Source organism: Oryctolagus cuniculus, chromosome 10 (assembly GCF_964237555.1).
Source record: "Oryctolagus cuniculus chromosome 10, mOryCun1.1, whole genome shotgun sequence".
In the NCBI taxonomy this organism is placed as follows: domain Eukaryota; kingdom Metazoa; phylum Chordata; class Mammalia; order Lagomorpha; family Leporidae; genus Oryctolagus; species Oryctolagus cuniculus.
The window spans coordinates 71,538,576-71,682,754 of record NC_091441.1 but is presented as its reverse complement, the minus strand read 5'-3'; the positions used below and the strand labels follow the sequence as shown (position 1 = coordinate 71,682,754).

Genomic DNA, 144,179 nt, shown 5'->3' with positions numbered 1-144,179 from the left:
GTGAGAGGGAGAGACAGAGAGAAAAGTCTTCCATCTGCTCAGTCATTCCCCAAATGGCTGCAGTGGTAAGAGCTTAGTTCATCTGAAGTCAGGAGCCATGCAATTCTTCCAGATCTCTCATGAGGTTGCAGGGGCCCAAGTACTTGGTCCATCTTCCACTGCTTTCCCAGGCCATAGTCAGAGAGGTGGATCAGAAGAGAAATAGCTAACATACAAACTAGCACCCATATGGCATGCTGGCACCTGAGCAGAGGCTTAGTCCACTATGCCACAGTATCAGCCCCTACACAAAGTCTTGTAAAAGAAAATATTTACTGTCTAGAATCCAAAAACGTAATGAAAAAAATTCAAATGTAGGATTATCAAGGAAGACGGTGTCACTTAGAATATTTCAGAAATATAATTATGAACTGAGGCTAATGACTTTATCCTCATCCCCTCGGGTACTATGTCCATAATAAAACCTGCCAGTCTACTATCATTATGAATCACACATACACATACCCACATGACTCTAAAATATATTTTATGCTCTGAGATCCAGTTCCAAACTAAATTACTAATGAATCTAAATACTTAGGTCAATGATATTGGTCTATCTTCTGGGTTTATTTATCCATTAAAATCCAATAGCAAAATGATCCATGAATAGTTTTAGACAGTAACACAGTTATCACAAACATAGAAGCATTTCAGAATTAACTACAAGATCACTTTCATAAGACTAGGAAATAGTTTCCACCATTAAAAAAGAGGCAATCATCAAAAGCCAGAAAAAGTTACAAAAAGGAGACCTTCATAGATCCAAAGACACAATTTAATGAGTTATTTATTGAAAATAATTTGGTCATTCATTGCCCAGAGTTCATATTTTTAAAAGATCTACATTTTTGGTGTCAGGTCGTAGATTTAGGACTTTAATCCATGTTGAGTGGATTTTTGTGTAAGGTGTAAGGTAGGGTTCTTGCTTCATGATTCTGCACGTGGAAATCCAATTTGCCCAGCACCATTTATTGAATAGACTGTCCTTGCTCCAGGAATTAGTTTTAGATCCTTGATCAAATATAAGTTGGCTGTAGATGTTTGGGTTGATTTCTGGTGTTTCAATTCTGTTCCATTGGTCTATCCATCTGTTTCTGTACCAGTACCATGCTGTTTTGATTACAACTGCCCTGTATTATGTCCTGAAATCTGGTATTGTGATGCCTCCGGCTTTGTTTTTGTTGTACAAGATTGCTTTAGCTATTCGAAGTCTCTTGTGCCTCCATATAAATTTCAGCACCATTTTTTCTAGATCTGAGAAGAATGTCTTCGGTATCTTGATTGGTATTGCATTGAATCTGTAAATTGCTTTTGGGAGAATGGACATTTTGATGATATTGATTCTTCCAATCCATGAGCATGGAAGATTTTTCCATTTCTTGGTATCCTCTTCTATTTCTTTCTTTAAGGTTTTGTAATTTTCACCGTAGAGATCTTTAACGTCTTTGGTTAAGTTTATTCCAAGGTATTTGATTGTTTTTGTAGCTATAGTGAATGGGATTGATCTTAGAAGTTCTTCCTCAGCCATGGCATTGTCTGTGTATACAAAGGTTGTTGATTTTTGTGCATTGATTTTATACCCTGCTACTTTGCCAAACTCTTCTATGAGTTCCAATAGTCTCTTAGTAGAGTTCTTTGGGTCCCCTAAATACAGAATCATGTCATCTGCAAAGAGGGATAGTTTGAGTTCTTCCTTCCCAATTTGTATCCCTTTAATTTCTTTTTCTTGCCTAATAGCTCTGGCTAGAACCTCCAGAACTATATTGAATAGCAGTGGTGAGAGTGGGCATCCCTGTCTGGTACCAGATCTCAGTGGAAATGCTTCCAACTTTTCCCCATTCAATAGGATGTTGGCTGTGGGTTTTTCATAGATTGCTTTGATTGTATTGAGGAATGTTCCTTCCAAACCCAGTTTGCTTAGAGTTTTCATCATGAACGGATGTTGTATTTTATCAAATGCTTTCTCAGCATCTATTGAGATAATCATATGGTTTTTCTTCTGCAGTCTGTTAATGTGGTGTATCACATTGATTGTCTTGCGCACATTAAACCATCCCTGCATACCAGGGATAAATCCCACTTGGTCTGGGTGGATGATCTTTCTGATGTGTTGTTGCATTCTATTGTCGAGAATTTTATTGAGGATTTTTGCATCTATGTTCATCAGGGATATTGGTCTGTAATTCTCTTTCAGTGCTGCATCTTTCTCTGGCTTAGGAATTAAGGTGATGCTGGCTTCATAGAAAGAATTTGGGAGGACTCCCTCTTCTTCGATTGTTCTGAATAGTTTGAGAAGAATTGGAGTTAGTTCTTCTTTAAACGTCTGGTAGAATTCAGCAGTGAATCCATCTGGTCCTGGGCTTTTCTTTGTTGGGAGGGCCTTTATTACTGTTTCAATTTCTGTCTCAGTTATGGGTCTGTTTAGGTTTTTGATGTCTTCCTGGTTCAATTTAGGCAGGTTGCATGTGTCCAGGAATCTATCCATTTCTGATAGGTTTCCCTGTTTGCTGGCATAGAAGTCCTTGTAGTAATTTCTGATGATTCTTTTTATTTCTGTGGTGTCTGTTGTTAAGTTTCCTTTTTCATCTCTGATTTTATTGATTTGGGTCTTTTCTCTTCCTTTTTTAGTTAGTTGGGCCAATGGGGTGTCAATTTTGTTTATTTTTTCAAAAAACCAGCTCCTCGTTTGGCTGATTTTTGGTAACGTTTTTCTTGATTCAATCCTGTTGATTTCTTCTCTGATTTTAATTATTTCTCTTCTCCTACTAGATTTGGGTCTGCTTTGCTGTAGGTTTTCTAGATCCTTGAGGTGAATTGAAAGCTCATCTATTTGGTGTCTTTCCAATTTCTTGATGTAGGCACCTATTGATATAAACTTTCCTCTTAACACTGCTTTTGCTGCGTCCCATAAGTTTTGGTATGTTGTGCTGTTATCCTCATTTACTTCCAGAAAGTTTTTGATTTCTCTTTTGATTTCTTCTACGACCCATTGTTCATTCAGGAGCATGTTGTTCAATCTCCATGTGTTTGCGTATGCTCTAGGGATTCCTGAGTTGCTAATTTCCAACTTCATTCCTTTATGGTCTGAGAAGCTGCATGGTATGATTCTAATTCTTTTGAATTTGCTGAGACTTGCTTTATGGCCTAGTATGTGGTCAATCCTAGAGAAGGTTCCATGTACTGCTGAGAAGAATGTAAAATCTGTAGCTGTAGGATTGAAAGTTCTGTATATATCTGTTAGATCCATTTGGGCTATAGTGTCGTTTAAATCTACTGTCTCCTTGTTGATCTTCTGACCGGATGATCTGTCTATTTCTGAGAGTGGAGTATTGAAGTCCCCCAGTACTACTGTATTTGGGTCTAAGTCTCCCTTTAAGTCTGTTAATAAATCTTTTAGATAAACTGGTGCCCTGTAGTTAGGTGCATATACATTGATAATTGTTATATCTTCCTGTTGAATTGATCCCTTAATTATGATATAGTGTCCCTCTTTGTCTCTCTTAACAGTTTTTGTGGTAAAGTTTATGTTGTCCGATATTAAGATGGCTACGCCCGCTCTTTTTTCATTTCTGTTGGCATGGTATATCTTTTTCCAGCCTTTCACTTTCAGTCTGTATGGATCTTTGTTGGAAAGATGTGTTTCTTGTAAGCAGCAAATAGATGGGTTTTGTTCCTTAACCCAATCAGCCAAACGGTGTCTTTTAACTGGACATTTCAGGCCATTCACGTTCAAAGTGACTAATGATAAGTGGTAACTTTGCCCTGCCATTTGCCAAAGATAAGTTCTAATATATGCTTTGAATTCCCTGTGATCTTTTGCTGTGAGGTTTCCTTCCTTGGTTTCCTTCCTTTACCTTCTTTCATATTGATGACCGTGTTTCTGTGTTTCTGTGTGTAACACATCTTTAAGCATCTTTTGCATGGCTGGACGAGTGGCAACAAATTCTTTCAATTTCTGTTTGCAATGAAAAGTCTTTATTTCACCTTCATTCACAAATGATAGCTTTGCAGGATATAAGACCTAAATCTACGACCTGACACCATCAAATAATTAGAGAGCATTGGAGAAACCCTTCAAGATATTGGCACAGGCAAAGAATTTCTGGAAAAGACCCGGGAGGCACAGGCAGTCAAAGCCAAAATCAACTATTGGGATTGCCTCAAATTGAGAAGTTTCTGTACTGCAAAAGAAACAGTCAGGAGAGTGAAGAGACAACCGACAGAATGGGAAAAAATATTTGCAAACTATGCAACAGATAAAGGGTTAATAACCAGAATCTACAAAGAGATCAAGAAACTCCACAAAAACTAAACAAACAACCCACTTAAGAGATGGACCAAGGACCTCAATAGACATTTTTCAAAAGAGGAAATCCAAATGGCCAACAGGCACATGAAAAAATGTTCAAGGTCATTAGCAATCAGGGAAATGCAAATCAAAACCACAATGAGGTTTCACCTCACCCCGGTTAGAATGGCTCACATTCAGAAATCTACCAACAACAGATGCTGGCGAGGATGTGTGGAAAAAGGGACACTAACCCACTGTTGGTGGGAATGCAAACTGGTCAAGCCACTATGGAAGTCAGTCTGGAGATTCCTCAGAAACCTGAAGATAACCCTACCGTTCGACCCAGCCATCCCACTCCTTGGAATTTACCCAAAGGAATTTAAATTGGCAAACAAAAAAGCGGTCTGCACCCTAATGTTTATTGCAGCTCAATTCACAATAGCTAAGACCTGGAACCAACCTAAATGCCCATCAACGGTAGACTGGATAAAGAAATTATGGGATATGTACTCTTTAGAATACTATACCGCAGTAAGAAAAAATGAAATCCAGTCATTTGCAACAAAATGGAGGAATCTGGAACACATCATGCTGAGTGAAATAAGCCAGTCCCAAAGGGACAAATACCATATGTTTTCCCTGATCGGTGACGACTGACTGACCACCAAGAGGGAAACCTGTTGGAGTGAGGTGGACACTATGGGAAACGGTGGCATGATCAGCATAGCCCTGACTGTTAATGAACAACTTAATACATTATCCCTCTTAGTAGTTTTTTTTTTTTATCTGTTCTACTTAATATGACTGGTTTAGTTCTGTAATTGATGCACAGTTATTCTTAAGTGTTGAAAATTAACTGAAATGTGATCCCTGTTGAACATGGGAGTGGGAATGGGAGAGGGAAGAGATGTATAATTTGGGAGATGCTCAGGCTGACTTGCCCCAAGTGGTGGAGTTGGAAGCATACCAGGGGATTCCAATTCAATCCCATCGAGGTGGCATGTACCAATGCCATCTCACTGTTCCAGGTGATCAATTTCAGTTCACAGTTGGTCATGGTGGAGGGACTAGGAGTCAAAGGGAGCACATAGAGAAGTCTAGTACCTGCTAACGCTAACCGATGGAGTAAATAAATGGGAGAGTGATCCAACATGGGAAGTGAGATACTCAGCAGACTCATAGAATGGCAGATGTCCTAAATAGCACTCTGGCCTCAGAATCAGCCCTAAAGGCATTCGGAGCTGGCTGAAAAGCTCATGAGAGTATTTCAGGCATGGAAAGCCAAGACAGTCTGGCAAAAGATCTCTGCGAGTGAGATCCCAGTGGAAAGAACAGGTCATCAAAGAAGGAGGTACCTTTCTCTGAAGGGAGGAGAGAACCTCCACTTTGACTATGACCTTGTCTAAACAAGATAAGAGTCGGAGAACTCAAGGGGCTTCCATAGCCTTGGAAACTCATGACTGGAGCATAGGGAGATTACTGATGCCATAGACAGGAGTGTCAATTGGTAAAGTCAACAACAGGAGTCACTGTGCACTTACTCCTCATGTAGGATCTCTATCCTTAATGTGCTGTACATTGAGATTTAATGCTAAAATGAGTACTCAAACAATATATTTCACTTTGTGTTTCTATGGGGGTGCAAACCGTTGAAATCCTTACTTAATGCATACTAAACTGATCCTCTGTAAAAAAAAAAAAAAGAAAATATCAATTCCCAACTTGACTTTCACTGGGATTAAACATGACAATAGGTCTGATCTGATTTCATCATCATTTTAAAAAAATCATCTATTATTTTTCACTTTATGTTTCTGTGTGGGAGCAAACTGTTGAAATCCATACTTAATGTATACTAAGCTGATCTTCTGTATATTAAGATAATCGAAAATGAATCTTGATGGAATGGAAGGGGAGAGGGAATGGGAAAGGGGAGGGTTGTGGGTGGGAATGACGGTATGGGGGGGAAGCCATAGTAATCCATTATTCGTACTTTGGAAATTTATATTCATTAAATAAAAGTTAAAAAAAATAAAAATAAAATAAAAAAAAATTAAAAATAAACTATACATGTAAATAAAAAAAATCTACATTTTTGCAATCTTCCATTGGAGTTCCTTTGTGTGAGAAGCTATGATCATCAGTACAGAGAGCTCCTCTCCCTCTCTCGCTCTCTCTCTCTCTCTCTCCCCTCCAAATTTGCTTCACAAATAAATAAGAATTAAAATTAATGTTTCTCCTGCTCTGATACCTTAGAAATATGATACAAAATAAGTACATAAAAACAAAAGTTACTTTACATAATTTGTATTCAGATTTTAAACAAAATCGGAGAAACATGGATCCTATTTACATTTGTCAAACTTTTTTCAGAATGAATCTATGTTCCACAGAAAATTAAGCACAACAAAACAAACAAAATTCATATTCTTAGGTTTATGACACACAATCAAGTTCTATATCTAAATAATTCCAAACACATGGAAGGGAATGGTTTTAAATGTTTACCCCTGTGAAACCTGTAAATGTACTATGCAATGACCCCTACATTTGTGTGTTGGAATCCTGAACTTTCTGGAGTTTCTACTCTGTATCCTTAGACATTAAATCTTTTTTTTGCCAGCACCAGGCTCTTTTGATTTTAACTGCCTTGTAGTATATCTTGAATTCTGGTATTGTGATGCATCCACCTTTGTTTCTGTTGTGTAAGACTGATTTAGCTATTCAGGGTATCCTGTGTTTCCATATGAATTTCAGCATTATTTTTTCTAGAGCTGAGAAGAATGCCCTGGGTATGTTGATGAGCATCACATTGAATCTGTAAATTGCTTTTGGTATTATGGACATTTTGATGATATTAATTCTTTCAACTGATGAATGTGGAAGATTTTTTTCCATTTTTTTGTCTTCTACTTCTTTCTTTAATGGTTTGCAGTTTTCATGTAGAGATTTTCAATGTCTTTGGTTAAATTTATTCCAAGCTATTTAATTTTTTATAGCTATTGAATATGGGTTTGTCTTAGAAGTTCTTTCTCAGCCATGGCGTTGACTGTGTATACAAAGGCTATTGATCTTTCTGTGTTAATTTTATTTCCTGACACTTTATCAAACTATTTTATGAGTTCCAATAGTCTCTTAGTGGAGTCTTTAGGATTCCTTATGTACAGAATAATGCAATCTGTAAATAGGGATAGTTTGAGTTTCTCCTTCCAATTTGTATTCTCTGATTTAATTTTCTTGCCTAAAGACACTGGCAGCAACTTCCAGAACTATATTAAATATCGATGGTGAGATAGGCATCCTTGTCTGGTTCCAAATCTTTTTTTTTTTTTTTTTGACAGGCAGAGTGGACAGTGAGAGAGAGACAGAGAGAAAGGTCTTCCTTTTGCCGTTGGTTCACCCTCCAATGGCCACCGCAGCCAGTGCGCTGCAGCCAGCGCACAGCGCTGATCCGATGGCAGGAGCCAGGTGCTTCTTCTGGTCTCCCATGCGGGTGCAGGGCCCAAGCACTTGGGCCATCCTCCACTGCACTCCCTGGCCACAGCAGAGAGCTGGCCTGGAAGAAGGGCAACTGGGACAGAATCCAGTGCCCCGACTGGGACTAGAACCCCGTGTGCCGGCACCGCAAGGCGGAGGATTAGCCTAGTGAGCTGCAGCACCGGCCCTGGTTCCAAATCTTAGTGGTAATGCTTCCTACATTTCCCCATTCAGTAGGATGCTTCTCATGTGATGTCATAAATTGCCTTGATTTTGTTGAGGAATGTTCATTCTATACCCAATTTGCTTAAGATTTTCATTCTGAAAGGATGTTGTATTTTATCAAATGCTTTCTTTGCATCTATTGAGATAATTGTAGGCTTTTTGTTTTTCAGTTTGTTAATGTAATCTCTCATATTGATTGCTTGTGAATGTTGAACCATCCTTGAATACCACAGATAAATTCCACTTTGGTGAATGAATTTTCTGTTGTGTTGTTGTATTTTGTTGAGAATTTTTGTATCTATTTTCATCAGGGAAACTTATCTGTAGTTCTCTTCCTCTGTTGCATCTTCTTTTGGGTTTTGGAATTAAGGTGATGCTGGCTTCATAGAAGGAGTTTGGGAGGATTCCATCCTTTTCAGTTGTTTAGAATAACTGGAGAATAATTGTAGTTAATTCTTCTTTAAATGTCTGGTAGAATTCAGCAATGAGGCCATCTGGTCCTGGGCTTTTCTTTGTTGTGAGGGTCTTTATTATTGATGTAATTTCTGTCTTGGTTATTGGTCTGTTTTGATTTTCTGTGTCTTCATGGCTCAATTTAGGTAGGTTGTATGTTTCCAGGAATCTATCCATTTCTTCTATGTTTTCTGATTTGTTGCTATACAGCTCTTTGTAGTCATTTCTGATGACACTTTTTGTTTTTGTGGTGTCTGTTATTACATTCCTTTTTAATCTCTAATTTTATTGATTCTGGTCTGTTGCAGTTGATTCCTAAACAATGTTGCAGTGGATTCATTTCTGAGAGGAGGAGCGTGGTGGGGGCAAGAGGCGCAGAGTCACCACACAGACCCCGGGAGTTGGGTGAAAGCGGGCTTGAGGCAAGCAGCCCGCAGACTTGTTTATTTCAGTTGGTACAACATCTTACATAGCCAAGACCAGCCAATCCAGTCAAGGGGCGGTCTATGCCCCAACCAATCACAGCCTGTTGCCAGGCAGTTTCCAAAGCCATCCAATCACAGCCTGTTGCCAGGCAGGCTCCATTGCCAGGTGGGATTCAAAGCCATCCAATCACAGCCTGTTGCCAGGCAGGCTCCATTTGCCATGTGGGTTTCAAAGCCATTCCTGAATAACTGATGCCCGCTTACCAGTGGCCACCTTGGCATGGCCTTTTAATTCCACCACACTGGTAACTGGTATTCTCATTTTTATTGTTTTTGGCCAATGGTATCTCAATTTTGCTTTTTTTTTTTTTTTCAAAAAATTAGCCCTTCATTTCACTGATGTTTTCTATTTTTTGTTTCTTTTCGATTTTATTATTTCTTCTCTAAATTATTTCTTTCCTCCTACCAATTTTGGGCTTAGTTTCCTGTTGTTTTTCTAGACCCTTGAGATACATTGAGCTAATTTATTTGTGTGTTTCAAATGTCTTGATATATGCAACATTGCTATAAACTTTCCTCTGAACACTGCTTTTGCTGTATCCCATACATTTTGTAATGTTATATTGTCACCTTCATTTGTTTCCAGAAATTTTTATTTGCATGTGTCCTAGAGATTCTTGAGTTGCTGATTTACAGGTTCATTTTATGTGGTCAGAGAAAATGCATGGTATGATTTTGATTTTTTTTTTTATTTTCTGAGATTTGCTTTATGGCCCTATAGAAAGTTCAATGCACTGATGAAAAAAATGTGTATTGTGAATTTTTAGGATGTAAAGTTATGTAGATATTCATTGGGTCCATTTTGTCTATGGTGTCAATTAACTCTGTTGTTTATATGCTGATTTTCTGTCTGATTGATCTGTCCATTGCTGAAAGTAGCGTATTGAAGTTCCTCATTACTATTTTATTGGAGTCTATGTTTCCTTTGACATTTCTTTTAAATAGTCATGGGCCCTGTAACTAGGTGCATGTACATTTATTGTAGGTATATCTTTTTTTTTTTTTTTTAGTGGACAGTGAGAGAGAGACAGAGAGAAAGGTCTTCCTTTGCCGTTGGTTCACCCTCCAATGGCAGCTGCGCCCGGCGCGCTGTGGCCGGCGCACTGCGCTGATCCGATGGCAGGAGCCAGGTACTTCTCCTGGTCTCCCATGGGGTGCAGGGCCCAAGCACTTGGGCCATCCTCCACTGTACTCCCGGGCCACAGCAGAGAGCTGGACTGGAAGAGGGGCAACCAGGACAGAATCCGGCACCCCGACCAGGACTAGAACCCGGTGTGCCGGCGCCGCAAGGCGGAGGATTAGCCTAGTGAGCCGCGGTGCCGGCCTTGAATTGATCTTTTAATCATAACACAGTGCCCTTCTTTGTCTCCTTTAATAGTTTTTGTGTTAAAGTCTAATTATTTTGATACTGGGATGACTACACCTGCCATTTTGCTTTCCATTAGCATACAATACCGTTTTCCAACCTTTCACTTTCAGTTTGGGTGTATGTTTGTTGGTAAGAGGTATTTCTTTTGGCAGGAAATATTTGGGTCCTTTTTTTTTTTTTTGACAGGCAGAGTTATACAGAGAGAGAGACAGAAAGACAGACAGACAGAGAGAAAGGTCTTCCTTTTCCGTTGGTTCACCCCGCAATGGCTGCTGAAGTACCTGGTCTCCCATGCAGGTGCAGGGCCCAAGCACTTTGGCCATCCTCCACTGCACTCCCAGGCCACAGCAGAGAGCTGGACTGGAAGAGGAGCAAACCGGTCAGAACTGGTGCCCTGACCAGGACTAGAAACCACGGTGCTGGTGCCGCAGGCAGAGGATTAGCCTATTGAACCCCAATGCCAGCCTAGGTCTTGTTTTTTAATCCATTCAGCAGTCTGTATCTTTTAACTGGAGAGTTGAAGCCATTTACATTGAAGGTGACTATTGATATGTAATGACTTGGCCCTGCCATTTTTCAATATTCCTATTGTTTACTTTGAATTTCCTTTGTACTTTAATGGGAGATTTTCTTCCTTAACCTTTTTCCATAGTAATGACCATGTTTCTGTGTTTCTGTTTATAGCACATCTTTAAACATCTTTTGTGACTCTGCATGAGTGGTTACAAATTCTTTTGATTTCTGTTTGTTATGGAAAGTCTTTATTTCACCTTCATTCATAAATGGTAGAATTGCAGGGTACAGAATTCTGGGTTGACAGTTGGAAAATAATTCTCTTCTAGCCCATAGGGTTTCTGATGAGAATCAACTATGAGTCTAATTGGAAATCCTCTAAATGTAATCTGATGTTTCATGCACATTTTAACATCCTTTCTTTATGTTCAATTGTGAAAGTTTTGATTAAAATGTGTCACCTTGTGGTGAAATGAGAAGGCCATGTTAAGATGGCTGCTGGCAAGCAAGCGTTAGTTACTAAGGAATGGCTTCGGAAACCCCATGGGAAACCATCTGGCAATGGAGCCTCAGGAATGGCTTCAGAAACCCCCTGGGAAACCCCCTGGGAAAATACCTGGCAACGGAGTCTGCCTGGCAACAGGCTGTGATTGGTTAGGGCATAAACCACCCCTTGATTGTATTGGCTGCCTCGGCTATATAAGCCGCTGTACCAATTGAAATAAACATGTCTGTGGGCTGCTCGCCTCTGGCCCATTTTCACCAGACTCCCAGGGTTTGTGTGGTGACTCCACACCTCTTGCCCCCACCACACTCCACCTCTCAGAATGAATCCACAGCAACAGATCATATCTGTTAGGAATTCTATTTTCTCTCTGTACTAGACATCCCTTTCTTTCTCCAAATTGGGGAAGTTTTCTACAATCATTTCACTATAAGAGTGCTTTCTAATCTGTTCTCTCTTTCCACACCTTCATGAACTCTCAAGACCTACATGTTGGGTCATAAATCTCCAACACTGTTTTTAAGTTTTTTTTTTAATTTCCTCCTTCCCCTCCTCCTTCTCATTTTTTTTGTCTGACAGTAAAATTTCCAGAGATTTATCTTCTGATATTATTTCTTCTGCCTCACCAAGTCTATTGTTAAAGCTTTCCACCACATTTTTATTTGATCTGTTGAATTCATTTCTTTTTTTTAAAAGAGTTATTTATTTATTTGAAAGTTAGGGTTACAGAGAGAGAGAAGGAGAGGCAGAGAGAGAGGTCTTCCATCCACTGGTTCACTCTCCAGTTGGCCACAACAGCCAGAGCTGTGCCTATCTGAAGCAAGGAGCTAGGAGCTTCTTCTGGGTCTTCCATGCTGGCACAAGGGCCCAAGGACTTGGGCCACATCCTGCAAAGTGCTTTCCCAGGCTATAGCAGCAAGCTAGATCAGAAGTGGAGCACCCAGTACTTGAACCAGTACCCATTTTGCTTGCACTGCAAGCAATGGCTTTACCTGATAAACCACAGCACCAGCCCCTGTTGAATTCGTTTCTAATAGTTCATTTTGATTTCTCTTTAAAATCTCAATTTCATGGGAAAAAATTTCCTTCATGTCACCTATGGATTTTATTCATGGATTTGCTTCTGATTACAACTAAGTAATCCTACAATCAATTTTTGAATTCCATTTCAGCTTTTTTTCCTTCTCTTCATCTTCATATTCTAGTATTGAAGCATTGTTGTGTTTCTTTGGGGACATGATGTTGTCTTCCTTATTCTTGTTTCTTGAATTTCTGCCTTTATTTTTAGGTATTTGTGGAGATACTTGTTGGTGTTTTTTCCCTCTGATGACTTTTATCTTTGGACTATGCCTCTGTGGCTTAGTGGCGTGTCTGCTCTTTCATTAATTCAGAGAGGCATGTGCTAGATGTGGTCAGGGAACTTTGTTCAGTGCTCCAATGTGAGGGGAGTGTCTAAGGTAACATCCAAGTTGGGCATGGTCAAGTTCCTCTTTATTCATCAGAGGGAGGTTTGATCAATAGTGTAGTCTCATGCCACCTCCTCTCTTCCAAGGAGATCAATGCCTGGTCACCAGCCCTAGTGGCTACAATATTCATCCATGCTGCCACAAGAACCAGACAAATATCCATGAAGTCCTTATTGTGAGCACAGGCCCTGCAGCAGTGACCCTCACCAGGCAATCAGGGAGCCCAGAGCATGTGGAGCCACTCACATTAATTGCCCAGAGACTCAGCCACACTCTGTGCCCTCCTTACAGCCACAGTGTTTTCACAGTCCCAGCAAACAATGTTCCCATGGTCACAAGCACTGAGCCCCCTGTCAATTTTCTCAGCCAGACTCAGGTGTCTCCTCTCAGCTAGTTGCTGGGCACATGGACACAATCTGGCACATCTGTTGTATATGTCCAAAATGGTGTCTACCCTTTCTCAGCTAGTTACAGGACACTGGTGCCAGGTGGTCAGGAGAGAGAAATATGTCCCTTGTTTTCCCCTCTAGAGCTGTCCCCCACAGAGCTCCAAGCTGGAATCATGCAAGGCTCTTCCCACAGTTTTATTGCCAGTGGCTTGGGCTGCTGCTGTCTGGTTTCAACTCACTCTCTAAAGCTGGTGCTGAGGATCTCGGCTGCTGGTGTCCTGTTGTGTGTCCATGTTCATGCTGCATGTCCACACCCTCTACATTGATCCACACTGTCCCTCTAACTGCGTGGAGTTTCCTCTGAAGTACTCTCCCTAACTCTTCCTTGAGATTACACTCTATCCACCTTTTATTAAACTATATTCCCCTCGACTAGAGCAATAAGCTCCCTCCCTATTGCATCATCCATCCAATGAATTTTATGGGTTATGTGTGTCCAAGTGAGGGTAAGCGAAGCCCAAGATTTACAGCCTTGGTATTTCTTCCAGCACTTTATCTGCTCAATGGTCTTAAGACTTCTCTCATAATCTGTTTCTTTCTTTGCTTGAGTTCTCTGGAGCTGAGAACCATCTCTAGGGTCATGTGCTTGTTCTTGCAGCTCACCACCTCTTGTCTGATCTTTCAAGAGAACAGTAGTTAGAGAGCTTCCTGCATCATAAGCCAACTTCCTGAACCCTGACCTTCCTTCATTTCCACTTAAAAGAGCAGAAAGTGGAATGTAGATGTTTCTCTACATAGTGGCCTTTATTAAATGAAGGAACTGAAATTATGCAAAATTTATTCAGTGTCTCGAGTAGCATAAGTTTTCTTTCTAATTAACTGAGACCAAAAGCAATTATAATATGGTAACGGTATAAAACAAAGAAATAAGGTGCTATCCTGAGTGTTAAATAAATAAATTCATTCCATTTAGTTATTCTAATGATTTTAATTAGTTACCACTTCTTACAGTTTTTACATCATTTGAAATGTCATACTAACATTCTCTCTGTGTAAAGATGAACTCTAACAATATGTCACAGAAAATAAATCAAAATGATAAGTGTTCTAGAAATTTTCTAAAGAAGAAATTTAATTATATGGTCAATATCAAGATTTTTTTCTATGTGATTTCTTGGTGAGGGGCAATATTATAGACTCCTAAGTTGAGAATTCAAAACAGATATTGAGAGCAATTAAAATTAAAAATAATGTATTTGGGTCATAAAATTTTATCTTCCCACTGCTCTCACTCTTAGGTGTACTGAAAAAAAAATTATATATAAAAAGTTAAGAAATTTTAATAATAGGTTTCAAATTCTTAATTATGAAAAATATAAGACAAAAATACTTAATCCCAAATATTATTTGAGATCAGGAGATAAAGGTGTGACCAATATGTGGAATCAAGATTGAAGTATATTATCTCTACTATATATAAGAATTCTTTCAGTTTTTTAATGACATTCCATTTCAGCTTCATTGATTTTTTTGCCCATATTGAGTAATTGTGTCTTTTTGGGTTTGTTTTTGGTATATATTTCTCTTATGTTTTTTTCTTGTCAAAATTATAAATGTGGAATATTTTTTCTGGTATTGTTTTGAATGTAATAGGTTACAATAATGTCTTTTTAAATCACATGTCTTTATAATAACAGGGTGCCCAAAGATATATCATGACAAATTCATTATTTTTTCAATACATGGAATTGCTCTTGTAGATTTGAAATTTTATTTCATTTTCTTCTGTCCCACTTGTCTATCTTCATTCTATAGCATAAACCTATGTGCTGGAAGTGCTACCAAGATATGAATTTGACAAAAGTCCAGTAGTAGCATGAAGGCAGACAAAAGAAGCAAAAGGCCAATAAAAATTATAATTTCTGAACAACTACAAAAATTTAAAAATTTCTTTTTTCGGTGCCAGCACTGTGGTGTAGTGGGTAAAGCCGCCGCCTGCAGTGCTGGCATCCCATATGGGTGCCAGTTCATGTCCCGGCTACTTCACTTCTGATCCAGCTCTCTGCTGTGGCCTGGGAAAACAGTACAGGATGGCCCAAGTCCTTGGGCTTCTGCACCCACATGGGAAACCTGGAAGAAGCTCCTACCTCCTGTCTTCGGATCAGCACAGCTCCAGCCATTGCAGCCAATTGGAGAGTGAACCAGTGGATGGAAGACCCCACCTCTCTCTCTCTCTCTCTCTCTCTCTCTCTCTCTCTCTGTCTTTCCTTCTCTCTCTGTGTAACTCTTACTTTCAAATAAATAAATAAATCTTTAAAAATTACTTTTTTCATGTTGTACAGTAGCAGCAAGGACTCAAACAATTTTCATTCACAGTCATAGGTAAAGGATGAGAAATATGGGATTTGGCTTCCTTCCACTCCAACTGTGACATTCTTTGTAAGATACTTACATTTTATATTATACCTTGGACTTATTTTAGATGATCATAAACATGCATTTTAGTCGTATTGCATGTTCCATTATAGTAGGTGATGGGGACTTGGGCATACGTGTTACAACAATCTTTCAACAGAATCTGCAATCATGATCAATTAAAGATCATTTAATTGCGAAACCTCACATAAAAGAGTTTTATTATTATTATTCCATAAAAATCAGAGATCAATAATGTCCCAGTAGAGTGAGGCTAATTTGAATATGTTTATTCTTTAAAAAATACATGTCTGAATTTCATTCAACAAAATTTATCAAACATTTTATTAATTCATAGCATGAAGGGACTTAAGAGAAATAAGTAAATAGAAGTCAGAGAATTTTTCTTTCTCTTTTTAAAAATTTTATCTAGAATCTCTAACAAACCTATAGCCAGGTAGCACAGAAACCAGATACCCTTCGGTTATTACAACTAGAGAGGCAAAGGTGCGGCCAAGTTTGTATGACAATAGCAAGTGGAGTGACATTGTGATTTTAGTCACATCCTCCAGCAGAAAAACCATACAGTGCAACACTGCCAAATCACATTTATTCATTAATAGTTCCTCTTGCATGCTTGGGACTTTAACAAAACAGAAATGTGAGATCTTACAACTAGGTATGAAGGCAAAAGCCCCACAGGGAGATGACCTAAATGGAGGAAGAGGGTCATTAGGGAAAGGCAGAGGAGGAGACTTGGGGCTATGTGTGCTGTTTGCTCACCAATGTGGTGTGGGTAGAAGTAGAGGGACCAATAGTGTTGAAGTCAGGGCAGACAGGTGTGGTCACCCAGTGGTGGTACAGCAGCCTGGACCTGCAGAGTGTAAGTGGACAGGGACAGGGAATCTACAGTCTCTGCCACAGGTGAGGGGAAAGAAGGGTCAAGTGGAGAGAACACTGCAGGCTTCTCTGGCATCTGTTACATCCCCCAAGTTCTCCTTTTAACCCTTCCAGTCCTTGAAGTACTTTCTTAGACACTCAGTGCCAACTCTCCCCCTCAATAGCAACACAAGGCAACACAATACCAACACAAGTTTAAGATATGGGACAATTAACCTGGGCATCTCAGTGGAAGAGTCCTATAGGAATCTGTAGTGGGAGCAGCTTCAGCACAGTGAGGTCCTCCAGGCCCATTCGATGACCTGCAGAGACAGTTGCAGCACAAGGTGGTTTGGTGTTCACATGGGCCCTGCCTTTGTGGGCCTGGAAAGATGGGCTGCTCCTCCTTCAGCACCTCTACCGCATACCCCCTGAAAATGTAGTCAGAATGGCTATGCTTGCACCTTGTCAACAGGCAGGGCCCCGGCAATGCTGATACTTGAGAGGGAGACCAACAAGAGATCCCAAAGGAGATTGGGCTCCAGAGAGAGCCCTGGGTCTCTTGATCACCAGGTGGTCAGAACTGGCATTTTTCTACCAGAGGTCCAGGACTCCCTGGAACACAAGGCCCACCTCTTGGGCCTCTCAGGGTAGTAGTAATTCTTCACACACAGCAAGGCCCACGTCCTCCTCCTTTGCCTCTCCCTTCTCTGCCTTCTCCTCTTTCTTCCTCCTGCCCTGCCCTTCCCAGTGCTGCTCCTTGGCCCTCCCTTGGGGTTCCAAGGTGCCTGGAAGGGGAGCATCTCTGGAATCTTCCTCCTCTTTTTTCCTCTGGTACAGAGGGAAGGACATTGAACTTCAGCCTTTCTTCCAACAGGTCCGCTTTCTTCTTGTCCATTTCTTACAGCAAGGCCTACCCTATGCCCTTACATGGGCACAGGTCACCACCTCCTATCAGGAAACTTGGATCTAGAGCCAGCAGGTCTAGGGTCCCTACACCAACTGGGAGAAGGTGTCAGGACATGGAGAGTGAGTCACCCAGTCAGGTGGGCCAGTGCAGTATGGCAGGGGAATCATGCGGTTCCTGCAGCAGCACAATTTAGGACAGCAATTTCTCATGGCAGGGGCAAAGCAGGTGAGTCTGGAAGGTGCAGGATGGAAGATTATTTTAACTCTGAACTCACTGTGTACTACTCAGCTGACGGCTCGTGAAGTGGCAGCAGTGTGGACAAAGCCATGTTGTAGTGTGAGATAGGTTACCTGGAAGCTGGAGTGGGCAAGGGATTTCAAAAAGGCACCCAAAGGCTTAGGGCCTGGCATGGCACTTGGCTCCAGCTGGACTTTCTAGAACCTAGGGGCATCCTGCTGATGCCCTGGGAGTTGGTGCCCCACAGGTCACTGCACAACTTGTTGGGGCCTCTGGCTTAAATGTGCCCAAGCTCTTGTGACCTGGGCTTGGGCTCAGCAGGCTCTTCTCCACTGTGCCTGGGGTCTAACTCAGTCACAGTTACCCTGTGTAGTATCCCCTATCATCTACAGTTCACAGCTGATTCTGGGAACAACCCAAACTCCAAAAGGTGCATCCCAAAGTCCTGTTCTGCACCCCCTGAAGACAGATGCTCCTTCTCCATGGACACCCTGGCAGCTCTCCATCACCAGGCTGGCTGCCAAGGTTTCCTGGGAGGGGATTTTTTGCCCTGACTTGAGTGGCTGCTTCCTGCCAGTACACCCTTTACTGGCATGCAGGTTTTCTTCCCTATGGGTTACAAATGCAACCAAACATTTAAGAATCAGACTTTCACACGGATGGTAGTGGCTTTGAACTCATGCTTTGTTATTCTGACTACATGCTTTGAAATGTGTTTCTGTGTCTTAATCCATGTATCAGGATTGTGATGTTTTTTATTCTCTGTAGGGTATTGAGCACCATGGCATATCTCTAATGAGCACCTGTGCACCTCCATCTAGGCATGTCTCAACAAAAGCATGGGCCTAAGTTGACCCTGGCCCTGACTGGGCTCTAGTTTCATCCGAAGTTGTAGAGTAGGGGTAGGGATCACAGTTGCCTGTGTATCATCATTCCATATTCGTATTTGAGCATTGCAGCCCACATTGTTTTGGAGGAGGATGAATTTGAAGGATCTAAAATGTAAAGACTATATTCTAGATCAGTGTTTTATCTCTTCTGAAAGAAATGTGTCAGGGCTTATTCCATGTAATAAGAAGACAATTTCTCTGACCTTCAAGGAAGATGTCCAGAAAGCAAATGCATGTCTTGTTTGCAAGTTCATAGTGGAACAATGCATTGGGGTAAAGATGAACAGATCGTGCACATTGTGTGCTTGTCAGCTGGATTTACTTTTTTCTGTATATAGGATTGTCACCTAAATATCACTCTGGATATTCTTGAGCCCAAGACAGGGCATCAGGACATGGAGAGAATGTGTTGTTAGCCTATGAGCTCAAAGCTTTGGCATGACGAGATACAAAAAGCCCTACACACAGCTTTATTTACTGTAAATGTCATTTCTTTGGTTTACTCCATTGGGGTGTTTTTATCTCTCACTGACCTGATGTGTATCAGACTTTTGATAAGAAACATTTCAAAAGTGAGAAAAATAGAGGAACATTTTAAGTGCATGTTTTAGTTTAAAAGTCTGTTTATAATAATATTGAGCATAGTTTATACATTGAAAAATTGGCTTTAGCCCTCGGTTCATAAAATTCCTTTCACAGTGTTATCAAAACAAATTGGGCCTTCCACCCCTAACACACTCTGAGATAGGTAGGAAATAAAAGGTTTTGCTACACCAAGACTCTTTTTGAGAAGTAATATCAGCACTTTCTGACCATTTTAGGATCAGAAGTGATGTACAGTTATGGCACTTCACTGTAATTCTTTGACATCATTGGAGGAGAGTTGAACAATTAACATGATTTGTTTGAACAAAAATAATAAGTGAGTACACATTTTGGGTAATGGCTTACTGAAGGAAGTCTGGAAAAGATTACAGCATGTTACATGGCATGAAGGAGGGTGGGGGAGGAATCACTATGTTCCTAAATCTGTATACATGAATTGCATGAAGTTTGTATACCTTAAATAAAATTTTTTAAAAAAGAAAATGACAAATTTCTCTTGTGTTATTTCCATTTTATTTTTCTCAAAGAGGAAAAAGTACATTCAACATGCAATGAGTATTGGGGCATCAGGACAATAGAAGGGAATTCAGAAAGAGTATTTAAAAAATTACAACTCTTTATTTTCCTTATCTAATGGAAATACACGATCCAGAAGCTCTTTTAAAATCTACAGTAGTCTCCAACATGTTCCTCTAAAGCAAAATACCATTGGATGGTAATAATTTACTCTGAGATAATTTGGATTGGCAGAAAGAAAGAGGTTAAAGTGCACCACCAAGGCAAAGCATTTTGAAATAAATAAATAACAATATTTACATGATAACTTGTAGTTCTAGATGAGATTGCTTTTCACTTGACAGTTTGTAAAGAACAAATCTTCAGTTCTATTAAATGAACCAAGGAGTAGCCAGCAGTAGGTGGAATTTTGGTTGTGATAATAACCACAGCTGACTACCTGTGGTTGAACTCTCTCTACTCCTGTTTTCTTGTCTTGATCTTCAACAATCCATTGTAAGCCATACAGAATTCATGCAGGGACACCTGAGTGACTTATTGGATTCAATAAATGAAATTTTTTCCTCTATAATGTCTTTTGCTTCCTTGTTTTAGCCCCTATTTCTCTGCTGCCCTTTCCTATAGCCAGGATTAAACAAAAACAGAGTGGTTTTGTGCAGTCCCTTTTTAGGATGCTCTTTTCCTGACTTATTTCTCCATGGGTACTTTTTGTTTCTAAAAATGTATCAAATCCTTCTTATGGTTAATGACTTCCATAACTTCTTGACTTTTATTAGTGTAGTAGTCTGGGTATTCCTACACTTTTATTTAAGTGTCATTTCAATAGGAATGCACTAAATATGTCTTCCTCATCCAAAATTTGAATGGCATGCCCAACCATCCCAAACAGAAGAAAACTAACCTTAGCATAACATATATAACATTGAAGACTTCTTCTTTTCTTTAAAAGACAGTAAGTATTTAGGATGTGCTCATTTCTACTGGAGAAATAATTCCTTCCATTGGAATTGATTTGAAGACTAAATCAGATGGTGAATGTAAGAATTGTCCTATAACATTTAACAAAAAATGCTTTGTGCTGTTGTTTACTTCTTGCTATGTTAAATAATTAATGCAAGTGTTCCTCTTCCCAATTTTATTGCCAGCCTATGTCCAATCAGAGGCTTTACTTCACATGTTTCAAACATTTCCTAAATTTTAAATATTTTTGGCTCTATGAACCATAGGTCATATGGATTTTCTATACCTCCTCCAAACTTCTTCAACAATTGTCACCAAATGTAAGAACCATTCTTTGCTCAAAGTCATGCAAAAATTGCCTGAGATTCTGATTTGGCCTTTTTTTCCCATCCATCCCTGATCTCCATCTTCATTGAATACAAGACACATTGGTAGTAAATCCCTTCTTTGGATCAGTTGTGGATCTCCTCAATCTTGGTCTCCTACAATACCGAATTGAAACTATAGCCCACAGTGTTCGGAGGGGAGGAGATCACTAAATTTGAGCTTACCTTGCAGAATAATCCAAAACTTTGTGAAATCTCCCCTAACCTGTATTAAACCTGCCAGAATTGCTGTTAGAAATGTGGTACTGACTCATAGGATAGCTTATCATGTTTTGATCTATACACAGAGAACATATTAATACCATCATTTCTGAGCATAAGATGCATGAGGAGGCATGCAACTGACTTATAAGAAGACAAAGAACTTTCATTGTTAAGCTGTCCAATCCCAAGGCTCATTCCCTTCAATATAAACATCTCTTGCAAAAGCTACCTTTGTAGTAATATTTAAGCATGGCTCCTGGCTTCTGCCTTGGCTGTCTTTTAATAGAATTTCTCTCCACAAAAGGGCATGACTTCAGTGTGTGGTTTTCTGATGCATACTGGAAATTGAAATCATATGATTTGGTAACAAATTTGTGACCAGAGAGGGCCTTACTGTCCCTGTGTTAATGAGTATAACCCCAGATGGGAATCTAAGCGGTTGCTCCAGCATTTGTCTTGGTGATTCTCATTTCACTTCCTTCCCCCAACTTGATGTCATTGATCATTTGTTTCACTTTTGCAGGAGTCTTTGGGGATGAACGACATCTCTTAGTGATCAAAGTATTAGCATACATATATAAAGTGACAGATCTCAGAAATTTTTCTTTCTCTGATCTCCCTACATAGTGTGCGGGGGGGATTTTGTTTGTGGACATTATTCAGTTAGTTGGAGTTTTATGTTCCTTTTGCATAGAAGAAAAACTGATTGCAGATTGTATTCTCTGTTTCTCTTGTTATTCTCAGAAATGAATGAGAACATTGTCTCTACTAAAGGAATCGAATGTGAGCATTGCACTGGAATTTATCTATGAGTTAGTATCTAATTACTGTTTTTCCCTTTATATATATATATATAAATATAAATATATAAATATATATATGTATATAATTATGATAAGTTTCTTCTGAGAACCCAGGGTTCTCTTAGAAAAAGGTTGAGAAGCTGGTGAGAGACATTTTTAAGCACCAGTGAACACTTTATATGTTCAAGTGGATTTGGCCATACCAGGCCCTGTGGGATACCACCATCAACTTTCATACTACAGAAATGACTTTGCAGCAAGATTATTAAAAGGATTTTCAAAGCAGAGGAACTTAACAAGTTTCAATACATGAGACACAACAAAATGCAGACCCTGGAGAGAATTTGTAGGCCCACCATGGGTACATTAACAATTAGGCCCAGAAAATTTTTTAAAAATGAAAACATATCTAGTATACAACAGGCAGCCTCTGACAATGTTACAGAAATTGGTATGAGCTGTTTGGATACTCATGCCTGAGGTGCTGAAGATTGCTTTGTGGGTATTAAGTAAATGGGACAGATGCTCCAAAGGAAGAAGAAAGGGAATATGAAGCAATGGGCCACCATGCTGACAGTGGAATTGAATTAAGGAAGATCCAAACCTTATTTTTTTTTAAGATTTATTTATTTATTTGAAAGTCAGAGTTACAGAGAGAGAGAAGGAGAGCTAGAGAGAGAGGTCTTCCATCCACTGGTTCACTCCCCAATTGGCCTCACTATCCGGAGCTGTGCAGATCTGAAACTAGGAGCCAGGAGCTTCTTCTGGGTCTCCCATGCTGGTGCAAGGGCCCAAGGACTTGGGCCATCTTCTACTGCTTTCCAAGGCCATAGCAGAGAGCTGGATCAGAAGTGGAGCAGCCGGGTCTAAAACTGGCACCAATATGGGATGCCGGTACTGCAAGTAGCAGCTTAATCTGCTATGCCACAGCACCAGCCCAGATCCAAACCTTATGAATACCCACCACAACATGGAGTCAGAACCAAGGTAATACTCCAGATACCTGATTCCAAACTGCAATGGTCAGCTGGTATTTGCCAATGTACTACTACCTAGGGATAGAATTCATGAGCTCAACTGCCACAGATAATCATTAGAACTGTGGAACCCAGGGGCTCCAACAAAACTTCGTGGTTCTATAAAGGTTTCCTGGTCAGAGCCCCAGGAAACCATGACAATGAGAAATAGACTCACAGATATTTTGGTCCACACAGGCAACACCTACTCACTATTGAAGGCTGTGGAGTGGGTAAACTCTCAGAAAAATCCCTCCTCTGACTATTTCAAGAAAAACTGGCAAAAATATTACAAGTATAGTTTTCAATATATGCCTGAACACCTCATACCCTGTTGTCATGAGTTTTGCTAATAATTTAATGCTGAAGTCTAGATATCCAGCTTTAACTTTTGAAAATGCCCATACCATTCATGCAGTGCTACTTCAACAAGAAATGGATCTGGGAAATGTCATCACTGAATAGATCTCACAGCAGGTAAGCATTTGTGGACAAAAGGGAAGCCAGAAAGAGAGAAAACAGCCTTTTTTTTTTTCAGGGAAGGGAAGGCTTCACCTCAATATTGAAATTCCACATTTGAAGGGCCGGCGCTGTGGCAGAGTGCATTAATGCCCTGGCCTGAAGCGCCTGCATTCCATATGGGCACTGGTTCAAGACCCGACTGCTCCACTTCTGATCCAGCTCTCTGCTATGGCCTGGGAAAGCAGTAGAAGATGGCCCAAGTACTTGGGACCCTGCACCCTCTTGGGAGATCCAGAGGAAGCTTCTGGCTCCTGGCTTCGCATCAGCACAGCTTTAGCCATTGTGGCCAACTGGGGAGTGAACCAGTGGATGGAAGACCTCTCTCTCTCTCTCTCTTTTATTTGACAAAGTTATTCAGTGAGAGAGAGAGAGACAGAGAGACAGAGATAAAGGTCTTCCTTCTGGTGGTTCACCCCACAAATGGCTGCTATGGCTGGAGCTATACCGATCTGACGCCAGGAGCCAGGTGCTTCTTCCTGGTCCCCCATGAGGGTGCAGGGGCCCAAGCACTTGGGCCATCCTCCACTGCCTTCCTGGGCCACAGCAGAGAGCTGGACTAGAAGAGAAGCAACCAGGACTAGAATCCGGCATCCATATGGGATGCCAACGCCGCAAGCAGAGGTTTAATCAAGGGAGGCACGGCACCCCCCGCCCTTCCTCTCCTCTCTCTGTGTAACTCTGACTTTCAAATAAATAAATAAATCTTAAAAAAATTCCACATTTGAAACAATACCCTCTGAAAGCACATGAAAAAGAGGCTCCCAAACGTGAATACTGGGCTTCCTTCAATACCAACATGTATGCTCCTGCCAATCAAAATATAATACCCTGATCCTGCCAGTACAGAAGTCAAGGACCATCTTCCCAGTTCCAAAACAGAAGAAAACCAGCTCAGAACTTGGCTCCACAGGATGATGAATTAAGTCCAGGAGGGCATGGTGAATGATCTGTGCAGCTCACTCTACACCCAACAGAGGATTTCACACCCTGCATGGTTCTCACTGAGCTCCCTTACCCCAAGCCCTCCAACACACAAACACATACAACATAAGCATGTACAATGTATTTTACTGGCTTCTCATAAGCCACAGGCAGGTGACACTATTGTTCCAGGGGCTGTCTACAATGCTTATAGCACAGGCACAGTAGCTCTGACCCAGAGCTGTCAAAAACAAGGGTTTCAAAATAATGCTGGCTTCCCTAAATCAAAAGGGACACCCTATCCTATCTGCATGAACCCACAAAATTTACCTCATACCTTTGTGTATTTACAGATCTTAATTTAGATAAATTTCAGTTATTAAAATATGGAGTGGAGAAAGAATGATTGAAGAACCAATATGAATTCCAAGATAAATGAACCTTGACTATAGGCTAAATAAAAGAAAACCATCATAAAAGGATGGAGCATAGGATTTCATTCACACAGAATGGCCAGAGAAGAAAAATCTGTGGAGAAACAGATTAGATTAGTGGTTTCTTAAGGTGGCATGGTGATCAAGATTGGAGGATTGTGGAACAGGGGATAAAGTTTCTTATCAGAGTATTAAAAACACTGAAATCAAGTGTGTTCATGAGTATACAACTCTATGAATACACAAAAAGTTACTGAATTGGGCATACTAGATAGCTTAAGTATATAGTAGGTGAATTACATATAAAAATGATTTTAGGGGACCTGTGTTGTGAAACAGTGGGTTAAGACACTACCTGTGAGTCTGGCACCTTATACTAGTACTGGTTTTAGTCCCGGCTGCTACACTTCTTATTCAGATACCTGATAATGCACCCAGGAAAGTAGCAGAAGATGGCCCAAGTATCTGGGTCCCTGTCAACTACATGGGATACCCCAGTGGAATTTCAGGCACCAGAATCATTTCCTGACACCTTTCAATCCTCACATAATGTCAGCATCATTTGATGTGACTCACTAATGCCCCTGGTCATAGACTGCTGCATTGCTAGGTGTTAATAAGTCCTGTCACATATGGAGGCTGGACCAAAGTTGGACAGTCAGAGAGGTGGTGGGGCCATGGTTCCCATCCTCCTGCCCCAGGTGCAAGGGCAGAAACTGCAGTGGAGAAAGGGAAAGGGTAAGAGGAGGCTCATAGTGCTTCTGCCTCACTATTGACTGCCTCCCCTGAATACTCTAGCATTAATTTTTGGGCAAATATTCGCTATAAATTACAAATTTATCTCTTTATGCAGTCATGAAAGGGAAATAAAACCTGCTGGTGCTTTTTTTGAAGATTTATTTATTTATCTGAAAAGCAGAGTTACAGAAGGAGAAGGAGACACACTTGATGAGTTGGAGAGAGAGAGAAAGAAAGAGAGAGATCTTCCATCACTTGGTTAACTCCCTCAATGACCACAATAGCCAGGACTGGGCCAAGCTGCACCCAAGAGTCAGGAGCTTCATCTGGATCTCCCATGTGATTTCAGGGTCCCAAGTACTTGGGCCATTTACGCTGCTTTCCTAGGCACATTAGCAGAAAGCTGGCTCAAAACTGAAAGTCAGGACTCAAACAGATGTCATAAGGAATAGTTTTACCCTCTGTGCCACAATGCCAATCCCCAGCCATTTTTCTTTTTAAAGTATCCTGTGAAGAGTCTACATCCATGGTGTTTTCAACTAGATATTTCTTATTTAAATTGTTGGAGAAATAAATGTAAAATCAGCAGGTGCTGGATTTATAATAAAACAACAATACATTGCTAATCTGAACTGACTGCTTCAGAAGTACCTTATTAACAGACACATAAAGGACACAGAAGATACTTTTATAGAACTGAGGTTCAGTCCTGGCTGTGAATTCCCTTCATATGTTTAAATAAATGTGTATATTCTCAGTCAACAAAATAAATGTACATATGAATGATGGACTTTCTAATTAAATTTTACATACTAATTTTTATGCAAATGATAGTTTAAATGACCAAATGTTGGTATTTTATAATTTTATTCTAAAATATACAGGACCCCAAAATGAACTCTGGTTTTAAAACTGAAAGTATCTTATGTATTATTATTTTTTAATACAAACCTGTGTAAAAAAAGGTACCAAACGGCAAAGTGTGGAGAGCAGGAATCACCTAAGAAAGTGAACACTTTTCTCTCCAAGGTACAGGGACTTCCACACCCCGTCCAACCTCTTCTCTGCCCTCTCCTCCTCCCTGCCCTCAGAGTCCTCTGAATAACTGAAAGCCTATACGGTTCCTGTCTGCCGCTCCCAACCCTCTGCTTTGGACTCTTGACCTGACAAGCATACACAATGCCTTGCCTTGACCATTTCCTCTTCATCACCACAGTTTTGCAATATCTCAGGAAGGCTCAGGATGCTGCAGATGCCCAATATTTTGCTGTTCACTTCTTTTTCATGTATTTATGACCTTTTTAGGGTCCCTTTACTGGTCACCAGTATGCATTTGTCGAAATGCAGGCCATAACCATAGTTATTACTCCATATGTTAGGGGAAGCATTTAGATTCCCTTACATCAGGCTTTCTCTGGGTACTATGGACATCTGTGTCTAAATTATGCACACATTAATCAATCTCAAAATGTTTGCCTTTGTAACTAAAGAACCTGCATGTTATTTGGCATGTGGATGACCTCATTTTCTCTAAATATTGACAAAAGTTAATATTTTAAATTTTATTTAAGGTATACAAACTTTATCAATTTCATATATATACAAATTTAGGAACATAGTGATGTTTCCCAACCTACCTTTTCTTCTACTCATACTCCCACTCTTCTGCCTCCTCTCTCTCCTATTCTCATTCTTACTTTTTACAAAGATCTATTTTCAGTTATTTTTAGAGTAATAAGTTTAACCCTACACTAAGTAAAGAGTTCAATAATTAGTATGAATAAAAACAAAACAAACAAATAAAAAAAATCACTGTCCTCAAAAGTCAAGACAATGGCTGTTCAAAATCATTAGATCTCAAAGTGTCAATTTCACTCCTACAGATTACCTTTAGGTACTCTATTAGTTGCCACAAATCAGAGAGCACATATGATATTTACCATTTTTAAAAGATTTATTTATGTATTTGAAAGGCAGAGTTACAGAGAGGCAGAGGAAGTGAGAAAGAGAGAGAGAAAGAGGTCTTCCATCCCCTCATTCATTCCCCAGATGGCCACAATGGCCAGAGCTCTGCCAATCTAAAGCCAAAGCCAGGAGCTTCTTTTGGGTCTCCTACATGCATGCAAGGACCCAAGTACTTGGGCCATCTTCCACTGCTTTCCCAGGCCATAGCAGAGAGCTGGATCAGAAGTGGATCAGCTGGGATTCAAATCAGCACCCATATGGGATGCTGGCACTGCAGGTGGTAGCTTTAACCACTAAGAAATAGAGCAAGCCCCAGTATTTGGCTTTTTGAGACTGGCTTATTTCACCAACTATAATGGTTTCCAATTGCATCCATTTTGTTGCAAAAGACAGTTTCATTTTTTTTACTGCTTGTATATTACTCCATAGTGTATATAAAACATAATTTCTTTATATAGTCAATAGTTGATAGACATCTTGGTTGCTCACAGATCTTAGCTATTGTAAATTGAGCTGCAATAAACATGAGAGTACAGATAAATCTTTCAAATACTGATATCTTTTGATTTGGATAAATTCCCAGGAGTGATATGGCTGGATCATATGGTAGGTGTATATTGAGTTTCTTGGAGGTATCTCCATAGCTTCTTACACAGTGGCTGTAACAGTTTACATTCCAACCAACAGTGAACCATGGTACCTTTTCCCCACATCCTCACCAGCATTTCTTGTTTGTTGATTTCTGTATGTGGTCCAATCTAACTGGTTTAAGGTGAAACCTCATAGTGCTTTTGATTTGCATTTCCCTGATGGCAAGTGATCCTGAGCATTTTTTCAAGTGTCTGTAGGTCATTTGAATTTCTTTTCTTGAAAAATGCCTGCTCAAGTCCTTTGCCCATTTCTTAACTGGATTCTTTGTTTTGTTGCTGAATTTCTTAAGCTCTTTATAGATTCTTGATATGAACCATTTATCAGTTTTGTAGTTTGCAAATATTTTCTCCCATTCTGTCAGTTGCCTCTTAACTTCACTGAGTATTTATTTTGCAGTGCAGAAGATCTCAGCTTGAGGTAATCCCACTTCTCAATTTCAATTTTGGTCACCTGTGCTTCTGGGCCTTTTCCAATAAGTCTTTGCCTATGTTAATGTCTTATAGAGTTTCCTCAATGTTCTCTAATAATGCGATGGTATTGGGTCATACATTTAGGTCTTCGATCTAATTTGAATGGATTTTTATGCAAGGTGTAAGGTAGGGGTCTAGTTTCATACTTCGGCATGTTGAGATCCAGTTTTCCCTGAACCATTTGTTGAAGATACTGTCCTTTCTCCAGGGTATGGCTTTAGCTCCTATGTCAAAGATAAGTTGATCGTATATGTGTGGATTGATTTCTGGAGTTTCTATTTTGTTCCATTGGCCTATATATCCGCTTTTGTGCCAGTACCAGTCAGCTGTGAGTCTAATTGGAGATCCTCTGAAAGTAATCCTGAATTTCTCTCATGCACACTTTAGAATCTTTATGTTTTACTGTGAAAAGTTTTACTACAATGGTGAAGATCATTTTTAATCATGTCAAAAGGAGTTCTATGTGCTTCCTGCTCTTGGATGTCCCTTCCTTTCTCCAAATTGGGGAAGTTTTCTGTAATTATTTCACTAAATAGGTCTTCTAATCCATTCTTTCTTTCCTCACCTTCAGGAACTCCTAAGACCCATATATTGGGCAATTTGATAACATACCGTAAGTCTCCAAAACCGTTTTTAAGTTTTCTAATTTCTTCTGGTTTTTTTTTTTTTTTTGGTCTGATTGAAAGTTTTCTAAAGATTTGTTTTCTAGCTCCGACATTCTTTCTTCTGCCTCATAAAGTCTATTGTTAAGGCTTTCCACCACATTTATATTTGATCTATTGAATTCTGCATTTCTAATATTTCATTTTGATTTCACTTTAAAATCTCAATTTGATGGGAATTTACATTCACATTATCTATGGATTTGCTTCTGATTGCTTTTAAAGTCCTGTGATCAACCATTTGAATTCATCTCCCAGCATTTCATCAATCTTTTCATCTTTACATTCTAGTGTTGAAAGGTTATTTTGCTTCTTTAGGGGTCACAATGTCTTCCTTATTCTTTTTTTATTAGTTTTTTTTTTTTTTTTGGACAGGCAGAGTGGACAGTGAGAGAGAGAGACAGAGAGAAAGGTCTTCCTTTTGCCATTGGTTCACCCTCCAATGGCCGCCGTGGCCAGCGCACTGCGCTGATCCGATGGCAGGAGCCAGGTGCTTCTCCTGGCCTCCCATGGGGTGCAGGGCCCAAGTACTTGGGCCATCTTCCATTGCACTCCCTGGCCACAGCAGAGAGCTGGCCTGGAAGAGGGGCAACTGGGACAGAATCTGGTGCCCTGACCGGGACTAGAACCTGGTGTGCCAGTGCTGCAAGGCGGAGGATTAGCCTAGTGAGCTGTGGCGCCGGCCATTCCTTATTCTTGTTTCTTGAATTGCTGCTTTTATTTTTAGAAATTTGTGGAGTTATTTATTGATTTTTTTGCTGTTATGGCTTGTATCTTTGAATTATGCCTCTGTGACTGAGTAGAATGCTGAAGAATTTAATCCATTTACATTCAACGTTAATATTGATAAATAAGCACTAAGACTATTCAGTTTTTCATTGGATACTGGTGCTACCTGCTGTTAGTGAATTTGAAGATGTCCTATGGTATCATGTTTACTTCTAATGCAGTGATGCCCTTCAGAATTTCTTGTAAGTATGGTCTAGTGGTGGTGAATTCTCTCAGTTTTTGCTTATCTGGAAAATACCTTATTTCTCCTTCATTTTAAGGATACCTTAGGTGGATATAAATTTCTTGGTTGAAAGTTTTTTGTTTGCTTGTTTGTTTGTCTCTTCAAGACTTTGAATACGTCATCCCACTCTTTTCTGGCCTATAGGGTTTCCCCAGAGAAGTCTGATGTTAATCCAATTAATTTTCCTTTAAATGTAATTTGATGTTTTTCTCTTGCTATCTTTAGGATTCTTTCTTTGTCTTTATCTTTTGACAATTTTACTTTAATATATCTTGTAGAAGATCTTTCTTGTTCAAATTCTTCTTGGTATTCTTTGAGCTCCTTAGCTCTGGATATCCATGTCTCTTTCAAGACCTGAGAAATTTTCAACTATTATTTCATTTAGCAGATTTTCAACTCCTTATTCCTTTTCATCTCCTTCAAGGAGACCTATAATACAAATATTTGGTAGTTTAGTGGTATCCTATATTTCACATAGATTTTCTTAATTCTTTTTCTTTTCTCTTTATTTTTTGTATAGTTGGCTTATTTTAAAAGCCTTGTCCTCTGGATCAGAAATTCTTTCTTCCACTTGGTCTATTCTGCTTTGAAAATATCAGTTATATTTTTTATTTTAATGATTGAAGATTTCATCTCCAAAATTTCTATCTGCTGCTTCTTAATGAGTTCTATCTCCTTTGTTATTATTTCATTCATGTCACTCATTGATTTTCTCTTTTCTTTAATCTCTCTATATTCTCTTCCATCTCATTGAGTTTATTTACAATAATTATTTTGAATTCTGAATCTGTCATTTCATAGATTTCCTTCATACCAGGATTTAATTCTGGAGGATTATTGTGTTCTTTTGGAAGTGTTGTGCTACCAGTCTTCTTCATGTCTCCTATCTCCTTGTGGTGACATCTGCCCATCTAGTGTAATCATCCATTTTGATAGAGTAAGTTTTATTTGAAAAGAGTTTATGTTTTAACTGGAATGGAGGGTGTCACTTTGATTGTTGCTTTGGTTCTAGATGTGCCCAGAAATGTAGTCTCTGAATTGCTTCTTTTTATTCTTTTCTTGTTTTAAGGATTTATTTGTTAATTTGAAAGTAAGAGAGAGAGAGAGAGTAAGGGAGAGAGAGAGAGAAAGAGAGATCTTCCATCTGCTAGTTTACCCCTAAGATGGCCACAAAAGTTGGTGGTAGGCCAGGCCAAAGCCAGGATCTAGGAGTTTCTTGCAGATCTCCCACATAGGTGACAGGAGTCCAGACATTTGGGCCATCCACCACTGCTTTTCTCAGACCATTAGCAGGCAGCCAAATTAGAAGTGGAGTGACCATGATATGAACCGGTACCCATCTGGGATGCCAGTGTTGCAGGCGGTGGTTTACCCACTATGCCACAATGACCCTTCTGAGTGATTTATTTGATCTTGATAAATGTCAGTTGTGTCTATAGCTGATACATTGATCTAGTCTGCTGCAGTTGTTAGGGGTAGAAATGTGGCTTTGAGATGAATATGTGTTTCTTACAGTGTGGTATCTTTGTCTACAGAGAGTTCAGTGTCAGTACCTCTCATGATCTGAAAGTAAGGACCTTGTTTTTGGTGTTAAGAGAGACAAGGGTGGCTGTCTTCTTGTCCTACTCACATACCTGAAAGGTGCTGGGACTTATGGCACCAATTGCTGTGGCTCTGGGACTGTGTGATGTGAATAGACCATTCCTCTGGTCCTGCTATGGGAGTCCAATGTGATTGTGTCTCATAACACCAATAGCCCTAGTCCTAAGGCTAATGGATGTGAACTGCACTCTGCTCCAGTCCTACAGATTAACTACTAGGTATATGGGATATTTTGTTCTGTAGGGTAGGAATCCAGGTGGAATGCGGGTAGGTTCTTCCTTCGGTCCATGGGGTAGATTCCAGTGGCACTGAGAGATTTAGAACTGACTATCATAGTGTTGGTATTGCAGAGTCAAGTGGGGTCATTAACCAGATCTTTCATGGTGGGAGTGGCTTGTTTATGTGCTGCTTCTGTTGCTAGCTCCTAGAAGCTAAGGTGAATCCCCCTGACGCACATAGAATGTGTGAGTGTAGCTTTGGGACTAATGCTACAGAACTTGCACAGTTGCAAGATGCAGGGATCTGTCCTTTGTCCCACACATTGCACTGACTCTGACTGAGATGCTGGTAGGAGTGGAACAAAGGCACCCTGACTTTTCACTGCCAAGTACTACACTAGTGGTAGTGTGGGAAGGGAATGAAGTGGGGCAGCTTCCCTGCTTTTAACTTGGCAGTTGCTCAGAGCCCAGTCAGCTCCATGGGCTGAAGTAAAAGTCAATGGGTGGTAGTGGAATTCTCTCTCAGCTAAAACTGTGAGGAACAGGGAATTTGGACATTTCTTCCTACCTTGAGGTGGTAAAATGGTGCTTGCAGGGTAAGACATGGTAAGATGTCTGTCTGTGCTACAGGGCTGGCTACAGTGGTGTCTCTGTCTTCTCTCCTCTTGTCCCACAGATCCTTCATTGTTTTTTTCACTTCTTCACTGAAAATTTCTGTTCATGAGGCCCCTGGAAATATGGTCCTTCCATTGTTCTTCTCATATCCCAGAACAGCTGAAGTTAGTGTGGCTATACCCTACTGAGCCATCTTGGATCTTTCCCACACTTTATTTTTTAAACGCAAAATATTTTATTAAAATAATTATACATATTTGTGGGGTACAGTGTGGCATTTTCCTTTTTTCTTTATGTTCCTAGAACATTTTTAAATTTTATTTTCTTTTATTTTAAAGATTTTTATTTATTTGAAAAAGTTAGAGAAAGGAGAGGCAGAGAGAGAGAGAGAGAGAGAGAGAGAGAGAGAGAGAGAGGAGTCTTCTACCCGATGGTTCACTCCCCAGTTGGCCCCAATGGCCGGAACTCTGCCTATCCGAAGCCAGGAGCCAGGAGCTTCTTCCATGTCTCCCAGGCGGGTGCAGAGGCCCAAGGATGTAGGCCATCTTCTACTGCTTCCCCAGGACATAGCAGAGAGCTGGATTGGAAGTGGAGCAGCTGGGTCTCGAACCGGCACCCACATGGGATACTGGTGCTTCGGGCCAGGGCATTAACACACTGTGCCATGGCCGCCAGCCCCTAAAATTTTATTTTCTTTTAAGGTTTAACAATATTCAACATTTTGCCAAATTTACTTCATGTGTAGATATTATTCTTGAAAACAGAAATATTAATACTGATTTTAAGTAGGAGAAAGTAAACAAGGTTAGGTGAGACTCAGGCAGACAGCTAAGGATGCATGGAGGGCTATGTGATTGGAGTATAACCTCTGGTTTCTAAGCAAAATTAGGGCATGCACTTAAGAGACATGCTTTACAAAACCCCAATAGGGAACTTAAAAAAAGCAAATGCCTGAAGACTTAATTAACAAGAGAGATGAGCCTGTGTTCATAAGCTAACAAGCCCAAGGTCATGAACAAGGAAACAGGGAGAGACTAGCTCAAGAATGTGAACTCACAAACCATAAGGAACCATAGGATAACACACTCAGGATCAGAGATTGACCAAATAGGAGAAATGGAAGATAAGGAGGTAGGATGAGCTCACAGTAGAGTGGATATTAAACAGAGTTACTTCAAAGACTCCTCCTCTCAATGATCTCCTTTCAGGAGGTCTCTCCTGCTGGGCTGCTGTGCCACAGGAGCTGTCTACATTTTAATACAGTCTTGTTTTATTCTTCACTCACTCCTCTGTGTTCCTGCCTTCCTTGTCATGAAACACTAAGCCTGAGCATTTAAATGCTACTACCCAAGCCTCCTTCATTTTAGGGGACTTGTCCAGGGTTGTCAGAGGAAAGAGTGAAGATAGACTGCTCATGTTTGTTTCAGAGATTATTAATCTCCAGTATGGTTTACATCAACTAAAAGACATTGGATCTCCAACAGTCAAAAACAGCACAGCTGCTGGTCTCAGGACCCAGAGGTGGGCTGGCATTGTGGTACCATGTGTTAAGCCAGCGTCTGTAATGCCAGCATCCCATTTGAACACTCGTTTGAGTCCTGGATGCTCCACTTCTGATCCAGCTTCCAACTAATGTGCATGGGAAAGTATTTGGTCTTCTTCTACCCACATGGCAGACTGCAATATAACTCCTGGCTCCTGCCTTCACCTGGCCCTACCCTGGCCATTGTGGCATTTAGTGAGTGAACCAGCAAGTGGAAAATTCTCTCTCTCTTCCCTTCTCCCTCTCCCTCTGTCTTTTCCTCTCTTTCTCTCTAACTCTGCTTTCCACATAAATACATTAATCTAAAAAAAAAAAAGACTCAGAAGCAAGGTTTGCTGTGGGGGGGGCAGGCAGGTTGTGAAGGCTTGATCAGTCCCCCTTCACCTCCTGATACTAGGAAAGGTGCATTACTTTCACAGAAATCGGCGTGAGACTGGCAGAAGGTCTTGGAGCAAATGCTGGGGTCAGGCCAAGGCAATTCCCAAGCATCTTTCAAAGACTCCTTGAATGGATCCCAGACTCTGACAGCATAATAGGGTATCATGCTGAAAACTGCAAAACTGCACTTTGTTCCTTCTACAGAGATCTGTCAGTCACATGAGTCTGGGATAAGGTCCCATATGAACTGAAGATTTCAAGCTGAAACAACTATTTGGCACCATCTGATGCATTCCTGGCTGGGCCCAGACTCTGACAGCCCTTCAGGGTGTCACACTGAAATATGCAACCCATCTTTTGGCCCTAGCCAATTGTACCCCTTCACACAACTTTTCATTGCCTTTCCTCATGACCTCTGAATGCCCCTGTTATAAATTATTTATGATAGACCAAGGTCTGGAAGAAAACCCCTCTGCTTTCCTTAAAGAGACTGAGAGAAGCCCTATTCAAGCATATGTCACTGTATCCAAACTCGGTGGAGGGACAGGAAATCATAAAAGACAAGTTTATATTCCAGTATGCTTTAGACATTAGGGGGAAAAAAGTTTAAAAAAAGCCACTGGGCCTGAGAGAACATTAGACAATCTCCTGAAGGTCACCATTTCAGTAGTTTATGGTAGAAATCGGGATACCCAGGAGAGGGAGATGAGACAGGAAAAAGGCCACAAGTCTGGTGCCCACACTATTGCCACAAAAGACTGGGAGTCCCTGGGAATCTCCAAAGTGCTGTGCTTGTGGTTAGACAGGACTCTTCAGAAAGCAATGTCCTGGGACCAGCATTGTGGTACAGTGGGCACACTTTTGATCTATCTCTCTGCAAATGGCCTGGGAAAAGCAGCAGAAGATGGCCTAAGTGTTTGGGCACCCCCATCCCACGTGGGAGACTCAAATGAAGCTCCTAACTCGTGGCTTTTGCCTGGCTCAGCCCTGGCAATTGAGGCCATTTGGAGAGTGAACTAGTGGATGGAAGATCTCTCTCTCTCTGTCTCCCTCCCTCTCCCTCTCTCCCTTTCTCCCTCTCCCTCTCTCCCTCTCTCCCTCTCTCCCTCTCCCTCTCTCCCTCTCTCCCTCTTTCCCTCTCCCCCTCCCTCCCTCCCTCCCTCCTCTGACTTCCAAATGAATAAATCAATCTTAAAAAAGAAATGTACTGATCAGCAGAGAAACCCCTTGAGACCCTGTCTTACTTATAATAGGGATCACTGGAGAGCTAGCTGCTGCCAGAGACACAGTGTTATAGTAAAATCCATTTGGTAATCCAAAGAATTCATTTATTTAGTTGATTTAATTAAACATTTATTCCTTTAATACCACATATAGTGTATTGAACACTACTAGCTACCAGCCAATAATCCAGAAGCCAGATAGCTTATACTTTTCCTATGGACTATAGAAGTATCTTGCTTTATGGAAACACAGGCTATTAGCTACTTTTGTCTGCAAGACTGTACCTAGAAGATCTCAAGGTCCTACACTGATGCATCCTATAATGGTTTAAAATGTTTGAGTTAAAATTTTTTTAAAAAGAATTACTTAGTTAACATAATTTCTTTTAATAAAAACCTTACTTTATTTGTACAGTTTCTCTGTGTGGGCATACTTTTCTTAATACTTAACGGCTCATCTCAGATGTCATCTCCTCTCAAAGTTTTCACTGAACTCTGCACTCAGGAACAATTCTACTCCCTCTCATTGTTCCTATATCATTTGTTAATGTTGTGTTTGTGTGTTTTTGTGTGTGTGTGTGGATTGGTGTGGGTGTTCAAGGTTTAAAGGCATGAATTTTAATCATTTTACAAGGTCTTATCAGAATATCTCACACTTAGAAACTATTCAATAAATATTCAGTGAATGAAAAAAATCTTCTGATATTTTCATCAAATAACTGTATAAGTGGTCAAGCACAATTTAGCAGTGAATTTTGGGTACTATTGAAATTCAGACTAATGGCCTTCATTTGAAATATATACAAGTCATATACAAGTCAGTAATAGCCCAATAAAAATAGGCAAAGATTTAAATAGATACTCCATTAGGAAGATGGAAAAATGACCCATATTCCTAGTCAAGTTAGACTCCTGACATATATTTTTGAATGTTGTCCTTGAGATGTGATTAGTTTTCTCAGTCTTCCATCTTGATTGGTGTCTGCAGCAAGCATAGAGTCTCCATAATCATCTCCACACTCCAGGGACCTCCACAATCAACTGGGCAACAGATTATCCTCCATTATCATCACTTTGCATGGAGAAGGGCAATCCAAGCCCAGGAGTGAAGTCTCTCAGTGAAAGCTTCAAGGCCCCTGAAGCCGTGCCTGAGATATCGGAGATGACCCCTAAAATCTATACGAAAAGGTAGCCCCTTAAAGTTCCCCAGAAGTCCCATCTGGGTGCCACAGAGGCTATTGAAATTTGGGGTGCCATACAATATCACCAAATGCTTACTAATAAATCTCCAATATTAATAAGCTTGAGAGGGTTCTTGCCTAATATTTAGAGAAGAATTCTAAATACCAGCATCAATAAATGAGGAAGCATAGTACATTTTAGGCTTTTATTTAGTGAGAGAAATCATAGGAGAGAGAGAGCTTTATCTAAGAGAGAGGGGTAAATCTGGGTTCATACCGAGCACCAGGAACCAGCCATGTGGAGGAGCATCTAGGCCAGGAAGCCTAGGGTGGGTGGCCCAAAGGCCACGTGCCCTGGGGTGCAGGGCTACAGCAAGCCCCCTCCTGGCAAGAGGCCAGGGCGAAGAAGAGAGAAGAAGGGCGGGACACACCATGCCAGAGGCTTTTAACCCACTTCCAAAGGGGAGTGGTTAATCAACCTGATTGGCTGGTGGGCACCCAGGTGTGGCCAGGTAGGGGCATGAGGTCACACAGGGGCGGGGTTAAGGCGTGGTCTTCCAGCTCACAATCCTAATGAATTTTAACCTGTATGCCTGCCCATGTCACCTGAGCTGCAAGGAAAGGTTTCTACCCATGCTGAGACAGTGTGCAGACATCAGCAGACCCTGATGCCCCTGTGACATTTGGTGTCATGGTAAGGTCTACTTGCTAATCTTCACTGGGGCCTGATTCTTGGGCAGAGATGCTTTTTAATATGGGGGTGGACCCATTTAGGCTTGTTTTTAGCACATATTTTGCAGTTTTGCATTGCCTTTTGAGTTGTTCTTTGCATATTTGTCTCAGAAATATAATTCCTTATCTACTGTAAAATCGCATTCCTGCCACAGTCAGTACTCTGATGGATGTGCTCAGTGCCTCTCCATAAGATGTTCAGGAATCACCATGGCTCCTTCTTTGCTGTGCCTAATTTTGGCAACCTGGGACTATGCTGGTCTTTTATCAAATCTCCATTCGTGAGCCCTTTGTAGATCTTCTGGTGAAGATTTGAGTGTACTTTTTGGCCAATCTATGTCTGATATAAAGGATAATTAAATTAGAGTTGTTGGAGTCTTAGTCTTTGCTGCCTGTTTTGCCAGTTAGTTGGCCTTAGAGTTTCCCTTTGCTACCAGGTTGTCTGTCTTCTGATGGCTAGAGCAAGGCTCTGTGGCTAGTTGTACAGGGTCCATTGCTGCATCTAACAGATCCTAGATCCCTATAGTGTGCTTAAATTCCTTCTTCCCTATTGTCAATATTCCTCTTTCCTTTTATATTATTCCATGAGGATGTCTCACAAAAGAGTGATATTTTGGATAAGTACAAACTGTTATCTTTTCTCCCTGGCCTATGTGCAGGGCATACGTGAGGGAAATTACTTGTGTATTTTCAGTAGAGGTAACTCAGGCTAGGGCTTCTGTTTCCAGGACCTCTGGATGAGTTGCCACTGTGTATGCAAGCAGAGCCCCAGTGGCCTTAAACCATGAAGTTCTTTCCACTTATAAACATCTCCATGTCTGGTTTTCCAAGGGTTGATCTGTCAGTTCAGGTCTGTTGCAATAAAATTGTGCAATTATTTGTACACAGTCATTGGTACACATACTGCTTGTATGTATCAAGGTGAACTATGGTAGGTATCAAGGTGAACCCCAGTTTCAGCTTAACATTTGAGTTGTGAAACAGAATGGCCTGATTTTTTTTTCCAATCTCCCAGAGGTGAGTCAATATCCTCCTTTTTACTATAAAAGCAGCAGTCAATATTGTGGAGCATGCACTGTGGTAGGTTGGGTCTGGAGGATGTCTCAATCTGCTACCACTGCCCAAAGGCAGAGGAACCACTCCTTTGTTACTATGCCTGGCTGTGAGGAAACAGGCTGATACCTGAGACTCCTCAGTCATGAACAAAGGGGTGAAATGCTGTATGAAATCTGAGAGTCTCAAATAAAAGGCCATTATTACTATTCCCTTAGAAGTCTGAAATTCCTTCAACTCTTTAGTCCATTCAATGGTTTATTGTCTCCTTTCTCTAAAGCTTCATAGAGGAAAGGAAAGAGGAGGGAGGGTGGGATTGAGTGAGGGAAGGAGGGAACATCCAAGTGTTGGGTTCAACTTTAAACTGTACTTGTTGACTATTATGGTTAGTAGTACATTAAGGCTTGATTACAGAGTGGATTGAAATTATGTTTTTGCAAAAATTAAAAAAAAAGGAAGCAAGGGGGGGATTGAGGGAGGCAGAGGGGGAGGAAGGGGGATATGGTCATCTTAGAATTGCACTTACAGGGGGCTGGCACTGTGGCATAGTGGGTAAAGTTGCCATCTACTAGTGCCAGTATCATGTATGGGTGCTGGTTCGAGTCTGCTGCTTCACTTCCCATCCAGCTCTCTGTTATGGCTTGGAAGGGCGGTTCAAGATGGCCCAAGTGCTTGGGCTCCTGTACCCATGTGGGAGACCGACCCAGAAGAAGGTTCAGATCGGCCCAGCTCTGGCCATCACAGCTATTTGGAGAGTAAAGCAGCAGATGGAAGACTTCTTTCTGCCTCTGCCTCTACCTCTGTAACTCTGCTTTTCAATAAGGAATCTTTAAAAAAAAGAATTTCACCTATGAAATATGTTCTTTATAATAAAAATTTTAAAAACTGTATATGTGAAATACATGAATATGCTCCCTTTATATAAATTTTTAAAAGCTTCATAGAAAACTGGGTGTTTGGTGCAGTGGTTAACTGCCACTTGGAATACCCCCATACCATATCCAAGTGTTGGGTTCAAGTCCTGGCTTTGATCCTGACTTTAGCTTCTAGGTAATGCATACCCCAGAAGTAAGCAAGTAATGACTCAATAATTTGGGCCCCTGACAGTCATAAAAATGAGGAACCTGGGTGGAATTATGTGCTCCTGGAGTTGGCTTGGCCCAACATTTATGATTAATCTTATTTGAGGAGTGAAGCCAGGAATGGACTATTTGTTTCTGTCTATGTCTCTCTCACTCCCTATTTACCTTTCAAATAAAATGAAATTTTAAAACCATAAAGGTTTATAGAGGGGCCCAGCCATGAATCTAAATGTAGCAAAATCCAGTCAGACAAAGTAATTGTTTTAGTGGTTCTATGCTGACAGGCACCACTACTCCGGCCAAGCCTTCCCTTCCACCAGGTCTTTTTGTTTTTAATGTAATTGTAATGTACACATCTTCCTTTCTCTTTTCACATTCTTTTGAACAAAAGCTAAGGGCTGATCTTGGGCTAATCAATGTTTGTTCAACACATTATTAATGGTTAAATATTCAGGGCACTGAATGCAGGGCCATGTCTAGAACTGAAGACCTCAGACAAAAATTTACAACCACCAGCTGGAAACAGCCAAGCTTTGTGTCAAAAAACTCTGCACCTAATCATGTCAGGATGATTATCCAAACTGACTCTGGGATCAAGTCTGATAATCCATCAACTGAACTCATTATCCTTCCTAACCTCCCCATCTCCCTTTCTCTTTTGAAAGTTCTTCTCTTCACATGAGATTGGGAAAAGCAACTTGAGCCTGAAGATGCCTATTCCCTGCTCCCAAAGAATGGTAGCCCCTTGAACAAACCTGTTTCTCTGATCAACACCTATCTCTGGTGATTTGGCTCTCCATTGCCAAGCATTCTGGGCTTTATTTTACTTTTACCAACATCACTGAGACAACCCATTGTGGAAATATTTCACAGTTTATTGGGAAAACTTGGACATTTTATTAGACACCTTATACATCTTCTCACCAGGAAATTTAAATTTATGTTTCTGTTTCATCTAAAGTTTCCATACTTTTAATAGCAACAAAAATATCATCCACATACTGAAATGCCCTCTCATTTAATTGTAAGCGTCTTCTTATGTCTTTGGCTAAGGCTCCACCTTCCCTGCTCCTCTGGGGGCAGAGAAGAGGACTCCCCTTGAGCATGGTGGGGGGACTGGGCAGCTATTGGCCACTGGTTTTACCCTCCAATGTCCATGGAAGAGAATCAGCACCACACAGTCACTGGGGGCAATGCTATGAAGGGAGGGTGATGAGGAGCCTTCAGAAGAACCTAAGCCCATGCTGAAAGATCTGCCCATGGCAGATCTCACCCCTCATGTCCCAACATGCCTCAAAATGTCCCAGCTAAGGCTCAACATCACAGCAGTAATCTCCCAGGCACCAGAAAGTGAGGCTGGGGCCAATGACCAGGCTTAGTCTTTTGCCATTCAGCATCTTCTACAGAACCCCACCCTGCTGGGTTTAAGACACATTATCTTCACTCTGTGTCCTTGTCACCTCTTGTGATGAGACTGAGTGCATGACCATGTGAGTGCATCACTCATGCACTAAAGGACTGGGTGAGAGCTTCTCTGCCATCCATCACTCTTGCTTTGTGACCACTCCCATTTGGCTCATCATGGGCAGTTCTTGCATTAACTTGGTCATGACACCTACCATATTGCTCTGCTGCCCTGCAATGCTGCCCAATATGACTAGAATCCTCCCACTCCTCCTTCACTCCCCCAACCATTGCTATGACTACAGGATCTTCAGAGTGTATCCTGGGTCTCAATGACGATGGCCAAAAGGGGGAAAAATCTTTTGGAAAATTCTGAAGTTTGGTACAAGCAAAAGCCAGGTGCATGGAGGTAACTGAACCCTTGCAAGCTGGGGTCTTCAAGGCTGAGGAGCCTAATCCAGGTTTCATCCCATCACTTTCACTTGCTGAAAGCAAGGTGGGGGCAAAAGGAAGACTCCAGGAAGGGAGAAGTGGGGGAGGAGAGGTGAACAGAGCCTCCCTCACTGTGGGGCCACCTGGTGGGAGAGGGATGCTATCCTTCTTGTGAAGCAATCCTGTGCACTCAACACCTACAGTCCTACATCCTTTAGCACCTTCTACTCTATACATACCTGCTGGCCTCAGGAGCACCCCCCTTGCACTGTGCCCTTCATCATCTGCTATGATGCAACTTCCCAAGCACTCAGCTGAATAGTGTGTATGAATCACTGTTGGAGAGGACGAGAACTTCTCCACTATACTTTACTCTTGCCTTATGACCACTTATAGACATTTTGCATATCTCAGGCACACTCAACTTGGTCATGGCATCTTACCATGAACTCCTGGTATTTGATGCTACCCCACTTGACCAGGCTCACCCCACCCTTCCTTCTCTCTCCTAGCCAGGGCTGTGACTATAAGAACCTACACCTTAATTGGCTATATTATCCCTTTTGGAGTTTGGGCTACTTATAAAGAAATCAAACAGGTACAAGGAAAAGAAAATGGCTGGCAAATTCCAGAGCTTGGCCCAGATAACAGCCAGGAACATGGATGTAACTGATCATAACCAGCTCATTTCATCAATGTTGAGGAGACAGATATAGGCATTGCCCATATCTCTGACAGAGACCAAGGTTGGAGCCAAAGAAAAGCTCCAGGAAGGAAGTGGAGAGGGAGGTGAACACAGGCCTCCTCACCGTGAGGACAACACACCAAGGCTACCAGGAGGCTGAGGGATACTTCCCTTCCTTGTAGCACAGTCCTAGGCCTTGTCGTTCATTTGATACTGACCAGCATGGGCCTGGGGCTCTCCAAGGAATGTTGTCTCCAAAGTTATGAGGAGACCAGATCAAGCCAACTCCCTTTTTTCCTGCTTTACTGAGACCGAGGTGAGGGCCAAAGGGCACCCCTGTGGAGGGATGGAAAATGAGAAGAGTAGAAAGCTGGTCCCCTCTGTGTGAGAGAGAGTCCCACCCAGGCTGCTGGAGGCCCTAGAGACTGCCCTTCCTGGAGGGGCAGTCTGGCCTCCTCAACACTCATTCAACATCTGTAAGGAGGAGGCCCATGGCTCTCCTCAGAGCACTGCCTTGGAGTCCAGCTGTAGGACCATGCATGTTGGGCAGGCCCATGTAGAGCAATAGAGGCTCCCTAAGTCATCAGGCTGCTCACCAGTGCCTTAGGATGAGTCAACAAACCAACCCAGCTCTGAGGCTTGCAGAAAGCTGAGGGCAGACATCCATCTGGGAACTGATGGTGCTGTGCCCCTATCTGCAGGTAACCTGCTGCATGTGGAGAGAATCACTTTCCTAGGGCAGCTGCCACTTCTAACAGCCTTATTACTCCTGCCCCTCTGAAACCATGCAACACTGGCCCACCCCACTGGGCTGATCCCCACTGCCTGCACCACCACCCTTTCCCTGCAGGAATCACAGACCGTGGAGAAAGGAATTGGGGCTCCAGACCCTGGCTCCCCACTTTCATAGGATACAGCAGCCGCTACTCAAGGAAGGTCCCCGGGCTGGGTGCTGTCAAAAGAACTGGGCTGACAAAAGTTTAATACTTCCTAAAAGTCAGACACAGGTGTGCATTTTTTTCTATGCTTCAGGAAGAAACCAAGGAGGAGGATCTGGAAACCTGGCAACACCCTAGGCCCAGCCCCTTCAATTCTCAGGGGAGACCCAAAGAACAGCTCTGGGAAGGGCATGGTAAAAAAGAGGAAGAGAAACTGAGCACTGTTCTATCCAGAGAAGATGCACCCATGACCAGTGAACTCAAGGGGATTAAACTTCATTCTGAGGAAGTCTTGGTCCTCTGTTGGGAAACTGCCACCATTTCTAACCACTGCACAATGTAGAGGCCCAGGGATCTCACAGAACTTGATTCCCTGTGGGAGGGAATTCCAGGGGTGTGTCAGGTCAAGGCATTTGCATTGTTTAGGTCCTGACTATCTTATCAGAAAGGCGCAAATAGAAACAGCATGCCAAACTGAGCCAGCCTAGGCTGCTCTCCACAGCCTCACGAAGAATCAGCAGTAGAAATACTGAGGCAGAAACAGCCAAGTTCTTCAGGCACATAGTTCTGCAGCAAATCACCACTTGGAGCTTCATCTGCCTCTGCAGGTGATTGGGCTTGCTGCCACCACTGACTACTATCAGATTCCTGCTGATACACACAGGTGAGTTTCCCCCACCTCCTAAACTGCCTTGCATTGCTATTGAGGGAGAGATGGCATCGGGTTTCCAAGAGTGCCAGGGTCTTTGAAAATCAAGCAGAGGCCATGGGGTTGTAAAAGGCACCAGAGTGTACTGCAGTGCCTCTCCACTGTCCCCTTCTTTCTCCCCAGTTGAGAACAACACTGCAGAATCCCTTCCACTCTGAAAGAATCAGCTTCTGCTACCACCACTGGCTTGCCAGAATGATCTTTGCCTACAAAACTCTTCCTCTCTACCCAGCCCCTCCCCCACATACATATTGGTATGGAAACAAAACACACATCCCTAAGTCTTTATCTCTGCCTGTCCTTGCCAGTTCTCTTCCTGCCTTCAGGTATAGTCTCAGGGTGGGTATTCTGCGTTCATGCAGATTTGCAGCACCTACTATTTCTGAGCTCTCCCAATCCAAGCCTTGCACCCTTCTCCTTTCAGCCTCCCTCCTACAGAAAGAAACCTCAGAATCCAATGTGTATTAAAACCTTTCTCTTTTCTTTCTCATCCCTCTTGCAGGCCCTTCTGCCAGTATCCATGAGAGTCCATGCCTCCTACAGCAGTAATTTCTTCTGTTGCAGCCAATACATCTACACACTTAAACCTTTCAATCTCCCTTAATCTCTGAGGTCACTTACAAGGACAGTACCCTACCTCCTGATGCTGTCATCCTCAGCTCCCTTCCCAGCTCCAGTAGGAGTGGGAATCTTATCTCCAAGGCAGAGTCGATCAAGGCACCCTGCAAAGACACCACCAGTCCACTTACCCCAAGACTTCCCCACAGCCCTTCCAATTTTTCAGTCATCCCTTTGGCCCAGAAACTGCCCTTCAGTCTGTGCTGGAGACCCTGGAAGGGCAGGAACACAGAGGTACTCTTCAAGGGCCCCTGTACTTATAGGTTTTCCCATAACAGCTGCTGCAGCCTGCTCCATCCCAGCAGGAAGGGTCTCTGCAAGGTCACTGTCCTCACTTGTCATGAGCAACACCAGGGTGAGGTGCTACTCTTCCTTCCAAGGCTGTGGTGAGGCACTACTCTTCCTTCCAAGGCTGGCATCTACCTCTGTCTCCACAGAGAACTACATCCCATTTTCCATGGTGCTGTGGACACCACCCAATGGCAACATTGCCTCAGCACAAGTCTATGCTAGTTTGCCTGACCAGTCAGTTTAAGGACCAATTAAAACTTTCAGCCATTCCTTTATCCCAGGAGCTACCCTTAATCATCATCATATAGCATGCACCATGGCTGTTATTTCTTAATTGGGAGGCCAATGGTCCCAAAACAAGCAATTCACCTAACTCCTCCTGCTTCTCAGCCACTTAGTGCCTGCACAATGCAATCATGTGAATGAGTTTGACATGTACACAATCTGCATTTGTTACATCAAAGTCGGACCAGGTTTCCCAATCGGAATGGCCCCTTGCTTCTGGCTTAGGGATTGTTCCCAGCATTCCCAGCACTGAGAAGACAAGTATCTCTTTGTTTTCCAACTTCAATCTAGAGCTGGTAGTGACAATGAAATTAGCAGAATTCATTTTAAAGGGAATTTTGGGATTTGAATGTTCATCCAGAGTACCACTTTGAGTGCAATGAATTTAGGAACGTAATACCTAGCCCTCATTTTTGTTGGGGAGCTTTGGATTCATCTAGCAACATCATGGCTGCTGTACTGCCCCTAATTTTGGATTTACATTCAGTGTTCATCTCATTCCAGGCAGCTCAAGTGACCACCACACAATGCCATGCTAAGAGAGAAGATGGTACTATACTCATACACATAGATCTTCATGTTTTAGCTTCCCACCAGTACATATGAACACACCTGGATAGCAAAAACCTACATGTAGAGGATCTATGACCTTGATCAAGAAACATGTTAGAACACCTTTCTCCACATTCTAACCTAACATTGAGGCTGAGTGAGCCATACCACAGCTACTGCAGTTGAAAATACCAGCATTGACCCTATGTATGGACACAATTCCAAAGGTCACTATGTGACAGTCACTTGCTCAGAACTCAGGTGGTTATTTGGGCAGGGATAGAGTCATACACATGATGAAGAGCTCTGTACTATTGATTTTCAGTGCACCTACAACACAGCTGGAAAGGAAAAAGAAAGTTTCTACAGTTAGAAGAACTACTGTGTTGGCCAAGAAACTTGTGTTGGAAGACTTGACTGCCTTCACCTTCCACCCTAGCAGTTGGGGCTCTTTTGGTCACAACAAAGCCACTGTAGTTGAAAACACAGCACTTTCCCTGTGTATGGACACATATTTTGCTCTACCTTCAAGCCAGGCACTTGGGGCATATCTCTGCAGAACATAAGCGGTACCAAAGGAGGGAATAAAACCATTCCTGTGAATGGAGTCCATTATTCCTCAGTACCATGGGGGACCACAGTACACTTGTTATAATGGAAAATACTTGAGGTCCCCAAAATAGCAGTGTAGGCCCAGCTTCTAAAGCCCAGATTGTGGCAATGCAGGACAGGACCAGGCATTTCCAGGGAGACAGTTCTAGTCTTGCTTTAAGTAAAAACATCAGAGGTCCTCCCAGCCATGGTGACTCCTTTCATTTGAAAAGACCCAGCATCATTCATAAATGAAAAGTATGTTTGGAGATTCGTTGTCAGAGCAACTGTGTCTGCTATGGGCTTGGTCAGCAGTCCCCAGGGCACCATCTTCACCTTCCCTGGGCTTTCTAGGAACCACCAACACCTTTCTTTCTCCTACCATGAATCTGAATAAGGTCCAAATGTCCTCCCATAGATGGTCCCCTATGAATGGGCAATGATGACTCACAGAGAAATGATTCTGTGCAATGAGACAAAACAGACTTACTCTACGGCCACAAAACCTCACTGGGTTTTGTGTGCATTGTCTGTGTATCTGTGTGATGTGTGTGAGTGTGCTGAAGAGTGTGGGTAAGATAAGCCCAGTAAGAACCACAAACCACATAGGCAGAGAAACAGTCTCTGTAGAGAGATAGCAAGGAGATCCCCAGCCCTCCCAGGTTTGCCTGGTGACCTGACTCATCAAAGATCTCTGCTGTGTTACTACAGGCTTGGGACTGGCAGGATACCCCTGCTGTTCCCTGAGTACTCTCTCCTTGCCTTTTTCCCATGGTGGTTGTAGATTTTCCCAGATGGTATCGGAAATGGGAATTTTGTGCTTGTTCCATGTCCTTTGCATCTTTGCTCCTTGACTCAACAGTGGTGGAAGATTTGACATTGGTGAGCTATGGATGATCTGGGCCAGACTCAGTGCCAATTTTCTGTCTTCTAGGATGTAGGATGTGCAAGTGGTGTCCCACCACACCTGCACCTGCTGACATCAAGAACTCTGTGATTCCAGGGCCATGAGGAAGGCTGCCCTGGAGTCTCTTCCTTCCAAGCTTTCTTTCCAGCTCTATGACCTCTTCAGAGGCCACACCCTCTCTGGTATGTTAGAACAGCAATGTTTATGATCGCAATGTTTAAAAAGTGTCTGAACATCTTTTGGGTTGTGCAATTTTCTCCAATTGAGGCATAGGTCATATGTCCTCACACTTTCTGCTGCTTCTTAGACAGTTGGCATGGAATCCAGATACATGATCTAGAGGAACCAAGAAAGAGAGTTCATGCCTGCTTTGCAATATCTGAGATAGATCCAGCTCCTTATAAATATCAGGAAATGTCTATCTTCAATAACTGATCTAGCTTTATTATAAACCTTTAAGAGATCAACTTCTAATATTTACACCCAATTTTACACCTTGCAATAGTTCTTAATCCTCCCTCAATTAAATGATGCAAAGCACAGCTTTTACTTAGACATAGACAACCCAGGAGAACCCTGTTCAGGTGGGAAAAGAAAAAAGCAAAACTCTTACCTTAGGCTTCTAACACATCACTGTGAAATATAAGATATGAAAATGCCACACAACACTCTATGCTGGTCTCTCAAGATGGAGAGTTGGAAGATTTTTGTTTGCACATGAGAGTTTACTGTGTCTTGGATGAAACAGCTAATCTCACCCACAATTGGAACTGGGGTATAAGTGATTGTGAGGTATAAGTGATAAGATCCATAGAGTAGGTAATAAGACACATGAATCATTTCTGGGGGATATGAAACATGAATGACACCTTAGAAAAGGAGGAGACAACCATCAAGTGTAGAAGGGCTATTTCTGGGTCTAAGCTACAGCATGTGAAACACTAGGGCAGGAAGAAAGGGGGCAGCCAGTGGAAAGCACACAGATGGGTGGGTGGGGCTAAGAAGTTAAATGGAAGCTGAAAGGTGCAACTTCAGGGTGAGACAAGGGCCAAGAGTGAAGAAGTCACACACTTTGTCAGGGGTATTTTGTCCATGTTTCTGTAAGTATGGGAGTCATGACAATATTTCAAAACTAGAGAAGCATGCCTGTAGATCTCACAAACATTTCTGTGACTGTGTGACAGGGAAAATTTCAAAGGCATCACAGCAGTGGCAGTGAGCTTATGGGAAACTCCACAGTGACTGCAGCAGAGAGGAAACCCTGATCTCCTGGTCCACAGGAGATGTCAGTGGGGTTGGAGCAAAGGGGAGAGAAGAGAGAAGTGCACCCAGAAACGGCAATGAACCCAGGTCTATTGTGGACTTCTGACTTGGAAAAATGGACACCAATAATTTTGGCAAAAGTATATGCTCTATTTTTGTTAATCTTTACATTTAGTGGGAAGGTAGAGAGGCATAAATAAAGAGAACAGAAACAAATATACAGAGAGTGCCATCCACTGGTTCATTTCCCAAATGTTCACAATGGCTGGGGCATGGATGGGCTGAACCTGAATACCAGGAATTCAATATATGTCTCCCAACTTAGCAAGGCCCCCTTTACCTAAATGATCACTGCTGCTCTTCAAGGTCTGCATAAGCAGGAAGCTGGTTTCAGGAGCCGGAGTGAGGAATCAGCCTCAAGTATTCATGTATGGGATGTGGGCTTCTGAGCTTCTGGGCCTAATGACTGCCCCAGGTTTCATTTGAGTAGTGTGAAAAGCCTGTGAAAGATCCCAATAGGTTTGGAAGGCAGTTCACTTACTGTCAGCAACTTAATGTATCTGGTGAGCATCCGGGATGTGCTATGTAATGTTGTAGACAGTGACATCAATGACAAGAAAGCAAAGTTCCTGACTCTGTGGAGCCTGCATTCTACCAGAGAGGGGAAGCAAACAACAATCCTCCAAGAAATACCAGGTGGTTTAGCCACATGCTATGGAGACTTAAGCAGACTTGGAAGATCAAAGCTGGGTGGACAGAAGCACGGTTTCCATTTATATCATGCACAAGACAAGGCTCACTGGAAACAGATATTTTAAACATGTCTGAAGAGAGGCAGGGCAGAATTGATGATGGGCCCTGTCTCACAGGACAACATCTATGGCCTCTGATGTGTGGGGTTACAGAACTGGGCCACAGTGGCCATGTTCTGTGTCCTGGTACAGAGCCAGGTAGAACGGAGTCTTTAAGAGGAAGATTGGCTCTCATAGGTCATTAGCACATCCACAGTCAGCCTGGCTCTACTGGCTAAAGAAACTACTCAGTCCTATAGCTACTCACGTATGTGAATGCTGACATGTGCTATACACATTCTAGGGCAATGTTGTGGCATAGCAGTTTCACATCCCATATCAGACACTGGTTCATGTTCTGGCTGCACTGCTCCTGATCTAACTCCCTTCTAATGTGCCTGGGAAAGCACAGATGATGGCCCAAGTACTTGGCCCCTTCCACCCATGTATGAGACCTGGATGGAATTCTTGTATCCTTGTTTTGGCCTGGACTCAATATATAACACTCATTTGGGGAGTAGAATATCAGATGGAAGTCCTCTTTCTCTCTGTATCTCCATCTTTCTATGTAAATCTGTCTTTAAAATACACAATTTTTAAATAAAATTTCTGCAATATATTGTTAAGGAACTTTCAAAATATTTCTACCTACTTGAAAGGCAGAGTGAAAGATAGAGAAGGAGTGCCAGGGGTGAGAGGGGAGAGGAACAGAGGGAGGGAGAGAGAGAGAGAGAGGGAGAGAGGGAGAAAAAGAAAGTCCTGCAGTCAGGGTACACCTACATAAATACCTGCAAAGGACAGGGCTAGGCTAGTCCATATCCAGGAGCCTAGAACCATCATCTCTGATGGACAGGATGCATAATAGGAATCTGGAAAGCTAGCAGAAGAGCAAGGAATGGAACCAGTCATCCAGTATGAGATTCAAGACTCCAAAGTGGTGGCTTGAAATGCCTTGACTCAAGGCCTTCTCCTGTTAAGGATCCTGAGATGATGTTTTAAGGTTCTGTTTTCTGACAGGCCCTAAATACAACAATCAGTGTCTTTAGTAGAGGATAACAGAGAGGCATTTGAGACATCAGAAGATAGGAACACTCAGGGAAAAAGTGGCATGAGACAAAGGCAGAGATTGGGGCCCCAGTCACGGAAGACAGCAACTTCCACAAGTTACAAGAAGCAAGGAGTAGATTCTCCCTCGGAGCATTTGTTAGAAGTGTGGCCCTGATGACCTCTGCATTTCAGACTTTTGGTCTCCTTAGAGGTACATGAGCAAGGCTGCATTGTTCAGAGCTAAAAAGTTTGATATAATCTGTGACATCAAACATGAGGAAAGAGAAAAGCATAGGAAAATAAGACAGTAGAGTTTCTCCAGGGCTCTAGGGATTTACTGCACATACCTGTCTGACCAAACCTCAGTATTTGCAAACTGTCACAGCTAAAGTATCTCACTGCACAATAAAGACCAATACACAAAGCCACCTTCCCACAATGCACTCCATATGGGCATTTCTCTCCCTAAAATATGTCCCTTTCATTTCATTCCTCAATATGCCTGGATAATGCACCAAATGCTGGGATCCTGTCAAGGTTTTCAGAGAGTAACCCCTGCAACGCCCTAGGGCTGGGGCATTATAATAAATAAAGAGAAAATGGATGTTACGATAGTCTTAATATTGGTGATGACCATGACATAAGAGTTTCATTTTGAATGAACAAAATAGCCCCCAAACAATCTCCAGAACTGCATAGATTTGCCAAGTAGTAACACACACGATTGCAGGCAGGAGTCCAAGTGCAGCTTCAAAGAACAGAACAGAATTAGGGAAGCTGAACATGCCTAGGGAATTCTTCCCAAAGTTTCCTCATGAGCCACCAGCCCACCCCAGGAGTAGTCAGTCCAGAAACACAGCCTGGAGTGGCCTTAGGAGCTCTCTTGTCAGGAGGGAAACCCAAGGATAAGAGAAGATCACTTCAGCATACCCTCCTCTGCTCACAAACCCCACCTTTAAACAGTAAAACATCAGAAACCATTTCAACCTTGTTTACCCTTAGTTGACAATGGCCATCCAGGAGCAGAAACAGTGTGATCCCCTCCTGGGGCACTGATTTCTCCACACCCTCAAAGGAAGGAGATCTGTGCATTTCAGAATTCTTTCATCAGAAAAGCACACCATGATCTTGCCATATCAGCCAAGAAGGACTTGTAGCCTAGTCCCACCTTCCTCTCTGATCTCCTTGGATTAGTCCTGAACTCATTATTGGGAGCAAGGAATGGATCCAAGGAAGATGTGTATAAAAGAGTGCAAAAACAATATACCTGGAGTCAAGCACTGGTACCACAGAACAGAGGTGAACATTTAGCACCCTCAATAATGGGCATGTTTTTTCCTGTGTATCTGTAAGTTGGTGGTAAGTGATCTGTATACAGATTTTCTAATGTGCTTACATCTCATTTTGTGAATAACCTCTGCGCTTCCACAAAAAGTCCAAGGCGACACCATTAGTCATAAACAGGTAATCCTGGTCCCCAAGAAGCCTGTTGTCTAGGAGAGGAAATAAGGGGCCATTTCACTAGGAGCTCAACACCACTCTGAGAATGAAGGCTGAATCCTACACCAACTTGTGGTGTCCACTTCTTACATGACAAGATGCCATGCTGAAGGTACTCTCTAGAAAATGACTATTTGGTATAAATGTAATTCAAAAAGTGACAAACCTCAAGAGTTTCAAAGTGTTTGTTGCTTATTCACAAGTTTAGGTTTAAGCTCCTTTCAAACTTTACGATGCATAACAGGTTAATACTCTGCAGTCTATGCATTGACAAAGAGAGCTTGAGGATGGGAAGGAACTTTTAATTCCTTCTACTCTGGAGTTTCAGGTCAAGTCATATACTCCTGCTGCATCTTGGTCATATCATCTAGAAAATGGAGAACACTCTGAAAACATATTGATAGAGCTGCTACTCTGTTCCATGTGTAATTGGCCTCCTATTTTAGAATACCTATGGCATTTAAGGTATTTCTACAAAGAATTCAGATATACAAGGACAATTCAAAATGATTGAGAAAATAGATTTAAAATAATTTTAGGAGTAGATATAGAATCAAGATGTTAAGACACTGATTAAGATGTCCATATCCCTCCGGCGCCGCAGCTCACTAGGCTAATCCTCCGCCTTGCGGCGCCAGCACACCGGGTTCTAGTCCCGGTCGGGGCACCAGATTCTGTCCCGGTTGCCCCTCTTCCAGGCCAGCTCTCTGCTGTGACCAGGGAGTGAAGTGGAGGATAGCCCAAGTCCTTGGCCCCTGCACCCCATGGGAGACCAGGATAAGCACCTGGCTCCTGCCATTGGATCAGCGCAGTGCGCCGGCTGCAGCGCGCCTGCCGCGGAGGCCATTGGAGGGTCAACCATCGGCAAAAGGAAGACCTTTCTCTCTGTCTCTCTCTCTCTCACTGTCCACTCTGCCTGTCAAAAAAAAAAAAAAAAAAAAAAAAAAAAGATGTCCATATCCCATGGTGGAGTACATGGATGTGATACCTGCCTTTAGTTCCTGCCTTTAGCTTCCTGAAAATACCAAACTTGAGAGGCAATGGCAATTTCAAATATTGTGTTCCAGCCACCCATGGGGAAGATCTGGATTAAGTTCCCCTCCCAAGCCGATGCAGGCAATTGAGTATTGAACAAGTGGATGGAATCAATCTCTCTCTTTCTCTCCCTCTCTCTCTGACACTCCACATTCCAGATTAATTAATTTTGCATTATAAGTTTAGATTTGTGTGAAAATATTGAAATCCATGTATTTTTTTTCATAGCACTCATTGCCCATGAACTTTTCACAAGCCCACAGTATTTCGAGTCTTCTAGTATGACCCTGTCAAAAGACAAAGAAATAGGCCTCAAACTAGTAAGACCTTCCCAAGGGGACATCATTATGTTCTGTTGGATCTGTGACAAGAACCCCATCTCCTTGATTTCACTCCAATGTGATTTCATTGGTTCTGGATGCAGTAAAATACAAGCAAAAAATATAATTCTTTTGTCCAGTGTAAATTGTGTGGGGCTTGGTTACTTGAAATTGGAGCATTGTTTGTTAAGAGGTATGAGGGCAAATAGGCACATTAAATAAAATACCCACCAGGAATGTAAAAAGGTGCCTCTGAGGATGATCTCATAAGATGGGCACAGCTGACCACCACAGTTGTGTGTGGGCTGCAGTTCCCAAAAGACTGGGTGAATTCTTGTTTTCCAGCAACCTGAAGCGTCCACCCTGACAGGCAACAGTAAAATAAAATCAACATTTGGACAAAACCACATTGAATTCTGCATACCCATGCAAGTCTACAAAAGATTCCATGCACAGTTTGAGTTATCATTGAATTACTTAACAATAACAATTTCTACCAGTTTTGGCTTAAAATAATTGAGTAAGAGAACATTCCCTCAAAGACATACCTGAGCCTTCCACTTCCATTTGGTCAGAAAAATCCTGAGGTAAAAGTTCACAAAATATTATTGTCCAAATCCCATTTTATTGTCCTGAAACCTCAACATTTCTCATATGTCTAATGAATTTTCTTCTTTGATAAAATCCATGGAAATAATATGACTGTATTTTTTTCTTTCTTTCTTTTTGACAGGCAGAGTTAGAGAGAGAGGGAGAGAGAGAGAGAGATAGAGAGAGAGAGAGAGAGGTCTCCCTTTTTCCGTTGGTTCACCCCCCTAAATGGCTGGTGCACCGTGCCGATCTGAAGGCAGGTACCAGGTGCTTCTCCTGGTCTCCCATGCGAGTGCAGGGCCCAAGCACTTGGGCCATCTTCCACTGCCTTCCATGGCCACAGCAGAGAGACAGACTGGAAGAGGAGCAACTGGGACAGAATCTGGTGCCCCAGCCAGGACTAGAACCTGGGGTGCCGATGCTGCAGGCAGAGGATTAGCCAAGTGAGCCACAGCGCCGGCCATGACTGTATTTTTTAAATCACATGTAATCTTTTTCAGAACTACTATAGGAAAGGATTTTAAAAATTAACGATCTTTTCCACAAACAAAATATTATTGAATTCTGTTCAAATGATTTAAATGAATTAAAATGCGAAACTGCCCATAATTTCTGCTTCTGAAGAAATTATAGGTGGCATATAAGAGCTTATTTCTCCTGTCTTCAAATAGAATTTGGATCTGAAATAAAAACCTGCATCTAAATTTTTTGACTATAAAGGGATAATTTTATGAGCAGAGGGCCAAAATATATTGTGTAATATACGAATTATGTCAGATATAATTGTAAATAGATTTTTAAAAACTAAACAGAAATTTGAATGATTTTATAGATTCCTAGTCTTGAAACTTCTGCAAGTGATATGCTGGACACACATCAGCCCCAGTGAAGTAAACCGAGGAAACGAGGTTCAAGTAAATTAAGCCATGGGGGAGGACTGTCTCAATCCTTCTTGTCATGCTGAAACAATGATCCATGTTTCCCTTGTCCTGACACCAAAGGACATTTGCTCTGTTGAGCAATAGATATCTCAGGTGGCATTCAGGTCACAATAGTGTACAGTAAGGGGAGCACCCAGCTGACATTGGCACAATGACTGAAAGGTATAAGTCTTCTTGGAATCCAATACATGACTACACTAATAACTCACGAGATGATGTGTTTCCTTTCCTGACAAATTCCTGGAGGTCAGAGAAAGTAGCTTTTAATTTATGAGGAAATTTCCACCAGAATGTTTCGTTCAAAATAAACCAAAACTGGTCTAGAATACAGACTTCACATGTTTGTGAGGGATGATGCAAGGATGACGATTGGGGATCCCTGTCCTGCATCTTTTCAGGAAACCATAGCCCAGTGTGTGTCCTGTGCCACTTAGGACCACGCTTTTGTGCCCTCTGCCTAGGTGGAAGCAGATCACGTACTCAGAGATATGCCATGTGCAAGGTACCCTACAGATTACAGCACAGCAATGAGGAAAAAAATCAGAGTAATTCCCAAGAATATTAGGCAGCACCACTTTCAGACCCCCTGCTGTGGATACACAGCATTCAAAGACTGGCAAGACCACTGCCATTGGCTGATCTAAGACAGGGTCTAATTTTTTAAACTAAATTTCTAAAAAGAGGGGAAGAGAACCCGCCTTCCAGGAAGGGAGATGGTGTTGGCAGCATCTAATCAGCTCTGGGCACCACACACCTGCTAGGAAGCCTTTGCAGGTAGATGACAGCTGTGGGCCACGGTGGCCACGGAGAAGTGCCCTTGTCTCCAGGAGAAGCACAGCAGGACACTCCAAGAAGCCTGGTGGGATCAGGGTTGCCCCCTCCCAGGCTTGCTGCAGGCGCTGCCTTCAGAGACCCAGGGAGAGCACCAGCAATATGTGGTCTCTGGGGCCCAGCTGGCATCCTAGCAGTGCATCAATAGCCTGTAGAGATGGTGCCCAGGCCAGACTATTCGGTCGGATTGGACCCGCAGGCCCCAAATGGTTCTCACACAGCAGCCCGTGCAGCTCCAAACGCCTGCAACCGTCCTGCCGGGGCCAACGCCTGCCTCACCCTCAGTTGATGGCAACACCGGACTCGCGCTTCCCGGCTTGCGCCTTCTTGCAGGAATCCTTTCCCTGCCACCAGTTCCATTGCGAAGTCACCAGCATTCCCTCCACAGACTGCATGAGGCCTTAGGGCAAGAAGGCACTCTGGCTGTTCCTCTAGGACTGTTTCTCTCTTCAGGGACCGCATGCGTACAATCTGCTCTAAATGGCCAAGTTTTAATCAGCACTGTCCCTGCTCTCTGTGGGCCCCAGCAGGCTCTCCTCCCCTGGGTCCCTGGGCTGTGATGCTGTCCCCACCTGGCCGGTTCAGACCCACTCCTGCGCGGGTCTACGCTGACCCCAGGCTTTCTCCTCCAGGCCTTTTCACAGCGTCCCTGAGATGTGGTGCCCCTCCTGCAGGATTTAGGCTATTCTCCAGGGCCCTTCACACTGAGTTCTGGGGGTGCTCAGATCTGCGGATATCAGTGCAGGGGTGCAGGAGGGCAGCTTTTAGTTGTTTTTTTTTTCCCAGAGTCGTCCTCCACTCCACTGTCCTCTGGGTGCCAGGGCTGCTGTTCTGCCAACAACCATGCCACTGATGCTGAGACCACAGGGAGTGGTGCCCACCTCTTCAGCTGCCCAGATGTAGACCCCCTCAAGGAAAAACATGAAGTAGCCAAAGAACACCAGGAACCTGGAGGGCAAATTGAGGACTTGGAGGATAAAACAGATGCAGGGGAGCCTGCACTACCTCTCCACCTGCCCCCTTTACCTTCTATCTGTGTCAGAGATTGCATAATCCCTGTCTCTGCCCATGAACACCATGCATATCCCAGCTGCTGCTACCGCTTGACTTTCCAGACCTGCCTGCTCTACCCTGGATTCTCGGCCCCTCTACTCTCCCACATGACAAGTGTTGACAAAGATGATGACCTAATTACTTGGATCCCTGCCATCCATGTGGGAGACATGAATGGAGTTCCAGCCTTCACACTTCAACATAGTCAGTCCTGGATGTTGCAGGTACTTGGGGAATACACCAGCAAATGGGATCTCTGTGATGCTCTGTGTCTCTCTGCACTTCAAATAGAAGCACATAAACAAGACTAGTGTCTGCAAATACTAGCTGATAGAATAAAAAAGGGAGAGAATGATCCAACATGGGAAGCGAGATACACAGCAGACCCATAGAATGGCAGCTGTCCTAAACAGCACTCTGGCCTCAGAATCAGCCCTTAAGGCATGCGGATCTGGCTGAAAAGCCCATGAGAGCATCACAGGCATGGAAAGCGAAAACACTCTGGCAAAACAAACAAACAAACAAACAAACCCCCCCCCCAAAAAAAAAACAAACCCTACATGAAAGATCTCCGTGAGTGAGATCTCAGTGAAAAGAACAGGAACAGGTCATCAAAGAAGGAGGTAACTTTCTCTGAAGGGAGGAGAGAACTTCCACTTTGACTACGACCTTGTCTAAATATGATCGGAGTTGGTGAACTCAAAAGGCTTCCATAGCCTTGGCGACTCATGACAAGAGCCTAGTGTGATTACTGATGCCATAAACAAGAGTGTCAATTTGTTAAGTCAACAACAGGAGTCACTGTGCACTTACTTCTCATGTAGGATCTCTGTCCTTAATGTGCTGTACATTGTGATTTAATGCTATAACGAGTACTCAAACAGTATTTTTCACTTTGTGTTTCTATGTGGGTGCAAACTGTTGAAATCTTTACTTAATATATGCTAAACTGATCTTTTGTATATAAAGAAAATTGAAAATGAATCTTGATATGAATGGAAGTGGGGAGGGAGAGGGAAAGGGAAGGGTTGCGGGTAGGAGGGAAGTTATGGTGGGGGAGCCAATTGTAATCCATAAGCTGTACTTTGGAAATTTATATTCATTAAATAAAAGTTAAAAAAAATTTAAAAATTTTCAAAAGAGAAGCAAGTGAATCCAAAATAAAGGGAAACAATATAACAAGGAATTTCAGAGAAAATCCTTTTGATACAATAGGGATTTGAAGTTCCTTAAGACAGATGGGGCCTTGTCCTGGGGATTCTTGTACAGTACATGCCATTGACCCTGGCCTCCCTGCAGACTGCAGCACCAGCCTCTAGATTGTGCAGAGACAGAGGAAAACACTTCTGAGTGTGAATTGTAACCACAGTGAGCACCAGGGCAGCTTCTGAGGGTCACAAGGAAATGAGCAGTAGCACCATGAGGGCTGAGGGAGGAGCTGGGGAGGATGTAGGGTGTCTAGGCCTGGTCTTGCACCTCTACAACTGCTAAAAGTGAAGCTTTCCATTCATCTTTGCTTGAGCAAAGAAACTACTGAATATCTGAGTTTCTGAAGCATGGCATTACTGATAATTATATATATGTAATATAATATATATAATAAGTATCAGTAATTCCATGAGGACTTTATATATAAATATTTATATATTATTTCATTTATACTTATATTTATATTTAAATACATTATATTTAATATTATATAATATTTAAATATATTATAATTTAAATACTATATTTATATGTATATAAATATAAATATTTATATCTATGAATATAAATATAAATTATATAGATTTATATAAATATAATCGTATGTATATATAACACTCCATTTACTTCATAATTTTTTTAACTTTTATTTAATGAATATAGATTTCCAAAGTACAGCTTATGGATTACATTGGCTTCCCCCCCCAAAGACTTCCCTCCCACCCACAACCCTCCCCTTTCCCGCTCTCTCTCCCCTTCCATTCATATCAAGATTCCTTTTCAATTTTCTTTATATACAGAAAATCTGTTTAGTATACATTAAGTAAAGATTTCAACAGTTTGCACCCACATAGAAACACAAAGTGAAAAATGCTGTTTGAGTACTTGTTATAGCATTAAATCTCAATGTACAGCACATTAAGGACAGAGATCCTACATGAGGAGTAAGTGCACAGTGACTCCTGTTGTTGACTTAACAAATTGACACTCTTGTTTATGGCATCAGTAATCACCCTAGGCTCTTGTCATGAGTTGCCAAGAAGAGCAGTTTAGCGATGTCCCTGTGTGACAGCTGTCACTTATTCCTGTAAGAACTTTTGAAAGACATGAGTTACATCTGGTAGTAATCAAAGCATTATTATTATGTGGAAAAGAGGATATAGTAGAGATCGTGCCCATGGTGGGAAAGATGACTACAATGAGGGAGGGCTGTTTTGGGAATATATTTCATGAACACACTTCTCTTAACCACACCCAATTTAGTGGTGTAAAAACAGCACTCTTGACATAAAAAGAAACACAGCTTTCAAACAGAGGGGTTCAGAGACACAGGGTGGGGGGAGAGAGAGAGAGAGAGAGAGAGAGAGAGAGAGAGAAACCATGTCATTGAGGTATCACAGTCTCGGGGTATTTGTATGTCTTTAACATATCATCTGCAAAGAGCAAAAGTAATTGTTATAAACTATTGTGAAGGCAGGGGTAGTCTTAATGGAGCCATTTCTAGCTTGTTTTTGATAAAGTCTAAATCTTTTTGTCCATTGGAAAATATTTGCTACAATGATCTTCCTCCCTGTTTTGTTTATTGTGTACTTGCTAGCAAGGAGCTATGGTATGGAGTTTGCCCAGCTTGCTTCTAGTCCTGGGCTTCTTCATTCCTGATTCTGTTTTGGAAACCCTGGCTCCTCACAGGGGTTAGGACATTTACTTCCCTGGCATCTTCAGGCTTAGCAGGGGGCAAAGTAAGAACCTATGATCAAGACAGGGTTCCAGCAGAAGGTGGTCTCCCATGGAGCCACAGTGCAGGTCGCAGAAACTGTTTCCATCCAAGGTTTTATGTGTATGGCCATTGAGAATTTCATTGCTTCAAGTTTGGATGAAACAGTTCTAACAAGCATATTGAATTCACAGGGTCTAAAACAAAGGACAGAATCATTATTAGAGGACCTAAGAAAGGCACTATCCAAACAAGGAGGAAGTCTTCCTATTGAGAAGAAAATAGAAACTGACAGGAGGGATTTGATAATAGTAAGATGGGAGTTAAAGCCTGGCCATATATATGTGAGGCCCAAACCTTCCTATCTCTTCACATGAGGTACTGGAGGAGACATCAAAAGGGAGATGTGAACTTTCTTAGAGAAGACATCCCACTAAATCCCGTTACCTGACTGGCCTGGGAAGAGAACTTTCCTGATTAAGATGTTGATAAAGGATAGGCAATCTCTCTAAAAGGAAATTTACAATCCTGCCTGTAACGTTACTAACCCTAGGCCATCCTGTCAATAGTGTTGGTTACTATGGAATCTGGGTGGCATAAAGGGCTTTTTCAAGTTGGAGCCAACAGGGTCTGCAGTTCTGGCTTGGGAGTTCTTATGATGTGAGACAAGTCAGGCAGATAGGCAGTTTAAGTTCATAAGCTGGAAGCCACACCTACCCCACTGTGTCACCATATCAATCTACTTGTCAACTGGATGACCCCTTTGCCAGGATGTACCTTCTCTTGCCTGGGACCAAGGGGAAGTGCTATGTAGCCACTCCCCTTTCTAAGCTCATAAGAAGCCTGGTAAAGGGCAGGGTGCTCTCTCTCTCTCCCTCTCCCCACCCTCTACATGGACTCAGGGAAAGCAGGGTATGTAAGTCCCTCTTAACCCTTACTGGACCACTCTCACTAAATAAAGCCCTCATATGGCCTGTGTATTCTTCTCATTCTATAAATAAACCTTATCACATCGCACATCATGTTTGTACCTGTACTTAGAAGTCTTCTGTAAGTAAAAGGCCAGTGCCTGGAATAGAGATTTAGGCCCAACCTAGCTCACAACACTTTGACAGCAGGCGGTTATGTTTCCAGGGACTCAGCTCTTAGCAGAGCTGACAGTGTCTTTGGAAGCTATTTTCTGTCATGACCCTTACTTACCCAAAACCACATCAAAAATCATTTCCATTTTGGAGTGGACTGGCCTTGTTGAGTCTCCTTGATGGCTGGTCACTGTGTAAAGCTGTTATTAATTGGCCTGTCACTCATCTTTACATTGTTCCTGTTGCATAGCTTGCAAGCTAGACCATGGAATTGACCCTGACAGTATTTTTCCTATGAGATAAGACTGTCCTTCTAGGTAAAATCAAACATAATGGCCACCTTATCCAACCTGTCTATAAATTTTGAAGCCATTAGTAAAATTTTTATCTCTCCCTCAGTTTGGTTTGAAAAGGGTGGGTGTTGCTTGACTATTGTGCCCATGGCAAAATAAATGTATCTGTAAAATCATAATTTAAGTTCTTATTATTTGGCTCTGCTATTTGGTGTTCTGTAAGTGGCCAAGCATTGTTATACAGAAAGGTTAGCCATCTCTTTTTAAGGTCTGGGGAATCAAACTGTGCATCCTAGTAGAGAATGCTTTAGAATAGAGTTTATTTTCTAGCCAGAATGAAATAGAGAGGAAGTGAGGCAACAAGTCAGGCTCCCAATTTACTTACTGTGCCCCTCTGGGCTTTCATACATAACCAGTGCTCATCACATGGCCAGTGGGTTTATAGGCCAGAGTTTTTAGGCCTAACTAGTATCCATGTAAGATATCTTCAATTACTTCTAAGTCTTTTTGGAAACTTGCTTTTTGGCTGAATGCCCATAATTATTTAACTGAATTTATTATGAATATATGATAAAGCAATTACCAACCAATCATGCACAAGACCCTTTTTCATAACACCTTGGCCTTATTTAATTGTATTAGGGGTTGACACCAATGACTGCATTTTGATTTTTACTTTTTCCTTCTGATTAAAATCCTTTTTGAGCACAAATCATCTTGTGGCTAGCTCTTATTTGTCCCTCATTGCCCATTCGGATTTGACCTGGTTGTTGATGTGTTCCCCATAGTGGGAGAAGTAGTTGATGACCAGGAGTCAGTGCCAATAACCTTTTTAGCCACATTTAAGCAACAAAGAGATTTTAGGAGAAGTGGTACCTAGGGAACTATACCTGTAGCCAATTTTTAAATAGCTTTATCTGTTTACAGAGCTGTCTCAAAGTACTAAATATAATAGAAATCACACTAAGAAAAAAAAAAAAACTTTGGAACCTAAAGGAGGAAACATTTAAACACAGAACCATCAATGTTTTAATTTCAATGGGTAGTTTGTTTTTACATTTTTTCAGAGTTTTTGAATCTCTCATGTAGATTGATTTTATAGGTTTTCCAAAAACCTACATTTAACAACATTTGTTAGAGTCTTTTACATAAATCTGATTTTTTTAGAACACTACAAAACTGTGGATCACAAATTACTTTAAATAGCCATTGTTAAAATTGTAAAACTCACTATTCCACAAGAAGAGACAGAGGCACTTGTTTATTTCAAACAGTATTTTAGAAAATACCTGAAGGATTTTAAAAACATGTATCCCTTTTAGGCTTCTGAACCTTTCTCATTAAGATAACCATCATGGCTGATAATAAAACAAGATCATTAGACTTTTGTAGCTTTTGGACATTTGTATCAATAGCAATTTACATTATCATAACTTAAATTTAGCACCATTGCACACCTTGGCAGCTCCCTTAATATAATCCAAATAGCGTAATTAGTCAGTTAGTCAGTGTCTGTACAGGATGAGAGATATATCATTTGACATTTCCAGGAGCCAAATTGGAAATATCAAAGTCTAAAGAATTTGGAACTTTGATTCTTAGAATATCTGTCAAAGATGCCAATGGAACTTAAAACATCTGGTTAAAATAGCATCCTTTAGTATCATTAAATAATATCACTCACTTAATTAGGGTGATTTACCCAGTTATAGATAAGATTCAATAATAATTATAAACCAATAATTCAAATATTTTAAAATTAGTATATATTTAAACAAACTCTTTTATTTTTTTTAACTTTTATTTAATGAATATAAATTTCCAAAATACAGCTTATGGATTACAATGGCTTCCCCCCCATAACTTCCCTCCCACCTGCAACCCTCCCCTTTCCTGCTCCCTCTCCCCTTCCATTCACATCAAGATTCATTTTCAATTTTCTTTATATACAGAAGATCAGTTTAGCATATATTAAGTAAAGATTTCAACAGTTTGCACCCACATAGAAATACAAAGTGAAAAATACTGTTTGAGTACTAGTTATAGCATTAAATCACAATGTACAGCACATTAAGGACAGAGATCCTACATGAGGAGTAAGTGCACAGTGACTCCTGTTGTTGACTTAACAAATTGACACTTGTGGGGAGCAACTGAGACTAGACTAAATTACTGGAACTAGGACTAATTCTCTGCATCTGATCTCCCACAATATGGCGCTGAGCGACAGCAAACAACTTCTACACAGCTGCCTCACCAATTTGACTGATAAGCTGCAGGAGCTGATCCTGCTCCTGATTGGAGGAGAGCAGCATGCTCAGCGTGTGGGCAGCAGAGCATGGATTGGTGGAAGAGGACTATAAAGGAAGAGACAATATGCACCAGGAACATCTAAGGGGAACATCTGAGCAGCCCCTGAGAGAGCCGGTCGGCGGTATGCCGCTCCTCTGTGGAAGCGGGGAAAGCGGCAGGGGTGCCGCACCTCCGCGGAGGCGGGGGGGCCGGCAGCTAACCCGGGATGGTGTTGTTCCTCCGCGAGTGAGGGAACGGCAGCAAACCCGGGAAGGGCCGGGCAAAGAGAACAGCGCAGGGTCCAGTGTCGTTCCTCCGCGAATTGGGGAGCGACAACACTCTTGTTTATGGCATCAGTAATCACCCTAGGTTCTTGTCATGAGTTGCCAAGGCTATGGAAGCCTTTTGAGTTCACCAACTCTGATCATATTTAGACAAGGTTGTAGTCAAAGTGGAAGATCTCTGCTCCCTTCAGAGAAAGGTACCTCCTTCTCTGATGGCCCGTTCTTTCTACTGGGATCTCACTCGCAGAAATCTTTCATTTAGGTCATTTCATTTTATTTATTTATTTATTTTTTTGCCAGAGTGTCTTGGCTTTCCATGTCTGAAATACTCTCATGGGATCTTCAGCCATATCTGAATGCCTTAAGGGCTGATTCTGAGGCCACAGTGCTGTTTAGGACATCTGCCATTCTATGAGTCTGCTGTGTATCCCGTTTCCCATATTGGATCATTCTCTCCCTTTTTTATTTTATCAGTTAGTATTTGCAGACACTAGTCTTGTTATGTGATCCCTTTGACTCTTAGTCCTACCATTATGATCAGTTATGAACAGAAATTGATCACTTGGACTAGTGAGATGGCATTGGTACATGCCACCTTGCCTGGAATGAATTGGAATCCCCTGGCATGTTTCTAACTCTACCATTTGGGGCAAGTCCGATTGAGCATGTCCCAAATTGTACATCTCTTCCCTCTCTTATTCTCACTCTTATATTTAACAGGGATCACTTTTCAGTTAAGTTTCAACACTTAAGAATGCACCCTTCGATAGCTCAGCTGGTAGAGTGGAGGACTGTAGAGTGAACAATAAACTCTTTTAAAACTCAGCAGTGGGGCCAGTGTTGTGGCACAACAGGTTAAAGCCTGGCCTGAAGCACCAGCATCCCATCTGGGTGCCAGTTCTAGTCTCGGCTGCTTCTCTTCCAATCCATCTCTATGCTATGGCCTGGAATAGCAGTAGAAGATGGCCCAAGTCCTTGGGCCCCTGCACCCATGTGGGAGACCTGGAAGAAGCTCCTAGCTCCTGGTTTCGGATCCGCACAGCTCCAGTTGTTGCAGCCATCTGGGGAGTGAACCAGCAGATGGAAGACCTCTCTCTTTGTCTACCTCTCTCTGTAACTCTGTCTTTCAAATAAATAAAATAAACCATTAAAACAACTCAGCAGCTTTTAAACAATTAGAGTTTATTGAAAAGAGAACACAAAAGGTTAACTCAATGGAACCCCAAATCTGTATCTTTTTGGTCTGTCATCAAAATGGGAAATAAATACATTGAATAGAAGAGGTAGCAGATAGAATCATCCCACAATTTGGAATAATTTAACAGAACCAAAAAAGACATTTATGGGACCCAACTAGAAAATTTACAGAATTAAACAGAAACTGCTAAAATGAGATGTTGCAGCTTTTGCAAAAACATATTTTATTTTTCAAGATTAAGATCAAGATCAAAACTACTAACAGATATTTATTAATTATATTGTTCAAAACCTTCATTGTTTCAACAGAGGATTGGACTTTAACCTTATGTCACTTAGAAATTAGATTCAATTTTATTACACACATTTTCCTTACAAGGCTTATTCCTTTAAAACCTTTTATGACTTGCTCAGACCTTCTTCAACTTACTTAAACCTTTAGGTATCTTGTCTTTTCCCTTTCTTATTCAAAGTGTCTGTTTTCTTCTTAACCTTTCACACCAGGAAAATATTTTCATGTTCACAACTTTATTACTTTTTCTTATTTCTTAAATTATATATTGAAATAGTCATTTAAAAAGAAGTTTAAAGCACATCATCAACAATCCAAATTTTAAAGAGTGTTAATGGGAGTCATCACCAGGGAGACTCCTGAGTGTCACTGCCCTAGGCTGAGAGTTAACTGGTTTTCCTCCTCCTCTCCCTGTCAGGCAAAGGGGTGGAGCTTACATACCATAAACCAAAGAGAGAGAGAAAAAAAGTTTAAACAGTCATTTTTTTTCATCAAAGACTGCCACTAAGGAGGGAAGGGAGTGGGATTTTCAGGATGCCCAGGGTGGGGGTGATACATTGGAGAGTCCTCAGCTGTGTCTGGATAGCAAACAGGGTGTGAGAAATAAGAGAATAGGTTGTGTGCAGCTGCAACTGGGTGTTGGTAAAAGAACTGGGAAGTGAGGAGAGAAGACAGAGTGAGAGGAAAGCCATGTTCTTGAGGCAGCATTGGAACGCTGTGTTCTTTAGGCAGTAGGGTAGGCTATGTTTCAGATGGAAGAGGAAGAGAGCAGGGAGGCAGGGCAGAGGTTTGAATGGTGGGAAGAGGGTAGGGACCACTGACTATTTTCTGTTTCTCTATGTAAAGTTGTCAAGGTTTTGAAAAATTTGTACATTGAAAATACCAAAATTTTCGCCACTGAGAGTCATTATCCAATTTATACTGAGGCAAAAATGTGGTACAGAAGAAAATTAATTATTTTGGCTTTATCTCCCCCTTCAGGCCCACAGTCACCAATACATTTTTTAGGAGGCAGGCCAGGGGTGATTTGGGAGAAATTTGAGAAATTTTGAAACCTACAGACCAGGCAAAATACGGACAGGACCAGGGACTTAGCTGGCTCCAGAAGCTTCCACAACCAGATTCTTCTCCCGGAGAGGAGAAGCATTAGGGAAAGTATCTCTAGTCCAGGATGTGAGATTGTTCCCCAGAACCTTTTGAAAATTTCTCTCTTGTTCTTGGAACTAAGGGAGAGGAGCTTGGCTGGAGTGTAGATCCTCTGAGGGCATGGACAACAGCTAGAGTCTGGCTCAGCATGACTGGGCAGATGGAGGCCTATTTCTTACCAATCCTTGGGTTGAAAATCAAGTCTGCTGTGACAAGTGGCAGAGATCTGGCAAGGGTCTTCTGGCTGGAGTTCACGTGGGATTAGAAAACAAGAAAGTGAAAGTGTATTTAATAGGGTCGGTTTGGGAGGAAAAGGGCAGGGTTAGAAGGGGAAGAAAAATGGAGGATGAGAGATCTTTGGTGGGTAGCCGGGGATGTCACCCAGAAATGAAGGAGTCCACAAGGGCTGGACAATCAACAGTCATGGTCCTCACCCCCTGTTTGCTGCAGAGAGGAGAGGGAAGTTCAGGGGAGGAGAGCATCACAACCCTCACCCAGAGGGTATTGGAGCTTTTAGAATAGGGTAGGTTAGTACACACCCATGACCAGGTAGAAAGAAAAGTTCTATTGAGAGCAGGTTCTCCAGCTACCACTTACCATGGTAGAGCCTTTTGTTTTTAATTAAACTTGTTTCTAACTAACATGGTTAAAGTTATAGTAAAAACCTTCCTAAGGTCAGAAGAAAATAAATAGGGAGGAATTTGTCCTGGGAATGAAATATGGTTTTATCTGCTTGCCTGTGAATGCTTCAACTGTAGTAATGTTGTCGGTTAGCTTTATTAATTATTTTATTATTAATATCTTGAGGTTCCTTGCCATCTATTCAGATAAGATTTCTGAATATCGGCTAGAATAAAAAAGGTAACAGAGTAAGATTTTAGCATTTATTTAGTGAGAGAAATACACAGGACAGCCGGGGCTTTATTTAAGGGAAAAAGGATTCTAGAAGCCTAAAGTGGATCCATACCAGGCAGAGATCAGGCCAGGAGCTACGTGGAGCAAAGTGTGCGGTTAGCAGCAGCCAGAGGTAGCCTATCAGGCAGGAAAGCAGAAAGGGGCTACCAGAAGGCTGTGAGCCTGGAGCCATGTGACAATGGGAAGGGGGAGGGCTCAGCATGCTCCACACCTTTTATCAGTTTCGAAAAGGGGACTGGTTACATACAGGTAAGATCCGGTAGGGGCATGGGATAACAAAAGGGTGCAGGGCAAAGGGGTGGTCTTCCAGCTCATGAGTCTAATTGTGTTAATCCTATCTGCCTGCCCATATCGGTAATCATTTCAGGTTCTGTTTGCTAGTATAGAGCAATAGTGTTAACTGTTGCAAGGCAACATAGTATTCAGTATGTATGTGGGAAACACATCAGTAATGATGTACACATGTGCAGTATTGTATCAATGCCTGTGGCTGCCATGTAACATTAGAATATCCAATCAAATGTATGCATGTAATCATATAAGGGAGACAAAGAGGCTAAAACCATATATAAGGAAAAAGCCCTCTTCATACCAGTCTCAGGCTTCTGGATAAGGAATTCCATCTGGGCCTTATGCCAACATAAATAATAAAAGACTATTAGGCTCCAGTTCAATCTAAAATCTAAACAGACATAACTAATAAATAACAATCTCACACAAAAAATGAAAGGACAACAATTCTCATGCTAATTTGCTGTTACTGAATATTATAAACCTAAAATTCACTACCTTTTAAAAAAGCCATAGTGTTTTGTCGCAACACTGTGTGTCTTCCTGAGACTAAATGAAGAATGGCTATTTAATAGATCTCAGGTTGATATCACGGATTTTCAGTTTGAGTTACTTCATAAAAAAATAAAATACAATTCCATATAGATGTAATTTGACCTTAATTCAGATAAAGGCTGATGTAATATCAGCCTCTTAAGTCATCTAGGTGTAATAACTAAATGTAAACTGTATAAAGTTAAATGAGATAAATGTGTCTAAATATAAATTTAAGCACTCTTAGCACTTTATATTCTATCGAAAACTTTGTGTTTGTTAACAAATGATTTCATAAACTGTCCATATATGAAAACTAATTCAACTGCTTGAAAGTAACTAAGGTTGAGGCCAGCACCGCGGCTCACTAGGCTAATCCTCCGCCTTACGGCGCTGGCACACCGGGTTCTAGTCCCGTTCAGAGCACCGGATTCTGTCTCGGTTGCTCCTCTTCCAGGCCAGCTCTCTGCTGTGGCCAGGGAGTGCAGTGGAGGATGACCCAAGTGCTTGGGCCCTGCACCCCATGGGAGACCAGGATAAGTACCTGGCTCCTGCCATCGGATCAGCGCGGTGCACCGGCCACAGAGCGCTGACCGCGGCGGCCATTGGAGGGTGAACCAAGGTAAAGGAAGACCTTTCTCTCTGTCTCTCTCTCTCACTGTCCACTCTGCCTGTCAAAAAAAAAAAAAAAAGTAACTAAGGTTGAAATTTGCTATGTTCTTTTACCTTAAAAAATGTTGTCTTAATTTAAATATTTATGAAGGATTATTTCAATCTAAACCAAGAAAATCAGCAGATTTTAAAAATGTGTTCTTGGTGAAAAGGTTAAAAAGAAGAGACTTTTTGAATAAAAAATGACACAGCTTGTAAGAATTACTTTGTCCTGATGACTAGCTTACTCTAGACTATAATGGAAAAGATAGAAAAGTTTAAGTAAGCTACAGAAGATGTGAAAAAGTTACAGAAGGTTATGAAAGAATTTTTTGTATACAGAAGCTATCAGTTTATTTTTCTTTGATTGACATAGAATCTGATCCTCTGTTAAAACAATGAGACTTTTTTTTTTAAATGTTTTTATTTTTTTTTATTTTTTTTTAATTTTTGACAGGCAGAGTGGACAGTGAGAGAGAGAGACAGAGAGAGAAAGGTCTTCCTTTGCCGTTGGTTCACCCTCCAATGGCCGCCGCTGCAGCCGGCGCACCGCGCTGATCCGATGGCAGGAGCCAAGATCCAGGTGCTTTTCCTGGTCTCCCATGGGGTGCAGGGCCCAAGCACCTGGGCCATCCTCCACTGCACTCCCTGGCCATAGCAGAGAGCTGGCCTGGAAGAGGGGCAACCGGGACAGAACCCGGCGCCCCGACCGGGACTAGAACCCGGTGTGCCGGCGCCGCAAGGTGGAGGATTAGCCTATTGAGCCACGGCGCCGGCAAAACAATGAGACTTTTGAACTACATATATGTGAGTATGTTTGGTTTCTGTTTGGTTTAATTTTTAATTTGATTTCCCTCTGCTATGGGCTGCTATGGGTCTGTGCCAATTGCCAGTGTAAGCACGTAGCTCCACCTCATAGAGCTTTGTTTTTTTCTGGGAGCCGAAGGAGGCAGGTACCCGGGCTTTGATGTTCTAAGCCCCACCTGCTGGGGGACAGTCTTCCAGTTCCTTTGTTCACTTGAAAGCACCTGGGCCTCAGTTGTTCAGCCTCTCCCGTCGCTGTGCCCCCTACACAATGAGGAGGGAGTCATTCTGAACCACTGTGATCCTTGTTCTCAGGTTGGGTGTCCCTGCTACTGATGTGTGTGTGCCGGAGGCAGAAGCACAACCTGCCCTCCTGGGCTTGGGAATGTAAACAAGCAAGATGGCTGCTCCCCACCAGCTGCAGCTCCAGTTGTGGGTGGAGACACCGAGGGATCCTGCTGTGTTCAACCTCTTACTTGTCTCTCACATTTAGGTGAGGTGACTCATTACGCTTCATGACCCCACATGAGTCGAAAGAATTGATATTGGCAGTTCTGGTTTGGTAAAGCAGAGTTGTGGTGACAGCCAGGGCCTGATCAAGTAATGTGAATACATGAACCCTAAGATGAGGGGCTCAGGTCTACAAAGGGAAGCCAGATTAGAAGCAACCAGTGAGAGCAAAACATTCTGTCCACAAAAAGTTTTAAAAAAAACAGCTAATAGAAGCTTCTTAGCACAGTCCCAATTGGCAGGCGTGGTTGTCACCAGTCCTATTGTTAATACATAGGGCTAAAAATGTATTAACAGAAAAATGAGGGTCCACAATGCATTACAAGAGAAAACAAATATTAAGAAGCAATAAATCAGTCAGTCAATCAATCAATCTTTAAAAAAGAATCTCCAGGGATGGACCAAAAAAGGTAAGACAGAACTCATGCTAAGTGCTATTACCACGATTAAAAAAACTACCATAAGGCCAGTGCTGTGGCTCACTAGGCTAATCCTCCACTTGACACGGCACCCCAGGTTCTAGTCCCGGTTGGGGCGCTGGTTCTGTCCCGGTTGCCCCTGTTCCAGTCCAGCTCTCTGCTGTGGCCCGGGAAGGCAGTGGAGGATGGCCCAAGTGCTTGGGCCCTGCACCCCATGGGAGGCCAGGAGGAAGCACCTGGCTCCTGGCTTCGGATCAGCGCTGTGCACCGGCCGTGGCAGCCATTTTGGGGTGAACCAACGGAAGGAAGACCTTTCTCTTTCTCTCTCTCTCTCTCACTGTCTAACTCTGCCTGTCAAAAAAAAAAAAAACTACCATAAAATATGTGTAAGACTTTTCAAAAATATAATATGGAATATGCTGGCAAAATATGTCTCAGGAGCAAGTGACCATTTGGAGAATTTTACCCTTTAGTACTTCAGCTATATTTACAGTGAGTCGTTAGAGTGGAAAGCTTCTTTTCCTCCTCTATTTTAACATATAAATATTTCCTGTGTGATTACAAGATAATAAGTTCATTTAGCATGCTATTTTCGCTCAACAGTTTAAGCCATAGGAATAAGTTTATACAGATTGCAATGCAAATACTTACGCATTACATATTTTGTACTCTATTAGATACTATATGTGGGGAGCAACTCGGACTAGACTAAGTTACTCGAATTAAGACTTATTCTATGCATCTGCTCTCCCAAAATATGGTGCTGGGAGAGGAGTAAACAGCTTCTACACAGCTGCCTCCAGTTCAACCAATAAGCTGTAGGACCTGCTCCTGATTGGAGGAGAGCAGCGTACTTGGCGTGTGGGTAGCAGAGTTGGGATTGGTGGAAGAGGACTATAAAGGAGGAGAGAGACAACATGCACCAGGAACATCTATCTGAAGGAACACCTGTGCAGCCCCCGAGAGAGCCGGCCGGCGGTGTGCCGCTCCCCCGCGGAAGTGGGGAAAGTGGCAGGGGGAACTGCCCCTCCACGGAGGTGGAAGGGTCGGTAGCCAATCCGGGAAGAACCAGCAGCAAACCCGGGGAGGGCCGAGCAGACAAAAGAACAGCGCAGGGTCCTGTGTCGTTCCTCCACGAAGAGGGGGAGCAACACTATAGATCAGGGAAAAACTACTACACATAGAGTTAAACATTTTTTAAGAAAACAGGCTTATGTGGATTAATAGAGAAGATTACAAACATCTACAAATCAGACTAATAGGCCCAACTTATAGTATGAAATAATTCATGTATTAGGAGTATAATTGTAAATTGGTAAAATGTCCTTTTTATCACATGATGGTACATGTTTATTGCTTTAACTGCTCAAAAGTTTTTTCCTGAAACATATCTGGAGGAAGGAACTATACATTGTAAAGCCATAGAATTATCTTAAGAACACTCAGTTCAGGGATTGGAGTTGTGTCACAGTGGGTTAAGCCACTGCCTCTGATGCTAGCATCCTATTTGACTGCCAGTTCGTGTCCCAGATGCTCTACTTCCAAAACAGCTCCCTGCTAATGGGCTGGGAAAAGCAGCAGCAGATGATCCACACATGTGGGAGACCCAAATGGAGCTCCTGGCTTCAGTCAGGGCCAGCCATTTGCAGCCATCTGGGGAGTGAACCCGCATATAGAAGATCGCTCTCTCTCCCTCTCTTTCTGTAACTCTGACTTTCAAAATAATGAAATAAAAATATTTTTATAAAAGAAACACTCAATCCATATACTATATCCTCTAGCACATACTTCTGCCCCCTCAAAAAATTGTCTCAAGGCAAATGATGATGGGGGCACAATTTACCCTAGTTTCCAATGTCATTTACTTACTGTTTGATAGTAACATTTTATTTAACTAGTTTTAGTCATTTCTTGGGAGATGCTGTATACTCTCCAAAGTCTATCCTGCTCATTGGCTGCTTCCTAATCCAGTACCTGGCCCTGTTCTGGTTTAATAAATATTTCAAACAAATTAATGAGCAAGTCACTGACTGATTAGAATCCCTCCCTCCCCATCAATGTGGTATTTAAGACTTCCTTAGCCAAAACGATGAATTTGAAAATCAGCCTTTACAGGAGCTAAAAACCTGTACCAAAGACTACAGGCCACAGCGACTTCTCTGGGTAAAGATGGAGCCAGTGCTTGAGTTTGGCCAGCACTGAAGGACTTCCTGACCCTGAAAGGGAGGAGTTTTTTGATGAGTAAGCAATTTCCACCCATTCCCCTTTCACATGTGTGCTTCCTTAGAGATGACCTTTTCCAACAGGAAAAACAATCCCTGCTTTCCCTATCTTGATGTATCTCTATTCTTCTCCCCTTCCTCCTTCTCCTCCCTCCTGGCAGAGCCGTGGGCCTCACTACAGCAAAGGTGGGGTCATTTGGGAATTTTTCAGCCTTATTCTCAGTGCAGCAACTACTGCAGAAGAAGTTGGGAACCGTGGGTGAGAGCAATTAAGCCCAAGGAAACCCCAGACCAAAGATCACTGCTGTCATCCAGGTCAGGATGGGCTCCCTCTTGCCCCAGTGCAGTGAAGCCAGAGGGAGACCCACTGGACCTCTACTGGTGTTTAGTGTCATGAGTGGAACAGGCAAAAAGGGGACAGTTGGTGAAGAGGAATGAGGAAAGGGAGAAAAACATGAAAAAGAGGCATTGCCACATCCTAGGAATCTTTCTTTCCTCCCACTCCTTTTTTTTTAAACCATCTGGATATTCATTTATTTCCCTTAAAGATTTATTTATTTATTTGAATGTCAGAAGTCAGATTTAGAAAGGGGGCTGGAGATATCTTCTATCTACTTTCTCACTCCCCAGATGGTTGCAATGACCAGAGCTGCATCAGGCCAAAGCCAAGAGCCAGGGGATTCAACTGGGTCTCCCATTTGTGTGCAGGGGCTCAAGCACTTGGGCCTTTCTCTGCTGTTTTCCCAGGTATATCAGCAGGATACACCTGGATCAGAAGTGGAACAGCTGGAACTCAAACCAGTGCCCAAATGGGATGTCAGTGCTGTAGATGGTAGCTTTACATGCAACACTGGCCTCCCTTCCTCCCACCCTTAAAAAACAATAAAAAGGAAGGGCAGAAAATAGTCACATAGGACTTGCATCCACTTAAAGGCCTCTGTACTACAGTCAGTATTTGAGACCACCTACCCACCAAAGGATGGACTCGGAGATGTGAAGAAACCAGAAAGTGAGGCATTTATTGTTACCTGGTCTCCAGAGTGTGACCAGCAGGTGGAAGCAGGCACCTCTCCCAGACTGTTTCTTTTATCTTTGCCATGCAGAGGCCCCTTGCCCCATTTTCTCATCAGCTGAGAATCTTGGGAGGTACAATGTAAACCTGACAAGGTGCCTAAGGCAGGGTGAGGGAGGGGTACTAAGGGTGGATGTTGCTGGGCAGATCTAGGACAGGGCAAGGACTTACATTGTGTTATCAGAAAGGCTAATACAGTTCCAAGAGCTGAGATATAAGTATACTGTGTGTTACACAGATAACAAGTAGTGTACAGTTTGCAAAGCATGCTCGGCAGATGCCCTAATTTGGTTTTTTTTTTTGCAACTGTCTATCCTATAATCTACTGAAGCCTAGTTTCATACCACACTAAGGCTGTCTTTTACGAAAATACACCATGGTCATTTCTCACAATTTGATACTGAGAAGGAGTAGATAATTTGGCAGAAAAGCCAAAGATTTGGGCCATCTTCCACTGCTTTCCCAGGCCATAGCAGAGAGCTGGATAGGAAGTGGAGCAGCCGGGACTTGAACTGGTGCCCATATGGGATGCCAGCACTGCAGCTTGTATTCGGCACAGAATGAATTCCTATTGAATTATAATATATTGAGACTCCTTTGCTAATTCTTGCGATTCAGGAAAAACTCCAGACTAGTGGCTGCTTGAGGGCCAATTCACGAGAGAAAAGAATTAATGGAAAGGCATAGATTTATTCAAGAGATTACCAATCTTGGGGGGTGGGAGGGAGTAGGCATCCTGACCTGGATGACACTTCAATCTCAAAAGTGCCTTTCCCACCTTGCTAGTTAGAAAAAAAAAAGAATTAAAGGAGGAATGATTGGCAGGGAAAGTTGAGAAGGTAAAGGCCTCTGTGGATTATCAGGCAGGTTTTTAGGTCAGCTTGAAACAAGTTTGTTTGTGGGTTCTTTGATCCAAAGTTTGACTGTTTTCAGTGAGTGGCCACAGTTCCTGTCAGGTATTCTGACTCCAGTCATTGCCCTGCAGTCAGTCCCTGGAGTTCTTAAGCAAGCATTACTTATCTTTTAAAATGTGATTCTGATTAGTCACAATATCAGCAAGTAGCTTTTGTTAATACAAATGTGGAAAGAGAAAGGAAAATATATTCATTATTGTTACACTGGCAAGTAGAGACCTGGAACATTTCATCCAAAGACAAAGAGAAAATAAAGCCACAATGTTAGGTTTGACTAATAATTATAAAACATTTGTGGGGAAACAGAATTTAAAAATAAGTTTCTTTTACTGCAAAAATCTTTTAGACATATTTCTTTTAATTTGTTTGAAAGAGTGACAGAGAGAAGGATTGGGAGAGGGGGGAAGAGAGAAATACAGAGAGATCTTTCATCCACTGGCTCGTTCTCCAAAAGCCATGACTGGGCCAAGTTGAAGCCAGTTACCCAGAACTCCAGCTGTCTCTCTTTAGTAGTTGAACCATCACCCACTGCCTCCCTGGATTCATTAGCAGGAAGCTGAATCAAAAGCAGAGTTTCTGGACTCACTGTTGCAGTGTACTAAAAGATGCCAGTAAATACCAAGAGGTATTGTGTTTTTGCTGATGGCTGACTGGCTTTCTGAGATAGCCTGGGCCCAGGGAGAAGTCCCAGATCCTCAGGTTACTGCCCTGCTGTCTGCAGATCAGTGACCCTCCTTAGCCCCAGTTGTTTTCACTTGTGAAAGGCAAACCTTGAAGAAAACCTGAGCTTAGGAGCTTAGTAGATACTCCACATACACACACAATGTGAAGCAGGCCCTAGCTTGTCCTCATCTCCCATCAAAGACCTATTTTTTTTTTTTTTTAGCAAATTCTTTGCCTGCTAATTTGGGGCTTTCCAATTCCTATGAAGCAAGACTGGGTAAAAACAGATGGCGGGCCGGCGCCATGGTTCAATAGGCTAATCCTCTGCCTGTGGCACCGGCACACTGGGTTCTAGTCCCAGTTGGGGCGCCGGATTCTGTCTCTTCCAGTCCAGCTCTCTGCTGTGGCCCAGGAGTGCAGTAGAGGATGGCCCAAGTGCTTGGGCCCTGCACCCCATGGGAGACCAGGAGAAGCACCTGGCTCCCGGCTTCAGATCAGCACAGCGCGCTGGCCGCAGCGGCCATTGGAGGGTGAACCAAGGTAAAGGAAGACCTTTCCTCTCTGTCTCTCTCTGTCTCTCTCTCCACTCTGCCTGTCAAAAAAATAAAATAAAATAAAATAAAATAAAATAAAATAAAATAAAAGATAGTGGGTGACTTGCTTCTGAAGCCCAGTGAGGTGTTGGCAAGTCTGTAACAATAAGGCTATTTGGATGTGGCTAATTGCATTTGAAAATTTAAGGCTGGGGCCGGCACTGTGGCACAGTGGGTTAATGCCCTGGCCTGAAGCGCTGGCATCCCATATGGGCACTGGTTCTAGTCTCAACTGCTCCTCTTCCAATCCAGCTCTCTACTATGGCTTGGGATATCAGTAGAAGATGGTCCAAGTCCTTGGGCCCCTGCACCCACGTGGGAGACCCGGAAGAAGCCCCTGGCTCCTGGCTTTGGATTGGCAAAGCTCCAGCTGTTGCGGCCATCTGGGGAGTGAACCAGCAAATGGAAGGCCTTTCTCTCTGTCTCTACCTCTCTCTGTAACTCTGTCTTTCAAATAAATAAAATAAATCTTAAAAAAGAAGAAAATTTAAGGTAAGATCACAATTTTGAATCTGCATTTGACATAAAATGGTATCAGAACCAAATGGAGGTTTTTCTGAAGGTGTAGAGAGTGTAACAAAGAGGAACCATGGGGTTGTTCTCAAAGGATGCCTTTGGCCAGTTAGATACACACTAGACCAGCTGCTATTGCTATTTTGTTGTGTGCATCCCTGAATCAACACCTATGAAGAGAGGCTAGCACTGCGGCAATAACAGGTAAAGCCACCGTCTGCTGTGCCAGCATCCCATATGGGCACTGGTTCGAGTCCTGGCTGCTCCACTTCTGATTCAGCTCCCTGCTGATATGCCTTTGAAAGCATCGGAAGATGGGCAAGTCCTTGGGGCCCCTGCGCCCACCTGGGAGACTCAGAGGAGTCTCCTGGCTCCTGGCTTCAGATCGGCACAGCTGCAGCTATTTGAGGAGTGAGCTAGCGATTAGAGGACCTCTCTCTCTCTCTCTCTCTCTCTCTCTCTCTTTCTGTGTGTGTGTGTGGTGTGTCTGCCTCTGCCTTTCTGTAGTTCTGCCTTTCAAATAAATAAATCTTTAAAAATAAAAGACCTATGAAGAAAGAGCTCAGAGGGTTGAGCTGTATTTCAATACTTGTAGAACAATCTAGCAAGGTCAGAGGTTAGAGGATGTATCCAATTCTGTGTTAAGAAAAACTGTGGAAGATAAAATAGATACTCAGTGGGCGAGGGGAAGTGATACATAGTCTTCATAAAGAAAATGCAAACCCACTAACATTTCCCCATAAACAAGACTTTTTATCAAGAAAATATAAAATCATGACACATACAAAGCCAACATATGTCAAAGATTTTATTTGATCAATTAATGAGGGAACCTGTTTTGCAGAAATAATTCAGTATCAAATCTTAGTGGCTCCCCTTCACCAGAGAGAAAAGATTTATTTTTATTATTAAACAAATATTAAAACAGACTGTGATGCACAACTAGGCATTCACTGTGTGACCACAAAGACAGAAAAAAAAATCATTCTTTCACATAACCAGGCATATAAAGCCCACTGTATCCACAGATATCCTCTTCTAAGTAAAAGGAAACTAGTGCCCAAGTGTGAGGACATGATAGCACCATTTGCCACATATTGTCCACCCAAAACTTACCTAGTAATGAGTAAAGCCATCTGTATGACCTCATTGGCTTTATCGAAAGGAAAACTAAGATTCCTAAAATCTCTGACAATGAAAAAGTTACAGTTTGGAGCCAGGCACCTAATTAATCTACCACAGGGAGAGGTGCTACTTCCTCCATGTTTACATTTTTTAAAAAATTGTCACTGCTACCCTCAATAAAATTAGTCTTGAATTATAAAACCAGAGAGAGGATATATCTTTCTCTCTCCCTCTCTCCCTCTCTCTCCCTCACTCTGCTTGTCATATGGATGAAAATGAATAAACATTAAAAGGACACAATAATAAAGGTTTAAAAGTCCTAAAGATAAGATAATATTTTCATTGAAAAGAAACCCATTAATCTCTTGCCCATATCAAAGACTGCTTTCACTTTCTCCCCCTACAGTAGATACACTGTTTCTGCAGTTCTTGACAGGAGATTATCTTCACACACAAACTTGTTTAGAATAGCGTCTATGTTTTGGGCAATCATTTGATTCTGATTCATCATTAAAATATTCAGAAGTGTCTGATTTCCTTGGATATAAACTATGGTCAATGGCCAAATGTAACCTTACAGAAAAAATTAAATGACAAATTACAGATGTTAAAAAGCATACCAAGATCTGATTTTATTTATCTAACGATATTTTTGGATAGGGTGCCACCAGGAATTTATAAAGGAACATGTGGAAATTTTATTTAACGCATCAGCTCGAGGGAATTAGTAAAATGTTGAAGCAGATTAAAAGGAGAATTCAAAGATTTGCAGATATGTAAACAGTAGCTGCAGTGCGTTTATGTATAGCATAAACCTGGCTTACTCCAAAAGATGGAGTGGTGGGAAAGAGGGAGAAGAATCAACCATGAGTTCACCAGATGACATTCATTTGCATGTCTGTGAACTGTGATCATCTGCTTAATTTCAATTTTCCACATTTTATGAGTCATAAAATAACTCAAAGGTGAAAGGCACAGAGACCCCTAGAATCTGATAACTCCAGACACTGGGATTAAGAAACTCCTAGTTTACACTGAAGACATGTAGTAATCTCAGCTGATTCTACAGTATACTTTCTCCACTTACACTTTACTATTATTTGCTTCTGTCTTTGTTGCACATATCTCTGAAGGTTAAAAGAAAAAAGCTGGAATATTAATGTTATTTTTTAAATTTTTTAAGAAGTACTAAACTTGAAAGGCCAATAATATGCTAACTTTACAAAAAATTCACATTTTGAAATGAAATAAGTTGAGCCCAGGTGTATTTTTTAAAAAAATAAGTTGTGGTTATAAAGTAAATTTAAAGCAGTTTACTGCAAAAATTTAAGGAAAATAAGAATGGAAGAAAGGAAGGAGGGTTGAGGGAGGAAAGGAAGGAAGTATGGTTATCTTCTTAGAACTGTATCTATGAAATACATGAAATCTGTTTTCATTATATTAGTAACTAATTTAAAAATAAAAAATGTTAATTTGACTCATGAAGCATCTTGATCTTGGCCTAATTCAAATCACCAGTGTAATGTTGATGTAATAGTTTCATTCCTAACTGATTTATTGTCACATGTCAATGACATCCCTTTCTATATTGCTTCTTAGATGTCCCTGGCCAGGCTCATTTAAGGCACTGTGTTGAGTGATTTCATTCTATTCCTTATACAGAAAATGGTTCTCCAGCATTTCCAAGTAAGAAAATTTACATACAAAAGCTAATTCATTTGTTGTTGACAGTATTTATTCATTCAAATAAATGTCCTAATGAGAGAGGTATCTTGTCTGAGCACTTTGCAATTTTTAAGCACAGGAGAGGGAAGTCCTGTGAAAGAATGAGTTCTGTTTATGAGTCATGGGACCTCTGAAGCACCTGGGATAATGGCACTCCTTGTGAAGATTCCAGAGGAGAAACTGGGTTGTGGGTAAGACAGGCCCAGGCAGTGCCTGAAAATGACAGTTCTGCAACTCCAACTATGTGGCTCATTCTCATCCCCAGAAAGAGGAAGGGGGCAATTCATATTCCCAAAACTTAATCTCTTGACCCAAGTTGTCCTACAAGTATTAGAGGGAGTAGGCTCAGGATGAGACAGCCCTGGATTGTTGGACGTTTAAGGAACAGCTATTGTTCTGAAGTCACGACCCTTCCACATACTCTAAGGAGCTTGTGTTCCAACCATGACCACCTGCATATAATTATGCCAGCTGTCTTACACAGACTTTCACACCTGTGAAGGCTCTGTAAGAAGTCACTCTGCTTTCTCTGACATACAAAATAATTAAAAAAACACAAACTTCCACAAAGCAATTATCCAGTTCTTCTGGAATAAGATCCTCAGTTTCAATAACATCCTCTGATGAAAACAACCTCTGTTTAGCATAACCAAGAATATTTATCCTTTCCACTGTGTGTACCCTAACAGATAATACGATACTTTATATCCTACATTTGCAGGTGGGTTCTGAGTAAACCAAAAATTGTGCCTTGGGAAAGGAAGAATTTAGTGTAACTCTTAATGCCTCTGAACTCTTTTGGTTTTTAAATATGACCAGTTCCTTGTACCATGCCTCAAAATGACTTTTGTATTCTTATTCTGTGGTCTTTGACTTGACCCTTTTCTAATGTCCAATAGATATGTAGTATGTTTATTCTAAAACCTTTTAGGGCTTCTTCAAAAGATAAAAATTATGTCCAGAAACCAGCTCCAACCATCTATGCACCAGCTCACTGCCTACTCTGAACTCTATGCAGTGACAGTGTATGGGAAGTAATTATGGCACAGCACAGTCATACACTTGCCTGATGCTTCTAGGAGGTCTTAGAACTGAAAGCATGGGTGTGTTTAGGTCCTAACATCAGTGGTAGGGAGAAATCCTCATGTGTCCTTTGGTGAGGAACCAGCTCTTCTCTTCATCATGAACTTGAGTCAATGAGCCATGTTTGCTACTTCTTACATTACCCTAATTAATATAGAAAATGTGCATCCATCCACTCACTCCCCTTCCTCTATATTTTGAAATGGTATGGAGAATAAAACATGCAGCTTTGGAAGGTGTGAAATAAGAATATTTTCCTGAAAATAATGGTTTACCTTGAGTTAACAAAAACATTACAGAGTACCTTATAGGCATGTAGTCCCTGTTCTGGGCATGTCTGGAGGGGTTTTGCAATTGAGGATACTGGACTGAACAGGGCAGTGTCCAGGAACTGAGTGGTGGTGACAAATCTGTGATGAGTAGCCAGTTACTCTGTCTGGAAAGCACACTTCAAACATGACAAAGAGGTCCCAGGAACTTGTCAGACAACCTTGAGCATGGGAAAAAGCCCTTCCCAAGAACATCTCTAGGTTACTTGGCTTAATGATATCATTTAAAGACCAGGAAAGCATATGCCAATCACTTTCAGGAATAGTAATCAAGTGATCTCCCCAAATTCTGGGGAGAGAGAGAGAGAGACGGAGAGAGGAAAATGTAATGATGGAATAAATGGGAAAGAAGGAAGAAAATAAGGAAGAGAAGACAATGTTTATTATTTCCAGAAATGGCCCCATTGTGGCCATATTCTCCACAGTATACTTATCTCACCTCCTGGAGGGAAATGAGGGCTTACTAAAGCACAATGATTCTATTTTGGTATAAAGGTATGAGGACTGGTCTTTAAGCATGAAACCACATCTGCAGGGACGTTAATGGACACTACATCTATTTGGGACTGGAGATACTGGTCCCTGCCTTCCAGTCCTGCTATATTTTGAATCAAAGTTACAATGATATAAAGCTATCTTAGTTATATTCTGTTGTATAACCTCAAAATTTAGTTGTTTTGAAAAAAATGTACCTAGTAACTTGAAGTTTCTATGGAATATAAATACAAGTTTATGTGTGTTCTCTGCTTGAGGGTCTCTCAAGGCTGCAGTGAAGATGTCAGCTGGAGACAAGGTTTCATCCAAAGGCTCAACTAGGGAAGGGCACACTTCTATGTTTACTTTAATAGTCTTGACAGGATTCAGTCATGAAGGTTTGTTGTGGTGATAGTCACAGTTCCTTGATGGTGTTATTCTCTGTGAATTCTTTTTTTTATTCTTTTAACTTTTATTTAATGAATATAAATTTCCAAAGTACGGCTTATGGATTACAATGGCTTCCCGCCCATAACGTCCTTCCAACCCGCAACCCTCCCCTTTCCCACTCCCTCTCCCCTTCCATTCACATCAAGATTCATTTTCGATTATCTTTATATACAGAAGATCAGTTTAGCATACATTAAGTAAAGATGTCAACAGTTTACTCCCACACAGAAACATAAAGTGAAAAATAATAGATGACTTTTTAAATGATGATGAAATCAGAACAGACCTATTGTCATGTTTAATCCCAGTGAGAGTCAAGTTGGGAATTGATAATTATTTCTCCTTCTCCTTCTCCTTCTCCTTCTCCTTCTCCTTCTCCTTCTCCTTCTCCTTCTCCTTCTCCTTCTCCTTCTCCTTCTCCTTCTCCTTCTCCTTCTCCTTCTCCTTCTCCTTCTCCTTCTCCTTCTCCTTCTTTTACAGAAGATCAGTTTGGTATACATTAAGTACAGATTTCAACAGTTTGCACCCCCATAGAAACACAAAGTGAAATATACTGTTTGAGTACTCGTTATAGCATTAAGTCTCAATGTACAGCACATTAAGGACAGAGATCCTACATGAGGAGTAAGTGCACAGTGACTCCTGTTGTTGACTTTACCAATTGACACTCCTGTTTATGGCATCAGTAATCTCCCTGTGCTCCAGTCATGAGTTTCCAAGGCTATGGAAGCCCCTTGAGTTCTCCGACTCTTATCTTGTTTAGACAAGGTCATAATCAAAGTGGAGGTTCTCTCCTCCCTTCAGAGAAAGGTACCTCCTTCTTTGAAGACCTGTTCTTTCCACTGGGATCTCACTCACAGAGATCTTTTATTTAGGGTGTTTTTTTTTTTTTTTTTTTTTTTTTTTTTTTTTTTTTTTGCCAGAGTGTCTTGGCTTTCCATGCCTGAAATACTCTCATGGGCTTTTCAGCCAGATCCGAATGGCTTTAGGGCTGATTCTGAGGCCAGAGTGCTGTTTAGGACATCTGCCATTCTATGAGTCTGCTGAGTATCTCGCTTCCCATGTTGGATCACTCTCCCCTTTATTTATTCTATTGGTTAATATTAGCAGGTACTAGACTTGTTTATGTGATCTCTTTGACTCTTAGTCCTTTCATTATGATCAATTGTGAACTGAAATTGATCACATGGACTAGTGAGATGGCATTGGTACATGCCACCTTGATGGGATTGAATTGGAGTCCCCCTGGTATGTTTCTAACTCTACCATTTGGGGCAAGTCAGCTTGAGCATGTCCCAAATTGTACATCTCTTCCCTCTCTTATTCCCACTCTTATGTTTAACAGGGATCACATTTCAGTTAAATTTCAACACTTAAGAATAACTGTGTATTAATTACAGAATTAAACCAGTATATTAAGTAGAACAGACAAAAAAAACTACCAAGAGGGATAATGTATTAAGTTGTTCATTAACAGGGCTATGCTGATCAAGTCACCGTTTCTCATAGTGTCCATCTCACTTCAACAGGTTTCATTTTTTGTGTTTAGTCAGTTGTCACCGATCAGGGAGAACATATGGTATTTGTCCCTTTGGGACTGGCTTATTTCACTCAGCATGATGTGTTCCAGATTCCTCCATTTTGTTGCAAATGACTGGATTTCTTTGTTTCTTACTGCGGTATAGTATTCTAAAGAGTACATATCCATAATTTCTTTATCCAGTCTACTGTTGATGGGCATTTAGGTTGGTTCCAGGTCTTGGCTATTGTGAATTGAGCTGCAATAAACATTAGGGTGCAGACTGCTTTTTTGTTTGCCGATTTATATTCCTTTGGGTAAATTCCAAGGAGTGGGATGGCTGGGTTGAAAGGTAGGGTTATCTTCAGGTTTCTGAGGAATCTCCAGACTGACTTCCATAGTGGCTTCACCAGTTTGCATTCCCACAAACAGTGGGTTAGTGTCCCTTTTTCCCCACATCCTCGCCAACATCTGTTGTTGGTAGATTTCTGAATGTGAGCCATTCTAACCGGGGTGAGGTGAAACCTCATTGTGGTTTTGATTTGCATTTCCCTGATTGCTAATGACCTTGAACATTTTTTCATGTGTCTGTTGGCCATTTGGATTTCCTCTTTTGAAAAATGTCTATTGAGGTCCTTGGCCCATCTCTTAAGTGGGTTGTTTGTTTTGATGTTGTGGAGTTTCTTGATCTCTTTGTAGATTCTGGTTATTAACCCTTTATCTGTTGCATAGTTTGCAAATATTTTTCCCATTCTGTCGGTTGTCTCTTCACTCTCCTGACTGTTTCTTTTGCAGTACAGAAACTTCTCAATTTGATGCAATCCTAATAGTTGATTTTGGCTTTGACTGCCTGTGCCTCCCGGGTCTTTTCCAGAAATTCTTTGCCTGTGCCAATATCTTGAATGGTTTCTCCAATGTTCTCTACTAACTTGATGGTGTCAGGTCGTAGATTTAGGTCTTTAATCCATGTTGAGTGGATTTTTGTGTAAGGTGTAAGGTAGGGGTCTTGCTTCATGCTTCTGCACGTGGAAATCCAGTTTTCCCAGCACCATTTATTGAATAGACTGTCCTTGCTCCAGGAATTGGTTTTAGATCCTTGATCAAATATAAGTTGGCTGTAGATGTTTGGGTTGATTTCTGGTGTTTCAATTCTGTTCCATTGGTCTATCCATCTGTTTCTGTACCAGTACCATGCTGTTTTGATTACAACTGCCCTGTAGCATGTCCTGAAATCTGGTATTGTGATGCCTCCGGCTTTGTTTTTGTTGTGCAAGATTGCTTTAGCTATTCGAGGTCTCTTGTGCCTCCATATGAATTTCAGCATCATTTTTTCTAGATCTGAGAAGAATGTCTTTTGTATCTTGATTGGGATTGCATTGAATCTATAAATTGCTTTGGGAGAATGGACATTTTGATGATGTTGATTCTTCCAATCCATGAGCATGGCAGATTTTTCCATTTTTTGGTATCCTCTTCTATTTCTTTCTTTAAGATTTTGTAATTCTCATTGTAGAGATCTTTAACGTCCTTGGTTAAGTTTATTCCAAGGTATTTGATTGTTTTGTAGCTATTGTGAATGGGATTGATCTTAGAAGTTCTTTCTCAGCCATGGCATTGCTTGTGTATACAAAGGCTGTTGATTTTTGTGCATTAATTTTATATCCTGCCACTTTGCCAAACTCCTCTATTAGTTCTAATAATCTGTTAGTAGAGTTCTTTGGATCTTCTAAGTAAAGAATCATATCGTCTGCAAAGAGGGATAGTTTGAGTTCTTCCTTCTCAATTTGTATTCCTTTATTTTATTTTCTTTTTCTTGCCTAATAGCTCTGGCTAAACTTCCAGAACTATGTTAAATAGCAGTGGTGAGAGTGAGCATCCCTGTCTGGTACCAGATCTCAGTGGAAATGCTTCCAACTTTTCCCCATTCAATAGGATGCTGGCCGTGGGTTTTTCATAAATTGCTTTGATTATATTGAGGAATGTTCCTTCTATACCCAATTTGCTTAGAGTTTTCATCATGAAAGGGTGTTGAATTTTATCAAATGCTTTCTCTGCATCTATTGAGATAATCATATGGTTTTTCTTCTGCAGTATGTTAATGTGGTGAATCACATTGATTGATTTGCGAATGTTGAACCATCCCTGCATACCAGGGATAAATCCCACTTGGTCTGGGTGGATGATCTTTCTGATGTGCTGAAAATTTGGTGTCTTTCCAATTTCTTGGTATAGGCCCCTATTGCTATAAATTTGCCTCTCAATGCTGCTTTTGCTGTATCCCATAGGTTTTGATATGTTGTGCAGTTATCCTCATTTACTTCCAGAAAGTTTCTGATTTCTCTTTTGATTTCTTCAATGACCCTGTGTTCATTCAGGAGCATGTTGTTCAGTCTCCATGTGTTTGCATACTTTCTGGGGTATCATGAGTTGCTAATTTCCAGCTTCATTCCGCTGTGGTCTGAGAAGCTGCATGGTATGATTCTAATTCTTTTAAATTTGCTGAGACTTGCTTTATGGCCTAGTATGTGATCAATCCTAGAGAAGGTTCCATGCACTGCTGAGAAGAATGTAAAATCTTTAGGTGTAGGATTGAAAGTTCTGTAGATATCTGTTAGATCCATTTGGGCAATAGTGTCAATTAAATCTGCTGTTTCCTTGTTGATCTTCTGTCCAGATGATCTATCTATTTCTGAGAGTGGAGTATTGAAGTCCCCCAGTACTATTGTATTGGAATCTAAGTCTCCCTTTAAGTCCCTTAAGATATCTTTTAAATAGACCGGTGCCCTGTAATTAGGTGCATATACATTTATAATAGTTACATCTTCCTGTTGAATTGAACCCTTAATCATTATATAGTGCCCCTCTTTGTCTCTCTTAACAGTTTTTGTATTAAAGTTTATTTTGTCTGATATTAGTATGGCTACACCTGCTTTTTTTTGGTTTTGTTGGCATGGAATATCTTTTTCCAACCTTTCACTTTCAGACTGCATGCATCTTTGTTAGAGAGATGTGTGTCTTGTAGGCAACAAATAGCTGGGTGTTGTTCCTTAAGCCATTCAGCCAATCGGTGTCTTTTAACTGAAGAGTTAAGTCCATTCACATTTAATGTGACTATTGATACATACTGACTTTGCCCTGCCATTTGCCAAAGATAAGTTCTAATATATGCTTTGAGCTTCCCATGCTCTTTTACTGGTAGGTGTTCTTCCTTTACCTTCTTTCATATTGATGGCTGTGTTTCTGTGTTTCTGAGTGTAGCACATCTTTAAGTATCTTTTGCAGGGCCGGACGAGTGGCCACAAAGTCTTTCAATTTCTGTTTGCTATGAAAGGTCTTTATTTCACCTTCATTCACAGATGAGAGCTTAGCAGGATATAATATTCTGGGCTGGCAATTTTTCTCTCTTAGCACCTGTGCTATGTCTCGCCATTCCCTCCTAGCCTGTAGTGTTTCTGATGAGAAGTCTGCTGTGAGTCTGATTGGAGATCCTCTGAGAGTAATCTGACGTTTCTCTCTTGCACATTTTAGGATCTTTTCTTTCTGTTTAAACTGTGTAGAGTTTAATTACAACGTGTCGTGGTGAGGATCTCTTTTGGTCATGTTTATTGGGGTTCTATGAGTTTCCTGTACTAGGATGTCTCTGTCCTCCTCCAAATCTGGAAAGTTCTCTGCTAGTATCTCACTAAAAAGGCCTTCTAATCCTTTCTCTCTCTCCATGCCTTCAGGAACTCCTAGAACCCTAATGTTGGTTTTTTTTAATAGTATCCTGTAGATTCCAGACAATATTTTTTAGATTTCTAATTTCCTCTTCTTTTCTTTGGTTTGACTGTATCCTTTCCTGTTCTCTGTCTTCTACGTCCGATATTCTCTCTTCTGCTTCACCCATTCTGTTTTTAAGGCTCTCTAATGTGTTTGTCATTTGATCTATTGAGCTCTTCATTTCATTTTGATTTCTCTTCACTATCACACTTTCCTGTTCTACTAGTTTCTGTGTTTCATTTTGATTCTTCCTTAAAATTTCATTTTCACAAGAGAGATTTTCAATCCTGTCCAATAAGGATTTCTGTAGTTCAAGGATTGGCTTTTGAAAACTTCTAAATGATCTTATCATAAATTTTTGAAATCCGTATCTTGCATTTCTTCTATCTCATCATCTTCATAATCTTGGCTTGGGGTGTTTTGTTTATTTGGAGGCGTCATAGTGTCATCGTTGATCTTGTTCCCTCGATTTCTGTGTTTATTGCTTGGCATGGTTAATTCTTATTCCCTCACTGTGAGGTGTTTTTTTTATATACTATGTCTGTGTTAAGTGGACTGCCTGCTGTTGGAGGAGCCTTGGAGGGTTGAGATGGGTGTGGCCTGAGAGCTATGCTTGGTTCTTCAGGGTTACAGGTGTGCAAAGGTTATGCGTGGTAGATCTCTATTTATGTATTCATTTATTTATTTTATTTTATTTTTTATTCAGGAGGTAAGTAATACTGCAAGGCTGAGCAGAATCGATGGTATTTAGCTTCAGATCTCTGGCTTCTACCCAAAGAGTCTGTGCAGGCTCCGTTTCTCCTGCGGACTCCCACTGGGTTGCCTAGGCTCCTGAATTTTAGCCTTAACTCTCCCCTTTTATTATGTATATCCCAGCTCTTTGTCTCTTGCTCGCCTTTGCATGGTTGGCGGAGAGAGGAACTTATCTGTACCAGTATGCCCCACCTTTTTTTTTCCCTTCTCTCCTGTAGTCTGTTGAACTTTCCTGTTTCAAAGCCTGTTTCCCTCTAAAATTCTGTCTGCCGTTTCCCCGCCAATGTCTCCGGTTACTGGGATTTGGAGCCTTGAGCGTCCCTCCTCTCCCCGCTGGTGTCTGTGTCACATCGACTCCCCTTCCCGCACTGGTGCTCAGACTCTGTGGCTCCCGCGGTTCGGCTTCCACGCGGTCTCTCTGTGAATTCTTTACATATGGAGTTGCCAATGTGGCATCAATTGGCATCATTCATTTCAACCAAGCCAGTAGAGGACAGTTTGCTGGCAAGGCAAAAGTTACAATTGTTTTAATCTAAAATAGAAATAATATCCTCTTTCCATTATTCTTCTGCTTAAAAAGAAATCACTAAATTTATGGAAGAGCAAGGTACAAATTTGTAAATACCAGAGGGTAAGGTCTGGATCTGAGAAGTCTTCCTAACATAAGGGTCTCTTCTTCAAAATCCTACTCACATTAACTGAAGTCAAATTTGCCAGTGGTGCCAAATGCATCCTCAAGCTCATCAGTATCCATTCCATCAAAACTAAAGCATGGCTGGAAAGGAGAAAAAAAAAAGGCAGATATTCGGTATAGCAGTTCAGCTTCCAGTTTGGATGCTCACATCCCTTAGAGTTCTTGGGTTTGAGCCCAGACTCCATTCTCAATTCCAGCTTTTCCTTAATGAAGACCCTGAGAGGCATTAGGTGATAGTTGATGTCATTGCGTCCTTGCCACCCAGACGGGAGACCTGGTGAGAGCCCCTCTCCAACACTGATCATAGTTAGGTGCTTTTGTGGGCATTTGGGGAATCAGTATTGGGGAAGAGAGAGGAGAGAGGAAGAAAGAGAAAGAGTTGAGGTCATCCTGAATGGATAATGGGGCCCTTAGACAACCTAACTGTCACTCTTCAGACTTCAACGAAATGAGAAATTAGGTGCAGTGTGGTTGATCCTGGCTCCACCACAGCACATCTTCTCTGTCCTATCTCCCACAAAACAGGTGTAATTAATTAACCTTCAGCTACTGCAGAGACAGACAGGTATAGAGAGGAACTAATCCCACAGGATACAAGGTTTAATTTTTGCTCTTACCAATATATTTAATCCAGCACACTCATCATTTCAAATTGGATTCTCATAGGATCATCAAGAGAAAGAATGAATCACTCCACTCATATGAATGACAGTATCAAGGATCTCAGAACATGTAACTCATGCTAGGATGTTTTCCACGAACTCAAACAATGAAGACTAAGGACATAAAAAGGCTGAGGGATTGATCTGGGGCCGCATAACATGTCCTAACTGCTGCCGAGATACTTGCTTCCAATCAAAGAAGCACTAGTTGAGGAAGTGAGACAGAATTACACTCACAGAGCACCTAGCAAATAACGAATCCAAAGTTATGTGCATCAGGAGTGATCCCACTTGATTATGAATGTAGTTTTCTAACGCATTACTGTGGCAAGATGTGCTGACAATGATAAAACAGGGTAATTTCCTCTATAGGGATTCTGAAAAACTGCCTCACCCAGCATTAGGTAATCTCCATCTGTGGCAGGGCCATTTACCAAGCTATTGATTTCTGTTCCTTTTTAAAAAAATGACTTATTTATTTGAAATGCAGATTTACAGAGAAGGAGAGACTCCGACAGAAAGAGATCTTCCATCCACTATTCACTTGCCATTGTAAACAATGGCTACAATGCTCAGGGTGGGCTAGGTCAAACCAGGAATGAGGAATTCCATCAGGGTCTCCCACATGGGTGTCAGAGATCCAAGTACTTGGGCCATCTTCCACAGCTTCCCTCGTCACATTAGCAGGGAGCTGGATAAAAAAAAAAACAGTGCAGTCAGGCCCTGTGCTGTGGTGAAGTAAGTTAATCCACCTCCTGTGGCACCAGCAACCCATATGAGCATGGGTTCTAGTCCTGGTTGCTCTTCTTCCAATCTAGCTCTTTGCTATGGCCTGGGGAAGCAGTGGAAGCTGGCCTAAGTCCTTGGGTCCCTACACCTGCATGGGAGACCCAGAGGAAGCTCTTGGCTCCTGGCTTTGGATCAGCACAGCTCCGGCCTTTATAGCCATTTGGCGAATGAAGACCCTCTTCTCTGTCTCTCCCTCTCACTGTCATTTTCTCTGCCACTCAAATAAATAAATAAAATATTTTACAAAATACAAGAGCAGCCAATACTTGAACCAGCACTCTGATATGGTAATCTGGTATCCCAGTTGGCAGGGTAAACCACTACAAAACTCCAGCCCCTGATTACTGTTCCTGCTCACTGCTAGGAAGGACTAGAAGGGAATCAGACTTGGTTTTCCACTTTTGTCTTCCAGGATATTCTGCACTATTTGGCTCAGGTGTTAATAATGTTTTCCAAGTTTACTGACCCAAAAATGTAAGCTTCAATGCACCCATTAGACAATGATATCCACACTTTCATCTAGGAGCGGGATCTCTCTCTGTGTTCTTATGAGGGAGGAGATAGGGGATGAAACATGTGCTGGGTTGAAGAGGATGATATGAGTAATGGCTGAAATGCTGCAAAGACTTGAGAACAGAATGTAAAGACAAGTTCCTTGAATGGTTGGCTCTTGGGTGGAAGTCATCTTAGAGGAATCAGGATTTCATAATGAGAGAACTAATGCTTTTGAGGATGACCTGACTTCAAGCCCCAGTGATACCTTAGCTATATCGCAATTATGCCCAGCTTTCATATCTTTATCTGACAGTGAATACCAAGCTATCTAGGCAAAAGAATGCCAGGAAGAACTACTGCTGGATATAATTCTACCTTTTGAAATGGGAACAATAAGCCCAATTTAGCTTAGAATATTGAGGGAAGAGATATACAATTTGGGACATGCTCAAGCTGACTTGCCCCAAATGGTAGAGTTAGAAACATACCAGGGGGACTCCAATTCAATCCCATCAAGGTGGCATGTACCAATGCCATCTCACTAGTCCATGTGATCAATTTCAGTTCACAATTGATCATAATGAAAGGACTAAGAGTCAAAGGGAGCACATAAACAAGTCTAGTACCTGCTAATACTAACCGATAGAATAAATAAAGGGGAGAGTGATCCAACATGGGAAGCGAGATACTCAGCAGACTCATAGAATGGCGGATGTCCTAACTAGCACTCTGGCCTCAGAATCAGCCCTAAAGCCTTTCGGATCTGGCTGAAAAGCCCATGAGAGTATTTCAGGCATGGAAAGCCAAGACACTCTGGCAAAAAAAAAAAAAAAAAAAAAAAAAAAAAAAAAAAAAAAAAACACCACAAACCTAAATGAAAGATCTCTGTGAGTGAGATCCCAGTGGAAAGAACAGGTCTTCAAAGAAGGAGGTACCTTTCTCTGAAGGGAGGAGAGAACCTCCACTTTGATTATGACCTTGTCTAAACAAGATAAGAGTCGGAGAACTCAAGGGGCTTCCATAGCCTTGGAAACTCATGACTGGTGCATAGGGAGATTACTGATGCCATAAACAGGAGTGTCAATTGGTAAAGTCAACAACAGGAGTCACTGTGCACTTACTCCTCATGTAGGATCTCTGTCCTTAATGTGCTGTACATTGAGACTTAATGCTATAACGAGTACTCAAACAGTATATTTCACTTTGTGTAAAATCTTTACTTAATGTATACTAAACTGATCTTCTGTAAAAAAAAAAAAAAAAAAGAAAGAAAGAAAGAAAGAAATTATCAATTCCCAACTTGACACTCACTGGGATTAAACATGACAATAGGTCTGATCTGATTTCATCATCATTTAAAAAATCATCTATTATTTTTCACTTTATGTTTCTGTGTGGGAGCAAACTGTTGAAATCTTTACTTAATGTATGCTAAACTGATCTTTTGTATATAAAGAGAATTGAAAATGAATCCTCATGCCAGCGCCGCGGCTCACTAGGCTAATCCTCCGCCTAGCGGCGCCGGCACACCGGGTTCTAGTCCCGGTCGGGGCGCCGGCTTCTGTCCCGGTTGCCCCTCTTCCAGGCCAGCCCTCTGCTGTGGCCCGGGAGTGCAGTGGAGGATGGCCCAAGTGCTTGGGCCCTGCACCCCATGGGAGACCAGGAAAAGCACCTGGCTCCTGGCTTCTGCCATCGGATCAGCGAGTGCGCCGGCCGCAGCGCGCCGGCCGTGGCGGCCATTGGAGGGTGAACCAATGGCAAAAGGAAGACCTTTCTCTCTGTCTCTCTCACTCACTGTCCACTCTGCTTGTCAAAAAAAAAAAAAAAAAAAAAGGAAAATGAATCCTCATGTGAATGGAAGGGGAGAGGGAGTGGGAAAGGGGAGGGTTGCGGGTTGGAGGGATGTTATGGGTGGGAAGCCATTGTAATCCATAAGCCGTACTTTGGAAATTTATATTCATTAAATAAAAGTTAAAAAAAATTACAAAGTTGAGTGTTGCTCCCCCTCTTCATGGAGGAATGACACAGGACCCTGCACTGTTCTTTTGTCTGCTTGGCCCTCCCGGGGTTTGCTGCTGGTTCTTCCCGGGTTGGCTGCCGTCCCTCCACCTCCGTGGAGGGGCGGGCCCCCCTGCCACTTTCCCCACTTCCGCGGGGGAGCAGCACACCGCCGGCTGGCTCTCTCGGGGGCTGCTCAGGTGTTCCCTCAGATAGATGTTCCTGGTGCATGTTGTCTCTCTCCACCTTTATAGTCCTCTTCCACCAATCCCAACTCTGCTACTCACACGCTGAGTACGCTGCTCTCCTCCAATCAGGAGCAGCTCCTGCAGCTTGTCAAGTTGGTGAGAGGCAGCTGTGTAGAAGCTGTTTACTCCTCTCCCAGCGCCATATTGTGGGAGAGCAGATGCATAGAATAAGTCTTAATTCCAGTAACTTAGTCTAGTCCGAGTTGCTCCCCACAGTTGAGTGCACTGGTATCACATTAATTCAGCATCTATGCATGATTACCAGATCCTCCATTTTGGGTAGATAATTCATTCACACCTCCAGTTGAAGAGTTAAAATTGTATATGTGCGGGTGTAAAAAGTTAAGCTTAAGCTTACAGGTTTAAACCTTCCTGGTGCAGCTGTGAAAATAAAACAGAGTGAAGTAGCACCTTGACAGTAGGGACTCCATTTTGGAGCACTTGAGACTGCATTCTGGGAAAGCCCCCCCCCTACCGTGAGACTCTGGTCTGAAACTATGATCTCAAATAGTCGGACAATAGCAGTACACTACATCACCCTTGGCAACGCACAAAAACCCCCTAGCATGATTGCTCAAGCTTAAAAGTAAAAAGGTTACACCTGGGTTACCTGGACTAATAATAAAGATGTGATTTGTCTATGTCTTAAGATCATAATTGCTGATTGTAAGACTTTAGCAACCGCTTAACAACCGTGTATTCTCTTCCCCTTCCCGGTTTTGTGGTTTTTGCCTTTATAAACCCTAACCTTTGGTTATTCGGGGCTGCTCTGCTCATGATGATCAGACAGCCCCAGCATGCTGGATAATCAATAAAGCTTCCCCTTGCTGTTTGCATAAGAGATGTCTCTTGGTGATGTTTTTCGGGCGGTGGACTCTAACATTTGGAGGCCCCAGCGAGATCGGGGCTGCCCGTGGATGCCGCCAACGGACATCTCTTGGGGTAAGTATAAAGGCGCCTAAGGTAGGGACTCAGTTATGCGCGCTTCAGGTTTCAGTTTTTCGGGTTACAGGCCTGTTTCGGTTTCAGATTTTGGGTTGGCACGGTATGCACTGTGGCTGGCAGACGTGCCTGGAAGCCCCAGGCTACCACCTTGGGGGACGCCCCGAGAGGACCGGGAGACTGAGGACGCTCAGCGAAACTCCCATCAGAAATTCCCCTAGGCGGGAGTTTTGTGCCAACAGCGGTTACATTTTAGGTTTCAGTTTTTTGGGGAATTGCTTTTCTGTCTGTAACATGGGTCAAACTGTGTCCACGCCGCTATCTCTTACTTTGGCTCACTGGCCTGATGTGTGGGCTAGGGGATCTAATCTCTCTCTTCTGATTAAGAAGGTAAAGCAGCAGTCTTTCTGTGCCTCTGAATGGCCTACTCTTGGAGTGGATTGGCCCCCCCGGAGGGCTTATTCCATTTACCACTCATTTGCTGAGTGAAAGAGGCCATTCTCCTGCCTGGCCGTCATGGGCACCTGGACCGGGATTTTGAGAAGACATCGGAGGTCAGTATTCCTTCCCTCAAGCGGGACCAGATCTGTGGAAGTGACCGTTGAGTGTCCGGCACCCCACAGCTCTCCGAGAACGTGGAGTCCCCCAGGCCACTGCTTAGCTACGGTCGAAACTCCAGAGGGATTGTAAGGAAGGGGAGGGAAATTAGGAAGGGCAGTTGGCTGAGAGCCTGGAGACCCCCTGAGCTCGCTTTGGCTTCCCGGCGGCCGGACTGCGACCCGAGGACCAGGTCTCTCTCTCGGAGGGACGCCTGGTCACGCTGCCTACTGCTACGCGAGCAGGGCTTAGCTTCGGTCGAGGCTAATATTGGTCCTCCAGGTAAACTCAGACAACTAGGTAGTGGGTAACCTTGAGTGATAGGAGATTTCAAACCCCACTCAGCCCCTGGACAGGAGGAGGTCATTGCTTTCTGCCTTCCTCCTCCTCCCGGGGGCTCCTTCCCCCACTCTTTTGCTCTCCTCATCTCCATTCCTATACTACTGGGCAGGAGAAAGGGAGAGGGAAATTCCACAAGTCTCTCCACCTAGGGAAAGCTGTTACCTGTTACCTGTTAACCCTTTCCAACCTGGTAGAAAGTTTTCCGTCTTTGCAGCTTATGGTAGCTCTGGTGCGTCTTAAAGTTTTTTGTAAACTATTACTGTTGCTAAGCTTTGATTGCCTGAGGACTAAATCTGGAAAAGAGCTAAAGTTAACTATCTGTTGTAATTGACTGAGTGTCTGCAGTAGTCCTAATTAATCTGGCTTTGGTTAAATTATAGGAGGTTCCCAACACTCTTGGTAAAATGGCGCACCTACCCAACCCCACAGTTAGTCCTGCCAAGCCCTGGTGTGCGCAGTCTTTCCTGTAAATGGGGGACCACAGCCTTTCTCTGCACTCTATTCTAGTCCATGTGGCCTGGTGCACCCAGGCAGGCATAGCCAAATATCTCTAGGCAGAGCCCCCACCCCAGTGCTGCTTCTTTTTTCCTCTCCTGGAGGAATTTCCAATTCAATATTACTGCTGGCCTTACCTAAGGGAGCCAGAACCTTAAGCCATTAACCCTTTCCAACCTGATGGGTTTTTCTCTTTGCAGCTAATAAAAACCTAAACAATGGGTTCATATGCTGATAATCAGCTCTTTTCTGTGCTGCTGTCCCTGACTCATCTGAGAGCGTTCACCTGTCTTGAAGGTTTCGCGTTTTTCTATTGCCATTAGAGTCTTTATTGGAAAAACTACAATGTGAAGTTGTTTACATTGTTTATCTGTTTTTAATGTCTGAGTGATTACCCAACTGATCAGAAATGTACTAATTTTGGCTAAATGGTTTGACTCTCTGACAGCTTAAATTCTAAACCGAGTCTTCCAACTTTGGGCTTCCAGTCGGATCCCTGGAACTCTCAAAGGATGAGACTCTAAATTTGTTAACGTAACAGCTGCTTGGGTCAATTCAGATTATATAAAATATATTAAAATGTTATAAATGGTGTCAGACCTATACTGTATTTATGTTTTTACTTTCCAGCTAAAGTGGTCTTATAAAAATAAGAGTAAAATTCTATGTATACAAGCCTTTATGTTGTTAACTAAAGTAAGCCAATGCAGATTGGTTCAAAAAATTCAGGTAATGCAAATGCCCTTCGGTTTGCTCAGTGGCTGGCTTGCTCAGTTTTACATGTCTTTGATATGCTTTAAAAACTTGTTTCTCTTAATGAGGAAGATCTTTTCAAAGTTGTAAACATGCACTAGTGTTTGCTGTCCAGGAGGTATTATCCTCATGTTACTTAAAAACATAAAAATGTAATTTTAACTTTTATTTCAGATAATTGTGTGGTATTCATTAATAACTCAGTGTCTTAAGTCATCTAGGCATCAGTGCTAAGTAAAACTTGGAAAAATATATATACTTTTAACATCTCAAATTCAATTAAAAAAAACTGTTTAAGTTTATTAACATGTATTCTCATAGGTTGTCCATACATGACATTTCAAGGCTATGTAAAAGTAACTACGGGTATAAAGTTTCAAAAGGTATAAACAAGTCATAAAAAGTTTTAAAATGTTTACGATTTTAAAATATTGTTTACAGAGTTGAGTGCTAATGCCAAAATTACACTGACCTAAAGTCTGATCTTCTGTTATAACAATGGGTTTAAAAAAAAAAAAGTGTACTAATATTAGTAAATATCTAAAAATGGTCTAAATCATAAATCTTAAAATCTGTTTCTGCAAAAACTGTAACGTCTATTTTAACAGTGTCTGCTTAATCGGTTACTCTGCCATTTCTAGAGTTAGGTTCTGTAAGCTCTTTTTTTTGACTCTGTTAAATAATCCTAAATTATGTAAACTCTTATATACAAGGTTTTTTTTTTTATTTCTGGTTTATTTGACAACAAGAGACATAAAATTCATGTTAATCCTTTGTGTACTCTACTGTCTCTGTTAAGTTATGGTTATGCGGCAGATGCTAGAAAACTGGGTTCCAGAAAACCAAAAAAGCTCTAGTGTCCACAGGCTACATGGTAAATACCTGGAAGCCAAAGGATTGCAGAGACCTCTGCCACAATTTCTCCTCTAAGTCGGGCTACGCAGTAAACACTGGTTAAACTGCCAGTTAAATCTAAAAGCCCAAAAAGTCAGGCTAGAGACCCAACTCGCTGCCTCACTTCTCCTCTTTTCTCTTCCAGAAGGGAAGTTACTACTGTTCTGCAGGTCTCTCCACTGTGATGTACGGTTTAATCCCCAGACCTTATGTAAGGGATGACTGACCTTTTCTGTAATAATGCCTGGCCACAGTATAGGGCCCCAAACAACAACAACAACAACAAAAAAGGTTAAACTATAAAATAATGTGACAACTAGATCAATTTTTCGGTGTAAAAAGTTACACTGATGACCTCAAAGTATGCAAGCAGGTCACCACAGTTGATCTTACCTAAAGGGTCATAGTTCTCCTCATGGGCACAGTCTTAACTCGCAGGAAAATACTAAGTGTCAGAATTTGCCCATGACCATAATTTTTCTAGCTCACCCTGATATTAAAAAATCTCCAAAAATCAGGATTGGGTTGAGCACCCCCTTGACTGACATCATAGAGGCTGCCTCCTTGGTCTACTTTATTAGAGACCAGGAAAACGAGGAGCAAGCAAGCAGCAGAGGATAGGCAACAGACCAATCAATGGCTGCTTTACACGGTGATTGCCATCAAGGAGACCAAGCAAGGCCAGTGCACCCCAAACGGCACCTGTTGCTGATATAAGGAGCCAGGGCATTGGGCAAGCAGCTGTCGTGACAGCAAATGCCTTCTGTCAGCGCTGCCAAGAGCACGGTCACTGGACACAGAACTGCCCTGGGTGTCGAAGGACTCCTGGTTCAGAACCGCAGACCCTGTGGCTCCAAGCTAAAAAGCCTTTGGCTCTGCCCAGCCTCTGCCCAGCTTCCAGCTCCAGCCACTGCTATTGAGGGGATGGCCTAGGGTCAGTGAAACACAAGTTGCCTATTTCTATCAGCCTCCTATTCAGCTCTCCTCCTAGTCCAGCCATGTAATGCAAGTCAACAGGGTGCCTCCCTTAAAGGAGATTTGCATCTCTTTCAATTCTCTTCCAGCATCCCATGGATAGGTCTGGGCCTCACACACCCAGCCAGGCCTTAAAAGTCTATCCAATAACATTAAGCTTAGAAAGCCCTCCCTGCCAGTTCCTAAAAACAGGACTTTCAGTAACAGCTAACTCAGATGGCCCTACACCGATTTGGACAAGTCCTCACTGAGGACTTAGAGGGCCTATCTCTTGAGGGGTGTGCACAATAATCCATAATATAAATGGTTAAATGTAAATAATTCATTAGTCTGTCCTTTTCCCAGCCTGAGACTCTAGTCTTGTACATTGGCTTAACTTCCTAGCAAAACTGGCTACTAAATATCAAAAAAAAAAAAAAAGTCTCTGGGTCAATCAAATTTGGGCACAAACCCAAATTTGTACTTTTCCTGGAAAAAGCCAAACAGCTCCAGGACCAGGCTAAGCAGGGCTGGGATTTCTGGCCTGCCATCTGGTCACGGAAATCCTGGCTATTTCCTCTCCTTGGCCCACTAACTTCTGCAATCTTGATGCTTCTCTTTGCACCGTGTGTTTTTAATGCCCTTGTTCGTTTTGTCTCTAACAGACTAAAAGCTGTTGAACTCCAAATGGTCATCAGGCAAGACTTCCAGCCCATTCCACTGGACGACCTGAGCAGCCCTCTGGACCGAGCAACACAGTCTTTCCAAGGCCACTGTTGCACACCATAAGACAGGTAGCAAGAGGAAATACCCAAATCCCCCTCAACGCCCACATGCCAGCTTTGAAGAAGTTACAGAAGACGGAACTCCATCCATAATCCCAAAGAAGAATTTTGGGTATTACCTCTTGAGGAAAAAATGTTAGGCAGAGTCAGTTATGAGCTTATGTGTGTGTGACATAAAGGCCTAATGTGTCCAGCATATGCATCTGCATCTCAGTCATCCTGACAATGTTTCATGGGCAGCCTGGCCTTTGCATCCTGCCCTGCCCCCTTCTACCTGATATCCTGCCAGGTGGAGATCCCCATCCCTCCTGCCTGACAAATCTTCCACAATCTCCCAGATGCAGCCCAGTATCTGCATTTCAGTATTACAGAACAGGCGGGGGTTGGATCTCATTTTCATGGGCGGGGGGGGGGGGTATGCACGGCCCTAAAAAAAAAAAATGTTGTCTTTATGCCGACTAAACTGGGGTGGTTAAAAACTCCATGGCCAAACTCAGAAAACGACTGGAAAAATGGCAACGGGAGAGGGAAACTTAACAGGGATGGTTTGAGTCATGGTTCGGCCGGTCCCCATGGCTTACTACTCTACTGTCAGCCCTAACAGGACCCTTAATTGTTCTACTCCTAATTGTAACCATAGGACCTTGTGTGTTAAATAGACTCATCACCTTCGTGCGGGAACAAGTTAAAAATGTTAAACTCATGGTCATAAGACAACAATATGTCACATTAAAAAAAAAAACAAATAATCTCTAAGATTAGAGATCCTTACAACAAGGAGTGGGGAATGAAGAGTTAAAATTGTATATGTGCGGGTGTAAAAAGTTAAGCTTAAGCTTACAGGTTTAAACCTTCCTGGTGCAGCTGTGAAAATAAAACAGAGTGAAGTAGCACCTTGACAGTAGGGACTCCATTTTGGAGCACTTGAGACTGCATTCTGGGAAAGCCCCCCCCCCCCCCCCCACCGTGAGACTCTGGTCTGAAACTATGATCTCAAATAGTCGGACAATAGCAGTACACTACATCACCCTTGGCAACGCACAAAAACCCCCTAGCATGATTGCTCAAGCTTAAAAGTAAAAAGGTTACACCTGGGTTACCTGGACTAATAATAAAGATGTGATTTGTCTATGTCTTAAGATCATAATTGCTGATTGTAAGACTTTAGCAACCGCTTAACAACCGTGTATTCTCTTCCCCTTCCCGGTTTTGTGGTTTTTGCCTTTATAAACCCTAACCTTTGGTTATTCGGGGCTGCTCTGCTCATGATGATCAGACAGCCCCAGCATGCTGGATAATCAATAAAGCTTCCCCTTGCTGTTTGCATAAGAGATGTCTCTTGGTGACGTTTTTCGGGCGGTGGACTCTAACACAGTGATCTATTTGTGCTAGGTAGGGTTTTATGGAGTCAGTAAACACCACTGAGGAAACAAACACATACACCTTCCTCACACTCTGAACTTATGTGCTGGATCACCACAGAGTACTAAGAATCCAACTGAAGAAACTTTATAACATAGAAACCTAAAAATGACCCAAAGACCCTGAATCCATATCCTTTGCTCTTTACTTCCTACTGCACTGAGAAAGGTTTTCCTGAATGTATGTCTTGATCCAACCAATGTGGGATCCATGGCTGATTTATTTTCTAGTTTCATTATTTCTTTTCTTTAACTTTGAGTTATTTTTCTTTTTTATTTGCATATACAGAATTTAACATCAAAATGCACCAGTTTCTCAAATGAGACCATGAAAAGCAATGCAGTGTGTATAAAAACCATTTCAGTCTTGAGATTGGCTGCTTTATACAAATGTGAATGACAGAAAATTTGATGGCAAATGAATTTTTTGAAAATGTCACCTATTTACAAAAACAAATACTATTCAGGAGAGCTTCTTCACTGCAATAAAATACAAAAACTATTGTTTTCTGTTTCTTATTTGGGACATATTTGGAACTCTAGATTTTAGCTCCCTGATACTATTTGACTAACATACAAAAATATAGAAATGACAATCAATTGAAAACATAGGGTTCATATACTAGCTACTATTTGTTCTTTCATAGAGCCAACTATCGTGCCTGAAAATGTTGGCTCATTCTTTTAACATACATACATCTCCACCTGACTTTACCTCCAACTTTAATTGCCTGAGTTCCAGAAGAATAGTGAATAACTTCTTATGTGAAATTGAGAATATGAAAACTGTAAGGTACTCAGTTGGACTCTTCATACAAATTTTAGCTTGGCACACAAACTGAAGACAGTTGATTTTCTATATGGAATGAAAGTAAGCCCCAGCCACATGGCACTACTTAGCCTGAGTTTCTGTTTAATGATAAATTATTTAATATTTATAAGATATTTTAAAATATGATTGACAAATACTATACATATTTTACATATTAAGTATATAATTCAAATTTTTATAAAAAAGTTGATGAATTAATGCCCTGACCAAGATATTATGACCAAGTCATCCACTCCTTCCTCAAATACTTAGAAAAGAATTTCAGGTTTAAGCAACCTTATTTACAAAAGCAACCAATTTTTTCTGCTGTGTAAAGTGAATAATCTAAGGAAATTTCAAGGATTACTGAAAAAAGTGAGTACATGGAAAATCGATATAATGTGTCAATTTGTGATACTTTACATGTTTCCTTATAAAAAACCTGCTCAGAATATATAATCTCTGTTTAAAAAACATATAAAATTTTTAATATTAGAAACACTTTATTGATGGTATACAAACATCATGCATTTCATATATGGAAATTTAAGAACCCATGATTCTACTCACCCTACTCCCCATTCCCATTATTCTTCCTCCTCTGTCTCATATTCCCTTTCTCATCCTTTGAAAAAAATCTATTTTCAGCTAACTTTATATTCCTAATATTAGCCCCAAACTAAGTAAAGAGTTCAACAAAGGGTTTGAAAGGATCAAAAAAGCACCATTCCTCAACAATTGAGACAAGTGCTGTTCAATGCCATTGCATCTCACAGTGTCAATTTCATGTTTATACATTACTTTTTAGGTATTTAATTCTTTACCACAGTTCAGGGAGACCACACAGTATTTGTCTTTTGGGGGCTGGCTCATTTCACTAAGTATAATGGTTTCCATTTGAATCCATTTTATTGCAAATGACAGGATGTCATTTTTTCCACTGTATAGTATTCCATAGTGTAGAGATACCATAATTTCTTTATCCAATCTTCAGTTGATGGACATCTGTGTTGATTCCATAGCTTAGCTATTGTAAATTGAGCTGCAATAAACATGGGAGTACAGATCACTCTTTCATTTATTGATTTATTTTCATTTGGGTAAATTCCCAGTAGTGGGATGGCTTGGTCATGTGCTAGATCTATATTCAGGTTTCTTAGATTTCTACAACCTGTCTTCCACAGTGGATACATGAGTTTGAATTCCCACCAACAGTGGATTATGGTACCCTTTTCCCTACACCCTCACCAGCATTTGTTGTTTGTTGATTTCTGTAAAAAAGCCATTCTAACTGGGGTGGGGTAAAACCTCATTGTGGTTTTGATTTGCATTACACTGATTGCTCATGATATGGAGCATTTTTTCAACTGTCTGTTGGCAGTTTTAATTTCTTCTCTTGAAAAATGCCTGTTTAAGTCCTTTGTCCATTTCTTAACTGGTTTGTTCAAAGTTGCTGAATCTCTTGAGCTCTTTATGGATTCTGAATAGTAATTCTTTATCAGCTGCATAGTTTGTAAATATTTTCTCCCATTCTGTCAATTGCCTCTTTATTTTGCTGAGTGTTTCTTTTGCAGTGCAGAAGCTTCTCACCTTGATGTAATCCCATTTGTCAATTTTGGGTTTGATTGTCTGCTTTTGGGGTCTTTTCCAAGAAGTCTTTGCCTATGTCAATGTCTTGCAGAGTACCCATAATGTTCTCTAGTGATTTGATGGTATTGGGTTATAGATTTAGGTCTTTGATCCATTTTGAGTGGATTTTTGTGTAAGGTGTAAAGTAAGGGTCTAGTTTCATACTTCTGCATGTGGATATCCAATTTCCCCAGAACCATTTGTTAAAGAGGTTGTCCTCGGGGCCGGTGCCATGGCTCACCTGGATAATCCTCTGCCTGTGACACTGGCATCCCATATGGGTGCCGGGTTGTAGTCCTGGTTGCTCCTCTTCCAGTCCAGCTCTCTGCTGTGGCCCAGGAGAGCAATGGAGGATGGCCCAAGTGCTTGGGCCTCTGCACCCACATGGGAGACCAGGAAGAAGCACCTGGCTCCTGGCTTTGGATCAGCACAGTGCCGGCTGCAGCAGCCATTTGGGGAGTGAATCAATGGAAGGAAGACCTTTCTCTCTGTTTCTCTCTCTCACTGTCTATAACTCTACCAGTCAAATAAATAAAAAAGAGGTTGTCCTCACCTAAGTGGTTGATTTTAGCTCCTTTGTGAAATATGAGTTGGTTGTAGATGCATGAATTGATTTCTGGAGTTTCTATTCTGTTCCGTTGGTCTACAAGTCTGTTATTATGCCAGTACCAGGCTGTTCTGATTATAACTGCCCTGCAGTGTGTCTTGCTATCTGGTACTGTAATGCTTCTGGCTATGTTTCTGTTGTATAATATTGCTTTATATATTCTGGATCTTTTGTATTTCCATATGAATGTAAGCATTTTTTCTAGATCTGAGAAGAGTGCCCTTGGTATTTCAATTGGGGTCACATTAAATCAGAAAAATCCTTTCAGTAGTATGGACATTTTCATGATATTGATTCTGCCAATACTGAAAATTTTTCAGTCACACCAACAAAAAAGAAGAAAGGAGAAAAAATTAAAATCAGTAATGGAAATCAAGCCAGCAGAGTTGTAGGAGTTCATGAAAGTGTAGAAAGAGCTAATGGATTAGAAAGCATAGTTCATGAAATAATTACAGAAAACTTCCCAAATTTGGAGAAATAAAGGGATGTCCAAGTAAAGGAAGTGCATAGAACTCTTAATAGATATGACTAGAAAGGACCTTCACCACAACACATTGTAGTCAAACTTTCTACAGTAAAACATAATGAAGAGATTCTAAAATATGCACAAGGGAAACATCAAATTACTTTCAGAAGATCTACAACTACACTCACAGCTGTTAAAAGATACAGACTCGATAAATGGATTAAAAAGCAAAACCCATATATTTGCTGCCTACAAGAAACACACCTCACCAATACGGATCCCTCAAGACTAAAAGCGAACAGATGAAAAAAGATATTCCATGCTAACAAAAAGCAAAAAAGAGCCATGTAGCCATCCTAATATCAGACAAAATAGGCTCTAACACATAAAAATGTTAAAAGAGACAAAGAGGGGATCAATTCAATGGGAAGATGGGACTACAATAAACCTATATGCACCCAACTATAAGGCACTTGGCTATTTAAAAGCAATGTTAATGAACCTTAAAGAGAGAGATAGATTATATACAATAGTAATGGCGAATGTCAGTGCCCCAATTTCAGCAATGTACAGATTAATCAGACAGAAAATCAAGAAACAACAGAGCTAATGAATATCAACAGAACTTTTAATCCCACAGTTGCAGAATACACATTGCTATCAACAGTGCCTGGGACTTTCTTTAGGACAGACTATACGCTAGGCCATAAAGAAAGTCTCAGCAAAATCAAAAAATCGAAATCATACCATGTATCTTCTCTGACCACAATGGAATGATGCTCAAATCAACAACTCAAGAATCTCTAGAACATATGCAAGCATATGGAGACTGAAGAACATTTTCTGGAATGAACAGTGTGCCACTGAAATATCAAAAGAGAAATGAAAAAAATTCTGAAAGTGAATGAAGATGACAATACAGCATATCAAAACTTATGGGATATCAAAATGACAATACAGCATATCAAAACTTATGGGATATCAGAATGACAATACAGCATATCAAAACTTATGGGATATTCCAAAAGAAGTGTTAAGAGGGAATTTTATAGCAGTTGGTGCCTACATGAAGAAATTGGAAAGGCACCGAATGAATGATATTTCCATGCCCTGAAATACCTAGAAAAACAATAAACAAAACCCAAAATTAGTAGGAGAAAATAATACATAATCTCTGTTCAAGAAAAGTTTATATAAACATATATAACATTTTTAGATGAGTAAGTTCACACTACGTAAATTTAAAATAAAATACTATTAATTTTTTCTAACTTCATTTGTTTGACATATTTTAGTTTTTGAATTATTGTTCATCTTCACCTGCATTAAAGACACACAATCTCATATTTAAAAGGGAACCAACTTTCCTTAGGTGTAACAGCACTCAAATTTTAGCAGCAATTATATTTTTAGAAGCAACAATTTCTAGAAAATATATTTTTAAAATTTTTATTTATGCATTTATGTGAGAGGCACAGAGGCAGAGAAAGTGTGACAATGAGAAAACAGAGACATACAGGCAGAGATCTCCCATTTGTTCAAATGCCAAAGACAGCACAGTTTGGGCCACACTGACTCAGGAGCCCAGAATATCATGCAGATTTTCCATGTGGGTGGCAGGTACCCAAGCACTTGAGACATCCACTGCAACATCCTAGGGTGTGGACTAAAAGGAAGCTATTATAGGAAGCACAGGTGAGACTTGAACCCAGGTATTCTGATATGACTATGAGCCATTCCAAGCAACCATGAGGCCAAACACCTGTTCCTTCACCTACTCCTATAATAAATGCTTTAACTTCATTTCTTTTCTACTGTACAACCAGAGACAATAATTACATAAGGCTAAATTCTACATAAGAGATAGTTTTTACTCTCCTCCCTACATCTTAGTCAAAAGTTTTCCTTCCCTCCTCATTTCTGAATTATTTGAGGAGGTGCAAGAGTTTTAGATAAAGTACCAGTATGTTTCAAAACAAATCTAAAGTGGGTAGAGATGAAATAATGCTCAGTCAAAACTGTCCAGTGGCTCAAAAGTTAATCATGTGACAAACAGGCCCTACTAACAAGCTAGAAAAGATGAGACCTTCTAAGGTGCCCTCACGCTTTTAAGCCTCTAATAATAGCTGAGTAGCACGAAGACCATCTGACTCTACTACGGGGCAGTCATCACTGCCTGGCATGGAAGATAGACTCCTCAGCTCAGTTAGTGAAAACATGGAAGTTAATCAAAAAAGTCACTTAAAAATGAAAAATACTTATTACGATCAATTTATAATAAGAATTATATTATTCTAAATTATTCTGTTTGAAGAGAGACTATGAATAAATTAATTTGCTAATAGAGCATCCTAAATCGAATTTTACAAATACGATTTTCTTAATATGTATTTATTAAATATTGTCCTAAAATCACCAACACTGTGGAGTTACACTTCATCTGAAATGACTATTGAGTTATAGTGAAGCATTCACAATGGGAAGCTGGAGACAGAGCCTAGACCTGAGGACTCAAATCAGGTGACAAATTCCTGAACATAAAAATTGTTATGGCAAAATAGTTAATTGTGTCATACTGAAATAACTAAAATCTGCAATATACAAAACAATGCTGTGCTAGGAAACAATATTAAAAATGGATGGATTTCTTCATACCAAGGATATATTTGATTCATTATCACCACAGAAGGATTTATGGAATACATTAATGCTGTGAATGACAAAACAGTTTATGGGAAAATACATCCACAAGTATTTTAAATTGATAAATCAGACTGATGCCAAATGGGAAATAAATGCATAGAAATAAAAAGAATATTGTTGTAAAGAAATGACATAAGGGGAGGGGAAACAGATATGACATCTAACATAAATCTGACATCACTTTGACTTACTAAATTATTTTGTATTCTTTTTTACCATAATTTTAAATTGTCTAAAAAACCTACAAGTAGACTGAAAAAATTACATGACAAATCCACAGTTTTCAAGTTTCATTCAGGTGATTGACAAGGAAGATAAAAAGCCTCTCCGAATAAGATGGCACGGGGTGGCTGTCAGGATTCTGTTTCACAGGAGGCGGCCATCCAGAGGTGTGGGCAGCAGTTACAACCGAGGGAAGGGTCCTTGGAATTCCCATTGCTGGGAACCAACCCAGCTTATTTTTTTTTTTTTTCCAGCGACTCTGCCTGTACAGATTTATTACAGCACACACCTGAGATGGACTCACTTTCTCCTGCTTCCTATTTAAATAGAGGCTAACCCATCTTTCACTCACTCTTCCGTAACTGTGACAACAAAAACCGACACGATTGTTCTTCGGCCTAGGATCTCAAATATACCCAGGAGCCCCCATTACCCTCATACACTCTCCAGCAGTACCACCAGGCTCCCTCTGGGCGCCCCGTGGGTGTGGGTCCTGCCTGCTTCTTACCAGCAGCCTGTGGTCCTCAGGCTCCCTGCAGAAGCTCGGGCAGCTCCTCCTGCTTCTTGCAGCCCTAGCGATCAAGACGCTCCGTGTCTGGTCGGCCTTGACTGGATCTTAGAGGCAGCCATCACCACCTTGCTGTGAAATGGGAACCAGTTGAGTACAGCTCAGGGATCCGGGTGCTCCGGGAGCTGGCGGCACAGGAAGACGGTGACGCCGGTCAGTCCAGAGCCGGTGGCCGATCCAAAGCAGAGAAGGAGGCGATCTCCGCTCTTCGGAGCCCTGGGACGGCTGTGGAAGCCGCCTGCTTCCTGCACTGCCGCTCTCCGGTCAGTCGCGTCCGCTTCCTCCTGCCGCCACCAGGGGGAGGCGAGGCAGCGGCGGCGGCGGCGGCGGCGGCACCACGCGGAGACCGTTGGACGCGCGCCCACGGCGCCCGCGCCGCGCGCCGCGCCTTTGGGAACCTGAGGAGAAGCCGTTGTGCAGCCCCTGCCTGACTAGAGACCCCGAGGAGTGAAGACGACCACAGGTAAGTCCTTTGTGTTAGCCCCCAGGGGAAAAACACAGGAATTGGGCGCTCCGGGGACCAGGCATGCGCTGTCCTCAGGGAACCCTGCGCCCACCTCCTGGCCAGGGCGTGAGAGCCGCTAGGAGGCCCCTGCGCAGGGGAGGGCTTGGAGCCCCGGAGGAGGAGGTCAAAGTGGCAGAGATCTGTCCATGTCCTGGGTTTTGCCTCGTGAGTGTTGCCTCTGATTAAGCAATTGTCAGGGGCTGTGATCCTGTGACTTTTCCCGGAGTTCTGAAGTTGATTCTGACCCTTTCTGTAGATTTTCCATGCTTCTGAGGCGGGCAGCTTCCCAGAATTCTCCACTTTTCCATTTTGCAGACACACCCCTCTGCCTCACATTCAGATTGATTCTGATGATTTATATTCTACTGCTTTTTTCTTTGCTACATTATACCAACTAGGATTTATTCTAGGGATGCAGTGGTAGTCTTGGACAGAGAGGTGGGGCACCAAGGCTTTCATCGGGAAGCAGATTTTATTTGATACCTTCAGTCCCAGGGGATTTTTATCCAGAATCTTGGGGCCCTGGACATAACAGTGCATTGTCTTATATACCCTGGCACAAGTGACTTTAAGTTTCTCTTTATATATTTGATTATACATATTTTGGGTATTTTAGAGCTATAGCACTGCTTACATAATTTTACAAGGTTTCACATGTGTAACGAACACTGTTTAGGTTGGGAAGTGGCTTTTCTTGGAAAGATCCTTTTGCCCCCTTGTTCTCAGAAAGCCCCTGCTGGAAATCCTGCACCATATCTGCCCTTAGCTGGTTCTCCTTTACAGCTTAATTATTTGTGTTCTTTAGTTTTTGGAGACATCCTTGCTGCATTAACCCCTTTGATGCACAGACTCTCTCAGGATCAAAGAGAGTCACCTTGGTTTAAAGGTTTATATATTTTTAAAAATTATTTGTTTATTTGAAAGGCAGAGTTACAGAGAGGCAGAGAGGAGAAAGAGACAGAAAGAGAGGTCCTCTATTCGCTTGTTCACTCTTCAAATGGCCGCAGTGGCCGGAGCTGCACCCATACAAAGCCAGGAGCAGAGAGTTTCCTCGGGTCTCCCACATGGGTGCAGGGGCCCAAACACTTTGGCCATCTTCTCCTGCTTTCCCAGACCATAGCAGAGAGCTGGATCAGAAGTGGAGCAGCCAAGACTTGAACCTGTGCCCACATGGGACACCAGCACTACAGGTGGCAGCTTTACCGCTACACCACAACGCTGCCCCCTATTTTATTTTTCATGACCTTGACTTTATACCACTTTATAAGAGTTATTCACACTATCCAAAAGAAGTGAAGCCCTGAGTCCAGTCAGCTGAAGCAGTGTTAGTAAACTTGTTTTTTTTTGTTTTTTTTTTTTTAACAAAAACGGTTTGTAAACATTCTGCTTTACGGTTGACTATAACGTATTGTAATTATTAGAGAATAAGAACAATGTACTTATTTTGTTAGGCAGTTAATTCATCAAGCATCTGCGGTGCATAGATTAGTCAGCTTTCAGAATGACTAAAGCACAGCTGTTGTCTTTGGGGGATCTCTTGAGACTCGGCTTGTTTATTTTAGATTATTGAATTGTATGGTGTTGGCTGGTGCCGCAGCTCACTAGGCTAATCCTCCACTTGCGGGTTTTAGTTCCGGTTGGGGTGCTGGTTCTGTCCTGGTTGCCCCTCTTCCACTCCAGCTCTCTGCTGTGGCCCGGGAGTGCAGTGGAGGATGGCCCAGGTCCTTGGGCCCTGCACCTGCATGAGAGACCAGGAGGAGGCGCCTGGCTCCTGGCTTAGGATCAGCACAGTGCGCCAGCTGTAGGGGCCACCTAGGGGGTGAACCAACAGAAAAAGGAAGACCTTTCTCTCTGTCTCTCTCTCTCTCACTGTCTAACTCTGCCTGTCAAAATGAATGAATGAATGAATGAATTATATGGTGTCATTGGATCAGAGATGTACTCCCAGTCACCTTTTGATGCCATATTTACTTTGTGGATCCAGGAGACCACCTCTGGTTCCCTTTTCAGCAACTGCTGTGCGGAGTCCTAATGAATACAACTCCTTTTGTATCTCCATAGGTAAGGAACTCTAACTTTGAGTTGTTGGCATTAAACAGGCCCAAAGTTTCAGGGGCTATCAGGCAGCAAGGTACCTTGAAATTTAGAAATAACAATGAAAGCCTAGGAACAGATATGAGTTCTGTGATAGTTTAAAATCTAGGCCTTTGTTTTTGTGAGAACATTGACCACAGATTATAGCAGCAGTAATAGAAATGTAGTGTAAGCAAGGACACCTCCTTAGGGAAGACCCCTTTTTGGCTCTCATCACCTGACTTGGCCTAGGAAGAGAGTTGGCCTGAGACAAGGTTAGTGATGAATAAGCAGCATTTTTAAAAGGAAATATACAGTCCTGTCTTTAACATTATTGGCTCTAGACCGTCCCCTCAATAGCGGTGGTTACTTTGGAAGCTGGAAAGTTTGAAGGACCTTTTCAGCCTAGGGGAGGGCCAACAGGGTGTGCAGTCCTTACCCTGGAGTTATTCAACCCTGGGACCATTTTGTTTTTAGTGGCCTAGCTCTTGGCAGAGCTTATAGGACTCTTTAGAGATTGGCTTTTGTTATGACTGATGTTTGCCCAAAACCCTGGTTTTCCATATTGAAAATCTATGCCATAAATAAGAGTGCCAATTTTAAATCAATAACAGGAGTCACTTTGCACTTACTCCCCATGTAGGATCTCTGTCCTTAATGTGTTATACTATGAGAATTAATGGTAAAACTAGTATTAAAACAGTACTTTGTACTTTGTGTGTCTGTGTGGGTGCAGTCTGTTGAAATCTTTACTTAGTATATACTAAGTTAATCTTCTGTATATAAAGATAATTAAAAATGAATCTTAATGAAGAATGGGATGGGAGAGGGAGTAGGAGATGGGATGGTTTGCAGGTAAGAGGGTGGTTATGGGGGGAAGAACCACTATCATCCAAAAGTTGTACTTTGTTTATTTTTATTTATTTATTTATTTTTGACAGAGTGGACAGTGAGAGAGAAAGAGAGACAAAGGTCTTCCTTTTCCATTGGTTCACCCCTCAATGGCCGCTGCGGCCAGCACACTGTGCTGATCTGAAGCCAGGAGCCAGGTGCTTCTCCTGGTCTCCCACGCGGGTGCAGGGCCCAAGCACTTGGGCCATCCTCCACTGCACTCCCAGGCCACAGCAGAAAGCAGGACAGGAAGAGGAGAGACCGGAACAGAATCTGGTGCCCCAACCGGGACTAGAACCTGGTGTGCCGGCGCCGCAGGTGGAGGATTAGCCTATTGAGCCGTGGCACCGGCCCAAAAGTTGTACTTTGGAAATTTATATTTATTAAATAAAAGTTTTCTAATAAATAAATAAAATAAATCTAAAAATGAATAAGAAAAGAAAAAAAGAAAACCTATGCCATTTGGCCTAGACTGGCTTTGGTGGGTTTCCTTGATGGCAGATCAATGTGTAAAGCTATTGTTAGTTGATCAGCCAGCCATCCCTCTATTGTTCCTGTTGCCTAGCTGGCTCCTCTTCTTACTGGGTCTCTTTAAAGTAGACTATAGAGGCAGACTTTAGGACATCAGCAAAGGGGATGTTTAGTCCCATCCCTGATCTTAGAGTCCTGACCCAGAAATCTGTAGTCACAGGTATGATTTTTTTCCCCGTGAAGATAAGACAATGTCCATGAGGAGAGGTATGTCCTTTTAGGTAAGATCAAAAGATGATGATCACCATACCCAACTTGTCTATACATTTTGAAGTCATTAGTAGAACTTTTTATCTTTCTCTTTTATTGTTTAGTTCAAAAGGGGGGCTTTTAAAAAAATCTAACTGCAAAACTGTATGTAACACAGTTAAGTTTTTATTTATTTTTTTTGTTGTTGTGCTGTTTGGTCTTTTATATATGACCATGCATTATTACAGAAAAAAGGGTAGTTATCCCTTTCATAAGGCTTGGGGAATTAATCTGTACATACTGATAGAGACTTGAAATATTTAATTGCTGGGCTCTGGTAGGTAGTAGAAGACACAGTGTTGGTGCAAGATGGGGGACCCTTCTCTGGCTTCCCAGATGAAATGAACTATTTTAGGATCTGGTCAGCATTTTTAAGATAATTTGACTTTTTTTAAAAAAAATTAAAGCAACCCATTTCTATGTGAACAAAAATATTTTCAGTTAATTTAACACACACTCTATATATATGTGTGTGTGTGTATGTATGTATGTTATTTTATCTGTACACCAATTAAAACAGAGCTCTGAACAAAATTTTTCCCCATAAACATACAACATGTACACACATATAACATATGCATAACATCTGTTACCCGGAAGGCATTTTAACACCATAGTTTCCTGAATATTTCTTTTCAAAAAGTTTTTATTACACAAGCAACATTTCCAACCCACCACCCTAATTCCTAAGAATTGCAACTTTCATCTCAGCAGAGCCTTCCCACCTTGGTACTCCCTCCAATCTTGTGAGACTACATGACAGTTCTGGGAGGTGGTCAGGCTTCCCTTCTGCCTTTTATATTCTTCCACTTTGTAAACCAGGTTCCAACTAGTCTTAGTAGTTCCCTTCACTGGTTTCTGCACCTCACTGGGCACTTCTGGTGCTTCACTGAGTTCTTTTGTGCTCCCAGAGTCTTTGCCTTGGCTTGTCGGGAAGGCTAGTCCCATAGGGATCAGCCAGTCTGCTAGTGCATGGGGGCAGGGTGTCTCTCTGGGTGTCCCAGGGATTTGTACCCTAGTGACAAAGGAGGTGAAAACACTGTCTCTGAATCCTGGACTGGAGGCCCCTTACATGTAGCAGGAATCTTGAGTCAGAGAGGTGGGACACCAGAGCTCTCAGCAGGAAGCAGACTTTATTTTATGTCTGCAGTCCCAGAGGATTTGTATCCAGAACCTGGGCCCTGAACAAAACAGGCCATTGTCTTACATACCCTGGCACAAACAACTGTAAACTTACCTTTACATATTTGGTTATACATATTTTGATTGGATATTTTAGAGCTATAGCACTGCTTACATAATTGTTACAAGGCTACACATGCATATACTAAAACTGTGTAAATTGTGAGGTGGTTTTTCTTGGAAAGTCTCCTTTGCCCCCTTATATTTTGAAAACCCCTACTGGAACGGACCTACCATATCTGTCCATAGCCACCATCCCTTTACAGCTTTAATATTCATTTTCTGTTGTTTAGGGAGGGGTCCCTGGCACAGGGAAATGATGCTTCGTTAATATTCAAAAGTCAATCCTAGTAACCAGCTAATGTTGAAAAATAACATGATCACATAAACTGATGCAGAAACAAAAACAAATCTGATATTCATTCACTATTAAAACTCTCAGAAAAATGCACATAGAGAAATAGAAAAAACATGAACTTCTTCAATTTGACAAAGTGCATGTATATATCTTTTTTTAAAAGTCTATAGTTAATAGTGGCTTAACAGTGCTTTTCTCCTAAGGCACAAAAAGGGAATTGATATCTTTCCTCATCAGTTAACATGGAGCTTTCCGACAATCCCAACAAGTGTGATAACACAAGTTAAAGTATATACAAGACATACAAATCTAAAAGGAAGAAATAAAATTGTTTAGTTGCAGATGACATATTATCTTTGTAGAAAATCCCAAGAAACTTTCTTCTTTTACTTTCAATAAATTTTTGTTTATATTTAAAATGAGTTTCTTGTACACAAGTTATTGTTGAATCTTGTCATTTTTACCAGTTCTTAGACCATGTGGTGTGCACATTAATGACTTCTCAAAGATGTCCATGTTTCAGTTTCTGGAACTTGTAAATGTTACAGTAGATGGTATGGAGGAGCTAAGTTTTCAGATACAATTAAGGTTATTGGTTATTTTAAATATGGAAGATTCTGAATTTTGTGGGGAAATAAGTCAACCTAAGACAGCCTACCTATGAAAGGATGGACTCAGAAAAATGAAATAAGCAGAAAGTGAAGCATTGTTTGCCCTGCAATTTCAGGAATGGTGACCAGCAGTTGGCAGCAGGCACCTCACTCAGAAACTCAGCTCCTTTTAACCCTACCACACAAAGGGGCTTTCAACTAGCTCCTCATTGGTTGAGCAACTTGGGAAGTACAATCTCAACTTCACATGGTGCCTCAAAGTTTGGGAAATGGGGTTGAGTGTTATTGGGCAGATTTAAGATAAGGGAGGGAGAGTTACATTGTGATAATGACAGGGTTTCCATAATTCCAGGAACTGAGACTGGAGAGCACTGTGTAATGGGTAGCCATGTATTGAGACAGTACAGGTTTCAGAATTGCTAAAGATTATAAAGAATTGCATGGTCTGCAAAGCAAACTCAGCAGTTGACATACTTTTGGGTTTTTCAACTCTATCCTACTTGATAATGAGGCTTCTTATCATGGCCAAACTAAGCTAAGCTAATACTTTTATAAAAATACATCATGGCAATTTCTTACAAATCTCCTTTTTTTCTTCATACTGTTCGGTGTTATTTTTATTTAATACTCTGACATTAAACTGGCTTAACAGTTTTTATGCTATTCTTCATAATCTTCATCCATTTGTATGTTAATGGAATTTGTTTATTTTTTTGTAATTTTTTTAACTTTTATTTAATGAATATAAATTTCCAAAGTACAGAATATTGATTACAATAACTTCCCTCACATACGTCCCTCCAACCCGCAACCCTCCCCTTATCCACTCCCTCTCCCCTTCCATTCATGTCAAGATTCATTTTCGATTCTCTTTATATACAGATCAGTTTAGCATACATTAAGTAAAGATTTCAACAGTTTGCTCCCACACAGAAACATAAAGTGAAAAATACTGTTTGAGTACTCGTTATAGCATTAAATCTCAATGTACAGCACACTAAGGACAAAGATCCTACATGAGGAGTAAGTGCACAGTGACTCCTGTTGTTGACTTAACAAATTGACACTCTTGTTTATGGCATCAGTAATCACCCTAGGCTCTTGTCATGAGCTGCCAAGGCTATGGGAGCCCCCTGAGTTCACTGACTCTGATCACTATTAGACAAGGCCATGGTCAAAGTGGAAGTTCTCTCCTCCCTTCAGAGAAAGGTACCTCCTTCTTTGATGACCCATTCTTTCCACTGGGATCTCACTCGCAGAGATCTTTCATTTAGTTTTTTTTTTTTTCCCCCAGAGTGTCTTGGCTTTCCATGCCTGAAATACTCTCATGGGCTTTTCAGCCGGATCCGCATGCCTTAAGGGCTCATTATGAGGCCAGAGTGCTGTTAGGACATTTGCCATTCTATGGGTCTGCTGTGTATCTCACTTCCCATGTTGGACCATTCTCTCCCTTTTTGATTCTATCAGCTAGTATTTGCAGAAACTATTCTTGTTTATGTGATCCCTTTGGTTATTAGTCCTATCATTATGGTCAATTGTGAACAGAAATTGATCAGTGGGACTAGTGAGATGGCATTGGTACATGCCACCTCGATGGGATTGAATTCAAATCCCCTGGTATGTTTCTAACTCTACTGTTTGAGGTAAGTCAGCTTGAGCATGTCCCGAACTGCACATCTCTTCCCTCTCTATTCCCACTCTTATATTTAACAGCGATCACTTTTCAGTTAAGTTTCAGCACTTAAGAAGAATTGTGTATTGATTACAGTATTCAACCAAAAGTATTAAGTAGAACAAACAAAAAAAATACTAAGAGGGATAACATATTAAGCTGCTCATCAACAGTCAGGGTGAGGGCTGATCAAGTCACCGTTTCTCATAGTGTTCATTTCACTTTAACAGGTTTCCTTTTTGGTGCTCAGTTAATTGTCACCTATCAAGGAGAACAAGTGGTATTTGTCCCTTTGGGATTGGCTTATTTCACTCAGCATAATGTTTTCCAAATTCCTAACAGGGGTCACTTTTCAGTTAAAATTTAAACACCTAAGAATAATTGTGTGTTAATTACAGAGTTCAACCAATGGTACTAGAACAAAAAAAATACTAAAATGGATAAAGTATTACATTGTACATCAACCGTCAGGACAAGAGCTGATCAAGTCACTGTTTCTCATAGTGTCCATTTCACTTCAACAAGTTTCCCCTTTGGTGCTCAGTTAGTTGTCGCCAATCAGGGAGAACATCTGATATTTGTCCCTTTGGGACTGGCTTAATTCACTCAGCATGATGTTTTCCAAATTCCTCCATCTTGTTGCAAATGACTGGGTTTCGTTGTTTTTGACTGCTGTATAGTATTCTGTAGAGTACATGTCCCATAATTTCTTTATCTATTCTACTGTTGATGGGCATTTGGGTTGGTTCCAGGTATTAGCTATTGTGAATTGAGCTGCAATAAACATTAATGTGCAGACTGCTTTTTTGTTTGCCAATTTCATTTCCTTTGGGTAAATTCCAAGGAGTGGGATGGCTGGGTTGAATGGTAGGGTTATCTTCCGGTTTCTGAGGAATCTCCAGACTGATTTCCATAGTGGCTTGACCAGTTTGCATTCCCACCAACAGTGGGTTAGTGTCCCTTTTTCCCCACATCCTCTCCAGCATCTGTTGTTGGTAGATTTCTGCATGTGAGCCATTCTAACCGGGGTGAGGTGGAACCTCATTGTGGTTTTGATTTGCATTTCCCTGATTGCTAGTGATCTTGAACATTTTTTCATGTGTCTGTTGGCCATTTGGATTTCCTCTTTTGAAAAATGTCTTTTGAGGTCCGTGGCCCATCTCTTAAGTGAGTTGTTTGTTTTGATGTTGTGGAGTTTCTTGATTTCTTTGTAGATTCTGGTTATCAACCCTTTATCAGTTGCATAGTTTGTAAATATATTTTCTCATTCTGTCGGTTGTCTCTGCAGTTTCCTGACTGTTTCTTTTGCAGTACAGAAACTTCTCAATTTGATGCAATCCCAAATGTTAATTTTGGCCTTGACTGCCTGTGCTTCTGGGGTGTTTTCCAAGAAGTCATTGCCGGTAGCTATATCTTGCAGGGTTTTTCCAATGCTCTCTAATAATTTGATGGTGTCAGGTCGAGATTTAAGTCTTTAATCCATGTTGAGTGGATTTCTGTGTAAGGTGAAAGGTAGGGGTCTTGCTTCATTATTCTGCACGTGGAAATCCAATGTTCCCAGCACCATTTATTGAATAGACTGTCCTTACTCCAGGGATTGGTTTTGGATCCTTGATCAAATATGAGTTGGCTGTAGATGTTTGGGTTGATTTCTGGGGTTTCTATTCTGTTCCATTGGTCTTTCCATCTGTTTCTGTACCAGTACCATGCTGTTTTGATTACAACTGCCCTGTAGTATGTCCTGAAATCTGGTATTGTGATGCCTCCGGCTTTGTTTTTGTTGTACAAGATTGCTTTAGCTATTCGAGGTCTCCTGTATCTCCATATAAATTTCAGCATCATTTTTTCTAGATCTGAGAAGAATGTCTTTGGTATCTTGATTGGGATTGCATTGAATCTATAAACTGCTTTTGGGAGAATGGACATTTTGTTGATATTGATTTTTCCAATCCATGAACATGGAAGATTTTTCCATTTCTTGGTATCCTCTTCTATTTCTTTCTTTAAGGTTTTGTATTTTTCATCATAGAGATCTTTAACGTCCTTGGTTAAGTTTATTCCAAGGTATTTGATTGTTTTTGTAGCTATTGTGAATGGGATTGATCTTAGAAGTTCTTCCTCAGCCATGGCATTGTCTGTGTATACAAAGGCTGTTGATTTTTGTGCATCGATTTTATACCCTGCTACTTTGCCAAAATCTTCTATGAGTTCCAATAGTCTCTTAGTAGAGTTCTTTGGGTCCCCTAAATAAAGAATCATATCATCTGCAAAGAGGGATAGTTTGAGTTCTTCCTTCCCAATTTGTATCCCTTTAATTTCTTTTTCTTGCCTAATAGCTCTGGCTAGAACCTCCAGAACTATATTGAATAGCAGAGGTGAGAGTGGGCATCCCTGCCTGGTACCAGATCTCAGTGGAAATGCTTCCAACTTTTCCCCATTCAATAGGATGTTGGCTGTGGTTTTTTCATAGATTGCTTTGATGCTATTGAGGAATGTTCCTTCCATACCCAGTTTGCTTTGAGTTTTCATCATGAACGGGTGTTGTATTTTATCAAATGCTTTCTCGGCACCTATTGAGATAATCATATGGTTTTTCTTTTGCAGTCTGTTAATGTGGTGAATTTTATTGATTGATTTGCGAATGTTGAACCATCCCTGCATACCAGGGATAAATCCCACTTGGTCTGGGTGGATGATTTTCCTGATGTGTTGTTGCATTCTATTGGCAAGAATTTTATTGAGGATTTTTGCATCTATGTTCATCTGGGATATTGGTCTGTAATTCTCTTTCAGTGCTGCATCATTTTCCAGGAAGGAATTAAGGTGATGCTGGCTTCATAGAAAGAATTTGGGAGGATTCCCTCTTTTTCGATTGTTCTGAATAGTTTGAGAAGCATTGGAGTCAGTTCTGCTTTAAATGTCTGGTAGAATTCAGCAGTGAATCCATCTGGTCCTGGGCTTTTCTTTGTTGGGAGGGCTTTTATTACTGTTTCAATTTCTGTTTCAGTTATGGGTCTGTTTAGGTTTTCGATGTCTTCCTGGTTCAATTTTGGTAGATTGCATGTGTCCAGGAATCTATCCATTTCTGATAGGTTTCCCTGTTTGCTGGCCTACAAGTCCTTGTAGTAATTTCTGATGATTCTTTTTATGTCTGTGGTGTCTGTTGTTACGTTTCCTTTTTCATCTCTGATTTTATTGATTTGGGTCTTTTCTCTTCTTTTTTTAGTTAGTTGGGCCAATGGGGTGTCAATTTTGTTTATTTTTTCAAAAAACCAGCTCCTCGTTTGGCTGATTTTTTGTAGTGTTTCTTTGGATTCAATCCTGTTGATTTCTTCTCTGATTTTAATTATTTCTCTTCTCCTACTAGATTTGGGTCTGGTTTGCTGCAGTTTTTCTAGATCCTTGAGATGCGTTGAAAGCTCATCTATTTGGTGCCTTTCCAATTTCTTGATGTAGGCACCTATTGCTATAAACTTTCCTCTTAACACTGCTTTTGCTGCGTCCCATAAGTTTTGGTATGTTGTGCTGTTATCCTCATTTACTTCCAGAAAATTTTTGATTTCTCTTTTAATTTCTTCTATGACCCATTGTTCATTCAGGAGCATGTTGTTGAATCTCCATGTGTTTGCGTATGCTCTAGGGATTCCTGAGTTGCTAATTTCCAACTTCATTCCTTTATGGTCTGAGAAGCTGCATGGTATGATTCTAATTTTTTGAATTTGCTGAGACTTGCTTTATGGCCTAGTATGTAGTCAATCCTAGAGAAGGTTCCATGTACTGCTGAGAAGAATGTAAAACCTTTAGCTGTAGGATTGAAAGTTCTGTAGATATCTGTTAGATCCATTTGGGCTATAGTGTCGTTTAAATCTACTGTCTCCTTGTTGATCTTCTGTCCTGTTGATCTGTCTATTTCTGAGAGTGGAGTATTGAAGTCCCCCAGTACTATTGTATTGGGGTCTAAGTCTCCCTTTAAGTCCCTTAACAAATCTTTTAGATAAACCGGTGCCCTGTAGTTAGGTGCATATACATTGATAATTGTTATATCTTCTTGTTGTATTGATCCCTTAATCATTATATAGTGTCCCTCTTTGTCTCTCTTAACAGTTTTTGTGTTAAAGTTTATGTTGTCTGATATTAAGATGGCTACGCTCGCTCTTTTTTCATTTCTGTTGGCATGGTATATCTTTTTCCAGCCTTTCACTTTCAGTCTGTATGCATCTTTGTTGGAAAGATGTGCTTCTTGTAAGCAGCAAATAGATGGGTTTTGTTCCTTAACCCAATCAGCCAATCTGTGTCTTTTAACTGGACAGTTCAGGCCATTCACGTTAAATGTGACTAATGATAAGTGGTAACTTTGCCCTGCCATTTGCCAAAGATAAGTTCTAATATATGCTTTGAATTCCCTGTGATCTTTTGCTGTGAGGTTTCCTTCCTTTACCTTCTTTCATATTGATGTCCGTGTTTCTGTGTTTCTGTGTGTAACACATCTTTAAGCATCTTTTGCAGGGCTGGACGAGTGGCGACAAAGTCTTTCAATTTCTGTTTGCTATGAAAAGTCTTTATTTCACCTTCATTCACAAATGATAGCTTTGCAGGATATAATATTCTGGGCTGGCAGTTGTTCTCTCTTAGTACCTGGGCTGTATCTCGCCATTCCTTCCTAGCTTGTAGGGTTTCTGATGAGAAGTCAGCTGTGAGTCTGATTGAGATCCTCTGAGAGTAATCTGACGTTTCTCTCTTGCACATTTTAGGATCTTTTCTTTCTGTTTCACTGCGGAGAGTTTAATTACAACGTGTCGTGGTGAGGATCTCTTTTGGTCATGTTTATTGGGGGTTCTATGAGCTTCCTGTACTAGGATTTCTCTGTCCTTCTCCAAACCTGGGAAATTTTCTGCTAATATCTCACTAAAAAGGCCTTCTAATCCTTTCTCCCTCTCCATGCCTTCAGGAACGCCTAGAACCCGAATGTTGGTTTTTTTAATAGTATCCTGCAGATTCCTGACAATATGTTTTAGATTTCTAATTTCCTCTTCTTTTCTTTGGTCTGACTGTATTCTTTCCTGTTCTCTGTCTTCTGACTCCGAAATTCTCTCTTCTGCTTCACCCATTCTGTTTGTAAGGCTCTCTATTGTGTTTTTCATTTGATCTATTGAATTCTTCACTTCATTATGATTTCTCGTCACTATCACAGTTTCCTGTTGTACTAGTTGTTTCATTCCATTTTGATTCCTCCTTAATATTTCATTTTCATGAGAGATTTTCTACCTTGTCCATTAAGGATTTCTGTAGTTCAAAATTTGTTTTTGAGTACTTCTTAATGTTCTTATCAATTTTTTGAGATCTGCTTCTTGCATTTCTTCTAACTCATCATCTTCATAATCTTGAATTTGGATGTCTTTTTCATTTGGGGGCATCATAGTGACTTCCTTGTTTTTATTACCTCCGTTTTTGCGTTTGTTATTTGGCATATTGGAGATACTTGGTTTCTTTACTGTGGTGCTTTTTCTTGTTATACTAAGATTCTATATTAAGTGGACTGTCTGTTTTTGACAGAGCCTTAGAGGCTTGAGATGGGTGTGGCCTGAGAGCTCTGGTGTGCCAAAGGTGACTCTCCCAGGTTAGGCATGGTAGATCTCTCTCTCTCTTTGTTTTTTTGATTCAAAAGGGAAGTAATTCCACACAGCTGAACGAAGTTGGAGGTAGTTAGCAGGCAAATGATATACCCACAGGAGCCAGAGATAGGAAGCTCTTTCCCAAGGACAACACAGGGAATCTGTTCTGCCCTCAGGGTGGGCTCAGATTCTCCTCCAGTCTCCCACTGGGTTGCCAAAGTTACGGAATTGTAGCGTCTCTGGAGAGTGCTCATGTGAATTCCGTGAGTTCTCTCCCCCACCGTCTCTTTTTTCACAGTCTCAGTTCAGTAGCACCACGAATTTACTAGGTCCTAATCTCCTGTTAATTCTCCCCGCCCAGAGTCAGGTTTTTCTGCTAGGCTCAGGGCCGGTGCAGACCTGAGGTCGCTCTGCTTATGACGTATGTCCAAGATGGCGCCTGCTCTTTGTCTTGCTCGCCCTTGAGAGGTGAGCGGAGAGAGAGAAACCCGTGTCCATACCAGTCACCTTTTTTTTTTCTCTCTCTCTCTCTTCCAGTTAGCCTGGTGAACTTCCCCCCCCCCCCGGGGGTCATTCCCTCTAGTGTCCTCTCTCCGCTTGCCTGCCGGTGTCTCGGGCTATTGAGGTTCGGCTCACCTCGCGTTCCAGCGCTGGTGTGTTGAGTCTGGCGCTGGTGTCCTGAGCTGTGGGCTTCCACGCTCTCCACGCAGGTCCACTGTGAATCACGCGTTCCGGAAGAGTTTCTTCTGCTGTTTCCTCCCCTACTCTTCCTTGAATCTGCAGTATCTCCACTTTTATTAAACTGTCTCTCCCCGGACTATCAGTGTGCTCCCTTCCTATTCCGCCATCTTGCCTCCTCCCCCCGGCATTTGTTTATTAATTGCCACTTCTGTTAGTCTTTGGGTGAGTCCTCTTACAGAAGGGAAAATACCAAATCCCACAGTCGTTGGGAACCCTGCCACAGTGGTGAGAGAGATTAGAATTGAGGCTGCCATTCTACTCCATTTTCCAAATTAGTTCTCCAGCCATCCTATAAAGGAATCATTAATTTCTGAATTTTCAACTAATTCATTAGATAGGGCCTTCAGGCCTAGTAAAGCTCTAGGAAAGTACCTACCAGGTATAGTATTATTAGGAATAATAAAAAAAAAATACTGTCCTCCAATCTTTACACAAACATCATTTTTTTTCTGCCAACATCATGTCAGAATCTCTCTGTTTTCCCAACTTGTCCTGCTGGTAGAACTAATTAATGACTACTCCTTTGAGGGCATCAAAGATATAATTAATAAATTTTTGTTGATTATAGCAAATATAATTAATCCAATCAATATTTTCTATCAATGGTTACCCAACAGAAGACAGAAGACTCAAAAACCATTGCTATTTGGTTTGAGCCTTGAATTCATTAGGGAACACTCTAAGGACTCCTGTTGAGTCTAAGTATACATGCAGGTCAAAAGACCCTGCTATTGATGACCTCTGTGATTGATGATGGTCCTTACCAATACAGGATATATTTTGAAACCCTGAGGTGAAAGGGATCAGCAGTTGCACCACAGTGTGAATCCCTGTCCTACTTAATGGCAACCAGTCATAAAGTTTTCTCCTTCCACTAAACAACCAGACATCAGCCTGTGTTATGCTTATGGTTGAATATTCCTTTCTAGTAGACTCACCAGAGACATTTCAGACCTGAACACAGATTGATAACTGTTCTACAGGTTTATCAAACTCTGTCTCCCTCCTTGACAGAGAGGAAGAGTAATTCAGTGTGCCTATATGGGGGGAAACAAGAACAAATTCCAGGGAGTGGGACCTTGCTGGAAATGGCAATGACAAATTATCGTATGTCTCATTTCCCCATGCATCCTTGTCTTGGTACAGAGCCGGCATACAACTTATTCAAACTGTATCAGAGTCCCGTCTGAGAGGAAAGTTGACAACGTTTGCCTGTGCCTGTCCAGCCACACATGCATAACACCTTTTTAGTGGCCTATAATGAAAATTTTACCCAACTAACCCGGGTGTTTACATCTCCATACCCCATCTTTATTTTTATGGTTTGTCTTAATTCAGTAATTTTTGAGACTGTTTTTATTTGTTTTGGATCAACTACAGAGATTATTTAATTTTATAATCTCACTGGTGGAGACTTTGAGTACAATTAAAAAGGCTCAGTGCAAGAAACATATTATTCTGGCCTTGAATATGGTAAGAACAAAAATATTTCCTCTAAACACAGAAAATATAATACTATAATATCTCCTTTATCAAGAGTGCATTCAGGAGGTAGCAGTCACTCCCAACCCTAAATCTAGGGTCAGGATTGTAATAACCAATAAAACACCTCTAGAGTTTTAGTAGTAGTAGTCATGTAGAGTTATATAGTTATATAGTAGTCATAGAGTTATAGTAGTAGGTCACTATATTAGACCCATGTTAAGATCTTATAAGCAATTACAGTCTTTTTAAAGTTATTTTTAAATCATTGTCAGGTGATGTAGACCTCTTACTGCTGTCTCCCTCTTTCTCTGCAGTCTAAGCTATTGATTCTTTGCCTCATGTACAATAAGTCCATTATTGTGCATGGAATTGGTCTTAGAACTTCTTTCTCAGCCTTGTCATTTCCTGGGTATACAAGGGCTACTGATTTTTGAGTGTCAATTTTATATCCTACAACTTTACTGAATCCTCTTTTGAAGGCAGATAGTCTTTTAGTGGAGTTTTTTGGATCCCCTATGTAAAGAATCAAGGCATCTGCAAAGAGGGTTAGTTTCACTTCCTCCTTTCCAATTTGTATCCCTTTGATTTGTTTTTCTTGCTTAAAAGCTGTGTGTAAAACTTTCAGGGCTATGTTGAATACCAGTGGTGAGACTGGACATTCTTGTCTGGTTCTACATCTTAGTGAAAATGGTTCCAACTTTCCCCCATTTAAGAAGCTGGCCTTGTATTTGTTGTAAATTGCCTTGAATGCATTGAGAAATTTTCCTTCTACACTTAAGGTTTTTATCATGAAAGGATGTTGTATGTTATTAAATAGTTTCTCTGCATCTATGGAGATGATTATATGGTCAATTTGTTAATGTGATATATCATATTTATTGAACTTTGCATATTGAAACATCGTACCATAGGAGGGATAAATCTCACTTGGTGGGTGATTTTCCAGATGTGTTGTTGGGTTAGATTAGCAAGTATGTGATTGAGGATATTTCACATCTATGTTCATGAGTATTATTGGTCTATAATTATATTTCTTTTCTTGTATCTTTTTCTGGTTTTGGAACTAAGTTGATAATAGCCTCATAAAAGTAGCTTGGGACTATCTTCTCTCTTTCAATCATTTTTGAATAGCTTGAGAAGAATTGGTATTAGTTTGTCTTTAAAAGTCTAGTAGAATTCAATAGTAATTCAATAGGTGAAGCTATCTGTTGCTTTTATTTGTTTGGAGGGTATTTATTACTGATTTGATCTCCATCTTGGTTATTTGTCTGTCTACATTTTGGATGTCTTCATGACAGTTTTGCTAGATTGTATGTTAAGAGGAATCTCTTCATTTCTTCTATATTTTCTAATTTGTTGGAAAATAGCTGTTTGTAATTCTTCCTGATGATTCTTTTTTCTTAGGTGGTGTGCATTGCTGCATCTGCTTTTTCAACTCTGATTTTAATAACTTGGGACTTCGTCATCTTTTTTGATAAGTTGTGCCAATTGTGTATCAATTTTGCTTATTTTTTCAAAAAACGGCTCTTCACTGATATTTTATATTGTTTTTGTTTCCGTTTTGTTTATCTATTCTCTAATATTACTTACTTATTTCCCCTATTATTTGGGTTTGGTTTGTTGTTGTTTTTCTAGGTCCTTGAGATGCATTGATAACTCATCTATTTGATGTTTTTCTAATTTCTTAATATATTTTATATGTTTCCAATTGCTATAAACTTTCCTCTCAACACTACTTTAGCTGTATCCCATACATTTTGATATTGTCATCATCTTTCTTTTCCAGGATTTTTAATTTCCATTTTAATTTCTTCTATGACCTACTGTTTATAAAATAGCCTATTGTTCAATCTCCATGTATTTGCACATTTTCTAAAGACTATTGAGTTGTTAATTTTCATCTTCATTACATTCTGGTCAGAAAAGATGCTTGGTATGAACTTGTGGGGCGAGTATCCAGTGTGATATCCTAGTTGGTTGTTTCAGATCTACTCTTGTTTTCAACAAGGGAGAGGGTATGGTCACCTCTGTTGGCTAAGTCATCAATATCTGGGGTTATCCCACACTGGGTGCAACCCACACTGGTGCTGCCATGTGAACTGCACAGACGATCTGAGTAGTCCTCAGTCTGAGCACAGATCCCTCTCCAATGACCCACCTTGTGCAATCAGGGAGCTCTGAGCCCCTTGTGCCAGATACAGTGATTGCTCAGAGACCCAACTATACCCTGTGCCCTGTTCAGTCACCAAGTTCCCATAGTCACAACATACAAGGCTCCCACAGTCACAGGATTTAGAGGATCTTCTCTGTTCTTCTAACTTATCATATCCACAGAGATAGCAGAGACATTTGCTGAGCCAGCTAGCTGACTGTGGGTACTCCACCTTGGCATTTTAAGTGCCTGTAATATGTTGAGAGAATGGGGTCACTTCACAGTCCTGTATGGGTGCCAAGTCCTGTCAACCCTCCCAGCCATACTCAAAGTCAGTGGAGAATGTAGATTTTTTCATCTGGTAAAATCCCTTGATCACATGGAAGCACAAGAGCCATGGCAGCTGCCACTTTTGTCAAAATGATGCCTTCTCCCCACCAGTTTCCAGACACTTTTGTGGAGGGATATGGAGGAATATGGAGAAAGAAAAGTACTTTTCTTTTGCTGGATTAGGTGGGTACATTGACCCCCATTAGGGCTCCAGGTAGGGCTCAAAGACAGTGCAGTCTGCAAGGCTCTCTCTCTGGCAGTATCACCAGTAGTATGGGCTGCCACAGTCTGCTCTCACATTGTACTCCAAAGCTGGTGTATCCTCCAGCTCTTGGCTGTGTGGGTCAGGTGTTATATCTGCACTTGTTGTGCAGTCTGCACATTTTATGCTGCTCCACAACATCCTTCTACCATCTGTAAGATTTCTACCACAAATTTCTCTGTAATTCTGCCATGGGAATGCAGTTCCTCCACATTTTTTTCTTTTTCATTCCCCATTATCTAAAATAGTATGTTTTTTCCCTATGAAGTTATCTTGGAATCTTCCTATCCATTTCTTTTTTAACAAGATTTGATAGATCCTGATTTTCAAATATTTATTTCTACATTACTTTTTAAAAATTATTTATTTATTTATTTATTTTAACAGGCAGAGTGGACAGTGAGAGAGACAGAAAGAAAGGTCTTCCTTTTACGTTGATTCACCCCCAAAGGCCACGGTGGCCAGTGCACTGCGGCTGGTGCACCGCACTGATCTGAAGCCAGGATCCAGGTGCTTCTCCTGGTCTCCCACGCGGGTGCAGGGCCCAAGGACTTGGACCATCCTCCACTGCACTCCTGGGCCATAGCAGAGAGCTGGACTGGAAGAGGAGCAACCGGGACAGAATCCATTGCCCCAACCAGGACTAGGACCTGGTGTGCTGGCACCGCAGGTGGAGGATTAGCCTCTTGAGCCATGGCGCTGGCCAATTTATTTCCATTACTTTTAACTTTTCTAGGTTATTGGCATAATATTGAGTGGTTCACATATTCTCTTGTTATCCTTTTTCTTTTTTTTTAATTTTTTTAAACTTTTATTTAGTAAATATAAATTTCCAAAGTACAGTTTATGGATTAAAATGGCTTCCCCCCCCATAACTTCCCTCCCACCTACACCCCTCCCATCTCCTGCTCCCTCTCCCCTTCCATTCACATCAAGATTCACTTTCAATTATCTTTATATACAGAAGATCGATTTAGTATATATTAAGTAAAGATTTCATCAGTTTGCACCCACACAGAACATAAAGTGTAAAATACTATTTCAGTACTAGTTATAGCATTAATTCACATTGAACAACACATTAAGGACAGAAATCCTACATGAGGAGTAAGTACACAGTTAATCCTCTTGTTGATTTAACAATTTGACACTCTTGTTTATGACATCAGTAATCTCCCTAGCTCTAGTCATGAGTTGCCAAGGCTATGGAAGCCTTTTGAGTTCGCCGACTGCGATCTTATTTAGACAAGGTCATAGTCAAAGTGGAAGTTCTCTCCTCCCTTCAGAGAAAGGTACCTCCTTCCTTGATGGCCCGTTCTATTTACTGGGATCTCACTTGCAGAGATCTTTCATTTAGTTTTTTTTTTTTTTCCAGAATGTCTTGGCTTTCCATGCCTGAAATACTCTCATGGGCTTTTCAGCCGGATCCACATGCCTTAAGGGCTGATTATGAGGCCAGAGTGCTGTTTAGGACATCTGCTATTCTATGGGTCTGCTGTGTATCTCACTTCCCGTGTTGGATCGTTCTCTCCCTTTTTTATTCTGTCACTTAGTATTAGCAGACACTAGTCTTGTATGTGTGATTCCTTTGACTCTTAGACCTATCATTATGATCTATTGTGACCTGAAATTGATCACTTGGACTAGGGAGATGGCATTGGTACATGCAACCTTGATGGGATTGTATTAGAATCCCCTGGCACATTTCTAACTCTACCATTTGGGGCAAGTCCATTTCTTTATTTTTAATTGTAACATAGTAATTATACATGTATTTGTAAAACAGCATGATAATTTCATGCTAATGTACAGTACAGAATGGTCAAATCAGGATAACTTGCATTCCCATCTCCTTAAACATTTTCAATTTGTTGAATTTGGGAAGCTCTGAACTCCTCTTTTCTAGATATTCATAAAATCTGGAGAGGACAGCACTGTGACATAATGGGTTGGGCCACCAGTTGCAGTGCCAGCATCCCATATAAATACTTGTGAACTCTATTGTGTTGTTGGTCATTAGAACTCATTCCTCCTGTGTACATGTGCACATTATCAAAGCTCCATCTTTCCCTGATCACTCTTGCTATTTCCAACATCAGTGATCACTTTTCTGCTGTGTACATCTAGGGAATCTACTTTTAAGTATTTCAACATACAGGTGAGAATCTGTGTCATTGGACTTTCATATCTGACTTTTGTCACTACTTAATATTCCCCAACTCTATTTGTGTTACCACAATTGATAGAATTTCAGCCCAATGGATGAGTAATATTCCATTTTGTGTTTATACTACATTTACTTTGTCTATTTGTCAGTGGACGCCTTGATTATTTCTATGTCTTGGTTATCATAAATAGTGCTACATGGGAACAAGACGTCTCTTCAATACACTCATTACATTTCCTCTTCATATTTCCTCATCATAAGTAGTGGAGTAGTTGGAGCATATCATAGTTCCATTTGCAGTTTTGGAGAAATTTTCATACTGTTTTCCATGGTGGGTATACTAATATTCTCATAAAGAAAGAGGTCCTCTTCGCATCCTTACATTTGTTACTTTTTGTCTTTTTATAACTAGGATGAGCTGATAAATCATTGTGATTTCAGTTTCTGTTTCCCTTATTCTTAGTGATTTGATCATTTTATATACTTGGGGGCCATTTATATATATTCATTTGAAATATTTATTTAGATCATTGGCCCATTTAAAAACTCAGATTATTTGCATATTTATGGCTATTTAATCTTTTCAATTGTTAAATTTATTGGGTATTAATCCCCTGATAGATGAGATGAATAATTTGTAAATATATTCTCAAATTCTGCAGCTGTCTATTCACTCTCTTGATTGTATCTTTTTCTGCACAGTAGCTTCTTCATTTTATGTAATCCTAATAATTTAATTTTTGTTTGCTTTTGCCTTAGGTTTCTTGGATCATATCTAAAAACTATTGCCTATACTAATGTCCTGAAGTCTATTCATTGTGTGCTATTTTTCAGGTCATTTTATTCAGATTAAAAGAAGTTTACAAAATGAAAAGAAGTAGAAATTATAAACATAATAATTGTTGGGACCGGTGCCGTGGCTCACTTGGTTAATCCTCTGCCGTGGCTCACTTGGTTAATCCTCTGCCTGCAGCGCCAGCATCCCATATGGGCGCCGGGTTCTAATACTGGTTGCTCCTCTTCCAGTCCAGCTCTCTGCTGTGGCCCAGGAAGGCAGTGGAGGATGGCCCAAGTGCTTGGGCCCTGCACCCGCATGGGAGACCAGGAGGAAGCACCTGGCTCCTGGCTTCAGATCGGCGCAGCGCCGGCCGTAGCGGCCATTTGGGGAGTGAACCAACAGAAGGAAGACCTTTCTCTCTGTCTCCCTCTCTCACTGTCTATAACTCTACCTGTCAAATAAAAAAATAATAATAATAATTGTCAACATTTACTTAGAATTAAGGCATTGTAATGAGCACCTTAACTGGTGCTGTAGTTTATTCTTCATTGCATCCCTATAAGGTAGATATTATCATGTTTATATTCCTGAAGAAGAAACAAGAAAGGTTAGCGTTTTTCTAAGGTCACAGTGTGACAGACCTCTGTTTTGGGATTTTTTTTTTTTTGACAGGTAGAGTGGACAGTGAGAGGAGAGACAGAGAGAAAGGTCTTCCGTTTACGTTGGTTCACCCCCAAAGGGCCGCTGCGGCCGGCGTTCCACGCTGATCTGAAGCCAGGAGCCAGGTGCTTCTCCTGGTCTCCCACGCGGGTGCAGGGCCCAAGGACTTGGGCCATCCTCCACTGCACTCCCAGGCCATAGCAGAGAGCTGGACTGGAAGAGAAGCAACCGGGACAGAATCCAGCGCCCCAACGGGGATTAGGACCCTGGGTGCCGGCGCAGCAGGCAGAGAATTATCCTATTGAGCCGCGGCACCAGCCTGTTTTGGGATCTTAGTGTAAAGCTATTATATTTTTTCTAACATTTTAAAATATTAATTTTTATTTTTAAAATTCTAGATTAATGTGATATACCAGTGCATTCTATGGAGTATAATGCAATATTTCAGCAGAATGACACACAGCATTAACCAATCTAGTAGTTTCAAAGTTGTATGCCTTACATTTAGATCTTTTGATCCATTGCTGATTGATTTTTGATTTTTTAATGTATGAAAAGAGATGTAGGGCTATATTGATTATTTTGCATATGAAAATCTGGCTCTTCTAGCAGCATTTATTGAAGAATTGTCCTTCATCCAAAGCATATTTTTATGCCCCTGGTGAAAATCAGTTTGTTACAGCTCGATGGATTTGTTGCCGATATTCGTATTATGTTCCTTTGGTCTATATATAAGTTTTTATGCCAATATTATAATGTATTGGTTAGTATAGCTTGGTAGCATGTTTTGACGTCTGATATTATGATACCTTGAGACTTGATCTTTCTGCAAAGTATTAAATTGTCTTTTTGTGGTCTTCTGTGGTTTCACACCAATTTTAGGAATTTTTCCTATTTATGTAAGTAGTACCATTGATATTCTGATGAGAATTATGTTGAAGGTTATGTAAATTTATGTAGATAGTATACATACTGAAACAATAGTAATTGTTCCAATACATGAACATGGGATGCCTTTCCATTTTTTAGGACTCTTCCATTTATTTCCTCAGTGCCTGGTAATTTTCACTGTAGAGATCATGTGATTTCTTTGATAAACACATGCCTAGATATATTTTATTTTGTTGTAGTTTTGTGAATTGGATAGCTTTGTGATTTTTCAAAAACTTCATTTTTGATGTGTTTCTGAGTATTACATGTTAATTTTGTATCTGGGAACTTTGCTCAGTTTAACTTTTCAGTTCTAGCAGTTTTTAGTGTAATTTTTGAGTTTTTCCATATTTTAAATTATGTCATCATAAAATATAATTTGATCTCTTCCCCCATTGTCTTCCCCTTATTTCTTCATCTCACTTTAATGTTCAGGCAGTGACTTACAATATTTTGCTGAATATGACTTGAATATGACTAGTGAAAGTCGAACTCTTTGTTTTGTTTCAGATATTGAAGAAATGAACTCAGATTTCTCCCATTAAATATGACATGGACTGTGGGTTTTCACATACAGTATTCATCGTGTTAAGGAACTTTCCTTCTATACTTAATTTTAGGAAGAATTATGATAAAGGGATATTGAATTTTAGTGTTGTTTGACAAGTAGGAAGATAGAATTATCATTTGAGGTTTGCAAGGGCTTCCAGCTCATGCATACCTAAACCGGTTACACCATATCACACTCACTCAAAGAATGAAAGATTGGGAAGAATCTGTTTACAAAGGAAGTGAGAGAAAGTGGTTGAAGCACAGATGTACCTCCCAGTCTCCACCATTGTTAACCTGTACAGAAAGAGTCCCTGGAAAACTAAATTTAGGCTTCTCCTCAACAATGGGAATTCCAAGTTTCCTTCCCTTATCTGTAGCAGCTACCCAGTTCTCTGGGTTGCCACCTATTATGAGACAGAATTGGGAAGACCTCTACTACCACCTGTAACCTCATGGGGATGGGTTTAGTTATTTTCCTTGTCAAACATCTGAGGGATGCTTGAAAACTGTGTGAGTTTTCTAATTAGTTTTTCAAGCACTTTGCATGTTTCCTAGAAACTCTGAAGTCTTCCTGAAAATTACGATTGAAAAATATTTTAATATGCTGAATATATGTGATGCTTTTCAATTCTTTTTTAAGATTTATTTTATTTATTTGAAAGATAAATTTATAGAGAGAGGTAGAACCAGAGAGAGAGAGAGAGGTCTTCCATCCACTGGTTCACTCTCAAATAACCTCAGACTCCAGAGCTGAGCTAATCTGAAGCCAGGAGCTAGGAGCTTCCTCCAGGTCTCCCACACGGGTGCAGGGGCACAAGGACTTGGGCCGTCTTCTACTGCTTTCCCAGGCCATGTGTTTTCATAGCAGGCATTATGGTTCAGCCCTCTATAACTCAATAGTAGTTTCACATGGTGAGTTTTGGGGAAATTTTACTAGCAAAATATATGTAATGAATACAACGTACCAGGAAACCAAAACTCATGGAATTTGGTTTAGCATAGTTACTTGCCATTTCATTTTTCTAGTTTCTGTTTAAACAAAACACCTTAGAACACAAAGCCTACAATATATACTTGTTCCTCAAATGCATTTTCAGTATTGTAATTTAATGACACTTTTTCAGTTAAACTTCCATATTCACCAGTAACTGCAGCATCAGAGTTTCATATTTCATGACAGGCAGTGACAGCTGCTTCTTCGTGGAGGCAAGAGGCCTTGTGCTGCTCAGGAGTTACAGGCTTAAGGTTTACGGGTCACATTGGAAGTTCTCACCTTTTGTAGATATCTGTTAGATCCCTTTGGGCTATAGTGTCGATTAACTCTGCTGTGTCCTTGTTGATCTTCGTGGTGAGGATCTCTTTGGACATGTTTATTGGGGGATCTATGTGCTTCCTGTCTCTTTCCTTCTCCAAACCCGGTAAGTTTTCTGCTAGTATCTCACCAAAAAGGCCTTCTGATCCTTTCTGTATCTCCATGCCTTCAGGAATTCCAAGAATACAAATATTGGGTTTCTTAATAGTATTCTGTAGATTCCCAACAATATTTTTTAGATTTCTAATTTCCTCTTCTTTTCTTTGGTTTGATGTATACTTTCCTGTGCTCTGTCTGCTAAGTCCAGTATTCTCTCTTCTATCTCACTATTTCTGTTTTTAAGGCTCTCAAATGTGTTTTTCATTTGTTCTATTGAATTCATTTCATTTTGATTTCTCCTCAATATCTCTATTTCATGTTCTGGTAAATTCCTCATTTCATTTTGATTCCTCCTTAAGATTTCATTTTCACAAGAGATATTTTCTGTCCTGTATAGTTTCTGTAATTCATACATTTATTTTTGATAACTTCTAACTGTTCTTATCATAAATTTTTTGAAATATGTATCTTGCATTTCTTCTATCTCATCATCTTAATAATCTTTTTTTTAACTTTTATTTAATGAATATAAATTTCCAAAGTACAGCTTATGGATTACAATGGCTTCCCCTCATAACGTCCCTCCCACCCGCAACCCTCCCCTTTCCCACTCCCTCTCCCCTTCAAGATTCATTTTCGATTCTCTTTATATACAGAAGATCAGTTTAGCATACATTAAGTAAAGATTTCAACAGTTTGCTCCCACACAGAAACATAAAGTGAAAAATACTGTTTGAGTACTAGTTATAGCATTAAATCTCAATGTATAGCACACTAAGGACAAAGATCCTACATGAGGAGTAAGTGCACACTCCTGTTGTTGACTTAACAAATTGACACTCTTGTTAATGGCCTCAGTAATCACCCTAGGCTCTTGTCATGAGCTGCCAAGGCTATGGAAGACCACTGAGTTCACCGACTCTGATCATATTTAGACAAGGCCATGGTCAAAGTGGAAGTTCTCTCCTCCCTTCAGGGAAAGGTACCTCCTTCTTTGATGACCCATTCTTTCCACTGGGATCTCACTCGCAGAGATCTTTCATTTAGTTTTTTTTTTTCCCCCAGAGTGTCTTGGCTTTCCATGCCTGAAATACTCTCATGGGCTTTTCAGCCGGATCCACATGCCTTAAGGGCTGATTATGAGGCCAGAGTGCTGTTTAGGACATCTGCTATTCTATGGGTCTGCTGTGTATCTCACTTCCCGTGTTGGATCATTCTCTCCCTTTTTGATTCTATCAGCTAGTATTCGCAGACACTATTCTTGTTTATGCGATCCCTTTGGTTCTTAGTCCTATCATTATGATCAATTGTGAACAGAAATTGATCACTGGGACCAGTGAGATGGCATTGGTACATGCCACCTTGTTGGGATTGAATTGGAATCCCCTGGTATGTTTCTAACTCTACTGTTTGAGGTAAGTCAGCTTGAACATGTCCCGAATTGCACATCTCTTCCCTCTCTATTCCCACTCTTATATTTAACAGCGATCACTTTTCAGTTAAGTTTCAGCACTTAAGAAGAATTGTGTATTGATTACAGTATTCAACCAAAAGTATTAAGTAGAACAAACAAACAAAAATACTAAGAGGGATAACATATTAAGTTGCTCATCAACAGTCAGGGTGAGGGCTGATCAAGTCACCGTTTCTCATAGTGTTCATTTCACTTTAACAGGTTTCCTTTTTGGTACTCAGTTAGTTGTCCCCGATCAAGGAGAACAAGTGGTATTTGTCCCTTTGGGATTGGCTTATTTCACTCAGCATAATGTTTTCCAAATTCCTAACAGGGGTCACTTTTCAGTTAAAATTTAAACACCTAAGAATAATTGTGTGTTAATTACAGAGTTCAACCAATAGCACTAGAACAATAAAGAAATACTAAAATGGATAAAGTATTACATTGTACATCAACAGTGAGACAAGAGCTGATCAAGTCACTGTTTCTCATAGTGTCCATTTCACTTCAACAAGTTTCCCCTTTGGTGCTCAGTTAGTTGTCGCCAATCAGGGAGAACATCTGATATTTGTCCCTTTGGGACTGGCTTAATTCACTCAGCATGATGTTTTCCAAATTCCTCCATCTTGTTGCAAATGACTGGGTTTCGTTGTTTTTGACTGCTGTATAGTTTTCTATAGAGTACATGTCCCATAATTTCTTTATCTATTCTACTGTTGATGGGCATTTGGGTTGGTTCCAGGTATTAGCTATTGTGAATTGAGCTGCAATAAACATTAGTGTGCAGACAATTGTTTGTTTGCCAATTTCATTTCCTTTGGGTAAATTCCAAGGAGTGGGATGGCTGGGTTGAATGGTAGGGTTATCTTCCGGTTTCTGAGGAATCTCCAGACTGACTTCCGTAGTGGCTTCACCAGTTTGCATTCCCACCAACAGTGGGTTAGTGTCCCTTTTTCCCCACATCCTCTCCAGCATCTGTTGTTGGTAGATTTCTGCATGTGAGCCATTCTAACCGGGGTGAGGTGGAACCTCATTGTGGTTTTGATTTGCATTTCCCTGATTGCTAGTGATCTTGAACATTTTTTCATGTGTCTGTTGGCCATTTGGATTTCCTCTTTTGAAAAATGTCTATTGAGGTCCTTGGCCCATCTCTTAAGTGAGTTGTTTGTTTTGATGTTGTGGAGTTTCTTGATCTCTTTGTAGATTCTGGTTATTAACCCTTTATCTGTTGCATAGTTTGCAAATATATTTTCCCATTCTGTTGGTTGCCTCTTCACTTTCCTGACTGTTTCTTTTGCAGTACAGAAACTTCTCAATTTGATGCAATCCCAAATGTTAATTTTGGCTTTGACTGCCTGTACTTTTGGGGTGTTTTCCAAGAAGTCATTGCCAGTAGCTATATCTTGCAGGGTTTTTCCAATGCTCTCTAATAATTTGATGGTGTCAAGTTGTAGATTTAAGTCTTTAATCCATGTTCAGTGAATTTCTGTGTAAGGTGAAAGGTAGGGGTCTTGCTTCATGATTCTGCACGTGGAATCATCTTAATAATCTTGTATTAGAGTGTCATGTTCATTTGCGAGCATCATAATGTCTTCCTTGTTCTTGTTTCCTCAGTTTCTGCGTTTGTTGTTTGGCATTGTGGAGATATTCTTTGGTTTCTTCTTTTTTCTTTCTCTCTGTGCTGGCTTTTCTTATTATACTAGGACTCTAGATTATGTGGACTGTCTGCTTTTGGTGAATCTCTAGAGGCTTGTGATAGGTGTGGCCAGAGAGCTCTGTTCAGTTCTTCAGGGTTAAGGGTGTGTCAAAAGTTTAGTGTGGTAAATCTTCTGTCTCTCTCTCTCTTTTTTTTCATTCAGAAGGGAAGTAATTCTTCTCAGCTGAGCTCCTCCTCTCCTTGATGGCAATCAGTGCCTGAGCGCTAGCCCCAGTGGGTATAATATTTGTCTGCTCTGTCCCCAGGATCTATGCAGTCCTCTGTGTAAGCTCAGATTCCCCTGCAATGTCTCTCACTGAGTAGCCAAAGCTGCCTGAATTTGTGGGGTCTCCCACCGAGACTACTCACGTCTCAGCCACACCGTGAGTTCTCCCACTTACCCTCAGTTTTTTTTTTCCACTGTCCCAGTTCATAAGCTCCACACATTCACTAGGTCTTAATCTCCTATTATTTCTCCCCACCAGAGTCAGGTTTTTCTGCTTGGCTGAGGGCAGGCACAGCCCCGAGCTAGTGTAGCTGTTATGTATGTCCTAAATGGTGCCTGCTGTATTGTCTTTCCTGCCTTTGTAAGGTGAGTGGAGGGAGAGAATTGTGTCCGTACCAGTCCCTTTTATTTTTTTTTTTTCCCTCCTCTGGTTAGGCTGGTGTACTTTCCCCCACGGAGCTTCAAGCCTCGTTCCCTCTATGCTCTTGCTGCTTTTCCGCCAGTGTCTCGGGCTACTGCGGTTTCACCTCACCTCCCTTTCCAGTGCTGTTGCATAGACTTGGCAGCTGGGGTCCCAAGCCATGGGCGCCCGTGCCTTCCACGTAAGTCCACCATGTCCCACTAATTCTGGAAGAGTTTCCCCTGCAGTTTTTCCTCTAACTCTTCCCTGAGACTACAGTATTTCCACTTTTATTAAACTATCTTTTCTTGGACTATCAGTGAGCTCCCTCCCTATTCCACCATCTTGGAGCCCTCCTTTATCTTTTCCAAAATACTTCTAACCATGATAATGGGAAGGGGAGTCAGAGAAGGAAGGCAGGACTACCACCTGGGGAGAGATAGACCGTGGTCTAGGATCAGCAGGAACCAATGTACTCTCAGCAAAGAGAAAGGACATTGGAAGAATGAATGTCCTAAGCGAGAAAACAGAGAAAGAGACAGGATGAAGGGCAGTCAGGATGAGGTCTTGTTCACAAAAGAGGGGAATGACAATGAATAGGGAGGATGGGGCTTGGATCCCCTCCCTGAGTCCAGGGTAACTTTTAAGGTGGAAGGGGTTCCTGTTGATTTCCTGGTGGATACAGGAGTGCAGTTCTCAGTAATTATCCAAACAAAAGGCAAGATGGGTAGTAGAACCAGCATTGTACAGGGGGCTGCCGGGTCCAGAGCTTATCAATGGATTACTGCCATGCATGTGAAGGATTATTTCAGGCTTCAGAAAGAACAAGCACTTAAGCTACTGAAGTTTATAGAAAGGAAAAAGACGAAACACATGGCAAAAATGAAAAAGGAAATATAGATTTAAGATATGCAACTGCTTCCTGTCAATACTAGATATATTTGATATAGAAATAGCAACAAACCCCAAATTAGACTGTAGGATATGTATTAATAAATATTTATGGACACTCCCACAGATAAAAAGCCCAGTATATATAGAAAATTTTGGCTTAGATTATGCATTTTCCATGTTAAGGCATAATGATGTTTTTAAATGTAAAAATGCTAGGCAAAATGAAGAGATAAAATGGCCTGAATACTTCTTTTAGTCACTAAAATGTAAAGCATTATATGAATGTCTATGGAAGCCCACATTAGAGAATAAAAATGTGAAATATATAAAACGTAATAATAAAATTTTTCCTTAATTAGTTAATTGTTATATGTTTAATTATTGATTATTGATTACTTATTATGGATTATTAATTATTGCTGTTAGTATGATTATGATTGCATGTTTAGCTTGTAGGTATAATGGTCAAATTAAAACATAAATCGTTATTTCGATGCATCCGCTATTATTTTGTGGAGTTTATTAAACAACTTAAAACATAAAAAAAACATAAATTGTTAAGCTATAGACTGTTAAATATAAAGTTATAGGCTGTTTTATATATATATGTATATATATATATGAACCTTTTACAATATATCAGCAATGGACAATGGTGACATAATCAAGATAAACCCATGGAAATGTCTAAAAATTAGAGAATATGTTTATCTTCCATTTTACTGAAATTGTGGAAACGTGGTGTAGATTCCCAGCAAGGGGATCACTATAACTCAAGAACTGTCCCTCCTAGTAAATAAAGGTGAAGCGGCGTGGACTTTAGAGGCCACTGGAATGACTTGGGATTGCTCCCTCTTGAGCCTCACAATGCCTCTCATTCGGAAGAGACGTTAAGAGCCTAGGGGGTGGACTGTGGGAAATCCCACAGGAGTCTCAAAAAGAGTCATGGATCACTGCTTAGCTGACCAACAAAAGGAGATGAACTGTGCACAATTTCTGATTATTTAATAATCATTAGGTTAACCATCAACTAAGTAAAGGATTCAACAAATAGAAGAGAAAAAACACTGCCCTCTCTTCTGTTCGTTGAATTCTTTACATAGTGGATTGTTTATGGGCTGTAAACAATTACCAAATCTCAAAATTTCAGTTTCATTCATATACATTATATTTTTTATACTCTATTAGTTACCACAGATCCAAGAAAACATAATATGTGTGTTGTGGGAACTGGCTTATTTCACTAAGTGTAATGATTTCCAGCTTCATCCATTTTGTTGTTGCAAAGGACAGGATTTCATTCTATTTTTATGCCTGAATAGTATTCCAGAATGTATATGTACATGTTCTTTATCCAGTCATTCATCAGTTGATGTACATCTGGGTGGATTCCATATCTTAGCTATTGTGACTTTGTTGTGTCCTGATTCCCAAATAATACATGAATGGCAGTTACAGATGCAATAAGCAGAAGATTTATTCTAGCCGGCTGGGGCCTTTACCTACATGCACAGCGGTGCTGCCCCACACGCTGTGGGAGGCAAAGACCCCCTTTCCCCAGCAATTTTATATTCTCCAACAAACAAGTATGCATGTCCCTACACACATAGGCTACTTCCTTATTCTCTATATGGGAACTTTTACAAACTTACGCATTTCATTGGTGTTGTTAAATGTAAAGGGCTATACATCACAAAAATGGGAAGTCTCAAAGGAAGAAGTCAGGCAAAAAAGGAAGCTGTAGACCACAGATTCCAGGAATTGTTTGTCGTTTCTCATTTCCAAGAATTTGGCCTGTTCCTCTTTTGCCTGACTTTGAGCCTGTCATGGCGTTACAACGGACAAGCAAGCAAGCTCAGATACAGAGGCTGAGACAGCAATTAGCAGGTCTAGGCTAATTTTAGGCTTCCACATTCCCCCCTTTTTCTCTTGCTCATGAGGAATCTTCCTTATGTGGTCTTATGCATTTATGTATTGACTTTTCTGTATTTTTAAGTTTGTGACTTAATTTGGCCATTATTTTTTTTACTGTTTAGTTATTAGGATCAATATACTTATTAATATTAGTATGTCATTTTTTCATTTAACATTTTTAATATAACTACTTAATATAACTACTTGGACAGATTACTTAATTATTTAACAGATTTATCAATATCACAACAATAATATCAGTAATTAAACTTAATATAACATATAGCTTATTTAACATAATTACTGAATTACTTAGTTTAACATAACTATTTATCTTAATATATATCTAACTTAACAATATAATTTATTTGTCAGGAAATCAATATTAGATCATAAGTCACACAAACATTATTAAAGTCATCTTGAGTACTATCACAATGAACAATATAAGCATAGCAAGAGATTTGATACATAATATTGGTTTGTTATGATATCTGAGATTTGATTAGTGTTTATAGTATTTGTCTATACAATTAGGAACAGTGGTTGTTCTACTTATTACTTATTGAATTATTTACTCAATGAAGGTTTAAGTTTATGATTAAGAAGTAAATTGAAAGTATCACATTATAAAAATTAAAAATAAAAGAAGGATGAGGGAGAATAGGGTGGGAAGTATCATTATGCTCTTAAAACTATATATAAAGTATATGAAGTTTGTTTTAATATAAATATAGTTAAATCAATATCACAAAATCTGTTAAAATCTTCAAATATCATAAATTAAAAAATGCATTTCTAAGACATGCATCAATGAAGAAATTAAATGTTAAATTAGAAAGTATTTTGAACAAAATAATAAAACACTAAAATGTAGTTCAAGCAGTGCTTAGAGATCAATTTCTAATGCTAGTTTCCATATTAGAAAAGAAGCATTTCAAATCAATGACTTTATGTTATATCTGAAACAATTGAAAATAACAAATTAAATGCACAAAAAAATAAATAAATAATAAAAATAAAACACTGAAGTAGGAAACAGAATAAACACAGAAAAATCAAGGAAACCCAATGCTAGCCCTCAGAAAAGATAAATAAAATTGATGAAACCCTGTTCAGACTGACCAGGAGAAAAAACCAAAGAAGACACAAATTGCCTACCTTAGGAATAAGAGAAGAGACACCCCTAGAGATCCTACAGACATTTGATGAACAATAGGGAAATTTACAGTGTGACTTATCATGATAAATTAGAAACATTAGATAAAACAGAGTTCATTGAAAACATAAATTATTTGACCCTAAATGGAATAGACATTTGAATATCTCTACATCCATTAGTGAAATGAATTCATTATTTCAAAGTGCTGCAAAAAAATATGCATGCCTAGATAGGTTTACTAGGGAATTTATTCTTAGAATTTAATCTATGGACTACATTGAATCTGTTCGCTTTGTATTAATATTTCATTAACAAGAAAAAATAAGGTTTCAGAAAATTCATGTATTTAAAGAAGAAATATCACTAACAGTACAAATTCTCTTCCAGAACACAGAGGAGAGAATAATTCCCAATTAGTTTTTTAAGGCAAAATGACCAAAATGGGAGCGTATAAATTAATAAGAAAACTAAAAACAAATATTCTTCTTTTGTATCCTAAGGCATGTGCGTGTTCCAGAGAACAGAGATATTTGGTCCCCTAGCATTGGTGATAATGGTCATTATGGCAAGCTTAAGTCAGCACTGTCAGTAGATATTTCTTGTTATTTCCTTGGTTCTAAGGAATAACTTTAATTAAAATTATTTAAATAGCTATTTTAGAAAGATTTATTTATTTGTTTGAAAGGCAGAGTTACACAGAGAGGATGAAGAGACAAAGAGAGAGATCTTCTGTCTTCTGGCCACAACAACCGGCACTGGGCTAGGATGAAGCCATTAACCATGGCTAAATATAAAGATTGATAACCTAGCAAAGCTTTGCATCAGAATGTCACAGCATTACACTGAACAAAGACATATTCTTTTGGTTTAAATCCTCTCTGTGAAGCACTTTCCCCAAGCTCATTTATAAAAGAAAACCAAATGCAGAAATGGCCTATGCTTTCTGTTTATTATTTGTGAACAGACTACTTATAAAAAAATGGGAGTTTAAATATTTCCAGGAAGCCAGTGCCATGGCTCACTTGGTTAATCCTCCACCTGTGGTGTTGGCCTCCCATATGGGCACCCAGTTCTAGTCCCAGTTGCTTCTCTTCCAGTCCAGCTCTCTGCTGTGGCCCGGGAGGGCAGTGGAGGATGGCCCAAGTGCTTGGGCCCCTGCACCCTCATGGGAGACCAGGAAGAAGCACCTGGCTTCTGGCTTCAGATCAGCACAGCTCCAGCCATAGTGGCCATTTGGGGAGTGAATCAATGGAAGGAAGACCTTTCTCTCTGTCTCTCTCTCACACTATAACTCTACCTGTCAAATTAAAAAAAAAAAAAAAATATATATATATATATATATATATATCCAAAACAGGGATAGTATCTTAAATATACAAAAACTCTGAACACTCAACAGTAAAACTGCAGACAACTCAACTAGAACATGGGCAAAAGACTTTTTTAAGACTTTTCATCAGTGGGCGCCCATGGCTCAATAGGCTAATCCTCCACCTGCAGTGCTGCCACACCAGGTTCTTGTCCTGGTCGGGGCGCCTGATTCTGTCCCGGTTGCCCCTCTTCCAGTCCAGCTCTCTGCTCTGGCCTGGGAGTACAGTGGAGGATGGCCCAAGTGCTTGGGCCCTGCACCGGCATGGGAGACCAGGAGAAGCGCCTGGCTCCTGGCTTCGGATCAACGTGGTGCACTGCCCACAGCGGCCATTGGAGGGTGAACCAGTGGAAAAAAGGAAGACCTTTCTCTCTTTCTCTCTCTCTCTCTCCTCTCTTTTACTCTGCCTGTCCAAAAAAAAAAAAAAAGACTTTTCACCAAAGATGCACAGAAAAATATCACCATTAGCCATTACTCACCATAGACAAGGATGAGGAAAAACTCGATCATTCATACATTGCTGTTGATAATACAAAATAATAAAGCTACAGTTGACAGCTTTACATAAAAAAACTAAACATGTGATTACTATACAACTCAATAATTGGCCATTTGTCATACGTATTTATGTTCTCACAAAAAATCTGTATACAACGCTGGGCATTTAGCTCAGCAGTTTAACTGCCACTTGGGATGTCCACATTCTATATCAAGACATGTGAGTTCAGGCTGTGTTTCCAGTTCCATCTTCCTGCTAATGCACACGCTGGGAGACAGCAAAAGTGATAGGACAAGTAGTTGGTTCCCATCCACCCATGTGAAGTTCCTGGCTCCTGCCTTTGGCCTAGTACACCGCAGCTGTTGTAGGCACTTGGGGAGAGAAGCAGTGGGAAGGAAATCTCTTTTTTTCTATTTCTTTGTATCTGTATGTCTATCTCACTCATTCTTTGTGTTTCTCAGATAAATTAACATTTAAAATTTGTTCACCAATATATATAAAATTATTGTTAATAAGAACACAATTGTTATGCAGTGTATGATAAACAAATAATGTACATCCCTGCCATAAAATTCAAAGAATGAACTATTGATAAATGTTACAGCATAGATGAGCCTCAAGAGAATTAAGCCAAGTAAAAAAAATCTAATCCTAAAACATTACATATTATATGGCCATATATGTGTGAATATATATACATATATATATATACATACATGTATGTATGAAATGACAAAACTGTAAAAATTGGGGTAGAAGCAGAAGAGAAATGGGTACATCTATAAGGCAAATAAGAGATCCTTTTAGTGGCAAAAATGTTTCTTATATGCTGAGGTCAGTGTCACTCTCCGTGGTTGTGATATTATCCTATAGTTTACTAAGTTGCTACCATTGGAGAGAACTTGGAAAAGTGTAGGTGAAAACATTCTGATGTTTCTTAACAACTGCATATGAATCTAAACTTAGCTTAAAATGTTTCATTTTTAAAAATCAAAATGAATAGGGGTGATATGGATATGTTTGCTACCTTGATTTTGATGATTTGATATATTCATATATAAAAAACTCCTGCAGTTGTACAATTAAAATTCATACAGTCTTCCATATATTAAACCACAATAAAATGATGAATTCAGTATTTCTCTTTTCTTTGTCTTTCTGAATAATTTAATCTTACAGACATTAGATGAACATCAACATAAAGGTGTGGGGGAAGGAGCATTCAGAAAGTTGATGAGGTGTCCCAGAGAAGAGTACCAGACACCAAGAAGGATGAGAGGGTCTTGGTACAGACGGTTTGCCCAGTGCAGGGTGATGGATACACAATGGTTTCAGAAGACTGTCTGTGTAACACAGTATGAGGCAATAAATATATATGAAACCAAGTGGGAAGAAGAAGACATCCAGACATGAAGATGGCAGTGATGGCTAGAGATTATGAGAGATTGCTTATAGACAGGGGGATAGATTGAAAAAGTGAATATATTAAGGATAAGGGGAATCAGATTTCTCAGCTTAGGAGAAGGAATTTATCTTTTTTATTTTTTTATTTTTATTTTCTTTGACAGAGTTAGACAGTGAGAGAGAGAGAGAGAGAGAGAGAAAGGTCTTCCTTCCATTGGTCCTCCCCCACCCCCCCGCAAATGGCCACTACAGCTGGTGTGCTGCAGCCTGCGCACTGCATCGATCCGAAGCCAGGAGCCAGGCATCTCTATGTATATAGAGAAACATCAGAATTTAAGCATGTGTGTGCATGTGTGTCTGTGTGTGTGCTTGTGTGTTTTTGTGTGTGTGTTAACCCACATATGTATGTTCCCTAGCCCCATCCACTGAGAGTTGCCTAGAAACAACACCACATAATGATAATGAGCATAAGTAACACCCTGGCCTTGACTTCAAAATTCATTCCCTATTGAAGGAACCAAGGATATGCAGAGAAATTAACAGGTTTAGGGAATGAATGGAATAAGCTCTTATCATCTTTTCATGTCCCAAAGTAAGCAATAATAGAAAAATATCAAAAGAACATAAAAGTCAGATTGATAAAACTAGTCAAATCTGTGCCAACTTGACACCAAAGTACCAATGGTGCCAGGTTGAAAGGAATCAGTAGGAAACCAAGAGTATACATGGATATAAATGAAGGGAAGAAGGAGGGAAGAACACAAAGAAGGAATGATAGGAGGGAGGAAGAAAGGAAGTAAAGAAATAAGGAAGAGTAGCAGGAAAGGAGGGAGAAAAAGAAAGAAGGAGGGAGGAGAAAAGTTGACTTGCAATAGGATAATTAACCTTAATGGAATGTTTTAATTTTCAATCAGATGGTATGTGTTATTGATATACTTGATAACTAATTTCAAAAATACAGCTCATGAGCTTGAAGGACCTTAAAGTCAGTTTGGGAGAGTACAGTGGACTGTGAGAATTTCAGGATGTCTGTGACCAGCATGTATCCATCTCATCCTTATAGTGGCCAACTTGCTATGAGGAAAATGATTAAAAGAGTATAGAATAGTTTGTTGTTTGATGTCTTGATACTAATAACTTTTAATAATATGAGAAATATCAATGAACTATGAAGGATCATAATTAGAGTAACGCTGACAACTGACACTGACAACTGAAAATGTCTGTACAGCCAATGATTTCTCTTGGGGTTTTGAAATAACACTACGTGTGGTCTCAGGGT

General features: G+C 41.0%; 1 long non-coding RNA gene across 1 annotated transcript; it reads right to left on the bottom strand.

Moving 5' to 3' along the window:
* Positions 1-40,899: 40,899 nt before the first annotated feature.
* Positions 40,900-131,942, bottom strand: LOC103349278 (uncharacterized). The gene is made up of 4 exons (XR_517493.3): positions 131,740-131,942; positions 106,666-107,555; positions 53,639-53,770; positions 40,900-47,787 (listed from the first exon to the last, which is right to left on the bottom strand). It is a non-coding gene; the product is annotated as an uncharacterized lncRNA (long non-coding RNA).
* Between the last annotated feature and the right edge of the window lie 12,237 nt (positions 131,943-144,179).